We start from the raw sequence: 124,402 nt of genomic DNA on the forward strand, positions 1-124,402 counted from the left end.
AACCCAGCAGTTTAATAATCTTTAAAATCTAAACCTCAACTGAATATCTAGTTTAATAGCTTAGCTAGCAATATGACATTTAGCATATATATATATATATATATATATATATATATATATATATATATATATATATATATATATATATATAATTCTTTGTTTACCAACCCTAAGGCTTCTTAACATTATAGGATTTGGACAGCAATATGTAGTAAAATCGAACTACCATAATGTTAGCTTCCAAAACTTCTGCCTGGCTTTAGCAATGCTACGTTAATGCTAACTAAAGTTATATATGAAGTCCCAATTTATTCATGTAGCTGTTGTTGAACAATTACATTATTTCAATAATCAATTACTTGAGCAGGAAACAATTGTAGATGCATAAACAGTGGTGATTTAACTTAGCATATTTAACAGTAGCTCAATTTAGCATGACGCAGCAGCACCACAAATGACAAATCAACCACAAAAGCAATTTTAAAGAGCTCAACCATATGAACAGACATAAAAACATCCTTCCAGTTGATCTCACAGTGAGATGACGGTGGCGAGACAGGCCTGAGACATGCTGCCCACCTCGGCGTGACGTACTCTTGCCAGCTTGTCGGATGAAGGTTTGCGTCCAAACACGGTCACCCCATCATCCAGGCGGGCTGCCAGGATGGTCTCGTGCGCAACAGCATCTTAAGAGATTAGGAAATGCTTCTTAACCTGCTTAACACAAAACTACCTTTGGCAAAAACACAAGCTCACCTGACCAAATGTGACAGCCACTTCCACAACAAAACACTGCAGACAAACACTAGTGGAAAAACTAGAAAGCTTATGGAAAACACAAAAATCACTAACGAGATATCTTTGATACCTATATTGATTCTCTTACATAAAATCCAGATTAAAAGGAGTCTCACACTTTTCAGATTTTAGATTCAGAGTTTACTTAATATGTGCTGTCAACAACATGCTACAAAAGCTAGTTAACTACCTAAGGGGAAATATCTATGTATCTATCATACAATATAATTTAATATGACACAAAAACAATAAAGTTAACAAATACATTCACACTGAACTAGCTACTAAACTAATAACAATGTAGCCAGGCTGCTAGTCGCTAATGTAGCTAAACAAAGCTAATTTGCAATAAACTAGCTACTGAACTATATATATAAAAAAGTAACCAAGCTGCTAGTCCCTAACGTAGCTAAACAAAGCTAATTCACCTTAAACTAGCTACCGAATATATAGAAAATTTTACCCAAGCTGCTAGTTACTAATGTAGCTAAACAAAGCTAATTCACCTTAAACTAGCTACCGATATATAGAAAATTTTACCCAAGCTGCTAGTCCACTAATGTAGCTTAAACAAAGATAATTCACCTTAAACTAGCTACTGATATATTAAAAGAAATTAGCCAGGCTGCTAGTCCGCTTATGTAGCTAAACAATACTAATTCACAATAAACTAGCTACTGAACTATAAAAATAAAAACAATTGCAGCCAGTCTGCTTGTCTCTAATCGAAGCTAATTCATGTTAAAACAGCTACTGAACTATTACAAAATGTAGCTACGCTGCTAGTCACTAATTTTGCTTAGCTTGATATGTATATATTTTTTCGTTTTTTTTATATATACAAATATACATTTATATTAATTTAATATAAATGGCCATTTATTACACATCAGTTGTAATGCATAATATAAAAATTAGGGTAATATTAGAAGTTTATTTTATCCAAAAATACAATAGTTGCATGGTAACTGTTGATTCAAATACTTTACTCACAAACCACCATGTACAAATCACACCTTGGACAAATTAAACTCAATCATTTGCAATCAAGTCAAAGATATCGCTGTAAATGAAGTGTCCCCAACTAAGCAAGCCAGAGGCGACAGCGGCAAGGAACCAAAACTCCATTGGAGACAGAATGGAGAAAAAAAAACCTTTTTAGAAACCAGGCTCAATATGGGGGCCAGTTCTCCTCTGACCAGACGGTCAATTCCAGGCTGCAGCAAAGTCAGATTGTGCAGAGGACTTAACTTGTTCCTGTGGTCTTGTTCCAGTGGTCGTCTGAGACATGTTCTTTACAGGGGATCTGCATCTGGGGCTCTAGTTGTGCTGGTCTCCGTTATGTGTAAGCCAGGTTAAAGAGATGGGTCTTTAATTTAGATTTAAACTGAAAGAGTGTGTCTGCCTCCTAAACAATGTTAGGTAGATTATTCCAGAATAAATAGGAAAAGGATCTACCATCCACAGTTGATTTAGATTTTCTAGGTACTATCAAATTGCTAGAGTTTTGAGAATGCAGCGGACGTGGAGGACTATAATGTTAACAAGAGCTCATTCAAATACTGAGGTGCTAAACCATTCAGAGCTTTATAAGTAATAAGATTTTAAAATATCTATACGATGTTTAATGGGGGGCCAGTGCAGTTTGGACAGAACTGGGCTAATATGGTCATACTTCCTGGTTCTAATAAGAACTCTAGCTGCTGCCTGGTGGACTACCTGGAGTTTATTTATTAAAACACTAAAAAGTGTTTGCAAAGTATACAAGAATAACCCATAGAAAGCAAGTTGATGCTGTTTGCTAAGTCCGTAACAAGAACAGTTATGGACTTAGCAATGTCCTTTTCCCCAACAAATCACTGCTAACATTTACTGCTTTATTTACTCAACCATTTATTTTATTTTTTTACATTTTCAACAAACAGTAGAACATTAGCATGTAGCCCTTTGCTACAGCAACAAAACACTATGACTAGCGCTGAAAGGGTTTACACCAGATGCAATTACGTCCTAGCTTCTTTCACTAGCTCATCCTCTTTTCTTGTCCTCCTCCTCTCTATCCTCTCAGCCTCCGTTCGGTGACAGATGGGTTTGGGACATCCGGCCGAGGGTCGGGATTTAGGGAAGCGGCTAATCTAAAACAAAACAGCAGTTGGCAGGTACCACCCCCCCTCAGGCGAAGACAAGCTGAGTGATTAGAAGAGTTGCGAATGGCCGAGAGCACCTGGAGAGGATTACAGACAAGGAGACTCACACACAAAGTGCTCTGTTCTCTAGGGCACTGCTTTGTTGGCACTTTTTTAGGATTAGCAGGGCCTTCCAATAACACACCTGCACATTAGTGTTGGATGGTCAGTGACCATTCGCTTACATAAAGGCTTACAGACAGGAAGAAGACATGACATAAGTGGACTAAGCGTGTATTATCCTATATGTGTCATAAAAAATGAGGTAACCGAGACACGGTCGTTGCATAATGCTGCTTGGAGTATCATGCCGCATCTAATAACATGCAGTAGGTTAAGACAATTCCAGAGCAATTTATGATAGAAGAGTCTGATTCATTTGAAGGAATGTGACCAATTGGGAGAGAACGAAAACAAGTTATAAAGATTTAAGCTACACCTAACAAGGATTAGTGTTGTGACTAAAAAATTATATAACTTTACTATACTTATATTAGTAATATACTAGAGGGAGTTTAACAAAGTTTGTCAAGGAGTATTAATGTTAGATTTCACCCCCAAAAACAAAATAAATTATATGTAAATAATAATAATAATAAAATAATAATTTATTTAAAATTATATTTAAATGCATTTACTTATATATTTATTATACATCTATATATATTATTTAATCTATTATGAATTAAATGTATTAAATATAATATCTTTATCATTTACTTTACTTTTATAATATATTTACAAAATATTATAACAGTATAACATTATTTTTATATTAAAATGTATTATGTGAATAAAAATTATATAATTTTTATATACTAGAGTGAGTTTCACAAAGACTGTTAAGAAATATAAATGTCATATTTAATTTTGTTTATTTTAAATTATATTTAAATGTATTTATATAGTTATTTATTTAAATTATATTGATGAATTATTATATTAATTTAGAACATATATCTTTACAATTTAAATTATATGTATAATATACATTACAAATATTATAACAGCATACAAATTTATTATTTAAAAATATTCATATTGAATTTGCATTAAAATTTAATTTCACAAAGAAAATTAAGCTTGTTTTTGAGGATTTTCTGTATTATGACATTCTTTTGAGTATATTTGAAAAATGAGTATACATGAAAATGAGATAAAAAATATATTTAATATAATTCTATAGTACATTGTAATTTAATAATATTTTAAATATTATGTAAATCTATCTATCTATCTATCTATCTATCTATCTATCTATCTATCTATCTGTCTGTCTATCTGTCTATCTATCTATCTATCTGTTCCTAAACAAACATGCAAATACATACATATATTTGTTTGATACTGCAGTACAACAATATTTAGATTTATTATTCAAATATAATTCCTATTTTATTTCTTTTTTGGAGTGAAACATGGCCTCTTATTCAAGAGATTCACCCAAAGAAACATTCAAATGTTAAATAAAAAACCCCAAATGGGTGTTGATATTTGCAGTAGACTGCTCTTCAAAGCATGAAAGGCTCAGGGAGCTCAGAGCAGAAGCCTAACTTGACCTAACTTTCCCAAGCTCAAGTAAAACTCTGTCACGCAGCCAATCCAATCAGGCCAGATGGAAGGCTGAGCCACGGAGGACAATGAGTCTCACTGTCACATACACTCCTTGAGGATGAACTGACAAACAAAGCTGGTTCATTCAGACCCACTCCACCCGGCTAGACTCAAACCCAAAAACAAGAGCGGGTGTAGAGGAGGAAGATTACACAGACGTCTCTACCTGCCAGCTCTCTGTCAGGAGGCATCAAGGGAATCGGATGAAAGTCTTGCTTAAGGAAAAGCCATCAGGATTGAGATATGGAGATGGAGTCTGGAATGCTGGAGTGGCACATGACTGAACAGGCACATGGACACTAGAACAGAAAAGACGGCTGTGATGCAGTCCTGCACAACACACACACACACAAACACAAATAAAGGTACAATCGTGTGGTGTGTCTCTGTAGCCAAGGCCGTTCACATCAAGCACTATAACTATAAAGATAACAATAAGATATAGTTCTAAAGATCATTCTCAATATTAAAGAATAGCAGAGTCCACACCACAGCTATAACGCTAAAGACAAAGAGAAACGATATCATTGGAATCACTTTCAAAAAGATTTTTTCCACCTGATGAAAGATACAAATATTGACATCAATCCTACTGTCACGAGCTTGAGAATTTAAAGCGGCTGACAAGTATACACTTAATATATAGATGATATTGTTCACTGGTGTGGTCGCTAATATCGTTATCTTTATAGTTATTGAAAAATATGATATGTATTGAAAGTATCGAAAATGTAGATGTAGTTTTAGAAAATCTAATATATATTTATATTATAAATATATAGGCAGATAATAGGTATATTTTAGTTACAATAAGCTTTTTATTCAATGATATTTTAATCAATTTACAAAATAAAAAAAATTGTCTGTCAATTTTATGTAAGCCATATCTCTCAAATGGCATCACAATAATGTAAAAAATTATTAATTATATACTATATATTTACATATATATATAAAATCTAGGCAATCAATTATAATGGTATATTAAAAATTTAGGTGAAAAAATTCATTCACCACAAATAAAGTGGTATAGTGTAGTATAGTACCAGACGTATCATATTAATAAACACCTATTAAAAAATACATTATTTCCATAAATATAATATTCTGTGAACCTAAAAGTAGTAAAATGGTTTGGTTTTAAATGTTGTAAAATTTTGTAAAAAAAAATTTTTTTACATTTAGTGTCTATGCTTAGGATTACTAATGAGATCACATGTATAGGTCTACAATAAAAAAAAAAAAACAATATATTTTTCCCACAGGAAGTTCTGTTCCTCTTTTTTCATTTCTACAGTACAAAGAAAATGCGCTATGACGAGGTCAGATTTCTCAAACAGGTTGTGGGGAGACAGGACGGATGTTCTTACATTTGCAATGACCCCTGGCAGCACCTCTTTCCAGTTAAAGGCCCGGTCCCATATGTGGAAGGTAGGAAGTTCCGTACGTCCTTATCAGCAGCAGGGACAGCCTGTTCCCACATTTCCTCCTCCAGCTGAATGGACATGAGAAAGAAAAAACAGATATCTATGAAAACCGGAAGCTCGTGAGAGTTTACAGGAAAAGGGCCCTTTTCTAGACTTTGTGAAATGTAAGCATAACAAAGAATATACAGTAGTTTTGAGATGTCAGGGAAAATTGTAAAGACAGAATCAATGTTTGACTCCTCTTTTTTTTTAATCAGAAACAATATTTGGAAAATCACAACAAATGGTATGAAAACTCACCAACTACAACAACTTCCCACACAAATGGCACTTGTCGGTGAATAAAAAGACCTAGTTAGACAAAACATTTCAAAAAAGCAAAAAAGACAGACATAATGTGTAAAACATCTTTACTAACCACTTCAATTTAAAACACAACAACAACAAAACCTTTTTGGTGTGAAACCGAAACACACTCTTTTGTTCTCTTTTCGTGTTCCTCTGATATTTTATTAAGTGCAGCTGTTGTAATCAACACACCTCTGTGTCCTTTGAACTTGACATCTCTCTTCAGAAAAAACATCAGGTTCCTTCCCCGTGTTATTTAATCAAAGAAAACTCAAACACACTTGGGGTCAAAGGATTTGCTACAGGCTGTGCAAATGTGTGACTTCAAAAGGCGTTGGGCTTAAAAAAAACAGTTTGAGATAAGAGCACAGGGGGTTTTCGGTTAGCAGGAAATACTTTTTTTCTAAAGCAAAGGAGGAACGTAACTGGGTGGGAGGTTATTAGCCCATCACACCTTTTAAAATACCTCTCTATTTAAGGAGATTTTGACACTTTAACAGTATGTTAACCCAAGCCATTGTTTTTCATTCATCATTCCATGCTAATTTCCAATGCAAATTTTCAGACTCAACTCTTTTGCAAACACCTACAAGATTCCATCAGCTGTGATAAAAATAGTGCAAATACTCAGTTATTCATAACAGCGAGCACTAGGAATGTGTCACAGTTTTTATCATGCATAGAATTTCTCCACAGGCTTTTAATTATTCAAAAATAATAATGATTAGAAATATAATTATAAAGATCAGATTAAGGTACAACACTAATATTAATTTGGATCTTAATTATTACTTACAGATAGAAAGATGGATGGATGGATAGTCATTTAAGTTTTAATATTTGAGTTGGATGGATGATGGATAGTCATTTAAGTTTTAATTTTGAGTTGGATGGATGGATGGCTAGTCATTTAAGTTTTTATTTTTGAGATAGATAGATGGATAGCTAGTCATTAAAGTTTTGATTTTTGAGATAGATGGATAGATGGATGAATAGGTAGTCATTTAAGTTTTGATTTTTGAGATGGATGGATGGATAGCTAGTCATTAAAGTTTTGATTTTTGATTCTGTCTGTTGTTTTGATGTTTTGTTTGAAGTTATTTTAGAGGACAATAATTATTTCAAATCTTAATATGCCACGTGAGGTTGGAACTACTTTAGGTTCCAGCCAAAAATAAACAAGAAAGGGGCGAAGCCATCTGTCTTTGGAAGCAAGAAAAAAAAAAAAGAAAGAAAAAAGAAACAGGTGTGAGGGTGCTTTAAAACACAGATGTGAATAAGAACGAGTGTTTTAAAGGTCCTGACTCGAGCAACAGATTTCACGATAAGTGCATGAGGGAATTATAACTAATGTAAAAATAAGTGAATCAAATTCAGCCATATTGACCAAAATGATTTGAAACAGTGGATAATTCTGGCCACCAAATTTGATTGGCCAAGCAGCTTTCCAAGCGTCTTCTTTAACGCTGGGTTGCTCCAACCAGGGTTTCTCTCACCAGTTTGGAAACTTTCACTTCAGTAAGGTCTCCGACCCACAACAGGTGTATACCTATCTTTAAACTTTCCGCCCCTATCTATATTTGTTGAAAGGGAAAACCTCTCAACAGACGTTCCCCTAAATTAAAAAAAATGGAGCAAGGTGTTTTTTTTTTCCTTTGCAGGTGTCATTGCAGAAACAATATGAGAAAGCTCTTTTCCATTACTCCATCTTTATTCTTTTTTTCTTTTCTTTTTTCTTGAACAAAAGGTCAGAGGGAATTTTCTCAAAGTACTCTGATTCAATGCCAACCAGGCCTGGCTAACAGGAAGAAGTCCTAGTCCTCTGATGTCTGTTGGGGAGCTAAAGATAATGTTTACCTTCCCTTGCCTCATAAGCAAGCAACCACTTTACCATATGTGGGTCTTGCAAGAACCTGCATGTGCACAAATCCATAAACACGGCACATGCACAAGCAGGCAGCCTAACACAACTGCTTTTACACAGGCACACATGCATTCGTTTCGATTATCTTCTCTTTGTTCATGAGTTGGTTGCTCTAGCCCTTTTTTGGCGCCCCACCAGAGACAAAGGGCTTGTGTTATGCACAGAGAGGTCACAAGCACACCTGCAGTCTGTACGAGACACAGAGGAAGTGGTTAGAGAAGTTCGGCTGTAATTTGTAGCAACAACAACAGTCACATATTGCATTTTTTTGTTTATGACAAATTCTTTATGTATAATTTGAACCTTTTAATGAAAATGAAAAAGCATATATCCAATCAAGCAGAGTGGTTTGTAACATCACAATCTGAATGGCTAAAATTGGCTTTTAATCATCTGTCCACTGTAATGGTAGACCCTAAAACTCAATGACTCTAGCACATATAGTTCATAAAGCATGCCAGCCACGTCTTTTTATTCCTTTGGGAAACTGGTCTAAATTATTTGTTTTCACCACCATTTGGATGCATTGTTTTTATGTAAGCCTGTCAGGAAGAGTTTAGCAGAGCTGCCAAACAAAGAAAGATGCGGTATGCAAAAAAGCAAACAAGAACCGCTGGGCCTTCTGTCGATTGGCTCCCTGCTTCCGTCTGACCTCCACCCAGAGGAAAACCACAAGGCTGCGGCTGATTGAGAAAGAGTAAACAAGGCTGCAAGTGTCTCTGAGGACACTTACATGGCCTTACATGCACAAACCATTCATGCTGCCTGGGACTTAATCACACCAGAGACTGTAATTCATTCATAATGGTCTATATTTACATAATACATGTGATGCAGCAGACACAACCCAATCCTGATACTGTAAAAATCTGTGCATGTTTGTCTGTTCTATCAGTCTCTTTCCTGATGTCTTGCTTGCAGCTGTCAAAACATGACCGGGATGTTGTCTTAGCTGCAGCTGTCCTCTTAACATGACTTTTGGGTGAGAATGCTGTATGACCCCTCAAATCCCCTCAAGCCCCTCCCTTACCCTGCTTTGTGTCTTTTCATCTTGTGTCCTTTTTTTTTTTTTTTGCATTGTTAAGTCCAATGTTCTTACTCGGAATGACACAGCTGGAAGTCTTTAAGCTTAAAGAATAAAAAAAGAGGGATTTGGCATGTCCTCTACTGCAGGCCAGAGGAAGTTACCACTGAAGTGAGGACCACCGTGGTTGGGTATCCATCACACAGACGGACCCTCGGCTTCCTCGTCTGACCCATCCACTTGCTGCCTCTGTTGCAGAAGCAGGACCTGGTTGTCCAAGCATGTCCTCAATTTGTCTTCAGTCAGAGTAAGTCGCTCCTCGAGGACGGCAACCGTCTGAGAGAATAGAATCAACAGTTAAAGTTGTAGTCACAGTTCATGGCCAAAAAGGTCCACTGTTTATTGTCAATAGTGAAGCTTTCAATGCAGTTTCAATGCAGTCAGTACAGTTAATTTGTGAAATCTGCATAGAGATCTTTCACCCTTACACAAAATTCAAGATTTAAATGACTGGATTTGACTAGAAAAACAAACTACATCTGATCTTATTTGCTCTGTAGATCTAGAAAAGCAGAACTAAGATGACCTAAAAGTGGTTCACCTGGGTCAGGATGTCCAACTGCTGCACAATGTTCTCCAGAGTGCTAGTAATGCTCGATGGGATACCCGAACGCTCCTCTCTAGATGCTGTCATGCTGCCAGCAAACCTTTCTTCTTGGTCTTCATCCTCCTCTTCTCTGTGTCGCATACGAGTTCGAAATGGACCTGAGATGGGCTGTTCTCTGCCACTTGTTGCTCTGTCATGGCTTCTTACATCCTAAGGAATGAGGGCAACAAAATTTGAAAAAGATCTGTTATCATTTACTCATGATGGTCCAAATCTGTTTGACATTCTTTCTTCTGTGCCACACAAAAAGAGATGATTAGCAGAATGTCCCAGGGGCTATTTTAACAATAAACACATAAATGTAGGTCGCATTTTTGGTCTGATCCTCGTTCAAAGCTAGTTTATGGCTTTTAAGGACTACTTTTAGCGCACTTTTCGGAGCTCAAAAACACTGGCCTCCAATCCAAGTTTTACCTTCAACTTTGATCTCCAAAACTTTTGGCCGAATCTGAATTATTATTATTATTTCAGTTTCAGGCTGAATATCTTCACTTGCCAATATTTCAATGCATGGTTGGTGATGATAGCTTCATAGGCAGCGTGCCGATATATGATGCAGTAGTGCTTCAGGTGACACGAGTTTGATTCCCTCTCCGCAGACCTTTTCTGACCCGATGGGTTTGGATTGACATTAAGGTCATTAAATGATTTTATTTTTCAGATTAACTGTGGTATCAACAGGAAATGTAGAAACCACATCAACATATTTTTTTTGCTAATAAGACCTGATAGAAACATGGAATCAGTACATGGGCCTCTGACCCGATCATGCATACAACCAAAATCCTGACCAGCTCCAGAAAAGACACACAAAATTATGAGAAGGAGGGAGGGTCATACATTCCTGCCCTAATGCAGGAAGAAAATCGATTGCAGCCCCTTACTTCCTGTGCAGTGTCCTGACTTCAAAGCGCAGGGCTGAGAGACAGCATCATGCCCTAGGAAAGGAGGGGAGGAGGTGAACAAAGCTGTCAGTGTGTGGAAGGGTTCGTTCTGGGGTCCTCCAGCACCCACCAGCCACATCTGGGCAACATCTGCTAGCCTCGTTTACACGCTTCACGCTCAGACCTTGCTCACGCTATAAGCTCCAAACCTTGTATCTTCTTTTGTATATTCTGTAACCTTGTAGAAAACAGCACTTGGAAAATATTGTCTGTGCTAGTAGCAGTGACATGTCAATTGTAAAAATCAGTGGAAGGTGAGGGTCAACGTGTATTCATGACGTTAATGTTCAATCTCACATCTTTGGGACTAACTATGGATGGGAATCATAAAGGTTCTGGCTCAGATTCCTATGATTGGTCCCGCTTAATGGTTCCAGTAAAGTTGTTATAAAACGGAAGTAGTTATAAAGCTTTTGTTCTGTATTGTGATGTTCCTCTGAGTGCAGTGGATTATCGTAAAAAAGAAAAAGCGTAGGGTGGGATTTGGTTCCCACCGGTTGTTGATTGTATTTTGAAATGAGGTCGTAGCACTCAAAAATAGAAAAGCAGATGAATGTGCCACCAGAAAGAAGCTTATTGTTTTTACCAGAAGATCAAGTTATATTTTGATATAAAATTACGAGGTCATTTAAAAAAAAAAAAAAAAGAAAACACAGCACATTTTTTTTCACCACAAGATCATGCAATTTCAAAGATAAGGTGGATTTTAATTTCATGCCGATTCCAACAATTCTGTTATTATTCAAAGAAAAACTATTTACATAGATTTCCTTGTATGGTTAAATTGTTCACAATAACAAACGTTTAGCAAATAGGGTGATTGTTCACTTAACGCTGACTTCAACGATAATTTTAGTACAAGTAAACATTAAATGTTTGGGCAAAATGCACTTTCATTGGCAAATAATCAAATAATCTAAATAAAAAATTTTAAAGACGCTTTTAGGTGACAAAAATGCTATCTAATAACTAGCCTTGATTATATATTAAGTCTTTGTCTAATATTTGTATAAATAATTATTTCATCAAAAGTAAAAGAAACAAAAAAATAATAACAATTAAAACAGTTGTATTATTTTAAATAAAATATTCCTGACAAAACTACTAATGTGCATCTTTAACTACAAACAGTCATAAGAACAACCAGTCAGTAGCTGTGTTTCAATTACCCTTCAAATTGTGCAAATGAAAATTGCGAATTGAAAATACGCCAAATGGAAACACGTCAAATTTGCACAAAATTCCATATATAGGAAAACATTTTATACGCTCACATGAAGTGGTTTTTAGGCAATTAAAAAAAAGAATATTTTGCAAAACTGCAATGGAAACAGTTTTTTTTTTTTTTTTTTTAATTCACAGCTCACTTGGCATAAGTAAAAGTCACATGATCATTCTTTAATGTACTATAACCTCCAAGAAACACCTAATACATGGCTGCTCTCGAATATAAGGAGCCTTCCTTGAAGTTAATGCTTATTTAATGGACACATAATACTGCCTTACCAAAGCAGAAAGGTCAGATTTGGCTAAGTGTTTCTTCCTCAATGAGTTTTGGTTGGACAAGAAACTAGTCTGTGGTGAAGGGTGAATGAGTGACCTCTTCCTGATTGCTTCACCAGTTGCTATGACAACAGTGTATCTGTGGTTGCTCGCAAAGAGTTACACTACTTCTGTTCCCTTGGTGGCAGTGCAAGGGAATAGAAGAGAATGTGCACCGTATTAACAACTGTAGTGTTCAGTCGAAAACAATGTAGCAGTCTGAAATTTGAAGTGGGTACAGGTGGGTCATTACATTTTGTACATATTCAGCTCCGAGGCCAAAACTGAGTGTCTTTATGCCAGCGCAGATATAATTTATGTCAACAGGCTTACTGGCCACTAAGCAGGTACTTCACTAGGCCATTGGGAATATTCATGAGGTCCCTCAACAACACCGAAACCACCCCAAGAACCCTTTGAAATATCACTTTGTTACTCAGTGAACACCCGGGAAATGGAGCATAATGACTGGATACTTGACAAGATCAGAGCAGCTGCTGAAGTCGTGTCTGGTCCGATGCTCATTAAGAAATGGGAAGACACCTTCTCAACGGTCTCCTCACAACAATATTGGCTCCTCATTAGCACTAATATTAGAACAATGTTTTCGTGCCAGTGAGTGAAATGTCAAATCGTCCTTCATTTGATGTAACCCAAGATTATCCTCAAGGATATGCACTAAAAGTCCAAAAATGGTTCGATTTTATTTTTAAAAATCATATGCCTCCTCTCACTGCCACTAAGCCACTGACTGGTCTAGTCTTGTGACAGAAGATAGAAGATTTTCCTTGTCACAGGATGCCATGTAATATCATTAAAGTGAGCCGTCTTGTACAAGGAAATTTCATTGATATCAAAGGAGGCACTCTTTGACCTTCTAGCCTTTTCATACCCCTAAGTCATTTTCTTTACTCCTACTCCATCTCTCTTTCCTTTAACAGTCTTTCTGTGGATCAGAGTCTGGTTTCTGCCGTGTTAAGTATCTGCTAAAGGCTGGCTAATGGGGTTTAAGCTAGTATCTGGCACCAGTCGCTGGACGGATTACGTTTCATATTAGCGTGCACATGTCCTATGCTTCCTGCTCTATTAACATAGTCGATAGTATTAAAGTTGGGAAGGAAATGAAAGCTAAACTTACTTTTTTCTCTAGCACAGTTTGCGAGATTATCTGTGAATCTGAAACGGAACCTGAAATGCGCCTTGATAAGACTCTTAAGACTCTGAACTTAAAAAGAAATCATAGTTCACATTTAAAACCAATGCCTAAAAATGCTGTTGTTCAGTGTTTTTAAGTGAATATTTTTTTCCAGTGCTGATAATGAATAAACTGTTATTTTAAAAGAGCATAATATTAAAGACTGTTTTAATTTAAATGGAATTCTTAAACCTAATTTTTAAACCTAAAACCTCTCTTAATTCTCAATACAAAATATTTACAATTAATAAAAAATACACTTATATATTAAAATATAAATACACGCATTCAGGATATAGAAAGTAAAAAATGTATAATGTACATTGTACACTTTTAGAATATTATAAAGAATATTATTTGCAACTGCCTGTATATATATATATATATATATATATATATATATATATATATATATATATATATATATATATATATATATATATATATATATATATATATATAGACACACACACACACACACACACACACACGTTTAAGCTAGTGAATGATAAGCCGGTTTAAAATCACTGCACAGCTATGTCATGTTATCATATTTGCACATGTCCTATTTCAATGATTACGATGCCGGCTATTTTTGCAAGCCAACTCTAACACTTCTTTATGATACGGTGTATTTGACCCCTCATGCTGGCTGGACTAGTGGAAAAGTGAAACCAACACTTGTCACTTCTGAATGTAGGCCACATCCTGTCAGGGGACCGAGACCACAGCCGTCTGCAGCACCACGAGCTTCACACAGGAGGTCAGGTGACGGGTGAAGCCCAAAGAGGACCCGCTTTTTCTTTGGTGTGCATCAGTGCTCAGGAAATGGGCTTTGAAACAGGTCTTTGTCCCTAAATGAGGAACACACACTTCCGAAATGAACACACACATGCGCGTGTACACACAAACCCTGACCCTGGGCTTCAAAGGCAGAGCTGTTTGGTTAGACCTCCAGATGAAAAGATAGAAAACATAAAGCCGTACTGAAAGACTGGAATATCAGAGATGGCTCCCGCACGCTATGGTAGGGGAAGCAGACGCTTCCTTTTTCCCTCTCCGTCTGTTCTCGTATCAAACCACTTTTCACCCGCCCACACGTTGGCTTCAGGGTAGATAAATATCCTTTTCAGAGATACCACAAAACTGCAGCATTTTATAACCAGCTCTGTGACTAAGTGGTTATGTCACATTTCGATTGTGACTGAAGTGTACGCCCTCATCGAGAGAACACAACCAACCACTGCAATAAAACCTGCAGATCTCTGTCAGTACCCTCTCATCCGCTCTGCGTGCACAATGAGTGCCGATGCTGCCAGTGACCTGAAACCACTAAATGCCTAGTCCACAGGATATGATATAACTCGCTTATGCAAACCAGGCTGAACCTGCTTCATCAATCTGAAATAAAAGAAATGGATTTAGAAACAATCAGACAGAATGATGTAATATCATTAAGGGATTCTTTGTAATTCATTGAATTAGAATTGAAAGCATGAATTTCACTGGTGGAACTCAAATCAAAAGCCCTCCTTTGAAAAAAAAAGGGGGATCCCTCTTCAAAAATGGGGAAAGAGGGACGACGAATGCTGCATTCTGACCCAATTCGTATCGGAGGCACAGTTTTAGATCCCACAGACTGGATGAGTCATCAGGCGCGATTTTTCGCACACACACCTTAAATGATTCCAACCGCCCCAAAATCAGGTTGAAGGAATCACAAAACCAAAATGTATGGAAAGTGAAAATACCATGTCTATAAGGAAATACATGTTTTTCAGATATAATGGAGGGCATGTCTTTGTGGTGTTGGGTGACACTGACGTGAAGAAGGGCAGTCATAAACAACAAAAGAACATCAATAACCAAATAAATTCTCTTAAAGGGTTAGTTCAGCCAAATAGGAAAATTCTATCATTAATTACTCACCCCCATGTTGTTTCACACCTGTAAGACCTTTGTTCATCATCGCAACACAAATTAAGATATTTTCTATGGTATCTGGAGCTGTCTGATCCTGCATAGACAGCAACGGAAATGAATCGTTCTCCCAAGTCCAGAAAGGTAGCAAGGAGATCTGTGAATTAATCCATGTGACATCAGTGGTTCATTTGCAATTATATGAAGCTACGAGAATACTTTGTGCGCAAAAAAAAGAAAACAACAATTTTAACAATTTGCCTCTTCTGCATCACCCTGGTGCCATTCTCAGCTGTGTATTTTTTTTCTTTTGCTCAAAAATAGTATTCTCGTAGCTTCCTAATGATTACAGATGAACCACTAATATCACATGGATTAATTCACAGATCTCCATGCTACGTTTCTGGACTTGGGAACATTTCAGTTGCGTTGCTGTCTATGCAGGGTAAGACAGCTCCAGATTCCATCGAAAATATCGTAATTTGTGTTCCAATGATGAACGAAGGAAACGAAATGAGGGTGAGCAATTACAGAATATTAATATTTGGGTGACCTTACATTTTAAAGGTGTTGTATGTAGGATTGACACAGAGTGGTTGAACTAGGTATTGCAGTCCAAATTCAAAATATTGGAGAGGGTTTTTTTTTTTCACCCGGCCCCTCCTCCTCAGACTTGATGCACATGCAGGTTACCAGATTAACGACTAACAAGATTGATCACACTTGATGATGGATGAAATTAAACGCGCTGTGTTTTCCGCCAACTGGCAACCTGGAGTGCCGAAATATAATTGGGTAAACCTGCAGTGGGCGGGTTTCACAAAGCAAAACAACTACAGAAATTTCGGCCCTATACGCACATTTTCAAAGGAGAATAACTGACTGAAGCATTATTTTTCAGATAAACAAGTATTGTAATTTAGCATGTTTCTTAAATATCTGCAAACATATTATGGTATTTTTATTCTTTAGTAGAGTCGAACATTTACATACAGTGCCTTTAACAATAAAAAAAGTAATTATTACTGACAATAATATGTATATTTAAATGTATGTATGTATGTATGTATGTATGTATGTGTGTGTGTATATATATATATATATATATATATATACATATATATATATATATTTACATTTTATTCAATTAGCTGACGCTTTTATCCAAAGCGACTTACAATTGCTATATGTCAGAGGTCACACGCCTCTGGAGCAACTAGGGGTTAAGTGTCTTGCTCAGGGACACATTGGTGTCTCACAGTGGATTCGAACCCGGGTCTCCCACACCACAGACGTGTGTCTTATCCACACACATATATATATATATATATATATATATATATATATATATATATATATATATATATTCAAAATACATTATATACATTTTATACAATACCTTTTATTTATAAGTGTATTTATATTAGTAGTACATAGTATATTTGTAATATAGCAAAATATTGTGAAATATTACAATTTAAATTGTTTTCTGTGTGAATGTTTTAATATGGAATTTATTGCTGTGAAGTATCATTACTCCAGTCTTCAGTGTCAAGTGGTCCTTCAGAAATTTTTGTAATCTGCTGATTTGCTGCTAAAGAATCTGATTATTATCAATGTTGAAAACAGATGCTTCATATTTTTGTGGAAGCTGTGAGATTTTTTCAGGATTCTTTGATGAATAGAAAGTTCAAAACAACAGCATTTATTTGTGTTTACTGTCACTTCTGATGATGTATGAATAGTCTTTGACCCCAACGTTTTTACTGTTTTCCTTTGAAAGAATTAATACTTATACTTGCTCTAAGCCTGAGAATCCCTTTCAGCTTTGTTTATTTCCACAAAGAATTTGAAAAGTACAGTAAAGTGACCAAGCGTCCATCATTTTCTTATCCAGCATGTTCTACAGCATTCAAACACCTCTATTCATTTTACACTCAAGAGTCTGTGACTCACAGTGCTCAGCAGAGTCGTGATGGAAAAATTCAGCATTAAACAACCTTGCGAGTGAGACTGAAGTTTGTTGCGTGTCGCCTGAAACGCTTGTTTTGTCTGGGACCTGGCTCCTTTTTTGTTACAGTTTGTGCCCTGTTGCCTGGAATGCAGGCAAGGTTAAACATACAGGCTGCGTTGTAGGTGGTGGTGGTGTCAACTGAGGATGTGTAGGTGGAAATTTAGCCCCTCGGAGAAGGCAAAGATGAGTCACTGTGAGAAAACTGAAGGTTAAGTCTTGAAGGTGCAGTTTATGCACTATTTTAATTTGGCATAACAAAAACACAAACAGAAATTCATTTATTATCCTCTGGTAAAATGACACTGTAGGAGTGGATAAAAATACAGACTTTGCATGACACATAGTCAGCCTCAGTGTTTGGAAAATAAAGCTAGCGAAACTATAAATGATCCTTTAGACAAAGTAGCTGGGTACAGTACAACCTAGGGGTGGGCAATATGATCAAAATATTATACCACGACATGAGTAATTGTATTTACAGCAACAATATAACAATGTAGTTACTTTTGATTTAAATAAGGACTTTATGATATACATTTTTTTGATACCATAGAAATTTCATGATTCATGCTAGTGTCATTATCACAAAAAGACTAATACTATCCTAAATTAAAAAGAAAACAAAAGCTCAAGCTCAATGAAGACAAATAAACAGTCACTGTATTCTTCACTGTGTGTTATAACACGTATATATCTTTGCCGTTTTTGATTGCTTCCACTGTCCTCATTTGTCAGTTGCTTTGGATAATAGCGTCTGCTTAATAAATTAATAAATGTAAATATATATTGATATTTAAATACATTTATTTATAATATATAATCAAATAAATATATTTTTTCTTATTAAACTGTTGCAACACTGTCAATGCTACATACTCAATGTAATAAAGAGAATAAGCAGAAGAAAAAGCAGAAAGTCGCAAAGGCAGTGTAAAGTTTAAACTCTACAGCCTAAATATAATCCACAGCAGAGCAAAGTGTGTGTTTGGCTCAGGTCAGCCCACTTTGGTGCTGCTCATAGCAGATACAAATTGATGCTCATTGTGGCAGCCGTAATGTTTCAGAGCAGGAAACCATTAACATGGCATTACGCGGCGGATGGAGGGAAGGAAATTAAATTTGGCTGTCTTTGAGTAACTGATGTCACAGTTCTCCCTGTGGGAAATTGATTATTACTGCCTTCCGCTGGCTAAGAGCCCCATGGATGTGGGTCATGCAGGAATGGTGAGCTTGAGTCTGAATGATTCGTTCACTAAAAAGTCTGATTCAGATCTCAAATTCAATCTAGTTGCAACAGATTGCAGTTATCTGGACAATGATATTTTTTTAAAATCGCGATTAATCGCATGATTGTCTGCAATTAATCACACTGTTATGCACAAAACTAATAATGCATTCAAAAGTAGTGTACTGTGCACTTTTTTCATTTAAAAGTACTGCTATATGAACAAAAGTGCAATAACATTTGGTTTGAAAACACTTTAATTAAATAAGGTGCTGTTTTACAGCAGTATTCCTTTTACATAGTAGCAGTTAAAATATTTCTTGTAAATCTTAACTTATAACATTAATGTAATTAAATTAAATATAAAACAAGCTATTTGTCACTGCCAGGACATTAAAGTTTTTATAGAAAATATTTTATAGTTTGTTATAGAAAAACAAGTTATGCTCCGAGTCCAGAGCCTCAATCATAACATTATAACAGGCATCTTCCGATTAGAGACCTGCATGATCGCGGGACCCATCGTAGCAGAGTGTGGTGCAGGACAACACTTGATGGATGGGTGCAGGAGAATAATTAGGGTGTGCTCACACTAGGCAATCTTAACCCCCCAAAGTCTGGCTTGTTTGACTAGTGTGATCGTTCCATTCAGCAGTCCCTGGCTCGGTTGGAAGAGGTGGGCAAGAGCACAGTTCAGTTATATATAGATCAGTGAGTGTGAGCGCTAACCATGCCGGAGTGCAGATCTTCTGATACGTGCAAAAGCAAAAGCGATAGATGTGTAAAGCAGTATATTGTGAGAGGGCCGTGTGTTACCGTGTCCCATATGACTCAAAATAATAAACCACAAAGTTAACAGCAAGCTCTTTTCTGCTGTCTTCACGTGCTATCGGAAACTTCCTATTTACCATTTATGAAGTAATGATTACGAGTATGCTGCATTCTTTTCTGTTAAAAAGAACAGTGGACAGTGGTTTGTGAATGCTGATGCTAAGCCTAAATAATTTGATCAGGAGCATCCTCTCCTGTGACCCATGATTTGTTTGTATGTGCATTCAGAGCCAGTGAGCAATGAACTTTCAATAATAAAAAAAAACTGTGATAAAAATGTGTTAACTTGCCCTGCCCTACAATTAATACTTCAGTCTGTTTCTCACAAAAAGCTACTATAAGGCTTAAGAAGACTTGGAAAAAAATGCCACAAGAGTTGCACAGACTGCTTTTATGATAAATTTAACTTCCTACTTTCCTCCCTGTAGCGTCTATCTTTTGCAGTCTGCCTAGAAATCAAAGAGGAAGAAGGGAAAAGAAGTCATGATAACAAAGCTAGAGAAAAATCGCACATACAAGGAAAAAATCCTTATATAATTTATTGTCATTTATTATATGGAGTCATATCACCTCAGTGAAAAAATATGGCCTGTGCTGTCTTGTTTTCCTTCTCCTCATTTACTGTCCTCTCTATAATATCATTATCATTAAAGGTGCTGTAGGGAACTTTTGTAAAAAAAATATTTTTTACATATTTATTAAACCTGTCATTATGTCCTGACAGTAGAATATGAGAAAGAAAAAAAAAGTAGATTATGAAAAAAATCAAGCTCCTCTGACTCCTCCCAGTGGGCCTATTGCCATTTGCAGAAAGTCATGCGCTCCCGGTAAAAAATAACCAATCAGAGCTGCGGTCCGTAACTTTGTTTGTGTTCAAAATGTAGAAAAATGTATATAATAAGCAGGTACACCATGAATCCATTTTCCAAACCGTGTTTTTTGCTTGTCCTGAATCACTAGGGTGCACCTATAATAAGTGTTTATATTCGGACTATTTTAGATAGCTTCGGGGATACCGCGGCGGAGTAACCCAGTACCTTTGTGATTCTTCATAGACATAAACAGAGAGAAGTAGTTCCGGCTACGATGTCCTTCCGCAAGACGCAAGCAGTTCTGTTTATTAACCGCTAGAGCGTCAAAAGTTCCCTACCGCAGCTTTAACTGGCCAAATAGTGGCAAAGAAAAAAAAAGCTGTCTCTGCCAATATAGTTTTGACCTTACGTAGTCATTCACCTACATTTACTTCAATACTCAGGGACTTCAACACTTCACACTAAAAAGCAGTAGCCATTGATACCAATAACCAAACCATTCATAGAAAAATATAGGTTATATAAGCAAACGCATTCTGATAACCATAGCACATATCAGCCTGCATAAGCAATAGGTGAAATAAAAGAAAGAGCCAAAGTTCAATAGTATTGTAAACTCAAACCTGCAAAAAAAAAAAAAAAAAAAAAAAAAAAAAGAGCACGAAAGCATCGTGCTTACAATGCACAACCCTACTGATGGGGTTGCCAATGTACAGCCAATGATTAACACCAGGGTCAACAGCCCACTGCCTGGAAAAGCTTTGCTATCAGCAGGAGATATCACGCAGCCAACTGACACCTCATTGAGACGTGTTGGATCCAGTGCTCATTGGCAAACTGTTCACACCGAAAGAGAGAGAGTCCACATCCTCTCTTCTGCTTTTTGTGGCCTCACAATCAAACACTGTTTTATGTGTGAGAGAAAAAAGATACGAAAACACTCGCACAAGGTTAAATGAGAACACGATGTCCTACCATGCTGTAAAAATGTTTGACACAAAAAGGCGGTGTGCTGAACATGTGGCACATTGTGCAAACATAAGTGACAGTGGGAGATCTAATGGTGTTAATCGCCCTTCCGGTAAAAAATCGTATAGAAGCCAGAGGCTGATTGTCAAACTTTATGATGAAAGTGGCCAATATTATTTAATATGGCCTGGTCTTGACAAAATACGCTTCCATGTTCAGGCTAAATTATGGCCAATATAACATATCTTAAATGTAAAAAAAAAAAAAAATGTAACAAATAATAAATGTAATTAATTAAACATTATACAATTTGACAAAAAATCATGCTTAAAATCTCTAATTTATATCTCATATATATAGCTTTATATTTACACTTTTTTGAGAATTTTGAGTACTAGAATCGGGAAAGGTCCTAGAGCCGGGATTCGAACTCGGGATGCCCGTAGTGCAATGGCGCTATATGACGGCGCACTGCCCACGAGGCTATTGCTGCCAAAAAAACTATTTTTTTTTTTTTTTAAATAAATTTTAAACAATTATTATTATATAAAACAAGCAACAAATTTGAACAATTTTTATCGTGATGTCTAAAAAAACAGAGCTAATAGCACAATATGCTGCAAATGAATAATTATTTTACTAAAAGTTACCATTGGCATGTGTAATTCATCATATTTTTATTTTGTACCTTTGTCCCACCCTGTCACTATCCTCATTGCACTTCCACTTATTTTCAGGTGCAGTCAGCACTTCTGTTTCCTATCTCACCCCTCCTCTTCTCTTTCTTCCTCTCTCTTCATTAGCCACTTCTGCTTTAATTTTTAACTCTCTTGCTCAACTTCGGCTGTGCACAGCTGCAGCTAAGCCAGAGCCAGAATACTGTGGATTTTCCATTTAAGAATGGGATACAGTGAAAAAAGTGTCTGGTCCAAAGCCTGTGGATTCTGGACTGATCCAAATGCATATTAGCTACAACAGAACACTGCGATTAGTAAGGCAAGAACCGCAGTTCATGAAAACAAGACGTGATGGTGCTGAAATGAGGAGTTGGCGTCACCTCAATTGCTGTCAAATGTGAACTCACAAGAACTACTGCTGTGAAGTAGAATGCTGAACACTAAAATGGGAAGTAGGTTGGGAAGGGAACAGAAGCTGAGTGGAAGTAGCCCTGGTGTTTAAGGTGCACTGGATAATTGAAAAGTGGTGTGGCAGTTACTGGTGTCAAAAGACCTGCTTTGAAATGCTGCAGATATTCTCTCAATCCAAGTACAAAATGGAGTGCAGCTCCAAGTATGCTTTAGATCTGTAAATGATCTGACCTGAGCCTCATCATCTTTATTTTCTGTCATAGGAATATAATAGCTGTTTTTCAAATGATCAACAATAAATATCTTTACCATCCTGCCACCTACCACAATTTGATAAATAATAATGTAACTAAATAAAACCGACAGTTATACATATAATTTTAATATATATATATATAGACACTCATAAATAAAATTTCATAATAAATGTAAAGTATTAAAACTGATTTTTTTTAATATTCATATTTTATATTTTTATCTTATACTTTTTGCATTTTTATATGATATTTATATTATTATAATATATAAAATACAATTCCTTATAATATATTTACTTCAAAAATATTAATATATATTTAAAAAATGATATTCAGAAAGGAAAATCTTTTTTCTTGAAAAATAAATTAAACTGTTCAATGCTATATAATTTTCATATTTACTATGCACTATAAAAACTGTTTTTGCACTTTGTCGCCTGCTTGTTTTTCTGCTCCCTGCTGAGTGTAATACTGGCGGGCTGTGTCCCTCGCAGGAGTCTGATGTGCGTCTTTTCGTATCATTAACCTATTTTAAATCCGCTTTCAAAGAATTAGGCAGTTTTTTAAATATTTACCCCTCTCTGCAACACATGCCAAATGACGCACTCAGCTGGCATGGAAGAAAATCATTTCCGCATTACAGTGCTTAATACACAAAACAAATAAACAGAACCGGTCAGAACATAAAACGGCCTAACTATGAGCCAGTAATGAATACCAACTGTTGTATTTAATCTGCAAATCAGTGGATCAAAAAATTTGAACATACAAGTCTCCCTTATTTTGAATCATTTTTCTGAATTGGAGCATGAATCTCTCACTAATCCATGCTTACAAGCTCTCAGCACTGCAGCAAATAGAGCGGCCCGAGTGAAAGTTCAGCCGCTTGATTGACAGCTGCAGCAGCAGGTGGTGTGGGGTCCAGCTGAGCTTCTGCCCTTCACCAAGCTCTGCCAGAGAGTCTCAGCCTCAGCATGCTGCTTCTCAACTCCTCCATTACTCGCTAAACTGGACAGACAGAACCTTCACGTTAAATCAGCCTGAGATCAACAGGGGCTGGCCACTCTGTTGTGGGGTACGGTTCAACCTGTTCCTATTACCCACTTAGAAACATGGTTTCAAAATGCGGATTCAAATCGTATCCATTTTAATGACACTTCCTTCTCAAATACCTTATTTTAGCCAAGTTATAGAACGGAGTGAATCTTTTGTGAAAAAAGATATCCCAGAAAGTGCAACAAGACATTGGCACCAATAGGCTTCTGGGCAGTGTGCTGACATATAGCACTGTTGCACTACGGCCGTCCTGAGTCCGAATCCCAGCTTATGGACCTTTCCCGATCCTCTACCCACTCTCTCTCCCACTTCACCTCCTGTCGTTACTCAACTGCCCTATCAAAGTAACAGATAAAATCTTTCATCTTAAAATAAATTTTGCTTATCTACCTTATTCCTAAATGTGGAAGTAGGTCTATGGGCGAGATTTACAGTTCATTGGCCTCAGTTGAGAAATAACGCAAAGAATATCAATGTACAAATGGCGGTGCCTATTTTTATGGGAATATGGTGGATAAATAAACTTTTATTTGGTTCTATACTAACTTTTATCGATAATAAAATTGATTATTATCCAAAGGAACAGTGGATGGACCCAAATTAAATTTCTGGCCATCACAGATAAGTTGATAATTAATTTTATGGCAGACAACTGATAAATGGCTTTAGATTAAATTAAACAAACACTTTTTTTTGGTCTAAATAAATAAACATACACTGAATTTAAATCACTAGTAAACAAATCATTCATTTTAAATTACCCAATTGAATCATTTGTATTATATTAAATTATTTACATCCTATTTAAATAATAATAATAATAATAATAATAATAATAATAATATTGATAAATAATAGATTATTTAGCATTTTTAATTATTGAGGCCTATTAACTATTACTATTATTAATATATTTATTAAGATTATATCTACATTAAAAATGCAAAACCTTTAAGATTTAATATTTGATATTCAATTTGAGATTATATTTAATATTCTGGGACTGGTTGAAGGCTACATTTAACAGCATTAATACATTATTAAAGATTAATTACATTTTAAACATTAAAGAAATAAGTTAGAGATTAACTGCGGTTAAATAATGGCAAATGAAATTGAAATTTTAAGTTTATTAGAGTATTTCTCTATTACCTAAGCATACGTACAAAATTAAAACTCATTGGAAATCAAAACAGCATGTGTCTCCAGATGCACTGTGTGTGGATGCTCTCACGTTCCCTGTGCCACTGTAGAAATGAGGCATTGATGAGCATGTGGAGTGATGATATAGGGAACGAGGAGTCTCGGAGTACTGTCACCATGTGAAAAGGCCACAGGCTCTTGAGTGAGGCATCTCCATAGGTCAACCCCATAAAGCACAATATCAAGGCTCCCCTGCGCTTCTTCTCATCTGAGCCGGCAGAGGTGGCAGATTACTGAGAAGAGCTTCCTGTAGCTTTAAATTGGTATGACCTCTGCAATTGAAAATGAAAATGTAAAACTACAGGTGCACTCTTTCACTTGTTGTGTGGTGTTTGTGTGTGGTTTGCCATGTAAGAATCAAATAATGATATAAAAATTTCAGCATGAATGGAAAATCTAGGATATTCACTGTAGACATTGCTTTCGGTGATCAATCGAGGGCCTCTAGCATCTAGTCTCACTATAGCTCAGTCTTCCACTAAGGTTATCTGTCTGGCTGTAGGGTGATGCAAGGTTTTGCTCAAGCAGCACGAGCGAGAACAACAGACAGTGAAAGCTTTGCATTCTAGTTCAAGCCGATTAGGCTAAACGCAGAAAAATCACGCCTGTATTGGCCTTTTTCTTTGTAAATTCCCATGATTTGTTTCCTCTGAAAACCTATTAGTCCCAACCCGACAGCTTTAGAGAAGTCTGCTAAAACTTTAGGCCTCAAAAGGCCTGTGCACTCCATTCATTTTACATTAAAAGCTAAAGACTCACATCTTGGTTTCAAATGTAGCTGATGAATAGAAATTAAATTACATTTATACATTAAAAAAACTAAATGACTAATTCCGATTATATAGACTTAAAAAAACTAATGGTAGCAACGATTGCTGTTGGTCGAAGGTGAATACTCAGACAACAGTTTTAGATTCAGAATCTGTTAACAACTAATATATATAAATTACTTTAGGAACTTTTTTCTTTTTTAGAATTTCTCCACTTCTATAATTACTTATTTAATTTATTATTTGCTTTCATCTAATAAACCCTTAAAGTTAATCTCTAAACAGTAATAAATTAAGCAATGTTAAATGTGATTTTTAAATATACATGTTATATATAATTATATATATATAATTTCTTTTTTATTGAAATACATTTTCAAATAAAGATGAAGATATTTTATTTTTATTATTATTGTAGTAGATGGAATAATAATGTAAATATGTGAAGTATAATATTTATATATTATTGATTATTATTATCAGTAGTAATAATATATAAATATATAAGTATTATATATTGTTAGTATTTATATATTATTGTTGCTTTTATTAATACAATTAGAAGTAGAGATAATATTAATAATAATATTAATAATAATAATAATAATAGAAATGTAATATTATCTGGAATAATAATAATGCATTTGAATTATTATATATTGTTATTTATATATTATTGTTATTAATATAACTAGTAGTAGAAATAATAATAGATTAATGATCATATATTTTAAGTATTATATATTACTATATATATTTTAATTATTGATGTTAATATAATATAATAATATATTATTATTAGAAGTATTAGTAACAACAATAATAATAATAATCATAATAAAAATATACATTTCCCATTAGTGGCCATAAAAATTGATATGTATCATACGGGACAAAATTCTGCACTCCTAAAATGAAAGAACACAGGCCAAGAACAAACAGTGTCATCTAAAATAGGATGAAATCCCATTTTTCCAGGGCTAAAGAGGATGTTAAACGTGACACTTAAGCTCAGACTACAGTGTGCTGTTCCCAGAGCAAGGCTAAGTAGACGGCACATCATTCTCCAGATAGAGTAGATTGTAGCACTGAAACAGGAACTGAGTTTTGGGCATCTCTGGCATATCACATTCACCTACTACTTGAAAGGTGTGAAACTAGTGGCCAATTTTATCCCTAGCCAAAAAACACTGGCATTTCCATCCACATGCTTCCATGTGCTAGACTAATGCAGATCAGTTAAAAAAAATCAGGAAGCGAAAATGGTGTGGCATGTCCAGAATGAGCTTTGGGCCTGACACCTGACCCAATGCTGCCTCGAGGGGGTCAACGCGGGTCAAGAGATTGATGGGAAATAAGACCGGCATGAGGAGACGCAGATGTTTTTCAACAGTGGCCTGGAAAAAATGTAGATGCACTTGGGTAAGTAAACATGAGTGTCACCTACACACTGAATTTTTCTGTCACCTCCTTGAAGGTTAGTTTGAGGTCAAGCAGATGCTCCCTCTGCAACCTAAAGTAAGCCTCACTGTTTACATTAGAGCTTTTGCATGGTAATACTGAAGGTGGTCAGGCAGTGGAGACCCATTACTTCGGTTCACCCGAAACCCAAGGCTATTTACAGTAAATCAATAAAAGATTCCAGTGTTAAAAGGGGATGCAGCAGACCAGAGTGGGTGTAAAACTACTTTTAGCATTTTAATCTTGGCCTTAACACAGGTTACAGAACAATGCATGCAACAGAGGACTTCCCCGAACCAAAAACCGTTCAACACTGATACAAACATAGTGATAGACTATATAATATATATTTAAATCAAATTGAATGCAAGTTATTTTCACTTTTATTACTATTGTAACAAACTAAAATAATTATTTTAAATAATAAATATATTCATTGATATATTACTTATACATTATTAGTAATAGCAGTAAAAAAAATATCAATCAGTATAATAACAATCAGTGTAAAAATAATAATACTTTTGTATTCATTTTCAAATATTTCAAAACCATGGGCCCTATAATACACCCGATGCAATGCATCGCAAGGCGCAGAGCAACCGTGTTTGCTAGTTTCAGTCCAGCGCCACGTTGTTTTATTAACAATTGCATTAGCGTTCATTTGTGCGCTAATGCGTTCTGGTCTAAAAAAAGAGATGTGTTCAGGCGCCGTGCGCTTTACACCTTGCATTTAGATCGTTAAAATAGGGTCCAATTAGTTAAGAATTATATATTATTTTAAATATTACCAAGTAAATTTAAATTCAACATTTTAAATATAATTTTAAAACAGTCATATACATACAAAAAGTTTTGTTGAAACTGCAAGAATGACGAGTCTTGGTAGCATCAAAATCAATGTGAAAATGCATAAATCATTTTAACATTTTTTAAATCTATATTAAAAACTAAATATTCAAAATGCAACCAGAAATAATTTTAATGATCATTTAAATTATAATTCAGATAGACTTTTAATTTTTTTTTATGTTAAGGTTACTGAAACTGTTGGCAGGACAAGTAGAAATCTGAATTACAGAATTTCCAGAAGGAAAAGGATGTCACCTGCCTGCTAAACACAACATGCTAAAACCCTCTCAGCATCTCTAAAATCATCCACTGCCACTGTTGTTGAATGAGTAGTTGACCATCCTACCCATCTCTTTAACATAGAGTGGTAATTTGAAAGCATATAGTTTGTCGAACCAGGTTTAAGAAAGTAATGATTACCCGTGTCTATACTTCATGCAACTGTATGCATGATGTAAACCTTCCATTATATATAATATTCAGTATTTATATATGAGCCTCAGACTCCCAAGTTAAGGCTCAACACATCAGGTTGAGCAAAAGTAAGAAAACGAAGGCAGTGTCAACTCTGCAAAACACAGAGAGAACGTTGCAGGACATATGACTTCCACCGTGCCAGTCACTGTAGGGATGCACATCCTGTAATTTGATTCTGGCTAATCCGATTGATCCATGCAAAATCAGGAACATCAGTGAAGCGCTTGTTAAGCGTGTTTCCGAACTCATTGCCCTCACATGAGGCAGTCTGTAAATAGCGCAAAGAGAAAGTGGCAGAGTGAGTGGGATGAATGCAGTCTTCATGAGAGATGTGGGGGAAGCGCAGGTGAAGCAAGCAACCAATTTTCCCCCCAGCAGAGGTGCAGGTTTCTAAAAATACAATCATGCAATGGCCAGCGAAGAAGGGATAATGAGATTTCAGACTGCTGTCGGAATATGCTAACTTTAGGTCTGGAAGGATGTCACAAGTCAGGAGGTCATGAAGATAAAAAGGTATTAGAAACTGGTAGTTAATTAAAACTACCAATTAAATTAGTTTAATTACCCAATCATTTTACATGTTTCGAAAATGTGAATAGTCAAATACATAGTCTTTTTCTGATGTGGGAGGACTGTTGTTTCCAAATATGCCCTAGCTATACAATGTTATTGAAGTTTACAGAATCAGACATCTTACTCCAAATATCTTTATTTTTTCTCCAAATATCTGTATTTTATACCTTATATGATATATATAAACAAACTATGACAAGGAAACCTAGATGACAATCAATTCGTTTTTTTTTTTTGTTTTTTACAAAAAATCCAAAGTTTCCAAAATTGCCAGTTGGTACCATTCCAGGGCTCTCTAAAGACCCTTTCACACTGCGATTCCGGCAAATATACGGGTAAAGTGTTCCGGCAATTGTTCCTGGGTCACTAGATTTTGCACTTTCACACTGCCAGTGATTACCCAGAATACGTGCGTGTGTTCACACATAACCAGTAAAGGTCCCGTAACGACACGGGACATCAGGGCGTTACGTGTAATGTACGAGTCGAAAACGTAAAGCACGTTATACTGTACTTTCACTGAAGCTGCCGAATGATCTCGGCGTCAGCACGGAAAGTGAAGAGCTAACTGATCTCTGCTCAATTACAGTTTGCACATATTCTTTTGTCCCGAACAATGATCTTCCTTCAAAACAGCCGGTGAAAGAGTCACACGATAACGTGCGTCATCACTACGACACAACATTAGATCTGGCTTTTCTTCACACAGCGCTCGTCCCGGGATTGAACCCGGCAATGTTACTAGGTCCCCGACCTGGGTTCAATGCCAGAATCAATCCTGGGATGTGTTTGCTTTCACACAGAAGGCGACCCGGCAATGTTCCGGCAATTTGCTGGTTCCGACGTGGAGTGTGAAAGGGGCTTAAGGGTTTCTAAACAATGATTTGGACAAAAAGTGCAATAGAGCAGAGAGGTGGAGAGATTCTGACCCTGGATCATTTCTCAGGTTGTGGAGGTTTCTCTCAGTTCTGTGCTAATGGTGATTTAGCTTCCTGGCCTCATGGAAAAGAGGCCCCACACTGGCAACCAGTAACCTGGCTGATCAGCACATACTCCAACTTATATCGATAAAATTAATCTCATATATGGAAAATACCTCAGCATTTGGGGTGCTGGTGCAGTGGAATATTCATTTAGTGTTAATCCAAAGTGAAGGTACACTTTTCAACACTGTACATGGCACAAAATATACCAATACTGTACTATTTTGTCAAAATAAAACGACATTAAATTGCTAAAAACAAAATTAATAATTTCAATCGCTACAAATTAATTTAGGCTTCACAACATTAAAATGAACAATATGAAAAATAGATATACATTTTCAGAATAGCTAAAAATAACATTTACTCAATTTATTCGTGGTAATCAAATTGTAAAAATATAGAAAATTAGCTTATACTATTGAATTTGCAATATTAATATGTTAAAAAAAAATCTCTAATAGAATCTGAGAACTGAAATGGACCCAATACATCATGGATTCCTAAGATCATGGTATATCTTAGTGATGACTGACTGTCTGTAATTCAATCTTAAAGGGAAAATTCACCCAAAATTTTTTTATCCTGTAATTAATTACTCACCCTCAAGTGGTTCCAAACCTGTAAGAACTTTGTTCATCTTCAGAACACAAAATATGATCTTTTTAAATAAAATCTGAGAGCTTTCTGACACTCCATAGACACCAATTCAACTACCACATCCTTGAACATGTCAGTTGTGTTCCTGTCTATGCAGGGTCAGAAAACACAAATATCTTAATCTGTTATGTTTTTATGGGTCAGGAATGACTTGAGAGTGAGTGATTAATAAAGTTTTTGGATAAACTATCCCTTTAATTGTTCAGTATGAACAAGAAGGCATGCGAACACTGAATAATACACAATGTATGAATTAAATCTAAGCAAAAAAAAAAAAAGACATTAATCCCTTCCTGTACACCACGCTCAACTTCACATTAACTTCACATCACACTGTAGAGCTTTTCATTTTTTTGTAAATTGGTGTAATTCATTTTGAATTACTGCTTGCTATCAGGCTTAAAAACAGCACAACGAGTCACTTACAAACATCAGAAAGCAATGTAGGTAAATTCACAAATACATGGAAACAAGAGGGTCACTGTGTGGGATTTAGTTTAAGCTAAACCCCATTGCTACACAAATTCTGGATAATCTGCTTTCGTACTTGGTAATACCAAATCAACTGCAAAGAAGCTGTGAGAAACTGCAACACACAATGAGCTTGTCGCTAATTACGAGCCAGCAAGACAACAGGAATGCTACCATATAACTCGGAAACCACTGCAGGATTTCATTGGTTTTCATCTTTAAAAATGGTCCAACTTCACTAGATTTAACTAGATTTTTTGTATGGAATCCTTTTATAGTTACAGGTTGCATTAAAGTCAGCCTGCGAAAACCGAACGTCACACCAAGGAAATGCATTTAAAGCAGTGTTTGAGGGGTTAAAAGGTCATGTGTAAACAGACTTTAACGCACTTTGAGATAAGGACTGCACTGACCTCAATCTCTTAACACTGCATATTTGGAGAGTGTTGAGATAGACGTGAATAATGCGGTAGTCACTGCTCCCGCACGAGGAATGAGGAATGTGGAGCTTTATGGTTAAGTGCACCTTAGCTGGGCCTTGCCTCCTTTCAAAGTTCCTGTCAAAGCCCCCATGGCCCAGTTCAACCCAAAGACTTCCCCTCATCTTCAAGGGAGTAGGTGTGAGGGGTTAGAGGGGACAGAGAATGAGTAATGCTAACACATTTCCCAGAGGCAAGGAAGAATGCAGTTGCTTGTGCGGGGTTAAGCTTGTAAGGCCCGGACGGGTCGGCAGAGAGGCGCCTGACAGCCCTCGCGGGTCTTCTTAAAAAAAGAAAGGATTTATTACTTAAATGCTTACGTATTTAGTACAGGTCAGTTTTCATCTGGATAAGCTTATAAAAATTTAGAAAATCTCTTTCTTCCCTTCCCTAAATACAAAATAAAAAAAGCTAAATTAAACAAAATTAAACGAAAACACAAATCAAAATTTTAACAAATAGAACAAAACAAAAAACTAAACAAAACAGGTATATCAGATGAAGGGAAAAATGTGTTTTTCAGGCACCTGGCAAATTAAAAAACTCAAATTATTATATTTTTAAATAAATTTAAACGAACAAAAATATAAACAAATGGCACAAAAAAAAACACAAAAAAACATCAAAACAAAAGTTCTAAGTCAAATGAAGGGGAAAGGTATTTCTTTAGACACTTGACAAATTAAAAATACAGTTTTAAAGAGATAAATCACCCAAAAATTTTAATTCGGTCATTCATTACTCACCCTCATATAATAGACTAGGTACTTTTAAACAGTATTTAAAAAATTGTTTGTCTATGTATTGATGATGAGGTTTCTGAAAAGTTATAGGAGTGGTTATGTTTGTTACCATATTTTTTACAATGACCCAGAAGAGAAAGCAATACAATACAAAAAATCTACAACAGCTACAAATGCTTTGGGAGAAGAAGGGAAACGTTTGAATCGGGAGGAGTGAGTTAGAGTGAACGAGATGGGAGAGAAGGGAGAGAACGCTGGTTTAGGAATAGAAATGAATTACTTCCTAACAGGTGGGCCGGGGGGGGGATGCAATTTACCCTCTAACCCTGAGCAGCATTGAGTTTCAGCTGTACCTCCGGAGCCCATGACCCTCCTGTACCAAATCAGAGGAAGCGGATTTGTTTTCTTACCCCTGTTTTTTCAAAAACTCATGCCAAGCAAGACATTTTTAATTTATTTTATCTAAGCCTGAGCTCTATTTATCTAACCCAACCAAAACTCACCTCTTCACTACCTTAAAATAAAACTTCCACAACAAATTAATCAAGAGTTTGTGTAGGCTGATTTTTTGTTTAGTTTTCATAGCTGTTTTTGAACTTAGAAAAATTAGCTCATTTTTTTCCATCAGTGAAAAGCGATGTTTTGATAGCTCATCCTACGCAGTTCACAGAGGCGCTTCCACCTTCTATTCATGCTATGTTAAAAATAACTCATACAGGTGAAAAGGAAAGCGACAGTTAAATGGAGCATCAAAATAAATCATAAAACCGTGCATGCAGCACCTCTCTATTAAAGCGCAGGGTCATGGAGGGATGACACGTGTTTTTAATTGCCGTTTTTACAGAGGATCCACAGCTCTGAAGAGGCCATACTGTAGCTGTGGTGTTTAAAAACATGTACACAAACACTTTACTGCATAAAAGTGCTCATAATGCACAAACCTGTTGTTTTGACAAGTGTATATTTAGCATCATATAAAGGATTGAGTAGGTATTCAAAAGAATTGAGCAGTTAATCTGTTCTTTCATTGTGGTGGTTCAATGCTGCCTTGAAAAGCTGCGTGTACTGTAAAAATGCTGAAATATGAAATATAACTGTTTCTAGTAAGCCTTTAAATGTCTGGAAATCTCATAACTGTTACATTTAAATTTGCATTTTTTAAAAATATGTTAGTCTATATGATGACGTTTTAAATGAATATTTAACAAAAAAAAATTACAAAAAAAAAAAAGTCGTAGGGGTGTCGTTTTGAAAATAAAACAAAATAAAATACACTACATTTCAAAAGTCTGGGGTCATTTTGGATTTTTAAAAGGAATTAATACTTCTTTCCAGCAAGTAAAAACAGTGAAGACATTTATAATTACATAACAAATGTCTATTTAAAATAAATACTGTTCATTTTGAATCCTGAAAAAAGTCAAGGTTTTCCACGAACATATTAAGCAACACAGCACTGATATTAATAATAAACTGAAAAATATTTATAATAAAAAAAGATTACATACATGATATTAAAAGTGAAAAGTATGATTAAATAGCAATAATATGAATGTTTTTGCTGTATTTTGGATCAAATAAATGGAGCTTTGGTGAACAAGAGACTTATTTTCAAAAACAATGAAAAATTAAGAAAAAAACTTAAGATCCCAAACCATCTGAATAATAGGAAAAACATACAAAAGACCTTTATTATTATTATTTCCTCACTGAAAAGCACCACTAATCATAATTTCCAAATATTCGGAGTAAATTTCTCTCTCTCTCTGTATATATATAAAGCTTATTCAGTTAAATAAAAAAAAAATATTAATAGAAAAAAAGAAATAAAAGAGAAAAAAAAACATACATTTACAAAAACTTATATAATTACAATTTCACAGTTCTGCTGAAAATAAATTCTTATTGGAAGGGATGGTGAAGATGGACAGCACAGTGAGTGCAATGCAGGAGAGCAGCTCACCGTTTGCCTTTGAGATGTCCCTGTTACCTGCAATAGTACAGGCCACTATTTATAGAATCAATGTCAACGGACTGTCAGCGTATTTTAAGCTATGCCCCTCCGGGCCACCATATACCCTTGAGAGAGCTCATGGAGAGAGAGAGAGAGAGAGAGAGAGAGAGAGAGAAAGTCAGGTGAGAGAGGAAAAAAATACTCTAAGCCAGATTCTGATAAGGTCCTTTCAACTCTACACTTAATGTGATGGCGCTCCATTTTGACAGGTACTTAAGATGAGGTCTGGACTATTTAGAAACCATCTGCTTTAATGGAGGAAGTGAGATCAGCCATTAAGTTAAAGTGCCAGTGTGATTCAATGGATGGAACGGCTCTATTCTAGAACAGGGGTCAATAGCCTTTGGTGGAACTCACAGATAAAACAGATGAATGAGATGAAAGGGATGGACGAAAAACAACATTTAATGGAGAAAAAAAGAGGAAGAGGGGCAGACGGATACAATGGGCGAGAAACCAGATGAAATATTAAGGCAGACACACAGAGTTCTGGGTGCGCCCTACATTGAATAAGTGATGAACCTGCCCGGGTTCCTGTGTCTTTGATGTGCGAGCGCCTGTTTGTCTGCCGGAGTCCCCGTCTGAGGTCCCTGGGTCAGCGCTGGGGATTATGGGCCGGATGAGACTTTTGCAGTGACCTTTTCTATTACCTGCGCTTTTAGAAGAATCCAGAAAAGGAGCAATAACACCGATGCTCATGCTGCCCACATAACAACAGGAAATTTGCGATAACACGACTGCTGTTGCATAACCATAACACATATTTCGACACTTTACCACCTACATTTCAGAAATGACAAGGTGTGATGTATGTTTCACCATATGGGTAGAGTAAACAGCTCGAAAATGCACAAACAATGCATCGATTCAAATCAATGAGCACTTCCTGCTGACGGCTCTGTTTTTTTTGCTTGTGGATGGCAAGTCACTCTCTCTCCGAGTAAGGCTATCTTTCTAAAAGCTCTCCCGGTGGAAAGTGAACCTTCCCCTGGGCCATTCTATCTTTAGCGATTTACTTCCGTCATGTTACCGGAGCCGGTGGCAGGCCTTCAAGCTGGTATCCACACCTCGCGGCTACCCAATCTCTTGCTCTTCACAACACAGGAAGAAGCTCTTTGCCTGCTTCCTGTCTGTCACCCCTACAAGCAACCTTCAGAAATGTAATACCAGGTGGTGCGCACACATTTACAGACCCGCAAACAAACATACACACACTGAGTTACATGTGTAATTGAATCATCTATAGAATATATTAAAAACAGTTCAGCAATATTAGGTTTCATCTTAATAAGTTCACCTGTTAATCTATTTTAATTTAAAAAGCTTACTTATTTGGAATGGGACATATGATGCGATTTAATTTTTTTTATTTCGCTTTTGACTGCTACAAGCTCTTGGCAAGCTCAAGTAGATCTGTAAAGTTGCAAAGACTAAATTCTCAAATCCAAAGAGATACCCTTTTTCAAAGTTTAGACTCTGCCACGCCCCCTAAAACGGCTTGTTTAAACATCCCCACAATATCTAAGTCACTATACGGAAATATTTGCTTAATGCCGCTTAGATGTTCACGCAAAGAAAGAAGGCATTGTTTCAGTAACCACAGTTAGTGTTGAAGCAGCTTTGTTATGGAAATGCTGTGTGTTTCTAGGCAAAAGCAAAAGCACTTTATTTGGCCTTCCGAAAGTAGATGCATTTGGGAATCTTTAAGATTACTAACTACAGAAAAGCAACGCATTTCATGTTTCAACTGTTTCGTGAACCTAGGCGAGTAGGTCATTCTGACTTTGCTATGACAATCTGGCACTTCTGAATCAGCTACTGGAAGTATGGTTTGTGATTATTTTAAGTATTTACTATTCAATGTTCAAATGCGGAGTTTTGCACGTTTGTCTCATCATCATTATCTGTCACGCAACTCTGTTTCCCTTTTGGGCTTGAACTGACTGTAAAACTAAGGACATTATTAACTGTCTTTACATTTATTTTGAATGATTAAGATCACAATTATGGAGCATTTTATTTCTGACGATAGCTTGCGGTGTTCGGCCAATCAAAATGCACTGGGTCAGTTGGCCAATCAGAGCAGACTATGCTTGTCGGAAGGAGAGACTTTGTAGAAAACGTTTTTGAGAGAGGCGGGGCATAAAGGACCTACAATAATGTACATTCTTTGAAAAAAAACGTTTTTTTTTTTTTTTTTTACATTAAAAGCATGTCAACATATTCTGTTACACCAAATACACAAAATAATGATCTTTAAAAAATCATCATATGACCCTTTTAAATTTGCAAAAATGTATGTATATATACTTTCCATAACACTTTGTTTTTAGGACACAAAATATATGTCTTAAACAACTATGTACTAACATTTAAATTAATCATTTGATATAATGCAATTATTGTACATTGTACTTTTATAAAAAATAAAAATATATATAATGTGAAATATAATGTGAAAGTGGGACCTATTTATATTGTACAAAAAATGTGATAGTTCATCCTTGTGGAGCTTCAAGGGTAATTACATTTTACCATATAGAGAGCAAAAAATTACTTTACTTTTATCTTAGAATCCAAATAAATATTTTAAATACTGATATTGTGGTATGTCATAAAAATTACAATTATTAATAATACAAACTACTAATTCTGCATTGTACTTAAAATAATATAGAAAACAAAACCACATTACTATTATTATAGTAGTAGTATTAGTATTAATTCATCAAATGAATTATTTAGCAATTTTATTTTTACTTATGATTACAATTATGAAGGTGCACTGTAGATATTTGTTAAAAAAATATTTGTCATTTTTTTAACCTTATACATCAATTATCAACAACTATTTCATCATGTGATACAAGTTTCAATATATTGTGATATTTTAGTAATTGGATTGAAACGAATACAATCTTTTTTGCACTGTACAAATGTTCAAAGTAACAAACCTGTTGATACATGAGAGTAAAGCTATAAATATACTGATATAGAATATTTTTAGATTTTTTAATAAAAACATGTAATAATATATTGTATTTTTTACAGCTTTTATTGATAGTAGAACATTCTTATGAACTGATTAAAAGCATTGTGAGTGGGATACCAAAATTGTACGCAACTATCCACCAGACCTAAGAGTTCTTTGATGCACACTAACACTTGTCTTTGACTTGAGTGCTCTCAGATCATTGGGGTCGTGGTCCTTTTGTTGTTATTCAAATACTTCTGGAATTTTTACGTGTCGCCAATGCACAGAAGATCTAATGCATCAGGAAGTCAACAAGGACGAAAATGCTGAAGAGTTCCACCAGTTGAAGACCACATTACTGCACATACACGCACACACACTCTCAAACCGAAAGGAGAGAGTCAGTCAAGAGGAAGTGATGGCAGGAAGCATCACACAAAAAGGCGCCACGAGTCATACTTCTCTTTGCTGTCCACTTCCTCCTGTCTCTGCTCCCACGCACAAAAGGCAGGGAAGCAGAATGAGGAAACTCTGCCCTAAGGGACTGTGGGGCGCCCAGGGCCAGATAATGACAGGGTTTCCCTGTAAATGTGCCTTGACAGGTCTGATTCGGAAGGGCATCCTGGACTGGAATGAGCCAACGTTGTAAAGTGTGAATGGAAAAAGTGAACCTATGCACTATGGCTAATTTTTAATAGTCAACTTGTCATCCAGAAGAGCATTTGACAAGTCAGTGGGTTAATGTTTACCTTATGTGAATGCCTCACCATGTGCCATGCAGCTTCAGCAGCCTTTATTGTTTTTGGCAAGAGGTGGTTGACCCAATATAGTTTGATCCACAAACAAATGACTACTATGAGCCGATTCCTTTAATGGCTTGTTTAAAAAGACTGATTCAAAACCGTCCAAAACACATCCTGTGTAACACACAGCATTAGCAAATGTCTTTCATATCTCATAAAAACAACGGAAATACACCCAATTAAACAGAATCCATTTAAACGGAGTTTGATGCTCGTGAATAACAATCAAATCCTGATGCGATTTGCAAAAGCATGAATGTGGTTAAAGACGCACAGCAACACCAGCTGGGACTTAGCACAGAACAAGTGTAACTGAAATCACATGATCAACAACTAGTCAAAACCTATCCCATGAGTCTAGTGGCAGAACTAATCGACTAGTCAGTGAGTGTGCAGGCGACTAAGCCGAACAATTGTTTTGTCTGTGTAGTACAGTGTGTACAGACAAAAGGGAAAATGGAAGAGAGGGAGAGAGCTGAAGACACAGTGTGGAGGAGTCTATTATTAGTCTATGGCTCCAGCGGCAAAGTGAGGTCACATCAGAGCCCAGCTTTAGGCACGTGTGTGCTCTGTGTGTTTTTGATGTCACGCTCGAGCTACTCTACACAGCCAGAATGAGTGTGCTCAACAACAAAAAAAGAAAGAAAAAAAGAGAGGGGGAAAGAAAGGGCCAGAGAAAGAGACTTCCTGTAAACATGCAAGGCACACACAGTCTGTAGTGTGCCGTCTCGCAGCATTTCCTCAATCCGCTTGTAAAGCAGAAAGGGCAGCATTTTGCACAGAAGAATGAGGACATTCCCATATTTCTGATCAGAACAAAGCACACAGTAAATAAGAAAGGTTTTGAGACATACCGGCCACACAAACAACACTTGTTGGGCTAAATATATTAAACGGTTTCAATTTTTTTTTGACCTGCAGCTGTAATAGTAATCATGTGCTATATTCGCTATAATTATTCAGTTGGGTTCAAAAATCTGAGACAAAAATCCTTATGTTTTGCATTTTTTTAACTGAATATATTCATATTATATATTTTTACTATTGTTATAAGTTATTATATAATATATATTTAAATTTATTGAAATTACATTATATTTAATACAAATAGTTTATTTTTAATTATGCATTATAGTATGAGAATAGCAATAGTAACATGAATTTAAAAATTATTTAAATATAACATTTTTTTAACAAATCATAGTATCAGAAAAGCAATTTGAGAAAACACTTAAATTACATTCATTTAATAACTACATTTGTTATAAATATTTCAATGTAAATGAAAACAAAGTAAAAATTTCACATAAATGTAAAAATTATATTTAATATTAATTTATTTGCATAACAAATTATAGTATCATAATTTTTATAATTAACAACAATTAGCCATTTGAGAGTTAAGGAAAAAAAATACATAAATTAATAATTATATTTTATATAATTATATAGAATTTTTCATTACAAATTAAAGCATTAATATAGAAATTTGAGGGAAAACAATTGATACTGACAGCAATTTATTATTATTAATAAGTTCACAAACAAATAATGAATTTATTATTTTTTATTATATTCAATATACATTTATATTTCACTACAAATTATAAATTAGAATAGCAATTTGAGAAAAAAACAGTGGAAAATTAACCCAAATGTAATAAATTCTAACGATTTTGTCTTTTTCTTTCATTGTAGCATTCCAGATTTGTAATGTGGTCTCAGAATTTTAAACCCCACTGTATTAGAAAGTGAATGACAGAACTGGATAGAGTAGACAAAACCATTACAAAGTTACAAATACTGATAAATACAGATGAAGTGAGGAGCGATTATAAAAAATTCAAATAAAACATGACAGAGTGTCAGTGACTTGCATTGACAGCACACTGTTCAGTGAGGGCTCAACATTAGCTGGCCTATATCTCCCCCTAGTGCTTGGACTGAAACAGTTCCGATTACATTAATCAGTTCCTCTTAGAGTTAAGATCTTACCGCTGTGGAGAAAAGAACACGTCCCACTTCAACCACCTGAGGGTCACCAGACTGAGTATCAGCAACAATGGGATTAATCTAAGGAAATGAGAGTATTGACGTCAACAAGTGATTACCGCAAACATGAATGTAGTGTGCACGTCACAGAGTGAATAAAAGTACTGGATTGATCTACAGCACTGATGCTGTACCGACCCCCGAGGGGAAAATCAGTACTGTTTGTGAAACACTTTTGAAGGATTGTAGTAGCAGTGCAGCGGTGTCGTCCACTGACCTCTACTGTGCCATTCTGAGCATTGTGTCGGTGAGGTGATCGAGGGTAAATGTCCGTCAGGTGTGGAGGTGGATCCGGAGTGACTCGTTTGCTGTGCCTGCTCAACAGATCTCTGTAATTCAGTGAATCGAAGTTGGTCTTCCACATCAGAACCTGAAACCCAGACCACCACAAGCATGTGACATCAGCCTGATAGCGATCGGATGGTAAAACAATCATTAGGTCATGATTACCTGAGAATCAGCACCTCCTGAAGCAAACAGACCTCCGTCTCGAGAGAACGCCACAGCCAGCACTGGACCCTGAGAGCAAGGAGAAAAAGACACTTTAGGGCTTCTCCTATAAGGGTGGGATGTTTAATACAGGTCTATAACACAAAATATACATAAAACTGAAGGAATTGTTAACCAGAAATGAAAACATGCTCTTATTCTAAAAAAAGGTCTGCTGTTACTTTTTCAGAAACACTGTAAAATAACATCCAGTTAGTTAATATTAGTTACTGCTTCAACTAACCCACTGTAACAGTATTTATTAATCTTGGCTAATGTTAGTTAATAAATATCACTAAAAGCTAACAGATACAACTTTTGATTTTAATATATCAGTAAATGTTGAATTTAATATTAAATTAATTTTAATTTTAATATTAAACTATGTAGAAAGTTGTCTTCAGCTTTACCATAGACAAGTATGAACAGTAACATAAAAAAGCAAACATAACAGAGGAAAATTACCTGTCAAATTATATTATAAAAAAAATATGTGAGAATTTTTTTTATTAAAATAAAATTGGAAAAACAAAATTGTAATGTTTACTGTTTGGCAAGACCTCAATAAATAAATTCTCCTTTGTGTCCTACTGAAAAAGCAGAACGTTTCTTTCAAAAAAAGCTTGAGGATGGTGACAAGATTTTCATTTTTTTGGATGAATTCCTAATCGTTCAAGTTGGGAATGGGATTCAAATTCTTCACTATTAGCAAGAGAGCGACACCTTGTGGCCGTGAAGGGTGTAAATGAGCCTCCCCTCCAGCAAGTCTAAGATCTTCATTGTACTGTCACTTGAACCGCTGATCAGATAGTTTCCGGATGGATGAAAGGAAAAGCAGTTGACCCCTGCACTATGAACTGCAAGACAAATGGAAGTTATATGCTTAAAACAAGTCCTTGACTCTATCAAAAATAAAATACCATGTATGATGTGGAAAACTCTGTTCTACTACCTCTGTAATGTTGTATTAATTTGTTTGTACGAATATCCCAGATTTTCAATGTGTTGTCCGCTCCTGATGATGCAATGCACGTGCCACTAGAATTGAAGTCCACAAATGTTGCTGACCTAAACAAACAATTTGAAATATCAGTTAACTTGAACCCAAAAAACAAAGATTCGGGAGAAAACAACACTGCTCAAGTACCCTTCGTAGTCTGTGAAAATGTTGATGCACTGACGCGAGGATGTATCCCAGAGGCGAACCGTCCTGTCATCACCACAGGAAGCAACAAGACGACCATCTGGAGAAAACCTGACAGGGACAGACCAAGTGACAGTCAGAGAAATCCAACTTTATGGAACAAACCAGAAAGGTTACACACATGGTCTCATACCTCGCACAGCGCACCCAGTTGGTGTGCCGGTTGAGAGAATAGAGGAATTTCTTCCTTTCGACACCCCACACTTTCACAGACTTGTCATCTGAAGCCGTGACCAGCCTTTGGCCATCGCTGGAGAACTGAACGCTTCGAACGCTCGCTGTGTGAGCTTTGAACACAGTCGACTCGCCCTTTCTGTAACACGAATTTAGTGTAACGCATTAAGATACAAATTATACTGAAACTAGAAAGTGGGCATCTGTTCTCACTCACATGCTGGGCGTCCACAGTCGAACTGTTTGATCTCTGGATGAAGATGCCACCAAGGAACCACTTGGAGAAAAATGGACACCTGTTATGATATCTGTGTGACCCACAAACCTGAATGCTCTGGCTTTAGGAGTGAGGTTCCAGATCATAAGGTTCTTGTCACAGGATCCAGTAGCTGCAAGAGAAGTTGCAAGTGGATAAATTGGAATGTTCTCAGATAAAAAAAAAAAAAAAAAGACATGACTTACCAAGCTGTTTATTATTGGGGCTGAAGTCGGCACAGGACACAACATCTTTGTGACCTTTAAAATGTCTTTCAAGCGTGGGATCTTCCTGGAAAAACAAAAACACATCAGAAAAATAAGGTGTAAAAATTAAGTCCAAAAATCGAACAGAATTAGAATTTCCTATTTAATTTTTTTGTTTATATACAAGTTTTCAGTGCAAATTTTTAGCATAATGTGATTGAATATACACATGTTATATTAAACACACACACACACACACACACACACACACACACACACACACAGACATACATATATATCAATTTAAAACTCAAGGATAGATCAGTACCCATTGTTCGTGATCCAGTTACACTTCCAGAAGAATTAAGTGTCAGACTTTATATTTTTATAATTATAAATGATCTCTTTAGCATTTAAAGAGATATGCACCGAAACAAGTCTGTGTTGTTGAAACCAGTCGGGTGTTGTTTTACACGACCACTGAGGAACTTTAACCAAAGTCAGGCCAGACATTTTATACAAATTTGTGGAAAATGGGCATCTGATATCCCCTTTGAAGCACAGCCACCACAAAATCAGATTTACTGTGAGATCATTATCAAGGTTAAATACCTATTTTAAATCTAAACAAGAAATAGTTTCATAGCTATGATACGGTTTTTGAAATCAAACTCTGTGGTCAGCTATGACAGGAAACTCTTGAATCTAACAATGCCTTGGGAAAAAAAACAGTTCATCTTAAAAAAATGAAGCATAGCTATTCATAAACTTATAAAGAAAATAAAAGTTATTGAATAAGGATGTTCTAAACTCCTGAAACATTGGTGTTCCTTTTTCTAGAGCAGTCACTGCAATTTATGAAAGAAATCAATTAAATCTGTATGTGTTAGTGTAAAAACATCAGAATGAACCCACTTTGGAGTCCTTTAAAATTCTGTAACTGTAATTTAATTAACCATACACATGATTACAATTGCTTTTATTTTGAAATTAAATTACGTAACCCCATCTCATCATCATGTCCAAAAAACATGGTAATACAATGGGATATTTTTCAAAAAATCATGGTATTAACGTGGTAACGTTACATGTCAAACAAACAATGTTAATACAAAACACCATGATGGTAGTAACGTTACCATGTCTAAAAATACGCTAATTTCACAGCACTTTTTTGTTAGTGATAGTTTATTGCATAGTTTTTGGTCAATTACTCAAGGTTAATTTCGAATTCGAACAAATATTACCAATAAATACACTTAAATATACAAACATAAACACGAAACTTTCCAGCACAGTTTGCACAAAGCTGACCAACAACTAAGTTAACTAAAATGCCCATATCCGCATTTTAACATGTTTCTGATAAGTCTTCTTACCATTACAGACGCCATTATTCTTGTAAAAGTCAAAAAAGTCTCTGAAATTGGTACAGTTTGGTCTTGGATTTCGAAGTAAATAAGTGAAACTGGTTCATGTTGAGCCACTTCCCAGATTGTCAAACAAGCCGCGTTTTACCCAGACCAAACAAATCACGCTCAGAATCATCGAGTCAGCGCCAGGCTAGAGAAGCAGAATATCGAGAAATTAACTCAAAAATCTTTCGTGTCTAACTATTTACATGTACGTTATACACCGCTGTTTTGGCTGATAAAACACTAATTTAGACATATTAACGTCTGCGTTAATGTCAATGGAAGACGCAAGTGTAGCCCAACCTCAAAGTGCAACAGAAGGCGTGTTGGGATTAAATCTAAAATTTGCAAGCTTGTCTTGCGAAGATTATACTATCTGTAGAGTCACAGAGTTGCATATCCCAGCCAAATATTACAAACAAATGTCTTCAGAAAAAATAAATGTAAAAAAAAACCATATGGATAAGCAAAAGCTTGTAATAAATAAATACGGCCAACGGCTCTGTCACTGCAGAGTTGTATCCATGGGCATTGGAAATAACGCCGTTGCTTAGCAACAAACCAAGCGGTAAACTCGTAGACCTCAACCCTGAGATAGTAAGAAGGCAATCAATGATTGGATCCTCAAATCTACGGACCAATCGGCGAAGGCGTTGTTCAAACAGACGACGCTTTGAGTTTTGATCTTGCAAGCTATCGTTAGCCGCAGAAGCTCAGCTGCTTGAAGATGTCGGTGAAGCGGGGGATTGGCGACTCTGCGGTCAGTGGGTTTATTTTTATGCAAAGTGCAATTTGAACAGTTTGTAATATTTTAACAGCTAGCCCAGGTATGTTTGACATGGAGAGCTGCGGTTTAATGGGAATGTGACACCGGTGTTGATCCTCTGTTGCCATCACATACATAACGTTACCTACTCTGTCTATCCATCAACACCAGTTTACTGCTGATGCTTTCATCTTGTATTCATTTGTAACAATGCCTATCAATAAATTAACCTTCTGTCTAATCTAATGGATGTTATTAGAGCTTAAAGTGGCTTTCATGAACACTGATGCTCTATTAAACTCAGTGTTATTTTCATTGAAATCATTCCGTTACATTGATCCCCATAACAAAAGAGACAAAACACTCATTATTTCATTTACCACTAAGTTAAGTTTTAGAATAATGATCATATTTATACGATGCATTTATCCGTCAAATGTTTTCTTGAAATGGATGCTTCTTTCCCCCCAGTATTTAAAGAAGAGGATTCCACAGAATCCAAAATATCAACATGTAAAAACACGACTTGATACAGGTATTGACTTTTTATCAAATCGTAAACATTTTTGAATATCTTTTGCGTATACGATAAAAAAAAAAAGTATATGGTGTTTAACCCAGTTTATTTTTTAGGCTCCAGCCTGACAAAGTACATGGAGAGACTAGAGGAGGCAAGGAAAAGTAAGTTATACATGAAATAATTATACATATTGTAGTGGAGAAATATATTTGATACATAGAAATGTCATGGTACATTTTACATGGAAGTAGCCTAAAGGGTGATTCTAACTAACACACCACAATGGTGTATTTATTTACATTTAAAAAGTAATTACAACACTGCAGAATGTGTGAACAGGCACTTAATGACTTGTTTAAGCTATGTGTCTCCAGATACGCTTGTCCTACTGATATTTTCTTACTTGATAAGGAGAGAAAGTCTCCTTTGTCCACATTAGTCATCTTGTTACAGGTTCCTTGTGATTTCTCAAGGATAAGCAATCCTTCCTTCTTTTGGATACGTGAGCAGATGATGGTGATTGTACTGTAGATTACAGTAATTCCTCTGTTGAGACTGTCTGTAGTGAAACTGAGATACATAACCTCATCCAGCGGTGTCACTTGGCATCTTTCGGTGGGTTCGGTGGTGAGGCTGGACTATGGAGTTCTTGCCAATGATATAAAGAGATGTTGGCAGAGCTGGTCTCAGTTTGTAGAGGCAATTGGTGTGTTAAAATCAAGTTTAGTTGGTATTAAAATGGAGTTTGATATATTGGGAGTGAAGTTAAATGATTTGTCTTTGAATGAAGATGAAGAGAAAAATGGTAACACTCAGGATCCAGGTAAAATGCATCAAGATTGTTGCTAAATTGTGTACAAGAGTTTTAAATCATTTGAAATGCATTCTTATGCCATTTTTGTTTTCCAGACTACAGATATAGGAAGGACGAGCTGTTTAAAAGACTGAAAGTGACTACATTTGCACAGCTGGTATGTGAATAATACATTAAATAGAGCATAATGTTTTCTTTCTAAAATGTAAAATTACTGTTTTCTTGAATGCTCATTTGCTGCTCAAGAAACATCACTTATGATCAATGCTTAATATTTTTGTGGAAAAGTTACATTTCATTCACTTAAAATTATTTTTGGAACATTATAAATGCCTTTTCTTTGTCAATATGTAATAAAAGTCTTAATTACTTTAACTAAAAATCTTTGTCCACAAACTTATGAACAGTTTTGTATTTTAATATATCTTTTTTTTTTCAGGTAATCCAAGTTGCTTCAGTGTCAGATCAGAATGACAACATTAAAGATGAAATGGTGGGATTAGAAGGTAAGATTTTCATTTCTCTTTTATGTTGCTCTGTTTTTCTATAAGTAGTTTTGCTCACATCAGTTTATTATATTATATATTAATGCTTTTGTGAACAAACAAAAAGTTTTGGAGAAAGCAATCATTTTTCAAGTAGGAGCAAAGTTTCTTGGTGTAATGGAATACTTTTGTGAGACAAAGCAAAAGTTGTGTGAGCAGATAAAGGTCATCTGGCGAACACAAAAGTTTAAAAGTTTGCAAATGAACTAAAAATGTATTTGTGAAATTAAGTAGTTTTGACCGCAATGGGTTGGTGGAAAATTATAGTGCTTTTTTTCCCCTTAGTGGCTCCATACTTCAGCAAATGCATAGAAACTCCCTGAAAATCATTTGTGGTTGTTTTCATTTTTTTGTATGTGATTTCAGATGATGTTTCAATATTCTCTGCATCACCGGGCCTCGACCGTCTCTCTGATCAGACGAATGGCTCCCCCCAGCCGACGCTTCTTCCCCCACTGAGTATCAACAATGATGAATCCGGCGACACTGCATTTTCTCCTAGATCTACACTCCAAAGGTAGCCGGATCACCTTTGTGTTTGTAAAAGGCACATAAAGCTATCTCTTGAATTCACCAGCCACATCAGAATATCATTTTATGCATCTAACTGATGCCCCCTCTAACATTTCCTCTATTGTGCGCTCACAAGAGCTCTGATTGGCCGGGCTGCTTTCTCATGGCCTCAAGCTCCATTGAGCTTGTTTAGGGGCAGTCAGTGCAATCAGACTCTGTCCTCAGAGACCCTGTGGGGGGATACAATGAGATCTAGCCTGTAACAGTGAGAAGCTCTGACTGTCCGGACTCGGTGTAACTGAGAATCTCTTGGCTCATTCATAGTGTCATCAGTGGCGTGGGAGAAATGGATCTGGACAAGAATGGACAGAAGAGCATCCAAAACTCTCCAGTGCCTACCTCCAACATCCCAGAGTGCCCTTATCCTGACTGCCCTTATCTATTGCTGGATGTGCGGGACAGAGAACAGTATGACCAGTGCCATATTACCAGTGGTAGGAAACTTACCCTTAAAAACCGTATTTTGCTGAAAGAATAAAAGACATTAAAAGCATTAATATGAATGTTTTCTGTGAATAATTTTATCTGTTGTTTGCTTACAGCATATAGTTACCCCATTGCGACCTTATCAAGGACAATGAACCCATACACGAAAGAAGTTCTCGATTATGTATCCTTTTATTCCTGAAATGTGAACCTGACAATGTTTTTTCTCTATTGAATCATATCGCAAACCTGTACTACACATGTAATAAACTTTAGCATAATAAATAAGTAAAAAAAATATAAAAAATGTATAGTTCTATTTATTTATTGTACATGTATGAACTTTTATTATTTGTATTTATTATTATTATACACATATGTATTATGAATGATCATATATATATATATATATATATATATATATATATATATATATATTGATCATATATGAATAAATAAAATATTTATTGTGCATTCATTAATAGATATGATGGGAACAGTCTCTTGAAAGTGTAAAATTTTTGAAAAAAGTAACCCTGTTATTGTGTTTTAATGATGTGATTAATGATTTATCATTTCAGTTTCTTGTGTACTCATGCCCATTGCTAGTGTTAAAATCTTTTACAACTATGCAGAAAAATGCATCAGGGAAGATCATAATCCTGTATGATGAGGATGAGAGGATAGCAAGTCAAGCCGCCACCACCATGTGTGAGAGAGGCTTCGAGAATCTCTTCATGTTGTCAGGGGGTGAGTGGAGAAGAGAGCAAGAGGTTAATATTAAAACTGTCAAAGGATTTATCGCATCCAAAAAAAATCTCTCTCTCTTGACTCGATATATATATTCTTTATAATATATGTATATATATATATATATATATATATATATATATATATATATTTTTTTTTATATAATATATGTATTTGTGCTGTGTATATTTATTATGTGTATATATAAATACACTTGCATGTGTATATTAAAAAAAGAATGCTTATAGTAAATACAGTATAGTAAATACATGTATTTATAATGTAAATTATATGAATGTAAATACATGTAAAATTTTCTAAATATATACTGTAATGTGTGTGTATTTTTATAAACAATAAATTTACACAGAACACACACATGTTTTATACAAACAAAAACTTTTGTTTTGTATGCGATTAATCATGTAACAGCAGTAAAATGAATTTATAAATAGATAACTGAAGTCTCAGGGATCTCCAACACATACATGTACTTTATCCTGTCAGTATGATGTATTTAATGCCACTTATTCATTAACTTCTTTTTTCTTTTCTCAAAAAGGTTTAAAAGTGGTTGCTCAGAAGTTCCCTGAGGGAATGACAACTGGCTCCATTCCCATCTCCTGTCTGCCGTCACCCTCTGGACCTGGAGGTCGTAAGCGATCGGTTCCACAGCAGACGTCACAGCCAGCAGAAAAAAAGTGGCGGTTCACCTCAGAAGACCTCAGCAAAATCCAGCATTACCTAGAAGAAGTGTACATACCCAGTGAGCCCAGCAGTGAGTCATCATTTCAAATCTGATCAAGCCATTTTCACTGCATTATGAACAGTTTACCAATAGATGGTAACACGGCCATCTCAGCATGCTTCTTTGAGCCACACTTACAAACAATATATGTAATATATGTTTATCTTATGCTCATCAGGGCAGCATATATGTGACAGTAATATTGGGAAAAAATATTGTAGTTTAAAAGAACTGTTTTCTGTTTGAATGCATTTTAAAAGGTAGTTTATTTCTGTGATGGCAAAGCTGAATTTTCAGCAGCAGCCATAACAGTCTTTAGTGTCACATGGTCTTTCAGAAATAATTCCAAACAGCTGATTTGCTGCCATAATTATTATTATTCTCAAATAACATTAATGCTCAGTTTTTAATAATGTGTATATTTTTTCTGTTTACCCCCCCCCCCCCCCCCCATTCTAGGTCGTCTAAGCAGCAGAATGTCCACTAGCAGCGCTCGCTCTAAAGCATCTACAGCTCGGAGCAGTCGACAAGGATCGTCCATAGCAGGATCAGAAAGTGCTCGTTCACGGAGTAGTCAACCTTGGAAATAATCCTCAGCTTCACCTTCGTCAGTGTCATCTTCTCTCTAATGCAAATAAAGCCTTTATATTTTCCTTTCGCAAGATTCCTGTGAACATGGACACTTCTAAACTACTGTGTGTTTGTTTTTTAAGTTCACTCTTATTATGACACATGCACGTTCTCAGAACTACATTGGGAGAAACTGAACATTTCTTGATTCTGGTACCACACACAAATGGCACTGTTTCAGTTGTTTTCATCATTTCAGTTTATTCACAAATCTTTGCGCTGCAGTCTCCAAATCCAAACTGCATGTGTAAGATCTAAATCTGTTTCGCGTTTTGCCACTGTACATTTTTTGGCATAATTGGCCATTAATACTATAATAAGATGTCTAGGGTTAACACCTTATCCCTTTTAATGCATATGTAGGTTCTTCTATATGTTATGTAAGTAACAAGCAGGTCTTAGTGAAAGGACTCAACTTTTTTTGCTTTAACTGTGCTACGACATGATGTGTTCATTGAGCATGCTGTATGTTTACTTGCGCAGTAGTATGCTGCAGTGCTTTAGAAATATTTTAGATGTGCTGATCTTGCCTTAAAGCCAGAGCTTCTCTGTTTGTTCAGTGCATTTATTTTTATGGTTAATGCTTTCCAAGCCGGTGTGGAATTTTCTTTCATAATCGGCATCTACTGAACTGTGATTTGAATGTTATGAACTGTGCTATTGCGTGAATTAATGAAGATCAATGAAGCTTTGTCTGTTGCAGAGCCTGATGAAGGAACTTTTTTTGAAAAAAAAATTCTTTTTTTCAGTCATTGTATATGTATGTGTACATGAAGTGGTAGAAAGTTGTCTGTGTTTGTGTGCTTATTGACCGAAATCAGTTATCCCTCTTCTGTCATAGACTTTGTTTTATTGACCAATTAAGTAATTTAATTTAATCTATAAAATGAAAACTACCTGGTTTGTTACTTTGTATTAAAGGCTGAATAAAAGTCAATTTTATATTCTGTAGACCCAAGTGATACCTAGCCTACATGCTTTTTTTAAGAATAGCCTATTTCCCATGTATGTACTGCGTGACATGTATAATTTTTGACAGGAATTAAATAAACTGAGGGAAAGAAGTACAGTTCACAATTGATTTTACAGATGTTTAACAGCAAACCACTTATTCAGCTGGCTTTAGTCATCAGATCTTTTTCTTCAAAACTGATCATAGCTTTTTGAAATTGATTACAAAAAGCTAGGTTGGTCTACTTTGGATCCGAAAAGAAAGATTTCCTGTTGAGTAACTGCTTGTTGGTCAAACTTATTCTTAAAACACTTTACAGTGGCTATGTTAATGCAACCTTCAGACATAAGGACTTTCTGGAATACTTGACTTTGATCGGTCAGTTGCGCTTTTCAGTGATAGGACTGAATTTAAAATTAAGTATGGTTCAGTGCTGTGACTGAAGTGAAAATAGCCTCAGAGGATTCTAATAATTAACAGTGTTCGTCATTGCTAAACCTTGTGTTTTGCACATTGTATGGAAATATTTGGAGCAGAAACTTTAAGAGGAAATACAGGTACAATTATAAAAAATACTTTTTACTCAAATCAATGTTTCGAGACAATGTCTGCCTATTCATTAATTAGTCAAGAGGCACTGCATTAAGATGGATATTCTACAATCTGACAGTCATTATTGCAATTATTGACTCGCTCACCGTACACTATCTGACACTAATGCAGCATTGATTAAGTGTCTTTTATTAGCACTCTTTTATGAAGCTTGGCTCAGAAGCATTGTTATATGTTTAATATGGATTATTTTTGGTGTGCTCCATGATGATCATCAGGGCCAGCCAGGTCTCCTCAGCAGTGGGGAGGATCTGATCGGCAGGCAGGAGGAAACCATAGCGGCCAGTGTCTCTCAGCTCAAAGGTGTAGGAGTACTTGATGCCCTGTTCATAGGTCCAGTCAACAGTGATTCCATCAGCTTGGTCTGAGAGCAGAGAGATTGTAATGAGATTATCATCAATATTAGTCATTCTGAAACACAATATAATATTGACAAAAGAGCCTTAGGTTAATTGTAAATGTACTCACAGATGGTAGTAATGACGCTGCCATATGTGTAGGCAGTGTTATGTAAGGACTGGAGTTCAGAGATGGCCTTTCTGGCGAGTTCATGCTGAAGAGACAATAAAGAATTATCATATTTGAACAAATCTATCATGTTAACAGTTTCCAGATCCATACCAGTTCAGCCTGGTCCTTTGCAGGAGTTCTTGTGTATCCATATGGATAGAGGAGCATCTGGGAATAGCTGTGGATGGACAAAAAGGCCTTTAGTTTGCCATGAGATGTTACAAAGTCCACAATGGCCTTGACCTCAGGCTCAGAATGAACGCTGGGACCATGGTAGGTTTGAGAGCATGGGTTGCTGCTGGCACCAGGCCCTGTAGATGAAAGATAAGATTACATATCATTGGGATTTACAGTATAAATACATCAGAACCACAATATCCCAAACTAAGCTACATCTCACCTCCAAAGCCAACTTCCCAGTTCCTGTTGGGGTCAACGCCAACACAGCTGGAGCCCGGGTTTGGCTTTCTGGTTTTACGCCACATGCGGTCCTAAACAAACCAACCAACCAACCAATTGGTTTACACAAGAAAAAGGTCAAATTTTATTACAACTGAGATTAGCTTTCGATGTAAAGTCTTCCAGGCATCAGACTCACATTGCTGTGGGTGTATACGAAACCATCAGGATTGGCGATGATCTCCAAGAAGATATCATAGTTGTTAAGGATGTCAGTGAGGACGGGGTCACGTCCATAATCGGTCACGATCTATGAAATGGAAAACACATGTGGGAAAGTTGTTGACCAATAGTTTTGTGGTAGTAGATTGAGTAGATTGTGTTTTGTCATTTCAGGTGACCTTTTTGGCAGACCAGATTGCGGTGGCCGTTGTAATCCATTCTCTGGAGTGGATGCCAGTGTCGATCCAGATACCTGGACGGTTCGCTCCAGTGCTGAACTGAATGCAGGATATAAGTCATATTGAACTAGTGGAAATATTCATTTAATCTGACCTTTAAATTGCATACATTTTTAATGTATAGGTTCTTTACTGCCACTGATAGTTCCATGAAGAACTTTGAACATTCATGGAACCTGTACAAATCCTCGTTTTGTACTTCTAATATGTGTCTTGTGTTTTGTTTAGCTCTCTCCTCTGTGCTTTTGCATTCGTCACTTCTGCATTCATCACAACATTCGCTTAGCTGAAATGCTACTCTCTCATGAACTTGCATACAGCAGTTAGTGGAAGCTAGAGATTACAGTTTATAAAGTTTTAAATATGGATATTTGTCTTACACAAATGCATTGATTTGCTTCAGAAGGCCTTTATTAACCCCCCAGAGCCATGTGAAGCACTTTTTATGATGGATGGATTAACTTTACTGGACTTCAAAATCTCAACAGCCATTCACTACCATTATAAAACCTAGGGTAATTAAAATTTTGGGTTGAACTTTCTTTTAAATTTATTAGAATCATGGCATAATCACAATATTTATCGCATAATGAAACACACATAGTTTATGGACTCACCAAAGATTTGGTGTTTTTTGATAAACTATTATCAGTATATTATTTGGGCAGCACTAATATGCAAATTAGTATGCAAACTTGGATTTAAGAATTAATTTCCACTAACACTGAAGTATAATTAATGGCCAAAAATAAAAAATAGTTTCCTAATAGTAAACTAAGCATGCTTAAAAGATACCTTAAAACTGCTATTGATCATGTGTCGTGACCTACCTTCAGGACGTCCAAGGAGCGGCCCTCGTAGCTCTTACCAATCTCAATTTTGCTGACCAGATTACTGTTCTCTGCCACGAGCATGTCCATGAAAGAATTAACCTGAGAGAAACATGGTGAAGATCAAATGATTGAGAATGGTTGGAGAGCTGTGTTGGTTTATAAACAACACACTGAACTCTAGTCAGAAACACATTTGATGCAAACAATTTTAAAGCACAATAAGACGCATTTTATTTTAAAAGGCTGATGTCGAAAGTTCAATGTCTCGTACTGATACTGAATTAAAGTTGCACCACTCACAGAGTTCAGATCATGGTAGGTGGTGTAGACAAAGTCATCGGTGCTTCTTGGAAAGGAACGATATTTCACCATCTCACGTTCCTCATCATCCAGCAAAGCCTTATAGTACAGAAAGCCATAAAATAAATATTAACATTTTGTAATTATTCCTGATAAATATTTATTTAGTTCTATATGCAACTAAACTAATTATTTTCATGTTTTTTTATATATATAGTCTCACCTGGACATTCTCAATCATGACGTAATACGGGATCTGATGGTATGCCAGGAATGCCCTGACTCCCTGTAGGCTGTGAAACGGGACATGAACATCCACAGGCAGAGACACGCGAGAGGGTGGCATCCAGAAGTCCAGCTGAACACAGAGCAAAATATAAGATATATTATATTATATATCATAATATGAACTGTATATATATATATATATATATATATATATATATATATATATATATATATATACAATCCCAACAAATCTGTAACACTGATGATCTGAAACATGATCAATGGGCTTTACTCCGAGAATCTCTTCAGGGAGTTCCTTCAGGAGAGCGATCTGCTCCGCATTTTGTGCTGTGATCCGAAGAACCTGGTCTCTGTAGAGACATTATTACTTGGTGATAATATTCTAAATATTGTTAATCTGAAATGCATGCTTTATATATCACAAAGAATAATTACCAAATTAAGATGCCAGTTTGTTGTCAGTTGTTAGTATATAATAAGACATATGTAACATCCAACATGTGTTTATATGTGAATCTGAGAATTTGAATGCAAAAAAAGTATGAGATATAGAGATGTAAGATTTGTGAACTCACCCCTCAAAAGTCAACTTGCCAAACACAGCCACAAAAAGAGCGGTTAGAACCAGTAACCCCCTCATCTTGCTGCTTGAAGTAGAGTTTCTCACCGCTAGCGACCACTTTTATATACTAACATGGTGATTATGACTGAGCTAATAGGGCACGGGTCACACAAACCTGCTGCTTTGGTTCTCATAACCTTAAAAATAACTGATGATAAAATTTAAGGGATGAGAACATTGCATCTGTTCTCTCCTCTGTTACTTAATATAGCCACTCAGCGTTTAATGAGACGAAAACAAGTTGCATAATTCTCTGTCAAATGAGGAACTAAACTGGCAATTCAGTCAACCACAGTCACAACAACTCATAATATTTTTGATGTTGTCTTTTATGCAAACATGCTGATTTGTTTTCTATAATGTTCTTCTGATGTTTGCGAACATTGCTGATGTAATTTTTTGTAGAAATTACATGAGTGACTTGATCTTGATAATTTTGGAAGCATCAGTCAGAATGAGTTTAAAATTATTAACAAATCAGTTATGTTTGCACACCATGTCATCATTTCCAGTGGAAGCACTTATGAATTTATAGCTGCCATGGAGTTACATTATGGCTGGATTATAATTACATTTATATTATTTGCAGTAACTTTTTTTTATTTGACAAATCTGAAAAGCTGAATCATTAAGAGCAACAATATGACAATAAAGTTTTGAAATGATTTTCCTTGAATTTCACTTACAATGTAATAGTTTTTTTCATATTTTTTTTTATCTCTTATTTATCATCATAATTTATTTAGTTCTTTTTTCTTTTTTTTTTTTGCAGGTGTGCAAAAAACACCTTCTTTGCATGTGAAATGATCTATCAATCAGTAACAGCCTCTCATGCTCATACAGTATGGTTAAATACTCAACATACTTTTGCTGTAGCAACATATTCAGGAATGTGAAGACTTAACTGATCAGGCTCCTGTTGAAAAGAAACTTTTCAGGCTTTCAGATCTTTTGGAAGAGTGTGTGAATGTAAAGAGGAGTAAAAGCTCAATGCTTTTTTATGCCTATACCGTAGCACTAGTTTTTCTAATGTTGAAGAGTAAAAAAAATCTGTCCTGCTTTCTGTTCATTACATAATACATTTCCACATTACATTGCATAAGTACATGTTAAATGGGCCAACTTTCTAATCACCGAATAGGTGACAGATATGTAAATATGGACGGGTTTGGGTGATGTCGCAATATTATGTGAGTACAGAGTTATTTTTACCGTTAAATGTATAGAGTTAGAATTGTGCAATATAGATGCCCTTTTTGTACTGGTGAGGAAGTTTTAAGCTCTTTCACTTCAAAACTGTTATAAAATTTAATAAAATTGATGCATTGGTAATTATTTTAGTAATATGGCCAATAACTGATAAATGGTCGATATCAAAATTATATCTTGTTTCTAAATACTGTAAATGAAAAAATATATAACACTAGAAATTTAAGTCAACTAATAAAATCATTCAAAGCTAAAATTAAGTCTACAGGTAAATTTTGACATCATAACATAATGTCACAGGTGGTAAAACCCTCGTCTCTGCTTAGCACTATTTGGGTGGAGTTTTGTGTGTCCCTCGTCAGCACTGATCATTTCATGTGGGCGTCTCTGTTAATTATTCATCAGCCACAGCTGCCACTCATTACTTGCTCCCTACTTATTGTCCTGTCTTTCATCTTGTGTTTGTCAGATCGTTGTTTTGAAGCTCTCTGTTGTATGCCTGGTTTCTCGTTCCTGTTTCTTCCCTGTTCATCTCTTCGCTGGATGTTCTCACCACTGGAACCCCATCCACTCCACTCCACATCAGATGGCTCATCTCAGTTCCTGCGTCATGCTCTCCTGCTGCCTCACCTCACGCCACTTCCTGGATTCCTGTGATTATCTCCTCTCTACATTCCTGTTGTACCTGCTGTTCATCTCTGTTCACTTGCATTTCCTAATAAATCTATTATCATTAACTTGCACTTGCTTCCTCACCCTCATTGCCGTTACACATTATGATCTATGATGAATACATAGAACTTCATTTTGAGATTTGCTGAGATTTTATTGTTATTTAATAGGTTTTGAGTGAGTGTTAGACAGGTTATAATAGTTGACTTAAACTAAAAGGTTTACTTCAAATAAAATATATGAAAACTTAAGTTAGTTATAATTGCTATACATTTCTCATTTCTATTTAGTTTAAATATCTAAGATCAACCCAAACTGATGAATTTATAAAATCTTTAATAACCACCAATACCTCATAGGTTAAAGATATATCAGTCAGCATCCAGAAAATTTTCCAGGTGGAACAATATAATCTTTGTAATGTATATTAAAACAATTTCCATAAAATGGTAAATGTTTTTGTATTTTTTAATTTTTTATTAACACTCTTTTATTCACTTTGACGCATCACAGAATCATTGTTAAATGTTTAATATGGATTATTTTTGGTGTGCTCCATGATGGCCATCAGGGCCAGCCAGGTCTCCTCAGCGGTGGGGACGATCTGGTTGGCAGGCAGGATGAAACCATAGCGGCCAGTGTCTCTCAGCTCAAAGGTGTAGGAGTACTTGATGCCCTGGTTGTAGGTCCAGTCAATAGTTCCTCCACTGGCTTGATCTGTGAGCAGAGAGATTGTTAGAAGGGTACAAAACTGACATGAACTGAAATGAATCTTCTCAAACTTACAGATGGTTGAAATGATGCTTCCATATGTGTAGCGAGTGTTGTACAGTGACTGCAGGGAAGTGATAGCCTTCCTGGCGAGCTCATGCTGAAGGGGCGAAACAGAATTTGATTTAATTGATTCTATATATATCTAGAAAGGTGTGTTTCCACATGCATACCAGTTCAGCCTGGTCCTTTGCAGGAGTGCTTGTGTATCCGTATGGATAGAGGAGCATCTGGGAATAGCTGTGGATGGACACGAAGGCCTTGATTTTGCCATGTGATTTCACAAAGTCCACAATGGCCTTGACCTCTGGCTCAGAATGAGCACTGGGTCCGCGATACGTCTCAGTGCAGGGGCTGCTACTGGAACCAGCACCTGAGGTTGGAAAACAGAAAAACAAGTATTATATACTGCTGGAATTTTCAGTAGTAGGGCGATAACCACCATGGTGATTCATTAGAATGAGACAGTAATAAGAAATGGCAAAATTCTCTAATAGTTGATACTGGACAAAATGTTTTTAGGCAGAGTTTATATCATGAAATTCTATTTTTTTTCTCTCTCTCGTACAATTATGTTTTAGGCTAATTTAGACTAATGTTTGTGTTTTACAATATAACTGTTAAATGACTGAAGCTTTAATGCAATTAATTCAATTTTATAGTCAAATTTTAGGAAGTTTAATCCAAATAACTTGTAATGCCTAACTGAACATAACCAGAAAAAAAGCTTTTTCCGTGTTTAACGTTTAATGCTTAAAATAAGATTGAAGATTGAACATGTGCATATTATTCTTCTTTAACTTTTATTCTTTCTTTTTGTTTATTCCAATGAATCCATTAATCCATTACTTGCTTTAGAATATAATCATAGTTCCTTATAACATGTAATCTGGGTCACGTAATCAGATTCCTAAAATCAAGTACTCGTAATTAGAGTATATTACATTTTATAATGATCATAATTAGATCACAGTTACTTTTTTATTAGTGCTGTCAAACGAAAAATTGCGATTATAAAAAAAAGTTTTTATTAACATAATATATATATGTGTATGCTGTTTATTTATTATGTAAAAATAAATACACACACGTACAGTATATGTTTTGAAAACACTGACATGTATTTACATGTATAATGTGTATATTTATATTCAAATAATTGATATTATATATAAATCTATTTAATATATAAACAACATATTTTTCTTTGATATATACATGCATTTGTGTGTATTTATGTATACATAATAAATATACACAGTACACACAACATACATTATGTAAACAATAACTTTTATTTTGGATGCAGTTAATCACGTTTAATCGTTTGACAGCACTACTTTTTATGGATTACATATTATTCACTCAATGGCATTAAATCATTGATAATTTACTGATTCTCCATAATTCTTTTTTTAAATGGATTTTCCCAATGATTTTTGTCAGCCAAAATTACTTTGACATTAAATATTTTCTTGAAATATCTCTAATGGAAGGAAATATTTCAATAATTTAACAACACATTTGCATATTTATAGTTCAGTGTTGTTTAATGGTCAGATTGGCATCCAGGTAAACAAATTAAATATTTCTATTTTTAGTATTTAATTAATGATAAACATTTTTATCCACTCACACTGTAGATGTAACTATCTACAGTTTTTACCATGTAATGTGTAATCAGTATTGGCTTACAATTTGTAAGTAATCTGCCCAGCTCTGAGTATAACTGCAATGTTAAAAGCATCTCACCTCCAAAGCCAGCGTCCCAGTTCCTGTTGGGGTCAACTCCAACACAGCTGGAGCCAGAGTTTGGCTTTCTGGTTTTACGCCACATGCGGTCCTTAACCAAACAGATTTGCAATTAAAAAGCAGTCCGTTGGAATACATTCTCCAAATACAGTTCTGAACTAATTGTGCATGTGAAGTCTTTCAGACATCAGGCTTTAAAACTCACTCTGCTGTGGGTGTATGCAAAACCATCAGGGTTGGTGACGATCTCCAAGAAAATATCATAGTTGTTAAGGATGTCGGTGAGGACGGGGTCACGTCCATAGTCTGTCACGATCTGCATACAACAGAACACATGGGTACATGTGCTTTAGTCTATTCCTGTTCAAATCTGTTTTTATAGCATGCCAATAAATAACTCTACCTTTTTAGAAAACCAGATTCCGCTGGCCTGGGTGACCCATTCTCTGGAGTGGATGCCAGTGTCGATCCAGATACCTGGACGGTTTGCTCCAGTGCTGAACTGAGTGAGAGGACATGGGGTCACAATGATAAAATCGCAATTATATTACACAAACTGTATATGAATTGTGATACATAGGCCTATACATATACAGTGGAATTCAAAAGGCCACACTGAAAGATTTAAAATGCAATTTAAAGCAAAAAAAAATTCCCGCGAAAATAAAGATGCAAAAAATTGACTTGTTATCTTTAAATCTGTAAATGTTTCAGAATTTTGAAAAAATTAATTTAAAAGATTATTTAATATCTTTGTTTATTTGTTGTTTATTTTTTGTCTGTTGATGTATAATTTAATGATTGTTTTCTTAAAATGAATGTTAATTATTTTTATTTAAATTTTGCAGTCAAATTGTTAGTATAATTGCAAATTCGTAATTTAAAAGTGTTAACAATTAGTAAAAAAAAAAAAAGAATAAGGAAAATGTGAAATAATAGAAATAAAATTTTCACTAGAGGTCTCTAGCTGCAATAAAAGTATGCACATTTATCATTATTTTTCGTGATCTACCTTAAGGACATTCAAGGGGCGGTTCTCGTAGCTCTGACCAATCACAATTTTGCTGACCAGATTGCTGTTCTCTGCCACAAGCATGTCCATGAAAGAGTAAATCTGAGAGAAACATGGTGAAGATCAAATGGTAAAAAAAAAATTTAAATTCTGAAAAAAACATGAAACAACATAATCGTATCCAGTTCAGTCATATAATTAAAGTTGCACCACTTACAGAGTTCAGATCATGATAGTTGGTGTAGACAAAGTCATCAGTACTTCTTGGAAAGGAGCGATATTTCACCATCTCACGTTCCTCATCATCAAGCAAATCCTTACAGAGAAATAAGAATGAACTTTACAATTTGCGATAACCCACATTATATATTAAATATGATCAAAGATTAATTGTGGTGTAACCCAAGGTTTCCAAAACCGGGGTGATCATTACCCAACACCAGAGTACCTTGAACAAGTGTCAGTTATTGAAATATTAACTTAAAATCCCACAGAGTACTTCAAGGAAATATTTTAGATCAAAAGGGGTCCAACTGACAAAAACGTTTCCTGCCGGTGTATCCAAAGAATGTGTGTCGTATGATAATTTTTGTCTATTATAATCATAGCAATCAAAAAGTTGAATCAATATTCCCACCTGGACATCCATAATCATGACATTATACTGGATCTGATGGTATCCCAGGAATGCCCTGACTCCCTGTAAGCTGTGAAACGGGACATGAACATCCACAGGCAGAGACTCATGAACGGGCTCCCTCCAGAAGTCCAACTGAGCAACACAGAAGGAAACAAGTATGGAAACAAATGAATATGAGAGACATACATAAGCAGATCCGTAGTTTTGATGTGAAACTTACCCCGAGGTGTTCCTGTTCAGAAAGTTCCCTCAGGAGAGAGATCTGTGCCTCATCTTTAGGAGTGATCCGAAGAACCTGGTCTCTAGATACATCAAAACATATCCAGGAATACTTCTTAAGATATGGTGCTTCATTTGAATTTTCATTGCAAATTATATTATATATATATATATGTTGTTATATTTTCTTTTTTTTCTCTCTCTCTCTTCTCTTTAACCTAGGATACAGTAAACCAGATTTGTGAGCTCACCCCTCAAAGGTTTTTTTGCCGAACACGGCCACAAACAGAGCTGTCAGCACCAGTAGCCCCTTCATCTTGCTTGAGTAGAACTTTCTAGCTAGAGTCCTCCATTATATACTGCCCTGGTGGCTGTGACCTTGTATTGGAGGTAGTCATGGGTTGGCAAGCCTGCTGCTGTGGTTCCCACAATATTATACAATACTAATGCTGAAGTTTGACAAATGAGAGCAATGCAACTGTTTCTACTTGTATAGCAGCATACAGCATATTGACCAGTAAATGTAATCAATAGTGCCTTAACTGGTTTGACCCGAGATAGAATGATAATTAAATTTTAATTAAGTTTATCATTTAGCAGACGATTTAATCCAAAGTGACTTACAGTGCATTCAGGCTATCAATCTTTACATATCATGTGTTCCCGGGGAATCGAACCCCCAACCTTACAGGAACACTAATAATAAAAACAAGACCAAATCAACAATGAGGTCCAACTGTACAGTATAGACCAAGTTGGAGCAAATATGCTAAATTAACTTGTTAGTTGATTTTTATAAATAAAAATATTAAATTATACACTCAGAAAGTGTTATACCACTAGTGCTACATAGTTATACCATTAGTGCTACACAACCTTTAACCACTGGATTTAAAAAATAAATAATAATTTTGAGTTTTAAGAAGTGTTTAAACATTGTATCAATTATGAACACATTAATTTTAATGTGAATTAACACTCAGTCATTTATTTGACCATGCATTACTTTGGAAGCCGTCTGTCTTTCAAACACATTAAAATGCACAAATTCACAAAATCTAATTTTTATTTTTTTATTTATTTTTTGTCATCTGATCGTCTTTCATTAAATATATTTTATTAGAAGTACCCCTGAGATTTTAAAATAAATATTTTAACTATGAAATAATACATTTGATTGTTCATGGTTCTCTGATGTTGGTTATGCAGGTAAACAAATAAAATGTTTGAAATGTTGTGTAATTTTTTCACACTATGTGTTTTATTTTGGTTCATTTTAAAATTGTTTTAATTGAACATTTATATGATTTACTTAATTATTAGCTTTTCATTGAACTCATAAAACCCTTGCACTTCCTATCTATCTATCTATCTATCTATCTATCTATCTATCTATCTATCTATCTATCTATCTATCTATCTATCTATCTATCTATCTATCTATCTATCTATCTATCTATCTATCTATCTATCTATCTATCTATCTATCTATCTATCTATCTACTGATGGACAGAACAGTGTTAATGACATTCATGCATTTGTTATCAGATATTATTATACAGGTCAAGATGACCAAACCATGGTAATCATTTACTTCTTCTGCAGTTTTCTCATCTGCAAAACCTCAAAATAAGTCACAATCTGACAGCAAAGTCACACCTAAATCGTGATTAAACATCACATAGCCTACCCACGCATGTAAACAATCTCATCTTTTCACTATTTTAGCCACAGCTAGTCATGCTACTGTTAGTCACGATCCCATATGTTTGAATAAACCGTTAGAATGGTTATAAGAAAACCATGAAAATAAACATTTATCTAGTTTATGCACTGATATCTCTGCAAAACAAGATCCTGCTGTGTGCAATAGAATAGCAGGAAATGCTCATACCAAGTATAGTTTCGACCTTGTTGAAATGACAGTAAATCAGCTCAGAGAGGCCTGCTGCTTTGGTTCTCACAACCTTGTGTAATACTGCCATTGAGTCTGAGGGATGAGAACAATGCAGCTGTTTTTCATTTTCATTTTTAGGGATTGTGATGCAATTTAGTCCATGGAATTTTTGGGGAAAAAGTAGGATGTTTGTTGCTTAGTGGTTGAACTAAAGCTGTAGGTTCAAACCTACGCCTCCATTATCCTAGTAATAATAACTAGTAATGCACTGAAAGACACTTTTGTAATGAAACAGAGCTAGAGCTAAATAAAGAAGTGACTGTGTTTTAGTGATGAAATGAGTGAACAGTAATTACATACAAGAAAATACAGGAAACACACCCAGCTGCTGATTATATTCAGACAACAGTGTCATTATAGCTGGTGACAGTGTAGTTAGTCATGACAATGAAGCTGTGTTCATGCTGTTAGAGCTTCATGTCTAAGTGCGTCAACTCAACAAATTGACTTCAAGCTGGCTTAGTGAAGACAAGTCTGCACAAATCTTAAAAAAATTGTCTAAAAGAGAGTTAGAAAAGCTGAATTTAGTATTTCAGAATTTAAAGTCTTATATCACCACACCCTTTCCAAAAGCACACAAACACTGAATAAACCAAAGCTTCCTGTATGAAGCCAGCTCATCAGTTTCTCTCAGAATACGGCTGTTTCCTGCCCTCCGCCCTTCTCTGACCTGTTAGGATGGGTATTTTTGTATTAACAAGAAAAAGCATGTTAAACAAATTAATAACATTTCTGAGGCCCCACAAATGTATTATTATTATTATTATTATTAATAAAATGTACAAATTATATTAATGACCTGATAATTTGAGGGAAAAATACAAAGAAGATTGAAGCTTAATTAAAATACTTAAAATACTTAACACTGTCTCTTTGAACAATTTTTAAACACACAATTATGAACAAAGAAATGTTATGATGTAAAATGAAATATTTCAAATGAAAGTTTTCCAATAAGATAATAATATTAAGTATTTAAATTAAAATATTAAATAATTTAAAGTTTTTTTTTATGAGAGGTGGCTAGTAAAGTAGTATTATAATTCACTATAACATGGATTTAAATGTTTATTTTTTTTAAACGTGTAATAATTATTTCAAATATATGGGTTCAGTAATTTTACTCTAATGGAAATGTATAGGTGATTTTCTATGCAATTAAAGTGAAAAACTTAACTCAAATATAGGAGCCTGACAAAAATTTTCATTTTAGAAGACAATTTCAGATCGCACTCAGAAGCTATTGCAACTGAACTCTTCACACACACACACACACACACATACACACACACACACACACACACACACACACACACACACACACACAAACACACACACACACACACTAAGTATAAAGTATTGTAATTAATAATAATTTAATAATTTTCTCATATTAATAATACATACATAAAATAATTATAAAACGTGTCATTAACCAGCATTTCAATCCACGTTACAGTAGTCAAAGAACTCTACTATTCTTCTACTGTAGTCATGTCTCGCCTCCTCCAGCTCTCCCATCTCCGCGAGCGTTTCGCTTTGTAACGGAGACATCTCATACAAGACTCTGATTGGTAGTTCACATCTACATCTCTGCTCCTATTGGCTGAACATTGGCAACGAGCGGAAGTCGTTCAGCGTGAGTGTCTGAGTGAGTGTGAGGCTGAGGGACAGAGCTGGGAGTCTGAGTCTGTCCCTTTCAACAGAAGTGACCCGTCAGGGAAAGTCCCCGGTGGAAATAGAGTCAGCGCTGGGTATCGCACCTAAACAAACTCGACAAGAATGGAGATCGAAAAAGAAGTTAAAAAGGTAGGCTTATTGAACTGGTCATCCAAAAGGTTAGTTACAGAAACATTCGGCAACGCCCTTAAAGGTGAAGACACTGCCATTGTTCTACATTTGGCATTACAACTCTCACATTCGATTGATTAAAAAACTTCTACATTTAGTGAGAAATAAGAAGTTTTTATTAATAGTAAGTAAAACATGAAAGGAAGATCCTGGTTTCTCTTTATTTGGTAGAAATATGAATTGAATGTTTTAGTTAACAGAACATATATATATTCACCGGCGGCGCCAGGGGGGGTCTTGGGGGGTCTCAAGACCCTGCCAAAAAATGCCTTGACCCCCCATTTGACCCCCCAGCCTCTTCCTGATTAAAAAATATATATTCGGGATAAAGATCCAAAAATGTTTCTCTTCAAACTACGCAGAACAATAATAAATAATAATTATTTCGACATTTATTCATACACTGAACCGAGAACCGTTTCTGTCGGATGCGTCCGATTCGAGAACCGATGAGCTGATGATAACTGCGCATGCGTGATTCAGCGCGAAGCAGACTGACACAGAGCGCATCTGAACCGAACTGATTCTTTTGGTGATTGATTCTGAACTGATTCTTAGCTAATGTTATAAGTGCGGGTAAACCAAAGGCTTGAATGAAGGGCAATCATCGCCAATGACGGCATTACATCGAGCGCAAAAGAACCGGTGAACCATTTTTTTTTTCAGCTGGTTTATTTGATCGAATTGTCCGAAAGAACCGGTTCACTTGAGCCCCTTAAGTGCCCTTTTGTCAAAGCAAAATTTCCTAAAAATTTTTTTGTAATAACATAAACTTTTGTGAATGCCTGCCCACGCCCAATCATAATATTAGTACAATTTATTAATAATAATTTAGCCGTAAATAAAATGACCAACATGATGACAGTTCACCTGACTACGACCTCATCCAACCGGGAAGATTCCTCATGCTGCACGCGCATTTTTTAATTGCTAGAGGATATTTTCAACATCGTGGCAGCTGGTAAGTGGTGTTTCATTCTCAGCGAAGTGATTTTGGTGTTTATTTACTTATTATTATTTTACAAGAACGATGTGATGTGAGAACATGCAGATACGTTGTTTATATTGCTGTGTGTAGCCTGTAGTGTAGAAGTAACGCTAGCGTGCTGTTTGAGGGAGAAAAGTTTCACAGGCATCGAGGGGTCTGGTCTTTTTTATGTTATTTGAATAAACTTTTATTATATTACAGTACTTATTTATTTTTAACACGTAAAAATAATTATCACAACACTGGTAAGGCTTATTCAGATTTTCTCATTCTCTGAATTATCATTATAAAAATAAAAACAATTCAGAAATGAATTAAAATATAATTATATTTTAAATGTGATGCAAATATTTTTTCTACAAAAGCAACAGTGTTTACAACAGCAAGACCACTTTAGCCTGTAAACTCAATAATATCTATCTGGAAATAAATGTAAAAATATCAATGTCAATAAAAATGCATAATATACCTGACATGAAAGTGCAGTGTGAAGGATATGAATAACAAATGTAGCCTGTCATTTGTTTACATTGCAAAGGTGTTTTTGTTGTTTAGTAGCAGAAATATGCAGTTATTAGCCATGTCCACTGTATTTTTTGTTGGTTTTCATGAGACCCCCTTGAAAAGACCAGGACCCCCCCATTGCCCCCCCAATCAAAATTGTCTGGAGCCGCCACTGTATATATTTCTTTTACAAACTGTAAACAAGCTGGAAGTTGTTGTGAATATGTTTAATTCCATAGATTGATTCACTTCTCTTATATGGTTGTCACTGCAGCAACTGGGTTTCTTACAATTCAACCACAAGCCAATTTGTAATGGTTGAAGTTTAGTGGTGGTAAAATACAGTACATGTACGGTAAAGAATGAAGTGGGTTTTTGCGTGAGGTGGTGAAAAGATGTGAAGTTTCTCTACATCTTAAAGTTTTAGTTCAGCCCTAAATGAAAAAGTTATCATTTGCGCACCCTCATGTCGCTCCAAATCTGTATGATGTTATTCTTCTGTGAAACACAAAATATATTTTGAAGAAAGTTCTTCAAAGACAATGAACGATGACTGAAGATGTCAAGCATTAAAAAAGGATGTACTTTTATGTACCATGTGAGTTGTAGTCAATATGACTTGTGCACTGTGATAAATGGACATTGTGAAATTTAAATCATCTTTTACTTAAAATCTTCACAATCAGATTTATTTGAATCCAATTCACAAACCAATCTGAGTGATTTGTTTAAAAATCTGATGCAGTTCTCAAGTTCATCTCCTGGACACAATCTATTATGATCTAGTCATAACAGTTAGCTTCACACTACAGTTTCGATGAATTAATAACATGAGTTCAACCTATTTCTTTCACAAACCTGTTGTATGGCAAACGACTTAAATATTACATTAATGCTATTTTACAGCAATTTTGCATCTTTTTTGAAGCCGGAAAGTTGCAGTCATCATTCGTTTCCAACAGTCTTTCAAACAAATATCCCTTTAAAAGAAATGGATATTACATTATACATAACATTTCCACATTTGCATAAATTTGCAAAAGATAATTTAGTAAGATTTCAAGAGTTTGTCAAAGAAAAGGTTAGCAAACATTAACATATGTAATTTTTAAAGCAACTTACATATTCAATAATATATATAAAAAAATTATATATATATATATATATATATATATATATATATATACATTTCTTTTTTTTTTCTTATATTTGTGAATGCCGTGTAATTTTCTCTGTCAAGCATATGTTTTTAAAATCAGATTTGCACTCTGTTCTCTGAAGCTAGTGTAGGTACAGTATAAATATTAAGAAGAGGTTGATGGACCAAAATGCCACAGTGGGCCTCATTGTCTTGCTGTTAAACAGTAACTTAGAACTAGTTAAACAGTAACTTAGAACAGTAACTTAGAAAAAAGCTCTTCTTTAAAAGAGGAGATGTGCCAAGCCCTCCAGGGGTTCTCCATCTTAACAAACACTTGACCTTATGAGGTGGTCTTCCAGCTGAGGAGCTTTAGTGTTTTTATAAAAGAAATATTAGAAAATCTAGTGAGGTTACAAGAGGTTAGAGAGCATTTCTCATGAACATGCTATATATTGGTGTCGTTGGTTTTTTGTTTTAGAAATTATTAGAAGCACAATTGTCTTTTTAAGTTGTGAACTGGAAATGCAAATCCCTTGTGAGATCTAGCAGACATGTTAGAGAATAAATAGATAATAATAATAAAAAGAAATAAAACATGTTTGTCCCAGACTTTAATGCATGCAAAATTTCCAACTCTTTAACCCATTTTGGCATATTTATTTCTTTGTTTGTTTAGACTTGGTATTTTATTAAATATGTATTACTAGAAAATGAAATGTTTTGAAGTCTTATGTGCTCAACAAGACAGAACAAAAAAAAAATACAGTAAGATGGTAATATTGTGAAATATTATTACAAATAAATAAAGTCATATTTCAGTGATGGCAAAGCTACATTTTCAGCATCATTATACAGTCAGTGTCTCTTCAGAAATCATGCAGATTGATGTTGTAATGCTTAAATCGTGGAACCATGATTCTTTTTTTTTCTTTCAGTTTTTTGATGAATAAAACGTTTTTAAAAGAACAGCATTTAATTGATAAATGCTGAATAAAATTAAAAAGTCTTATTATACATGCAAAGTTGAGAATCAGCATCTTCCAAAAGCTAAGCACCTTTTTTCTCTTGCTATTTGTTGAAAATAAAATGAAATTTGTTCTTTTTGAAATTGGTAGGAAAGGGCCGGTGGGCTCACTATTTAATTCAAATCAAATAAATGCATATGTGCTTTCTGATGAGTTGACCCAGACTTGTGTTTGTGACTGGGGAAACAGGATTTGCTCATGTCTCCTGTTGTTTTGTCAGATAACCCTGGGCCATGAAATTGGAGCTGGAGCTGCCTGTCTGAAATGCAAGGACAAATGTGAAGGCTTTGAGCTTCACTTCTGGCGGTTTGTGCTTGCTTCCTTCCTACATTATTTGTGCCATGTTATTGTTCATGCATGTGGTTTTTATTGTGAAAAATGTCTAATCATAGTAGCTCATCATTGATTGGACTTCTCTGTTTTATCCATCATCATCTTGACAAATGCACCAAAATCCAGTACCGTATCTTTCTGGCAAAAAGAGCTCTGGCCGTTAGCTGTACTCTGCTGGTTTTCCTGAAGTGAGAGCCACAGGTGCCAAGATTCCTGTGCCAGAGCTCTCTCACTGCAGCGCTGGTGCGTGCCATTCCCAAACACTCTCATGGGGTTTCAGGAATTCTCTGAATGAAAAGACATCAATGTGGATCCAGGTCATTGGTTGCAGAGCCTGAGACTTCATCTTTATGATTGTTTCTATGCAGCAGGGAAGGGCCACTAGCCATCCGGTGCTGAACAGAATTAGTCAGGTCTTGGTAGGGTTTATTATAGAAGCTTATTTCCTCCATAAATGTATATAAGTGTGGCATAAACGTGCAGGATAAAAGACAGTATTGTAAGATATGAACTTATAGTTGTGATGAAAGTCAGAATTCTGGAATAAAAAGACAAAATGACCTGAATTCATCTTTTTTATCCGTGACAGAAACTTGAATTGTGAGAGAGGAGTCCATGTCGTGAGATGAAAACTAAGAATTCAGAGAAAAAAGGTCAAAATTGTGTTATATTAATGCAGAATTGTGGGGGAAAACTGAACTGTGAGGTTGAATCTTGCAATTGTGATGGAAAAAGTCTGAATTAAGAGTTTTTAAAAAATCACAAAGACTTTTCAAGTTTTTTTCCCATAGGTTTCCAGGTTGTGAAGTGCCTCAAACTGGCTTAGATTCACTTCCTGTGCCTCATCTTTAATTCAGAGTCATTGTTTTGTAAATGGCTTTGGATAAAACCATCCATGCTTTGGATCACTGACATGCTGAAACATTTCTTTTGTGTGGAGATAAAGCCTCTTTGGATTTGTGGCTACGATTTATGTCGGAGCATTTCCCAAACGCCATCTTTCTTACTCCTTGGCTCTCATTGATATGTTAAACAGCCCAAAGTGTCTTCAAAGAGGCCACATTCTACTTTTATAGCATTTTAGTTTCTTCGCTTATAATGTTGGTCAAGGTTTCTTGTACCAAAAAGTCATCATTTAGTTTCCATGAGCATTTTCTGTTCTCTTACGGAGCCTGCATCGACAGTGACAGCAACCACTTAACCAGAAAACATACATTTTTCCATTTCATTAGTCTACAAACTCTGCCTTTTATTTATTTTTGAGCTTTTCATGCAACGTCCCCATGTGAAGTCAACTTGGAGATAAACAACATACTTTATCCTGCTGTACAGAAAGTCCTCTTTGTCTCTGAGTTTTTATAGCTCTCAGTGCACCACAATATGGTTTGTTTGGTATGATTTTAATTAGAAATGCTCCAAAAAATCACACCAAAAATGATTTAGTACTGTATGTAGCCAATGCTGTTCTTTTTCCAAGTAATTACAGAGTATCTGTCCACAGCGATCCAAACTAATGTTGTCAGACTCTTACCTAAACAAAACAGACATAACTCAGAGAGACAGATCAACTTACAATAAAAATATGCTCCTCTTATTCTCTGTCAATCACTTTAAAGCACTTTAAAATGCAATAAATATGTTAAAACAAGCTATTTTTTATGCTATTGTTTGGTTTGCTTCTTCACACACTACAGTTCAAAATATTGGGATTCTTATGCTGCATTTATTTAATTAGAAATACAGTAAAAACAGTAATATTTTGAGATATTATTTCATATGTTGAGAACGCTGCTGCTGCTTAATACAGTACTTTTGCACAAATTGTCATTTTTAGGATTGGTTGATGAGTATTAAGTTCAAAAGAACAGTATTTATTTGAAATAGAAATCCTTTGTAACAATATAAATATATTTAGTGTTACTTCTTATCAATTTAAGTCCTTGCTGAATAATTAAAAAAAAAATCTAAATGAATAGACTTTTTTTGAATGGTAGTGTATGGTTTAAAGTGTTTTCACAGGTATTCACCCAAAATTAAAAAATTCTGTCTTCCCTTTTAACAGAAAGATTTGTCGAAACTGCAAGTGTGGCGTTGAGGACCACGACGTGCAGCTCCAGACTGAGGAGAATAAGAAGGTGGGGAAGCTTTTTGAGGACACCAAGTACACAGGCCTTATAGCCAAGCTGAAGAGAGATGGCATCCCATCTTATAGAGGCAACCAAGTCACCATATGCATCCCGTCCGCCACCGTCAGCACTGCTACTCCTGTTCCTGCTTCCAGCTTTATCCCTGGCTCCAGCCAGATCTCTGCTCCCAGCGCTGAGCCTGCTTATTCCCCACCTGCTGCGTCAGTTCACTCCCCTGCTTCCCCTGCAGCGGTCTCTACTGCTGCCCCAGGAACAGGCCGCACTGCTGCATCAGGGCCAGGCCATAGTGCGTTTCCGTCTGCTGTCACCCTGACTAAAGGCCCTGTTGCTGCCACTACAGTGTTTCCATCCCCTACCCCAGTGCCTGCCAAAACGGATGTGGTTAAGTCCGTTACCTATGAATGGGCTCCACCTGGGATCAACCAAAGCTTGGTATATTATATTATACATTTTTATTTTATTCTATAATTTTTTTGGAATCTACGCTTGAGGGCCAAGTTTTGAATTGTACTGTGATACTTGGATCCACTAGAGGTCGCTGTTCTCCGCTTCATTTTTTGAGACTCCTCTTTTTAAAGAAATAATCGAATAGCTAAATATTAGAAATAAATGAGCGGTTATTAATTTAGCGGATAATTAAAATGAGGAAAAAACTAGAACCTTTAGCAATTATGTTAAGAGTTATTGAATTATTAAAAACTACTTTGAAAAAAATATATATAAGTTCTTTTGAATTTTTATTTTTTGTAAATGTAGGCCTGCTAATTTTTTTTATTTGTAATAAAAATTTTATTGCAAACTATACATACAAAAATCTAATGATTATTTATTATTATTATTATTATTATTATTATCAAACTTTTAAATAAATATTTTTTGCTAATATAATATATATGTATTAGTGCTGTCAATCGTTTAAAAAAAATAACTTTAAAATAAAATACATTTAAAATAAAATACATTTTATTTAATCCTGAATAATCCTAGCTAGCATTAAAGTTTTTGAATATACTTTATATTGCAATAATTTCACATTCGGTCTCCAAATTCATGTAGAAACAATACACAGTATATTTTTAATATTTGTTTAATGGCATCTTTTTTATGACTGAAGGCAAGTATCACTGATACCAATCCTACTGAAAATTAATTTTCCCCCTAATATTTAACCATTGACTATAACCATTTAACATTACAGTATACATGAGAGCTATAAATATTAACATTTACTAGACTTAACATTTATAACAACTTCATATAAAACCTTTATAATAAATGTCATAATTATCTGTATCCTTCAAGGATACAATATAAAGGAATATAAAAAAATGTAATAACGTTATCAAGCACTACATTTTTAATTAAATATAGATTAATATATATGTAATTGGATATGAATGCAACAAAAGTTATAAAAAAAGTTTTTCTTTGATTAACAGACATTACAACAGCTTTACTTTAAGAGCTGCCACTAAACGTAGGCTCGAGGTGCATTCTTGCTTTAATATGAAATGATACAGCACGAGCCACTGAATCTGTCCATGCAATTTAAGAGCACATCTTACAAGCACAGTAAAGTCATTTACTAAATGTCCTGTCACTCCCACATGTCATTTATTTTTTAATATTCTGTTTCACTCAAAAATCATATACATTACAAAAGTTAAACAGATTCCACATCTAATTTCATATTAACCAAAAACACATCACTTCTGTCCTCTCAGGCTCTGCGATACATGGAGCTTCTGCCTCCGGAGCAGCGGCCCATCTCTGGTACGGCGGGAGCAGATTACCGTAAGAAACAGATGGCCAAACAGCTTCCCGACCACGACCAAGACCCCGAGCGCTGCCATGAACTTTCGCCCGGCGAGGTTAAGCAAATGCAGCAGTATGTCCGCAAGTACAAGGACGAGGCATTGGGTGTAGGCGACATCGCCCTTCCCGAAGAGATGGGACAACAGGACGGTATGGCAGGGGAAAAGGGTCCTCAAGGCCTCGGGGCAGGAGGGAAACCTGGTGCTGGAGCAACAGGGACTCCTGGAAACAAAAGTGATGCTGTTGCTACAATGGGAAAAGTTGGTACCCCAGGAGCTGCTGGGATGTCACCCGCTGGACCTGTGGGTAATTATGTAAGTATGCCATTCCTACCTGTTTTGCCAAACGCAACTCTGTTTGTGATTGTTGATTGTCATGGATACACTTTTTATTACATACAAATAGCTTTTGTAACCTTTCTGTCCTCATTATCCCCTTGCATCTAAATGACTCTGTCTAATTTCTAGGCATTTAAATGTCACCATCTATTAATAAAAAATCCCCTTTGGAGCTGTTGAGCAGAAGTATTTATTTCAACCACATGTGCGCTACGGGAGTCGAAATCCTTCTCCAGCGCTTATCTCCGGATTCACTTGATTAACATAACGCAGTTCAGATTCAGCCAAGGAACGAACGTTATGTTCTTCCAGAGAACTTCATAAATTACCACACTTAGGCCGTGTGGTTATGTTCAAGCTCGGGCGGATTTTTTTCTAATTCTATTGTACGCATCTGAAATCGCATGATGAATATGAGATGCAAAGTCATAAATACTTGAAACATAATTAGGAAATATAAAGTAATACTGTGAGAAATAGAGTTAGAAATACGAGAAATAAAGTGGTGATTACAGTGGTCAATATATAAAGTCGTAAATACAAGATGTCATAATTATGAGATATGTATTCATATTTTAATAATAGTTGATATGAAGAAATTTGAATCTTGGGTGTATTCCCTAAACTTTGCAGGGTTTTTTTTTCTTTTCAATTTACATGAGTTCCTTTTCATTTTTGTGACTGATGAATTATTCATGTAAAAGGTCTCTGGTTTTGTTCATTAAAATCAACCCCTTTCATTCTCCACTGATGTTTCTGCCAAGCTGAACTCATCTCCGGATCTCTGCCCACAGTCATGTCACCACTGCCAGCTGCCCATGAAGAAAGGTGAGCCGGCGGTGTATGCAGAGCGGGCAGGCTATGATAAACTCTGGCACCCGGCATGCTTTGTGTGCTGTAACTGCACCGAGCTCCTGGTGGACATGATCTATTTCTGGAAGAAGGGTCAGCTGTACTGTGGCCGTCATTACGGAGACAGTGAAAAGCCTCGATGTGCAGGTTGTGATGAGGTGAGTGGAGACAAAGTCAATGTTATGAATTTGCTTACATTTGATAAGTGACCTAGAAATCTCTACTTGTTTGAAAACCTTAAAACTTGAATTATTTCCAGGTTTAAATGAATTTCAGTGTCATCTCAGTAAAGTAATGATGGCAATTTTGTCAGATGTTGTTTAACATGCCATATGGTTTAAAGCACAGTACTGAGGGGGGAAGTGTGTGTGTGTGTGTGTGTGTGTGTGTGTGTGGTCTCCAGCTCATCTTCAGTAATGAGTACACCCAGGCTGAGGGCCACAACTGGCACCTGAAGCACTTCTGCTGTTTTGACTGCGACTGTGTGCTGGCTGGAGAGACCTACGTCATGGAGGATGAGAAGCCTGTTTGCAAACCCTGCTACATGAAGAACCACGCTGTGGTAAAGAGGACACATTCCTTCATTTCTCTCCTTCTCTGTCTCTCTGCTCTACACAAAGATGACTGAGGGTTTTTTTAGCTTCTTATTTTTAAAAACTCTTTTTTGTAAAGCCACATTGTGAGAAATAATAGTATAAAAAATGGAATATCTTAAATACAAGAAAAGTAGTCCGAATGTAAAAATTGCATTATGATAAAAATAATTACGAGTATTAAGGGATATGAAGTCATTTTGTGAAAAATACAATTATAGATATGAACAATACATTTTTTATATACAGTTTTGAAGTCATTTACAAGAGGTAAAGTTACAATAATGCAAAGTAGTCACAAGATATAGTCTTAGAACAATTGAAAAAAATAATTGTTTTGTTTGCAAGACTATCTTTTTTATTCTTTTGAATATTTATTTAAAAATTATAATAATATATATAATATAATATAATATAATATAATAATATAATATTCCTCATAGAGATTAATAGGTAACTAATATTGTAACCATCATTTTTTATATGTATGCACAGTAAGATTCTCATCCTGCTGTACGCAAACATTTTAAATGCAAATATTGTATATTTCTTTTAACTCCCATGCGCATTCATGCATTTTAGGATTACTCTATCAGAATCTGCAACAAGAGGCCATGCAATGTGACATATTTCATATCCATGTATACGGTCCGTGGACACAAACAAGTGAACCTTTTAGCAGCTAGTTTTACAACCCCTCACGTCGTCCAAGTATCATTCATGTCACAGCTAAATGGAAGTGAATTCCTGCTAAGCTGTTAAAACTAACGGGCTCGGCATGTGTTCGTCAGCCATATTAGTTCAGGAGCAGGTGAAGGAGATTTAGGAAGTGCCAGTGACATGATAATCAGAGCACAGGGAGGGTGGAAGCGCTCTTAATGGAGTCGTGTGATATCGGACACCACCGATCTCTCTCAGCGCCTGTCTGAACTATGACACACAGCTCTTATGACTCATCGGCTTAGGAAGGAAAGTTCAGATAGAGCAGATATTTCAAATACTTCTTTCAGATATTGTTCTACTACTTCCTGTGAATGTATCTGTTTCCCTCTGGTTCACAGTGTTGTGTGGCCTGTCAGAACCCCATCGAGCCCGAAGCTCAGCGTGTGTCGTACGGAGAGCACCACTGGCACGCCGAACCCCAGTGCTTCCAGTGCTCCTGCTGCTCCAAGTGCCTTATGGGCCAGCGCTTCATGGCCATGCAGGGCATGCTGCTGTGCTCCGTGGAGTGCAAGAAGAAGATCACGGCCTCCTGAAGGAACATCTAGGATTGATATTTGGAAAAGTGTTAAGAGCACCGCAATGCAGTACACTAAATATATACTGCCTTAATTTTATTGAGAATTTAATGTATTTGTATGACTAATCTTTATGTTTTTCCAAGGTCCCATTTTTGGGAAATAATAAGCAATATGGTGGAGCAGCGGCTGAGTAAGTGTTGTCAATGTGATTCTTTATTATTAACGATTTAGTATTAATAAACAGAAGCAATGATGGCTTTTGTTCTTCGGCTACTGTAAAATCTATTTTACTCTCATTTTTTTACTCCCATGTTTAAAATTGCACTTTAGCTTTCTTTGTAATTCCAATAAATGCATAATATGTTCCCCCCCTGCCATGTGAAGTGCTTCAACTATGTATCCAAATGTTTATTGTTATTATGACGTACAAGTTTGGGATCTCAAGGGACAGGTGTTACGCTCGTGTTAATGTCTTGACCGTTTCACACCACTGAAAATTCCAATCCAGGCCGGCACTTTTAAGGAAAAGTTTTCCCTCCGTGTGTTGTCTTACACTAAGCTGTGGAAACTGGGCACAATTCAAGGAAGCCAGGTTCTATTGTCTCTAATGGCAGCGAACTTAAGACTATACCGTCATTTCCTCCCATCGTAACTGTCGGCAGTCACACGAGGGGCTCGTCTGTTTCACCTCCCCTCACCTCACGCCACACTAGGGTGGAGTTTTCCAGGAGGGAATTCTTTCCTTCAATGTCAGCCCCTCGTGCAGGAATTTATTTACATGGTGCTTTCCTTTGCCAAACACGAAGCACACTTACATACACTCTTGCCTCCCTACCACTTTTTTTCCCCGTGAGCACTAACTGTGTGAGAGATGATTGTTGATTTGTAGCTCCCCGGGGTGATGAAACCCAGATGCAAAGCGTTGCTTCTGTTTAGTGAAACTATAGCACAGGCCCCACACATGAAGAGTCATGACAGGACAAGGAGATGATCGAAATCCCTGGAGGAGCCTACGGGTGACAGCAGAAATGTGATAAATAGGATCATGGAATTATACTGGTTACTCATATATCTGTTGAGATTGTTACAGACACTTGAGAAATGACAGCGTGGAAAAATATGGATGTCAGGGATCTGCTTATATATATATATACTGGCTAAATATGCAATTGTGCCTCATCAACCTTAGTTTTAAAGCATTTGTTTTGCCAGACACCCCTACTCAACGTGGTCATGTTTATCTGTTCCTAGATAAGCATGTATAAACTAAACCGGTTCATTGTGTAGTATAATATTAACCATATTACTGTAAAATTATGTGGTGGTAGCACATTATAATGGTATATATATATATATATATATATATATATATATATATATATATATATATATATATATATATATATATCCTAGTGAAAAATAAATATACTAAAATGTATTTGAAAAAAATAAAAATACATTTACATTTCATGTACTTAATAAAATTCCCTTCACAATTGTACTTGGTATGATTGAGATGCTCCTGCAGGAGGCGCTCTTCCACACTCTGTCTGTTGTTGCAGAGCACCAGCTTTCATTATTTTGTTCATAGCAATGACGCTTGTTCACTGACACTTTTTAATGGCAAGCCTCTCTCTATGATGGTATGGTACGACACTGTTTTCAGCCAGGTTTGGCCCAGGGCTCATTTGAGGTTTAAACAGAATTCTTATCAATCTGTCATTTTCCTTTTGGGAAGTGTGCGGTTAAGGTTTTGACTATGATTCTATAGCAACAATATTGTCCAAAAAAAAAAAAAACTTGTCCAACCACTGCTTGGTAAGTTCCGTGACTTTTTCGTTGTACTTTGTTTAGAAACTTATCCAGTGGCATGAGACTCGTCCAGATGCTTCAGGTGAGTGTGAACACAAGCTCCAGATGACTTCGAAAGAGAGGAGATCGAGGCCGAGTCAGACTGAAAGATGAATGTCAACGGTCTCACTGATGAGCTTCTCCAACAACATTCCTCCTGAAACAGAGAAAACAAGAGAGAATATGACACATATCAGTGACGGAAACAGAAGTGATGTGCTGCCTGCCAAAATGAGCCAGACACTTCTAGTCAACCCAGTCAGGTTTACTCTGCTATTAAACCTCCAAATGACCCTTAAAATATGGAATTGTCCCTTATGTTCTGATCAACTGAAATCATCTATGATTCTTGGGAATTTAACAATATTGGTTCATCAAAATGAGAATTGATTCAAATCAATATTTTTTAACCCAGCCCTGCTGTTTTAGCACACGGTGTGCTGATTTGAAGCAGATGAGATTTGACCCAGGGTTTCAGGTGTACTCGGTCATCTGGGCATGCTCATACCAACTTTGGGCAAGCAAATAAAGCAAATCCCTGGCACAGCCCAAACGGTCTTTAAATCATATCTGCGGCTGGCTTTGGGTTCTTTCGGCACTCTTTTGTTCTTTTGTCAATCTCGTTCACTCCTCCTATTCCTGCATTTTTCATTGTGTGTCCGCTCAAATATGATATTAAATGAGCTCTCCACACCCATCTTTGGTTTATTAGACCATTGTTTGATGTTCTCAGTCTATCTATTTTTCTCCCGGTCTATTTATCTCTTTTTCTCTCTAGGGCAGCAATATTGAGAAGCCCCACCCAGAGACACTGTAGCTCTCCCCAAACATAGCTGAAGAGCCATGTGGTATCCAGACCATTTTAGACATTAGTGCAACTTACTCTTTACTGGGAGTGTTTTTCTTTTGCCTGATTGCTATTTATTTTGGGTGGCACAAAAAATGTTTTAACCACTGAGGATTTGAATGAGATCACACTGTTTTGTATATTTTTGAAATTGTAAGGTGTTTGGGGACTTTTGTGTTAACTTTTCATATTAATTATGAAATTACCTGTCAGAAAATACATGTCACATATCAAAATTGAACACTGTGTATTGCTTAAAATTATTAGAAATGCACATTTAAAAGGATAGTTCACCCAAAACTTTGCTCACTTATTTTCTTTCATTCATTTAGTGGACTATATTAGTGGAGAAATTGTGCATGAGGGTATGAAGTCCACTACATGTGAGAAGAATGAAGTCAATGATGCAAATGTGATTTCAAAGTAATATCAGAGCATTATGGTTGTCGTATACCGCAGAATACTCACAATATGAATAAAGCATGAATATTCATGAGTTGCCACCGTTGTGGTCATGTCAACATGTTACAATATGCAAATTAATAGAACTCAAAATGTGACTTCTTTAATTAATTACTTATTTTGGAAAGTTAATAAAGTTTCATTCAGATAAATATGTACTTTTGAGTCATTGACCCAGAATGATCCGATTTGTTCAAAATGACTCTGATTTGTTCAGAAATGAAGCACATTGTTAAATGTTTAGAGATCCAGCAGTTGATTGTGTTTGAAATTTGAATTAATTTCCTTAGTGGAGCATAAATTAACAAAGAAACTAGCAATATTGCGTCTAGTAATGTAAGTCACTCAGTTTTAGCTACTTGTTTTATATTACTCACTGAAATGGCTCAGAAGTTCCTGAGTAAACGTCTTAATTTGTTTTTTTCATTGCAGAAGTTATTAAGTTTGATATTTCTTTGCCATTTTAAACCTGGCGTGTGTCTTAAATACTTTTTTGGGCAACTGTGTTTAGAATAGCAGTGATAGTCGCTCCCAAATTGATTATGTTTTATCCACGCGAGACCTTTTAAGGTGTTCTGTTCAAACAAATCTTTAAACTATTTAAGTGCATAAGTGGACTTCACTGCTTAAGTCAAGAATGCAGAGAATCTAGAGAATAATGAATGATGATAACGATTATTTCAATACATTCTTGCTGCATTGTGTTACTGCTGGTCCTGATGTTTATTCAACAGTGTTTGACACAGATTTCATGGGCCCCATTAACCATGGGCTCTCCAGGTTCAGTTTGCATAGCCTAGCAACTGCCTTAGTTTCCTGCCTTTGTACACTGTCTCATTTCCCCTACTTCACCTTGGAAAAACGTACAAAGCAGAGGCAAACAAAAATCCATCAGTGCTCAGCACCTCTCACACACACACCTAGTTTGACCAAGAAAAGTGAATATGACATAAGGTTTTGAGATGAATGCCAAAACCAGCTGGTTAACTCATTCAGTTGATCCTCTATTGTTTGATTCTCCTCACACAACTTAATTGTTTAGTTCTACCACACTTTTTTTTTTTTAAACATACTTACAGTGATGAGTTACAGTGTTGTTTTGCATTTGTTTTAACCATCCATTCTAGAGCTTTCCTTGCTTGGGGACAAGAGTCCAGAAAATCAGCATGTAAGTGAGTTTCTTGCTCTTTCACTGTATCGTACTGTACAATCTCCGAAAAGCCAGTTGCATTGCATAACAAAGTACATACCAAGTTATGCGATGCATTCTGGGTAATACTATTTTCTTGTCTTTTATACATTCCCAATCCACCTAGAAGAGGACTTATCCTATTGTTTCACCAACTTGCAACACACAATAAGGTACATAAGGCTGTAAAACTCTTCTTCTTTTTTTTTTGATTGGATCCTTTATTAAAATAATGACAATAATATTTTAACTTGTGTATACATTATTTAGTTGAGTGGCCTGGATAGTAGCTCTTTGTTGTCTGTATAAACATGTGTTTTCTAGGATTTCATGTTGGTACTTATGATGCACGTTGACTGAAGCACTTAACCTTCACATAAATAAGTGTTAAACTCCTCACTTAATACGCTTTCACTATAGAGAGATACGAAGTCTTAAAGGCTGTGCTCTGGATTTAGTAAGCTATTGGAGAAAATATTGAAGGGCTAATAAACGTCTCCAGCAGGAATGTGTGATTACCTTGTATAGGCATAAATATAAAAAAGAGCTTCTTTTTACTATTATTTTTTTGCAGTGAAAGGGTTTAGTCTAATTTAATGTGGTTTAAATAAGGAGGAATTGGAAAGGTGGGAAGCTTAAGCCAAAATGCTTGACCTTCTCTCATTCTAGGATCTTTTGTAAGTGGATTCCTTTTTCTGAATGGTGCTGATGTCACTGAGCATCACCTCTCTGTGAAGGAGAAGTACTGAGGTAAGAATGTGAGAGGTCAAAATCTGGCTCTTGTAACGTTTCAGATTTTACATCTCCATCCGTTTTTTCCACCCATCCATCTTTCCGATCAAGAGAAAGTAGATATTTGACATCAAAAGACAGTGACGTGTCTCCATTCCCATGCTGCACAGTACATTATACCCATTATACACAGTACCGGGTCCACAGAGTTTAACTTTGACCCGTGTCACACCCACATCTGTCATAACATTTATATTCAGAGCTGCTTTCCAGCAAAAGCAATTTTCAAAGTTTGCTTTAAAAAAAGTGTCCCCCTCATAGATATTAGTTAAGCATAAGTTAAATCAGGATGTTTGCTGATGTTGTTCTTTATATACAAACAGAGCAGATATACAAAAAGGCATGTTTAATAGTTTTAAAAATAGTCCACAGCACAACTATAACGATAACGGTTAGCTGATTAGCCTGTGTGAGGTCATGTGTTTTGGAAGAGGTGTGGCTTTGGAGAGTAATTATGCGAGGAGGGTGGGATCTTATGCATTCAAACCAGATTGCTATTGCTAGCCACTCTGAAATCGCCTATACCCTACCTTTAATATCAAGTGCACAAAAAAAGTGTAAAAGTACTTGGCACTTCAGCCATGGGTATTAAGGGTAAAAGAGAGTGCTGTACATTCTACAACTTCTGCCGGCTTTGAGACTCGAACCACAACTTTCACGTTTCAAGTCTAACTCTCTAACCATTAGGCCACAGCTGCCCCCATAAAGTGTGCACACATTTAGATTTGTGTTAATGAATGAGATATGTGAGCCGGTGATTATTTGTATAGTGCATTTCCCACAGAATGAGTATGTGATGATAGAATTGTAATATTTGTTTGTAACATTTACACAACCTTTATAATGTTAGCCCCGTTTTCCTCAAAAGGTATTTGAATCAATTTGGCCTGCTTTCTGCTTGATTGCTAACAAGCCTGTGAGAGTATAAACCTTTAGCATCATTTCATGGCCATGCTTGGCATGTTTTGGCATTACACAACACAGTCATTTCCCTTCCCCTGAGACTGATTCACTAGAGAGCTGGTCCATGCTTGCTAGAAGAATGTACCTCATGGAATGCCGGTCTTTGTATCACTGTAGATTTCGAGCCAAATATCGTGAACAATACGAACGGTCACAGACTTGTTTGGATGTTCCTTAGTTGCACCTCTTTTGCCTTGAAACACTAAGCCTGAGGTGTAGAGAGCTGTAGTGAATTAGAGGGATAAGATTAAGCGGCAATAAGCACTCATGATTCCCCATTTCTTTTCTATATACAAACCTGACATTAGAGGCATTCATGTACCATATGTCGGAAAATAAACCAAATCCTATTGTTTCTGCTCTTGTGATTGCTTGGCTTACTAGGTCTCAGTGATATTTAAGTCTATGTACTGTATATAAAGAATCTTTATATTTTCCTCATCCAGTTATCTGAAACTGAACACCATTTATTCCCTGGAATGAATTGGTAACAGCATGCCCTAGTGTTTTGACAAACATGCTGTACCGATAAGTCTGTGGCTCTGGCGTTCTTAGAGACTGACGTAATGGTGTAAATGCAGAAATGTATGGAGCAATCATTTCATCTGGAGTGTTTGCACTAGAGCCCGACCGATATGGATTTTTGGGGGCCGATGCCGATGCCGATATTAACTTGAAAAGAGCCGATTTATAAGCCGATATTTTGATTTTGAAAATAAACTGGATATTAGACCCATTTCCTATAAGCTGCACTTACATAACATTCAATGGCAAAATATCTGCCTGTTCTATGTATGTGGGCTGTATAAACCATTTTCCAGAAGGGATTTATGTAAAAAAAAGCCTTAGATTACGGTCTCAATCACTAAACAATTGCACATCAAAAGTATATATTTTTTAACTATCAAAAAACAGTCTGATTTTAAACATTTAGTTAAACACTTTTACTTTCTTCCAGTTGAAGCTGATTTTAACAGTCTGTGTGTGTACTGTAAATAAATTATAATACTAAAGTTAAAGTATTTGCAGAAGTAGTCCCACACTTTTGCTGCTACATCATTCACCTTTTTCAGCCATCTGTAGGGCAGAAAGAGAGACATAGAAAGAATAAGCATGTGTATTAATAATATCACCATGTATCATTACTCATGTCATCATTAGAATTATAATAATAATAAACAGGGATCTCCTACATAGGCAAAAATGAGAAATATATATATATATTTTTATTTGTCAAGCAATAGGTATTAACCTCCTTATATTTAACAATATTATTTCAACATTTTCCTGTTATGTCTGTAAAGCTGCTTTGAAACAATATGTAAGAAAAAAAAAGAAAAGAAAAGAAAAAAGCGCTTGTTCAGCTCACATTTATTTACATGTCCCCTCTGATTTAATCATTTCTGACGCACCTACTGTAGTTACTGTAACTACACTATATTTGCTCTCACAGACACATTCACAACGGACCCGTATATCTTCTCCTCTTCTCTTTGTGCAGTCTGAATCAAAATGGTTAACGTTAGTGCCATGAACACACCGCTGTCAATTTTGAGAAGAACCACCTTCAAACAAGTTAATAGCAAGCATTTAAGGGGCCTGCTAAAAAGGAAGCTATATTAGCGTTAGAGTAACGTAACCAGCCTCAATTCACCAAATTGTTCCCTGGGCCTGAGGGTAGCCTCTTCTTCCTTGCTTCTCTCTTAATTCTCATCAGCAGGACTAGCGCTATCGCTCGCTTCTTACAACGGGACAGATACATGTTTGCTGCTGACCGAAAAGAGGAACAACAGACTATGAAAGAGCTCCCGCTAAAAGTTTTTAAAACTCCGCCTACGCCATAGCGCAGAGCAGGGCAAATCGCGTTGTATCTGAAGGGCAACGCTAAACCCAGCGGCCAAGCGCTGTGCATACCGCGTCCTGTGTGAAAGGCCCATTACGCGGTCATTATGTGGGAAACACACCGCAATAGAATAAGCACTAAACGCTAACTTTATAGTTCGACCTCTTATTAACGTTCGCGCTCTTCCACTGATAAACATGGTATTAGCTTTGTGGCTAATCTAATATATCAATGCATTAGCTGCTGTAAGTGATGTTACAGAATATTTAGAAGTGATAATGATAGGACCGTTAACTAGAACTACCACACCGTTTTTATATACAGTGTATGAACTAAATCTACAATCATTTCACATGACGAACGACAGACTCACCTGGGTGGCTTGGCTGATCGCTTTCTTCTTTGTGGATTTCTGGCGCTGTTGCAACTCTGGAGCTGCAGACCGCCCTCTGGTGGGCAAACTATGCAACACTCATAACATGAGTGAAGAATATGAGACTGTTTCTCATGTTTCATCGGCCGTTATAAACGCCGATGCCGATTTAAATGCAATTAGCTCATATCGGCCGATAATATCGGCCGGCCGATATATCGGTCGGGCTCTAGTTTGCACCCTCGCTGGGACTGAGTGTAAGGTGATCAGGCAGGTTAGGCTAAAGGCTTATACATTTACATGAATTGCTGTGAAACCAAATCATATGCAGTGTTTGTGGAATATTTGCTATCCTGTTTTGCATCTTCACAGAAACCTCCTGTGTTTATATATGATAATGTGAAGAACTGAAAGAACTGGGTGAAACACACAAAGAACATGTTTGGGTCATATTTCACCCCAAAACTATAAGTTCTATTCAGCTCTTTATCCTTCTATTTTTTTATACATTATTTTGATTGATAAAAATAATATATTTGTATTTGTTTACATGTGTGTTTTATTTTGTTTTTGCTAATGCAACCTTTTAACGTTCAATAATTTTTCTTCTTCTTCTTTTACTTTTGTTAATACAAGCATGATTTTAAGTTAAAGTATGTAATGTTTTGTTTGTTTGCTTGTTTTTGTTCAAATGTTGATTTTGAGTTTAAGGCAGTAAAGTGTTTTTTTTATTATTGTTGTTTTTTTGTCTCTTGTTTAATGTTTTTATTTTGTTTTATTCTGCTTTTCTTTGTGTGTGTTTTTTGATTATGTTGTTGTTGTTATTGTTGTTTTGCTTTGCTTTGTTTTTTTTTTTTGGAATTGTTTTTTTTTTTTTTTTTGGAGGGGGGGTCGGTTCTGTTAAAACCAGCATGATCCTAAAGGCAGTAAACAAAATTTAAACCATTTAGTATAAAAACAACCAATACAATTCAGAACTATACAATTATATAATAAAATAAAAACTATTAGCTAAAACTACTCAATATATATTAGTTTACATTTTTTAGTGTTTAGTTATCTAACATGATTAGAAGTGCTATTGCTGATTTATTTTCAACCATGCCTTTAATGTTTACCACTTATGCTCACTATTTTGTGACATGTTTTCTTATGACTGTTGTACTAGAGTTAATGTGAGGATAAGTAAACCTGCTTTGCTGCTTCTGTCAACAGGCTTCAACTTCTCTTGAGTTTCTTGAAAGATTTTTTGGCATGCTAGCACAGTCTTCATCACAACACAACAGCTTGCAGCCATGTTGTTGTGCAGATCAAAGCACAACATTTGCATTCATACACATATAAGAAAGACTCTGTTTTGTATTCTAATGAGCATAGAGTGTTTTGCCCCAGATGCATCAGTTGCTTTCAGATCATAAATCTGATAGCACTGAAATAAAGAGGATACTGTTTATACTAAACACCTCCTCAAGCAACAGCAGCAGTTTATTCCCGTTGCCATGCTAACGCTTTGGTAAACGGCAACAGTGTGGAAAGATTAACAGCTGTGTGAAGTGGCTTCACCGGGCACTGGGTGAAATGCTTACATCCACCAGCAGATCATTTCTTGCAGTGGCTAAATGGTGTAATCTTGAGAGAAAACTACTGTAATTTGAGGTTTATTTATATGATATCACATTTGTATTTTTGGAGGTCCAAACAAATGGTTGGCTAAAATGCCCCGTGAGCAAATACTGCAGATTTCAAATCTCAACTTTTTTGATTCATATAACAATCGAAAATACATTGTGAAGCCCACTCTGACCTCATAAAATACACATTTGTAGACTTTCTTTTAAACATCTATGAATTGTATATGGAAAACTGACGACTTTAAATGACTTCTTGGTCGTGTTTTCAGCATCTGAGGAGAATCCCCACCTCGCCTCTCTCCCACACAGCATTGCTCTCTAATGGCAATATATTGAGCAAGCTATGCTTTACCCAATTTCTTTAGCTAATCTTGCTCTTTTTCTCTCTTCTTCCCTCCTTCCTTCTTTCTGTATGTTTCTCTCTTTAGTTGATGCAGTCTAAACTGAAGACACACATGGGCCTTTCACACCACTTCTGGAAAATTCCTCTCCCCTCCGTCTTTGCTTTAGGGAGGACACAGTCATTGAGCTCTCACTTATATCTGTGTGCCTGCCCTCACGTAGGTTATACGCCCTGTGGGCATCTGTGGACTGAGGGGTGTGAAAGGGCAGGGCTTTTTAAATGAGATTCTTTCCTACACCGTTACTACTACTGCTCAAATGGTTAGATTTTAAAGTTTTTTTGAAAGTCTTTTAATGCACCCTATACGCTACATTTACTTGATAAAAATGCAATAAAACTCTAATTTTGTGCAGTATTGTTACAATTTAAAACAATATAATTATCTTTTTTTATATATTTAAAGTGTATTTTATTCCTGTGATGGCAAAGCTGAATTGTCAACACCATTGCCCCAGTCTTCACTGTCACATGATCTTTCTGAAATCAGTCTAATATGCTGATTTGCTGCTCAATAAACATTATTATTTTATTATCAAAGTTGAAAACAGTTGTGTTGTTCAGTATTTTTGTGGAGACCATTATACTTGATGAATATCAAGTTGAACATATGAATATAAAGATCAGCTTTTATTTTAAATAGAAATTGTGTAACGTTAGATGTCTACAGTAACTTTTGATTAATTAAATGTGGTTTTGCCGGATAAAAGTGTTAAAAAGCATTCAAAAAATCCTTGCATGAAATACTAAGAATCAAATAAAACTTTTGCATTTGGTTTTGAGACTATGTATATATAAAAATAGAAATTTAATTGGCTTCAAATAGTATTTAGTTACTTTTTGCTTTTGTAAAACACAAGAATGTTTTAATTGTCCCCATGATGGATGCCAGTAGGGTTCAAAACAATGTTGGTCCTAATTGGCATCATTGTATGGAGAAAAACTGAAAAATTATCTTTTGTGTTCTAAGAAAGCAAGTCATAAAGGTTTGGAACGACTCGAGCATTAATTAATTATGCTAGAGTTTTAATTTTTGCATGAACTATTCCTTTAAACTTTAGGTTTCTCTCTTACATAACCCAAGATTCTCCATCTTCTTGGCCTCCAGAGTTCAGTCAAAGCTGGTTATCTTTCAAACCGACATATCAATGGCCAAGACCCCATTTTCTGCCAAACATTTTGGGTCTTTCCATGCAATAAATTTAGCAACTCACAATGAACTCCAAGGAGACAGGGGAGGAATGACATATTTGTGAATTCCCAAGTGTCCCTCAGCACTGCTTCCACTGTATAATGGTTGCGGTTAGCTGCTTCAGACACACCTCTGTGTTCGGTTCACAGCTCATCTGCTTGGGAAGAATTTATGTGTGTTGTATAAGAGAAACAGAATGAGTGAGAAAATCTGGGAGGCTGAAAAGATAGCGACACGCCCTGATAAAACTTTTTTAAATATCTTCCAGATGATGTTGAAAACAACCTCTGATTCATGTGAGTGTGTCCAGCTGGTGTGTGCCCTGTTGTTTTCATGTCATGCATTTCCGAAATTCCTCCAGATTCTGGCCCTCTTAAATAAACAGTCAGCTGACAAGAGAAATACTGTATGTCGGTCATAAATAAAATAAATACATTAAAAATTAAATAATTTGAAATAATTTGAGCCTTTTTTGTTAAAAAAGAGAGAGAGAGAGAGAAAAGTAAATAAAAATAATTTAAAAGGTGTATGTAAGCCGTAATATGATCATGTTTGTGTAAAAGCTGTAGCTAGCTTTTCTAGAACAATGTGCCATGCTTGGGCAGTAGTTTCATGTTTAAAGCAGTTAAAGAGACTCACTGTGTTTTTCTGTACAGGCTGCTCCTACTCTCCTCAGGTACAGTCTTCTAATATTCATATTTAATGCAAATAATCCTGCTATGCAGAGCACCAGTATCTTTTTTACATTTGTCTACAATGGAAAAACCATTGACTGTGTGTTTAAAAAGTGAGTGTGTTACAGTTATTTTTTTGTTATTAAATATGAATATGCATTTGAATATGCATTTAGGAATTTCCCTTTCAGACACAAAATTTATAGAAGGAAAGTATTAAAGTGAAACATTTTAACATTTGTGCTCATCAATTCACTGGTATTTGCGCCATTATTTAAAGGTATAAATACAAAGCATTGATACAATATTTTAAATCGTCCTCTGATGTCCCCAGAGTGTGTAATCAAAGTTTTATATCAAAATACCCCACAGATAATTTTTTTATAGCTTCTTGAAATTTCCACTTGTAGGGTATGAGCCAAAACACTCTATTTTTGTGTTTGTCCCCTTTAAGTGGAAATGCGCTGGTGCTCCCACCTTCCTTCTCAGAAGAGTGCAGAGTTTCAAGAGTTCATGCTTGCGGCATACTGGTGTTATGGTTTAACTGGTGGTGACTGTGTTACTGATCTCACATTGCTTCTAAATGCATTTTTTATCTACCACATTCCTATTCACAATCATTCTGGTAGCACGTCAAGGCAGCATTATTGAAAACAGGCAGAGACAATGGTAGCTTTAGCAATATAGCATTACAGAGAGCCAAAAAAACTAAATATGATGTGTGATGCTTACTTTGTCTGGAGTCTGGATGTTTGAGCATGAATCATTGGTATCAATCCCTCTTTTAGAAGAACAGGGCTGAACTGACTCTTATTTGTGAGGCAGTCCAGTGTAAATTGTTAGCACAAATGTATAGGACTATTAGTTTTTTCCCCGGGACATTACCTTCGAAAATTAAATGTAACCACTGTGTCCTCAGCGGTCTATGGAGACTCCTATGTTTGTTGGTGCATCCCCACACATGACTCTTTTAATGGCTCTTTGGCGATGATGTTGTATCTTCTGCAGCAACTGCAAGAAAACAGTAATGGCGGACCGGTGCTTCTCACTCAGGGCTGTGTATATGCTAATAGGGCAGAGAGCATCACAAATTGGCGGGACTTTCACTAAATATGTCGTCATAGTCTGGAACTGCTCGTGTGGAGAGACTGTTTATTTATTATTTATTAAACAATGAGTGTGTGGATTTTACCACCTTTAACACCCCCAAACAAAATGTAAAAAAACTAAATGCCGTTTTGGTGCTGTTTTGTATAGTAACAGGTTGCTGTAGCACCTCAGTTCAAGAGAAGTGGCAGTGGGTAGTGGGAAGTGCACATAAACTGATCATCTTCTCCACTTTAACCAGTTGCAGAACGAAATAAACATGAATTGACATCAGAAGGTAGACTTACAGTATGTTAAAAGAAAAAGAGCAGCTTACTGAAATCTGCACTTTACTGTCGAATTGATTTGTAAAATTTGAGTCAATACCCAACCTTTTTCTTGCAAGCACAAAGTCACAAATTTTTTTTTGAGTTACACAAAAATATGTATACAATTCTAAAATGCTAAATGCAGTTAGTTAGTAGAGATTAATCAGTTAGAGATTAAGGCTTAATAGGCCTAAGGCTTCATTCTCGAAACATGACTTTATTCTTGAAACTAATTTATTCTTAGCTCACTCATAAATTTCAGGCACAGAACTGTGATTGGATAATGCTGTAAATTACGTCATTTTTTAAAAATTATTACACATAAAAAGTGGTCTGGAATCGAATTCATTGAATACTTAGCCTGTGGCCGACATATGGGTTGGATTTTGGGATTTCATTCCGCACTGTTTCATCAGTGTTGCTTCTGAAGTTTGAACATCCCATGGCTATGAACAAAATACAAAAACATGCATTTGTTGACAACTAGATTGTTACCAACCACATTGCACATTCACACAGTCATGATGTAATCTAAAGACTATGGCACCGTCGTAAACAGATAGTTTACAAAAACATCATTTACTCAACCTCAAGCTGTTCCCAACCTACATGAGTTTCTTTCTTTTGTTGAACATGTTTTGTTGAGAAATATCTTGTCCATACAATAGAAGCAAATTGTTCCTAATGTGATTTGGTTTACAAAGTTTTACAAATGTGGCATAACGGTGAGTAAATGATGACAGATTGGACTTTCTATCTAATGCTTTTGATTTGTATGACCACTCATAGGAAAATAAATGTGGGAACTTGTAATACATAATACAAATATGGCAGCTTTAGGAATGGGATCCCTACCTTTCAGTTACAATAGTGAATCAAAAACAAAGAGGTTTTTTTTTTTTTTTTTTTTTTTTTTTTTTGGTGATTTGAATAATCTATGATACATGTACATGTATTTTACATTTTATAATATAATCTTTGGTCTTTTCACATTCAGGTAGATGCCTTCCATCAACATCAAGTTAAAGAAGATTAATGACGCCGCTTACATCTGCTATGCTTCATTGAAACATCCCTCAACCATCTTCCCATCTGCTGTTTTACCTGATAAACACATTGTGTGAGAAGCAAAGATGAGCTGCGTCAATAGTCGGAAGCTCGCGAATCTTTTTCACATCTCCTGTCCAAAAAGAGTTGCAGTCGTTTCCTCAAGCTGCTGTGAGCTGGAGGACAATGCGAGCCAGAGGATGAGGGTGTGTCTAAGGCCTCAGGGGGAAGATTTATGCTCTCTGTCCCATTTGTATGGGCTGCCACTGGCAGGAGGTGTTCCCCACACAGCCGACCCACGTGGCGAGCAGGGATGTCCTCGGATAATTTTAGCCAGCTGACGTCGCTCTGTGTTCCTACCTTACATCTGTTCCTCCTTTTGTTCCTGATGTCTGCCGTCAACTGTATCGCTTTATCGTCTCCCAATTTTAATGTCAAACACATGTGCTTCTGCAAGGAACAAAGTTGTTTGAGAGAAACTGATTAGAACCAGACCACAGGTCTCCGCTTTCCTCAAGCACAAAGTTTTGGACCCCACTGATTTACATTTTATGGGAATGACATTTGAATTATCACTTTAACGACATTATTTCCCCACTTATTTTACCCCTACCTGTTCTTTTCCCAGAATCTCGTGATCTTAAAACCTTTTTCAAAGGTTCATTTCTGCACATGGTGGATCAGGGAATCTCACAGAGAGCTTACCTTCATCACAACTCCCAACACATCCTGCCTGGAGTCCGTTGCAGGAAAGAGTGGGTCACCGCAGCATTATGTAATGGGCTGTTTGCTGTCATGGTAACGCTGTGGGAACTGGAACTGTATTCGTGTGGCGGGAGGCTGCGGGGTGTGCTGACAGAATGTTCCTCACGCTGGGTTCCTGGATGGGCCTGGGTGTAAACACTCAGTCAGGGAGTTCCCTCTCTGCCACAGTTTGAAATTTGGAGATCTGCACGGGTTTGTATTGCTACATTTTCGGTCACATCCATTCATTTTTCCACAGGATCTAAAAGTTTGGTACAAAACTCTGCCTGGAAAGTGATTTATTCTGAAAGAATATCAGGTCAGATCAGTTCAACAAAGGTAAAAAAAAACTGGGTTATGGAATAATTTAGCAGACACTTTTATCCAAGACGACTTACAAATGAGGACAATAGAAGCAATAAAATAAAATAAAAAAGAGCAATAATATTTGAGTGTTGTGACTGGTACCGGTTAGTCTACACTATATACATAGCAAGGCTTTTTTATATACTATATATATTTTTTATAACAGTATAAAATAACCCAGTTGTGTTTGAATTAAAGTTTTTCATATATAATAAAAAAAAAAAAAACAAGACTGAAGTAGAATAGAGAATGCAAGTGTTAGAGGGTCAATTGTAGATGGAAGAGGTGTGTAAATAAAAATGTTAAGGAGTTTATTGCTGATAAGAGTTACTGAAATGCACCGTGCTTTATAACTGTTAAAATAAAAGTTTTTTATTTATTACTATTAAAAATTATCTTGTGATTGCTTAAGATAACAGATCAAAACAGTAATAATAATGTCAAATTTGGTAAATGCTTTTGATGTATTTATAGACAACCCTAAGAAGTACATTTTCTAAAATATAATAAAATAATAAAAAAATATTATCAGTTTCTCAACTGATCCCTCAGGTTCCCTTGACCTAGTTTGATTTTGTATTTTGTACTAACTGTATCAATAATGACACTTTTATTATTCATCTAGAATTAAGTTGCACACTTTGCAGTGCCTTAATTTAAATAAACCTCAGGGTTCCTATTTATGGTGCAATTTTGGTCCAGGGCAAGTTCCTTTAATCTATGTCATCCGAAATACAGTACAACCTTGAAGTGAAATGGCAGCATATATTTGAGCAGAGCCCTCTGTATCATGTGTAAAAGAGACAGGAATGTTGCATTATGAGGCGAGTATGACTCACTGAACTTAAATGAGGGATACAAAATGAAACACATTTTCCCTTGTGGTGTGTAGTATGTTTGCATTAGAAATGATGGATGTAAAAATTGAACTTGAAGAACAGTTAAGGCTCGTCACATATCAGACGATGTGTTTGTATCTGGTGCTAATGAGAACAGAGGTCTGATAAGGGAAGTATCCACTGGGTGAGCCCCTTCCTGATAAAGAAGGTCCTGTCTGCATCACTCTGAATCACCAGACCCTCTGTTTGTGTGTTTTTATTGTATCCAGGCAAAGGCAGTCTGAAGTTTCCATGCTTCAGCTCGGAGCAGCACTTTCCTGAACTCCGGCCAGGAAAATGTGTGTCGGCTTGGCAGCTTGACTGTGGGAAGGCTATGGGCAAAAACTGGTGAAGTTTTGCAGCAGAGGGCTTTATATAGCCTTACAGCTCCTCGGGACTCCCTCTTTGGTGCTGACAGAGCGATAGAGGCATCAATAGAGGGATACTATGCAGCAAAAGCTGCAATTACAGGAACATAATGAGTGAAAATGAGAGACGTCGGAGTTTAAACAGAAAATGGCTTGGTAAAATAAGCGTATTATGGTTTAAAATTACTCCACTGCATGCAAACTGTAAAATTAACATTCTATAGAGTAATTTTTTTTTAGATCCACTCATGTGAGTCCATTTACTTGAGTCTGAACCTCTGGACCAGTGGTCTGTTACCTCCAGATAAAGCTTTAATTTCATGTTCAGCTGCACAAGGAAAACAAACGCTATTCCCCGGTCTCTGTTAATTACTGCCGTCCCGTATCAGGAAGAAGTTTGGCCCCCTCCTCTTTGTTTTCTCTGTTATCTACTGTACATGACTTCCTGTATGAGCACTGAGGCATGGAGAGTCCCCTATCAGGATCGGTGAGAGAAGAGACCTTTACATAATGAATGAGATGCATTGATAAAGCAATATGCTTTTATTTTGTCATTATACTTAAGAATTATTTAAATTTTATATGGGAAATATTCAACGCTATCTCATGACCAATTCGTACGTATTTTACGAGGTGGCTTATTCGTACGAATTTGTACGACCTCACTCGTACGATTTTATACGCAACAGTGACGGTTAGGTTTAGGGGCGGGGTTAGGTGTAGGTCATTTGTACAAATTCATACGAATTGTGCAAATCGTAAAATACGTAGGATTTGGCAACAATCGGATGAATTTGTACGAGTGTGGTCGTACGAATTCATACGAATAAGCCACCTTGTGAAAAATGTAAGAATTGCAGTGAGATCGGGTTGGAAATATTTGCTTTTTTAGCTGACATTGTATGCACAATACTATAATGCCATATAAACCTATTTTTAAAAAGAATATTTGTGTTAAATGCTAGGATTGTCATAAAAAATATTGTCATAAAAGCTATTTTATTAAGTTGACATTGTGTCTTGAGTTTTCATATAATTTCTAATAATTAAATTAGATTTATATTATTTTTTACTGTTAAGCAATTACTAGGGCTGTCATGAATATAATTGTAATTAATGTCATAATATGGTTTGTTCATCACATAATAGAAAGTACTGTACACATATATATTCACAAACCATCTGTTCATAACAAAACCACATTATTCCTAGAAATGTTAACCAAATGGAGTCCAGATCCAGTGTAACAGAACACCTAAAAGAAATGAATCACAATTGAATGCCCGTCTTGTTATGTCTGTCATGGAAACAAATCCAGTGTCACCACAGTGCTCAGTGTCTTCTTAACAGACCACAGATGCTTCAGAGGACTTGCTGGCATTGCAGTGGCTCAGCTTTTGAATCCACATTGGTCACTGTACATACTTCCTCTGGGCTACTCATGAGAATGAAAATGCAAAGTAAGTGTCCGCCTTTAAACACGTACAGTGTGATGATGCCATAGCAACTGAACCCTCCCTTTTCTCCACAGTATGATAAACGAACAACTGTCGGCTTGAAAACCAATCTATCACAGATTCGCCCAGCCTACCCCTGCTGGATGGCATCTGACCAGAGACATCTGCAAAGAAATACACAGATATTTGGCAACAGCTCTGAGGAACATTTGTGTTTCAAAGGTGATGTATTATAAATCAGGGAAGAAACATACTTTAAAACTGAACATCAGTACAGAAAGCTGGCAACGTACCAGTCCCTTTAAGGCAAATCACTTACCTCATCTGTCATTTTGGAAGGCAAGTGACCTATAAGTGCAGCTCTTTTCTATTTTAAGTCTTAAAAATATCATTAATATTATAATATCATTAGAAATGTAGCTCAAATCATACTAAGATAATGTATTTTTTTTTCAGGCTAGCAGTTAGAGCCACTGTAAAGCTTGTGTGTGTTCTAAAGTAAACAAGGCAGGGCTTCCATTCTTACTACTGCTATATTTGTTGTGATTTTCCCATTCGTTTTTTCTACAAGTGGTCCATCTCCTTCTTTACAGTGTCTCTGATCAAGCTAGGATCCTGAATTACACTAAATCTCCTTACATGGTTTTGGTGGAAATGTTTAACTCTGCTGAGCTGCTGATGTGGACATGCTCCTGCCATCTCTGCAGAAAAAACCTGAGGACTGTGTGTTTATAATTCCATTGTTGAAAGTCCCTTCAGACCGTAATGTTTAGCTTGCAGAGTTCGCCATCAAGTTTAAGAGCTCTGGAGACATTTTGCTTAAATAAGACTACAACAAACTTGCTTCAGTCCCTTTTGCCCATTCATTTCAGTCCATTCAGTCCATTAAAATGAAAATACGTACTTTTGAATATCCATATTATCTGATTAATTATATTCCTATGTCAGTCTGAACGGGACACACCCACTTTAACCCTTCAACAGTATTTAGTGTGAAATGACCGTGTAATCTTTTCAATTGAAGTTCATTTTTACAGCACGTTTCGGTTAATTGGGCGTGCTGAAAGGTATTTTTAGCCTTCATAAGAAGGCAGCCCGAGGCATGTGCTTCCTTTTTTTTTACAAGCGGATGTGATTTTCCATTAACTTGTTAAGACACAGCAGAGCCATTTTAACCACCTGCCCACAAAACCTGCAAGCTTTTACACAAACCGAATATGGTCACACATACTTGGTGACTAGATAATGTAATTAAGCACATTTGAGTGTGTTTAATTTCATTATGCCATACACAAGTATACTGTAATAAAAGTGCTTGTTTATTTTTGTCAGGTAAAATAAAATATGTTGCAAATGGTAACACCTATTCAACATTAATTCAATAAAAAAAAAACAGTTCATTTCGGGTGAACTTACTAACCGTTGATGCAAATAGTGTCTATTATCTGCACCTCAGCATTGTAGTACATTATAAAACAGTATGCAGTTATAACTATTGAGTGTAAATTATAATTTTAATTCAAATTATTAAATGGAAGCCACCTTATTGGGACAATATAAGCCCTCCCTACACCTACCCTAACCCTACCTGATACTTTATTTTCAACTTTTCGATTATTTACTTCATTATTATTGAAAATAAATGCTTTTCTGGTTTGAAATTAAATTTGAAAAGGGAGATAAAAAAAGTTCAGCAAAAGACAGATCAATTCAGGTCAATCATGTCAAAAATGACTTTGGTATGAACTGTTATTATTTATACTATTGTGTTTTGTAATTTTGTCTAGCCCAATCACACATGGGTGGGTGGAGTTAATGTAAATAGCCTCTGCCAATTTATACTTAGTGTAAACAGACATTGGGCCCTATTTAAACGATCTGAAACGCAAGTGTCAAGTAAGTTTGTGGGCGGGTCTCGGCGCTGTTGCTATTTTCCCGGCGGGATAAATGGCTCTTGCGCCCGGCGCAAATCTAAAATGGGTTGGTCTGAAGTAGCTTCATTATTCATAGGTGTGGTTTGGGCGTAACGTGAAATAAACCAATCAGAGCGTCATCCAACATTCCCTTTAAAAGCAGGTGCGCAAGTTCCATTATGGATTGCTATTATTATGGCGTATTTACCAGGCGCACGCCAGGAGCGGTTCACAGCCGAGGAGACTGATGTTCTTGTAAGAGCAGTGAAAGACAGAGAAGTTGTGTTGTATGGGGATGGGAGAAACCCACCCAAAATACACCACAATGATTTCCGTCATCTCATGTGTTAATATTTTTTTTAGTGTAACAATTTATGATTCGCAAAAATAACTGTTGCATCTGTGTAGATTACATGAGCAAAGTGTATGCGCGTTGTGCACGCTATACATTATGGTCAAGCATGCGCCTTTAAAATAGCATAATAAACAACGCGCAACACGCCACTGACTTTAGACTAGGTTTTTTCTGGTCAGTGGCGCAATTGTTTAATGGAACAGCAAAATAGCATCAGGGATTGTTTGCGCCGGAACACGCCTCCTTTTTTGCGCTGAACCGCCCAGGGAGCGCAAGTTCATTCACTAGTTTAGCGACGTGCTTCTGTGGAGGGAAAAGCGCGCTTTGCGCGGGTGCAAAATAGAAATGACACATGCGTCGGTGTACAAAGTCAATTGCGCTGGGTGCAAGATAGGGCCCATTGTGTTTATGTCATATTGTCAAAATTCAAGAAAAGTAACATTAAATCAAATAACTGCTGTAAAACATTTATCTTCATCAAAGTAGCACAAGTGTACTTAAAAGTATCATAAAAGATGCAACTCGTAAAATTCTAAAATGCTTTGTGTTTTAGGCATATAAAAAGAGACAACTGGCTGGACCAACCTGAATATACACTTTCTTTGCATTATTTGATGGTATGATACATAATTTATGACACATCTTCTGGGGCAGATTTTTGAATATATGATTGAAAATGTATAAGTTCTTAATATTTTTCACCGTTAAATGTTCTTGCATAACAAAATAGCTGCCTGGCATTACTAGGTTAAATGACTTAGCATTAGCATATCCTTTGGAACACATTCAAAGACATGCGCCAGTTGAGAACAAATCGGCAACTATGAAACCTTTTTCAAACCTAGATAATAAGTTATTGCAAGTCAAGAAGAAGTTCAAATTCCTCAAAATCTCCTGATGAAAAGTCAGGCTTCTTGTGACCACGCCCTTTGCCTTTTGTCTCCACGTTGTTTGTGCTAATATTGGGATAGCGAAGAGCAGTGATCTCTCACACATCTGTTTTCAAATTCTCATTACACCATCAATCAAGTGCGCAGGGTAAGCGCTGCTCTCATTATTGTGTGTTCATGACCGGAGCTTCCTTTGAACTCCCTGGGACACTCCACCCACACACTCGCTTAATCCAGGTCGCATTCATACCGCGGGAAGTGTGTGGTCCGATAGCCTCGTATTTGGTTTCACACACTGTTTTTCCATGAAAAGACAAAGGTTTGATGTCACTGAGCTTGGAATTCAGCCTGCAGGGTTCACAGTGTCAGCGAGTGCAGTAAAGGCTGTACAGTGTACTTAGCTTAGTTTTCCTTATGTACTAATGTCAGTAATGATATACTGATGGATTTAAAGTGCACACTTACATTTAGACTGCAGAAATGAGACAATTAACCTCTCATCGGGATCCCAGAGTTGGTGTTTGTGGAGCAAGGTGGAAAGGAGGCAGCAGAGGCCTAAAATAGCCTCAGCAGAACCATTTCAACGCTGTAGCATGGAAGGAAAGAGAAGAAAAACTCTGTGTGAGCTGATAGTGTGGTCAGAAAGAACGAGGTGTAATTAAAGACTAAATTTAACTTGAGAATTCCACTTTGGGGGAACCCTAGATGAGAGTTTGCTTGTTTGACTACTTCAGAGCTCATTAAGCAACATGCTAACAGCCCCCAACCTTTCAGTGATGAAAATCAATACAGAAAAAAACAAAAACAAAAGGCTGTTCTCTCTAACTGTGTTCTTTTCAGCCCACACCCTTTTGGCAAAGGATCATTAAATTGTAAATTAAATTGGTAAATTGTTCCTGTAAAAAAAAACATTGCTTTTGCTAAGTTTGGGGTTTCCCTTGCTAACATGATTTTTATCTAATTCAGGTAGCCCATTCAATAGTAGTCCTCATATTCCAGTGTAAACAAACAAGTCTGGAAAACTACTAGAGCAGTGGCGGTTGACATCCTGTTTGCTTTGGACCGAATGGCTATACTCCAGCATCCATCATGTCACCTGGTGCAAATGTCTCTTACTTCCACATAGTTAACTGACAAAAACTATAAACCTTCAATAAGTAAGGAATAATTGATGATAGGCCATAACATGACACCTCGGTGTGCATTATTTTTGTAATAATTGTAAATAATGCAATAAATGTAAATAATAATAAAACGGCCTAGAGTCAATTATTCCACTTATATAACAGTTATCACACCCCAAGTTATCGTTCAGATGATATATTTAAAGGGATTCGTCTGGTTTTTGTACTTAAATTGCTATTGAAAGTAGGATCATTTCTTCCACATCTCATCAAGCACCCTTTTTTTTTGTTCCAAAACGTTATTTTAAAGCTGGTAATGAAGGCTTGAGCTGTTGATAGCGTTCTAATGCAGTTATTAATTAAGTTATTAGAAAGAGAGCGAGAGAGACAGAGACACGCAGAGATAGAAAGAAAGAGAAAGAGCCTGTGCGAATAAGGCTACTTCTGTGCGTCTCTAAACAGCACTGTTATCACCTCACTAGAGAGAAATGTCATGTGTAGCCTTTAAGTTGCTACACAGGCTGACTGATAAAATCGTCAGGGCAGTGCTGACAACACCTTTCTGTGCCTGGAACTATCTTCAGCGTGCGTTTCCCTGAAAATAATTGCACACCTCAGAATATTTGTCAGCCAGTCAGATTCAAGCATTCATCTATTAAGCATCTGAATCTATTAAGTATGACAAATAATGCAAAAATTTAAAAAGGAAGGGGGCAAAAACCTTTTCACGGCACTATGTATATGGAAGTTTAATGTTAAACTTTAATCTCTACTCAGTCAATCTTAAATTTTAGGATCATTATACTCTTAAAATAAAGGTACAACTTTAGAGTGAAGGTTTGGAAGGATGTGAAATCTAGTGACACATTAAGTAACTGTAGTTTCTGATAAATGCTTTTGGCTCTAAAAACACAACCATTGAACTTTTCCGGCACATTAAGTGCTTATCACTCTCTTTTGTTTGTTGCAATCAGTGTCTCTCTAGAAATGGTGAAATAGTGGAAGTGTAAATAAGTTAATGAGGACAGAGTTGAAACCAGGACACTTTCATTCTGCATTGGTGAATTAGCTTTTAAATTAATACATTTGCAAGATACTTATACATACTTCCTATTCAGAGCTGATTACTTACAAATTGCAGTACATTACTGATATATATATATATATATATATATATATATATATATATATATATATATATATATATATATATATATATATATATATATATATATATATAACAGATTAAAGTACTGATGCAATTTAAAATATATTATATTTAGATTATAATATGCATGTAAAGATTAAAACTATATTATCAGATTTATTTAATAATTTTAAAATATTTTATGTTTCTTAAATTATATTTAATGTGGTTAACATGCAATTAATTTAACTGTGCAAGTTTTATTTATATTTAGATCGTTGTGTTTTTATACAGAAATGATGTCACTTCCTGGGGGAGGATGTTGCCATATTGGAAATGTCATGTGACCTGAAATCAACAGTGCCACATCCTACTCTTTCTGGACTTATTATTTTCCATACTGTACTGTAAGAAAATAGGTATGTTCAGACGTGAGGTAACAATATGTAAATTTACGTTGAGGACACACTCTGAAAAAAAAACATTAAATGATTACAATTAAAAAGAATATTCACAAGAATAGATGTATAGAAAAACTGTTAGAGAAAAAGAAATGTAAAAAAAGTTTTACTTTTACACATTTAAAATAAGAAATACAAATTAATATTTAAAATAATATTACTATTTAATACATAGTTTTATATATATATATATATATATATATATATATATATATATATATATATATATATATATATATATATATATATATATATATATATATATATTTGGGACTTTCAAATACACTCCTATGTTCAGCCAAACGTAATAAAGTGATAAATAACTAATGCAATTTCTTAAAATTGTGGGTCCAGTGTATTAAGGCATAAAATTAACTGCAAAATATAAATATCTAGAAGCTTAAAACTTTGAATTGATACCATGTTTACCACTAGGGCAGATAATAAACATAATAGACGTGCATGAAGCAAGATCATTGGCCAACACTTCCAGACTTGGCTCAAAATAAAGGGAAAAAGCACACCTGAAGCTGTTGAGTAACAGCACCGGTATGCAGGATCTGAAACACTCATCTACCTGATCTAAACTATGCTGGAAAAGGGTTTGAGGGGTCTGTCATGTGATGGAGATGAATATCCCACCGTGTGTGTCTGGGTAACTGAGTCCGAACTAGAGGATTGAAGCTTGTAAGGACTTGGGCTTGTTCATGCAGCACCACGACAAAAGCTGCTCCATGGTTAGTTCAAATGGAAAAACATATTAATCTCTTCCCGCAAAGTGCATATACTTTATTGACTAACACGGCCTCGGGCTCTGGGCAGATCCCCGATGTGTTCTCCAGATCTTCAGCCAGTGGTGTTCACAAACAATGAGCAACGTGGGTACAGATGAAGAGATTGGTTGTTTTTGACAGGTTCATTGTACTTGGAGAAGTTACAAAGTGCTAAATTTGATCTGCATAGACAAAGGTACATGCTGGCAGAGAGGATGAAGGCTAATGTATTCTCTCGAGTCTACTTTCATTTCCTTAAGTTGATTTAAGTTCAAGCAGTCAATGGCAAAACAAAGGGTGCTTTTATGTCTGAAAGAGTTATGCAGTGAAGCAAAGACTTTCATCGGTGCTATGATGTATAGCGCGTGTGGTTCTTGAACTTTTGTTTCCTTCTGCTGAAGACTTTAATTGAAATATTCTGATTTGATTGCCAATTCCCTGCCAGTAAGGGTCTTGCCAGAACAAAACAGCAGTCTAGTACAAGAAAGGAAAAGCGATTTCAGTTAACCATTTATACTCATGACCACCAAAACTCTGTTTACTCAAGTAATAACCAGGAATGTTTTTAATGTAATCTTTACACCAACCTTTTGTACCAATCAATTGTACTCTAGTGCTTGTGAAAGCGTGTTGTCCCAAACTTTCAGGCTGATGACAATAGAGAAGGATTGCTATAGGCTGATTCTCACGATTACTGCATGTCACGGTTTATTATGATGTGAGGGTATTCACAGAGCTGAGAACTTTAGCAGATGAGGTGACTTTCAGGAAGTCCCATATGATATCATTGTGCTCATATCATTGTATTTCTGCTGGTAGAATTAGATCTCAGATAGGACCATGGAATGTGACCTTTGGTTAATTCATCAAGAATCTCTGGCACTGTTTGTGCTGTAGGATGAAGAGTTTTCCTTACACCCTGAGTATATGTGCACACATCTTAATCAGTATTTTATATATTTATCCAACCCGATCTCACGGCAATTCATACATTTTTCACAAGGTGGCTTATTCGTACGAATTCGTACGACCACACTCGTACAAATTCATACGATTGTTGCCAAATCCTACGTATTTTACGATTTGCACAATTCGTATGAGTTTGTACGAATGACCTACACCTAACCCCGCCCCTAAACCTAACAGTCACTGGGGTCGTATAAAATCGTACGAGTGAGGTCGTACAAATTCGTACGAATAAGCCACCTCGTAAAATAAGTACGAATTGGTCGTGAGATAGCGTTGATTTATCTATTTATAAATATCATAAAATGTTTTGAAGAGTTGCACCGCATGACATTTTACTGTCTGAACTAACATTGCCTTGTTATTAAAACATCTAATGATGTGATATTTTAGAGATTATATATACATATTATGTATATATAATCATAGGAGTACTTATGTTTTAACAGCTTTACTTGGTTTTCTAGCAATAGCTGTTTACCATTTTCAGTTTTGTGAGATATTGCTCCACTGAATGCAGTCTTACAAAGGCAGCTGTCATTCACCTGCTCAGTTGTCATGAAAATGACATATATTGGTTTTATGACTTGGCTTCCAGTAGCTTGTTGGGCAGGTCCCATATCCTCGAGGTAAAGACTGCTGAACTTGCGAACTTAAGTTATTATGACGGTAAAAGATTGCACCAGAATAGATCAATCAGACTTGCATGCTAAACCCTTCATCACAGATTACAGTACTTGATACCTTGAATGAAGAGTTTTGCAGTGAAGTCTGATTGCTCTGTTTCACAATTTAAATCATTTAAATAAAAAATATATAGTGCCCCTACATTAAAGTAGATCATAGTAGCCCTTCATGATGCTGACAACGTTTGATCACCACTTCAAACTCACACAGAGGGAAAGGTCTTGGCATCTTTGCTGTGCTGTTGAAAATCAGCTGTGTGTTTATCCATAGGGATTACGGCCTGTATTGTGCATGTCCTCGTGGGTAGAATGTGCTTTTCACTCCCACTGTTGTGCTTTTGCTCTGCTGTTAGAGTTGCCATGGTCTCTCCCCTTTTCCTCCCGACTGTTACAGCACAATGAGTTTGTTGTCTACGTGTGTATCTGCTCCAGTGGAACTCCCTTCATTCCTTCTGGTTATAGAGATCATCATTATATTTAGACATTTGATAAGAATTTTAAAATCTTCAGTGCTTTTCAAGAGAAGATGTTTTGCAGAATGACCAGGTCTGCATTTCCCAAAAAAAGCATTGTAAGTCTAAGTAGACCCATTAATATAAAATGCTTAATATTAATTTACATAAGAAAAATTATAAAAGATTTTGCTAAAATATTAAATATTAATTTTCTTTTTCTTTTTAATAACAGCATTTTCATTTTTGGGTGAACTGTCTCTTTAAAAAGTCAGATAGGAAGGCAAAGACCATCACTACTGTGTTAGAGAGTGGCCTGCTGTCTGAATTTAAGACAAATGATCTACTAACAGTCATCGACTGTGTCTGAAAGATGAAAAATACTGCCTTATCAAGTAATAATGTTTCTATTAAATACAAAGCCCTTGCTGTTAATGTTTAAACCCAAATAATATTTCAATTTATTTTAGGATTTTTAAAAAGTTAAAAGGCGAGAATAAAAAACCTTACGCTCAAACAAAAAGAACTATGTCTTACTTGTTTTTAAATAAAAACCATTACTGTATGTAAAGAATCTTCTTTTTATAGTAAAAAAGAATAAAACACTCTTCAAAGAATCCAGTGAAAAGCAATTCACTACAGTAACGGTGGAAGATTAACTTCTAGCCATGGCTTGAAGTTGTAAAAATTTTTACATTTCATATAAATAAACTATTAATAAATTGAATGAGGTGAATGAATCTGTATAGCGTGAGGAAACCCCTGAGAAAAATATTTGAATCCTCTAACTAGGTTCATGTCATAGAGGAAATAACAATAGCAATCTGATAACATTCCTTGCGTTCTGTTTCAATTATAGGACGGCTAGACAGAGATTTATCCCTGAAACGTTTCTTATCGTTGGTTCACATTTGTTTGGAGCAGTGAATTGAGTGCCGTTGTGTGTTTTGACTGCGCGAGGGGCGTGGACGCGTCCTGCCCTGAGCGCACAGTGCGCGTACACACAGGCGCAACACACAGCAGTGCGCGCCGCGAAACTCCAAAACAACAACAAAATGGGACTTGAAAAAGAAAAAATGGAAATAAACGTAATTATGGATGAGGATGAATTCAATAGATCGATTGAACCTATACTGGGAAAAAAGCCGAGCGTCCCGGACAGAGATCCTGAAAATATTAACGCGCACCTAAAGGTAGGTGACAACGCGAGACTTACAGCATCACTTACATACTATCATTTATTTATAAATACATGCGTCTAAAACCGACTATACATGAGTGATATAACCTCAAACAACGTGCTCATTTTAGAAACTTTTTCTTTATGATGAGAAGTGTTGTCCCGCACCGCCATTCACGTGCACATTGATGCATTGTCGGAGTTTTATTTGATAAGTGCATAATTGCACATGCCCTATTATATTTTCTTTTCAATTCATTTGTGGTATAATTGTTTTGCACACAATACTGCATTAACACACACACACAAAAGTAAAAAAAAAAACTGACTATAGAAAATACATGAAGGTGTCAGTTGTTTTATAAACGATAGTAACAAAATTCAATAGATAAAATACTTAATATCACACACACTAGACTGTTGCATTGAATATCAGCACAGGTGTGATTCAGCTGTGTACGTTTGTATTATTAACTTGCATTTCAGACTAAATTATCCAGTTAATGTGTTTCTTGTTTAAAAGAAACAAAATAATAATAAAAATAAAGAATAAAACAGACTTTATTGGATTTAAGGATGTGTAGTTCAACTATGAATTTGGTACTTACTCTCTTTTTATACATGTGGGCTATTTCGACAGTCTAAAGAGTTTGACTTTTAAATTTGGTGCTTGATTCCACAGGTTGGTTTTGAAGACATCATTGCTGAACCCATCTCCACGCACAGCTTTGACAAAGTGTGGATCGGCAGTCATGCTGTGTTTGAGCTGGTGAAATTCATCTTCTACCGGTTCCTCACCACGTTTCTGGCCATTCCCATGGCATTCATTGCAGGGATTGTTTTCGGGATCCTCAGCTGTATACATATTTGGTATGAAAAGGCTTCTTGTTGGGGAAGGCTGTTGGCTCTCTGCTGTATTTTCCACAGCCCAATTGCAGAATATTTGCCTTGGTCACTACCCACTTAGATAAAGACTGGCATTTAAAAAAAATACAACAAAGAAAGTCTTGCATATTTGTTTTGCAGAGCACAGGTGGGACTGCATTTTCACGGTGGAAAAATCTGCACATAACTCACACTGGACTGTTAGCATTCTAGTCAAGTGTTTTTCTCCGGCTTCTTAGCAGTTTGACAAGCAGAAACTTGGCGCTTGACCCTTGTGTAGTTAAAATCAGGAGCATTTTCAGGGTCAGTGTTCCTTAGGTGAAATATTAGCACATGTGGATGTTTGTAAACTTAACAACCCTGCCCATTAGCTTAGGAATAAATAGACCTGCCATATTAGCCAGATACGCTCTAATGTCAAGATGTCAGTGTACCTCAAAAGGAGAAGTGAAGTCTACTTGTTTTTTTTTGTCTGCATTTAGAATTGTACCCCGGTAGATGCTAAAACAAGTGAAAAAAAGAAAGAAAATATACAAACTTGGATTATTTTTCAAATGTAAGGTGTTACAGACATGAATGATGCTTGTTAACCTTGTTATGGGCCAGACATGCTGACTGATAGATCTTGTATATGTGCTGAGTGTTAACAATATCAAAGGTGATGATTATTGGGACCGTCTGATATGAAGGTTAATGCTTCACACATGTTCCAGGCTATATTTTAACCCCAGAACAAAGAGAGAGGAACAACTTCACCTTGATATGATTGTTATATAAGTCTTTTATATCAGCACACTTGATGATGAGTTGCTTTCCCTCTGCAGGGTGGTGATGCCAGTGATCCAGGGCTGTATGATGACACTGCCCTCCATCCACGTGATCTGGACCAGCCTGATGGACATGTTTATAGGGCCGTTCTTCTTCAGCATTGGACGCTGCTTGTCGTCCATTAATGTCAAGACTGTGCAAAACTGAGCAAATCTAAATCAGCAAAGAAGTGTTGCCGAATCTCTATCACGATGTTGTGGCCTCCTGTTGGAGGATTATTAGCTGAAGGATCATTTATTCTGGACTTCTGAAGTACAGAGAATAGAAAGAAGTTTTCTTTCATTTCAATGCACAGTTGCAATATTCATTCCGTTGTTTTGGCACTGACACGTCACCCTCGTAATGGGCGGCGTTAGTGCTGACATGCTTTTTCAGTACTGTTATGTAAGTCTAATTAAGCTTTTGTTATATATATAATATATATATATATTTCAAGATTTTTCAAAGATTATAATGTAATGATTGAGATTTTAGCCTTAAAGCAATAGGTCATCCAAAAATGAATATGTGCTGAAAATGAAATCACCCTCATGCCATCAAAGTTTTTTATCTACTGTTTAGACTCTCATTCTGACGGCACCCATTCACTGCAGAGGATCCATTGGTGAGCAAGTATAGTAATGCTAAATTTTACCAAAATTAGTTTGGCAGAAGAAACTCATCTGTACATATTCGATTGCCTGAGTGTGAGTCAAGTGTTAACAAATGTTCATTTAAGGGTGAACTATTACTTTAAGATATCGTGTTACTACATGATATGTAACACTGCAATAAGCGTATCATGTACTTGTAAGGAAAAAAATGATGCAACTACTTCCAATAGGGCTGTAGTGTTGTGCGATTTCTGAGCTAATATTTATATTGTTTGGAGATGATTTAGCAAGAAGAGTAAATTAAATGATTTGATAACTGTGTATAAACTATTTATGGTTGTTAGGTGCATTCCTATCTTAAAGAGCATTTCTATACTAATATAACACATTTTCTTCTGTATTAATGACTTCTTTATATAATGATAAAAAAGCACCCAAATGGCGATTAGTTTGACTTGCAAAGCCAGAAAGACATGCTGTTTGCCATTGATTGTGCTTTGAGTGGCTCCGCAGAATAAATGGAATATTTGACTGTGCAATGGAACATTAGAGGCTCAGGTGCCGTTTCCTCACCCATGATGAATGATGTCATGTAGCAAACATGCTGAACACAGCTCAGCTTATGAAAGACAGCACTAAATGTCTCTCATTTCAGCAAATAAAATTATTTTTGGAAGTTAAAGGATGGATTGTTTTCTTTGATGAGAGTCCATGGAGATCAGTGTGTGGCACATGGAATGTTAACCTGTCAAGATTTAATGTCTTGTGCAATGAGAAAAGTCCTCAGGGTGAGATGTTCAGTGCAGCAGATATGCCCGAGGATAACGGTGTACCTGCATAAAATATATGTTTTTTTAGAAGGATCTAAGTGTTCTGTTGAGCTCTTAAAAGCTAGATTTTATTAGAAGTTTCATTATGCATTTTGACTTTGTAGAATAATTTACAAAAAAAAAGTGTAAGTGTTGCTTTTTACCTGAGCTATTGAGTTGCCTTACCACTGTTGTAGTTTTTTTATATATATATTTTGCATTGCCAGTAATATCCCTCAGTTTGCCAGGACCTGACGTAGATACACAAATACGTGTTAGGTACAGTAATTGCACACTAAAAAGTAGGTGAGAGTAAAGTTGGACAAATAGAGAAAAAACAGATTGCACAATGTTATTGTTGCTGAAAACATTCCAAACTATTCAGTATGCAAACCAACCTTAGAACAGTTGCATTTCAGGTTTATACACCAAGTCAGTATGAATTTCCATACAGAACCAAAACTTTTCTTTGTTAAGTTGGACTGTGAAAAGTAACCAATAAGTATTCAGCACACTTAATACTATTTTGAAAATCATCTCAAGATGCACCGATGTAAGATAGGGTGCTACTTAGCAAAATAAGTCTAAGTATAATTTGTTTAACATTTAATTTTGGTCATTACACAATCCTCATTTAGCCCCACTCCTCCACGTTGTTGCTTTATAATTGTGATGACTTACCATTACTAAAGTCCTAACATTACAGTGTAAAATAGAGCTAATGAAAAACGAGGAGATGTTTTTGGTAGTGTACGTGGGATTCGTTCAAAAGAAGTTGGTACAGTGGCCAAATATGCCTCCCATTTGGGAAAAATCACGTCAAAATATCCAACCACTAATACTGCGTAGCTCTATGAGAGGCAGGAGAATGGAGGGTTTCAGTCTCATTTATTAAACACACAGCTAGTCCTCGGTGACTGAGAGGAACTCCCACTTCATGCCAAGAGAGACTCCAGGAGAAATAAAACACGACTCAGTAGATAAAAGCTTTATTGGACTTTAGTATGCAGAAAAGAGGGCTGTTTTAAGGGAACGGACTCCCCACTGTAAGCAATATCCCCACGCCTCTCACACTGCTTCCTCTCTACTGATTGTCTTGTTTCCACACACTCATCTGAGCGCACTTCAGGCACGGGACAGCATGACTAGCGGATACAAGGACGGGACACCTGAAGAGGTGAGAATGACACCCATTTTACCTCAGAAATCTTGTATTTTTTTATGTCAATTCAGGCTTTATTGTTTCATTTCTGAAGTAAACCTTTAGCTGAGTTAGCTACTTATTACTCAAACACTTTTAGGGGATTATCAACACATGAAGGCGGTGTTGGCACTTGCCCTACAACTGGCGTCTTTTCGTGCATGTTGGCTAATTTGAAGTCTTATCTTTTTCTGGCACGTATTTTTCTGGAAAGCCCAACGTATACCTCACTGTTCACTTTATGCACAATTTCGCATAATATTAGCTATTAATAAAAATGAGCTAAAATATGAACTGTTGACTAATCCAATATAGGCTAATGTTGTCGAAGTGCAATGTATTTACTTCTTAAGAAACTTTTTTTTTTTTTTTTTTTTTTTTTTTAGTTAAGAATAACTAACATATTTTAAACACATTCCAACAGGTAAATCTTTTTAATTGCGAGATTATTTTCTGCTGCGGAATAATAGAAAAGCACGCGCACAGTGTAAACTGGCGCCCCCGTGAGGCGGGTCGCGCCGCTGTGTTGCAGAGGGGTGTGGTGCTTCATTTCTATCCGCTTATAACCATCCCATGCCAGGGCAGTGCTGAGTTGCTCCCCAGTCTCCCTTCCACGCTCATGAACTTCATTTTCTGTTTTCTTTGGAACCGCAGGACTACGCTCACTCACCGTTCATCAGGAAACAGGGAAACATATACAAACCTAATAATAAAGAAATGGATAACGACAGCATCAACGAAAAGACACTTCAGGATGTCCACACCAAGGAGATTGACCTGGTCAACCGTGACCCTAAGCATTTAAATGACGATGTCGTGAAGGTAAGTCTTTCCACGCACTTTTTCTGCTTTATGCAATTTTCTTCCCATGGAAAGTCACTTTAATAATAATAATAATAAAAGACTTTGAAATTGATTCATGTACGCAATAGTATAGCGTAATATTAAACAAGTGCATGCGACTTTTTGTTTTAGTAAATGTGATATTTTATACAAATTACAAAATGTAATTTATTAAAAGTCCAAACTGTTTGCATTATTATATAAATATTATAATTATTCAATTTTCGGCGAATATTACAATTTGTGCACACTACTAAAAAAATCTTAATAGTTTGTCATTACAACTCAACAGAAAGTTTGGCTTCATAACTTAAGTGGTGAGTCAGTGGTCAGTTTGTGACGGTGGCACTGGAAACAATTACTACAAGCAGCAGCTGTCTTTGAAAACTGATATAGTGGTGGTTTCAAGTTCTTTTGAATTGTAATCCATTATTTTTCTTTAAACGCACTTGATTCTGCTCTCACCTGGTTCCTATAATTGGATTCTGGAGTGTTAGTATTGCTACTTTAGCTGGTACAACATCATAGACTATCTTAAACTAGCTGGTCAAACTGTTTTTTAGAGCAGGGTAGCTGGTCAACTGTCTTAGAACTAGCTGGATTTCCCAACACGGTGGAAGCAGTTATCACTGGAGCAGCTGTCTTCACTATGTGAAATGCTGGAACTGTGGCAGGAGTTTGTGAAATCCTACATGCATTCATTTTGAAGGATGTTGCGTTGGTAACTCCCAGTGGAGAGCTGTCAAAGTAAGGCCTTTTTTATAGAGGAAATATTTCGAGTTTCCTGTTTTTGAGCGAAGGCTGCACAACTAACATTCTTCAAGAAAACTTTCCTAGGCGCGGGGCGATGACTTGCATAGCAACTTTCTCAGAAAGACAAGTCAGAAGTCACCTGATGAAATAGAAATACACTCCGCTTTTAAAAACGATCTCCTTGCATCCATCTCCGCCCTTTTCCCATCCCTTTTATTCCGCGGCTTTCTCCCTCCCTCCTCAACATGACACTGAGTCACATCCCCGAGGACACATGCAACTGAAGGCTTAGTATGATTTGACTGAAAATTGAATCCAGAGAACACTGAAAGCTATAAAAAATAATTTGCTGTTTGCTAAGGATTGATGTCACAAGCCAAACTCGTTTGGTGCACACAGTCCTTTTATTTTGTCCTTAAAAGGGGTTGAGCGCTCGCAGTGGTCTTGCGTAGGAGAGTGTAGCAGGGAATTCCCATCTCCATTTTCACAAATTCTCCGTACACACACACACACACACAGATACACACATGGGGCGTTCCTTTGGATTATGATGCACTCGTGGTCCAAACTCACTCCCACAGTCATCCACATCAAAGGCCCTTGTGTGCAGAAACACATGCATAGCTTTCCCTTGGAACAGAATATTTTCCTCTAATAAAAGTGCATTCTTTTAATAGCACACTGGAGCAGGATTCCACGGCCAGAGCACAGTTTAGGGACGGGTGACGAGACGACCCCCACGTAGACAGCCCAAATGGGTGACATTATACTTGTAGCATTTCGGTTTTGCACAGCTGCTATAATTTCTGAATGACCAATAGTGGAAAACTTTCCAGAGCGAATACATAAGGTTTTGGTGTTTTTTTTTAGTCACTGCATATGAATTTGTGATTTGAAATGAGTCACAGACTGTTGCCACGGTAATCGAGGATTGAGAAAAAAAATAAACAATGTTTTTCATTTAATTTTTAATTTTTAAATATGACAATTTATTTGTCAGTTTATATATATATATATATATATATATATATATATATATATATATATATATATATAAATTTTTTTTATGTGGTTACATATGTTTTACTTTATTCTATTGCATTTTTAGACATTAATAAATAAACAGTTTTAAATGTATCTGCTATCTCTGTTTGTAAAGTGATTTATATAGTTATTTTTAAATGACTAAATTGACATTGATTTCATTTTTAAGTGGCACCCGTACTCCTTCATAAACTTTGCCCTGCACACCGGTGATTTATGAACTATGTGGAGGGGTCATATAATCACAAGCCCCCAAGTCTGAGGAATGCAAGTGGATTCTTCTATCAGTACAGTGAGGGTGTTATCAAACAACACTGTGCAGTCAGCTCAAGAACTGTTCGTTTGAACTCTGTTGAAAGTCATGGTTGTAATATTCAACTAATGGAAACTATGTGTTTGTCCAATTGGGATTTACTGTAGATAAATGAACGGGGAGGACGGGCTTATGTAAGACTGTATAATTTAGTGTTTCTTTGCCAGCTTGATCCATGATGGCTTCAAGCCTTCGGACAAGAACTAATTTATCATTTTACTCTCGCAGGAGTAAAATGCAAGCCTTTATTGGTCAACAAGCTTTATTAGACTGTGCTGGTTAACCAGCATTTTTTCCTAGTGAATAACAAGACTATGCATAAAAGTCTAAACTGGTCTTTTAAGAATGGAAAAAAAAAATCATACTGAGTGACAATGAACATGCTGTTTTTCTATTAGTAGAAATGTTTTGTTGACTAGCTCGCGCAAAAAGGAGTTGTTAAATAAATATTAGCCCTATCTTGACTTTGACGTGTGACTGTGAAGGACAGGGTATTTTTCCCTGTATAATCAACTGAAACCAACACATCTGCACTGAAAAGCAAGTGTACTGCCGTACTGTGACGGTGTGAGGTTTGCCAGCTCTAGGAACATCTAAACCAAGCTTTGCAGGGCTTATTAAAGGAGATTTATATATACAGGTCTGTTGTAAATGTTAGTGTTTGGTGATCCGGTCTGCGGTTGATACGGGAGGTTTAGAGCATGGCTGATACCGGTCTGACTGAAGCTGCTGGACAGTGTAAAGATGCTGTCTGTGAGGAATGTGGAGACGGCTGGAGGCGAGGACGAAGAGTCATGCTGCTTCTCTTAATGTCAGTCTGCTTGATATAGATAAGAACATGCAGAAATACTCCAGGTTAATATATTGATAACAAATATATATATCGAACCCACAACATTGTGCTGCTAACGCAATGCTGTACCACTTGGAGAAAGAAGGATTATATAAAATCACGCATAAATACATGTGTATATTTTGAATATATCTTTTTTATTTAATCTCTTTTATTTAATTGTGGTTGGCATTACACGTTATGTAATGCATTATAGTAAGGACTAAAATGTATTATTTTATACTTTATATCTATCTATATGTTTAATTTGAAATTTTTGTATGTATCTAAATATTTAGACATAGATAGATAGATAGATAGATAGATAGATAGATAGATAGATAGATAGATAGATAGATAGATAGACTGATTATAAATAAGATATAAAAAGACAAAGATAGTATAGAAAATTATAAGTGCAATATAATTTAAAATATAAGCTGCAAATATTATAAATAATGTAAATATACATTAAGTTTTATGTCTTAATTTATATTACCTTTTTATGATATAATATTATTATTGTTTTCCATATCTATTTGAATGTATTTAGGTTTTTAGAAATTATAGATGGATAGATAAACATAATATTGTTATAAACAAATATAAATAAATATAATTTTTCAAAATACTATTAAAAGTCTTTTTACTACCTTCACCTTATGGATAATCCAGCAGGAAGCAGAAGACATGCAGTATATCAAGGATGATCAGAAAATTTTTTGATCACGATATTGTAAAATAAGGGTTAATTAGAGAAATTGTTTTATTTTGATTATACCAATACAAATTTGTACAAAACCGATACAAAATGATCTAATGCAGAAATCCTTTTCATCTCCAGGTGGACTTTGAGGATGTGATCGCCGAGCCTGCCGGCACCTACAGCTTTGACGGCGTGTGGAAAGCGAGCTTCACCACCTTCACAGTAACCAAATACTGGTGCTACCGGCTGCTGACGGCCCTGGTGGGCATCCCGCTCGCCCTGGTGTGGGGCATCTTCTTCGCCATCCTCTCCTTCATCCACATCTGGGCGGTGGTGCCTTGCGTGAAGAGCTACCTAATCGAGATCCACTGTGTCAGTCGAGTCTACTCCATCTGTGTGCACACCTTCTGCGACCCGCTCTTCGAGGCCATGGGAAAGTGCTTCAGCAGCGTCCGGGTCACCTCCACCAAGGTGGTGTGAGGACAGGGAGAAGGAAAAGAGCCAGAGGGATGGGGTGGGGTGGGGGAATGGAAACCAATGTCTGATGCAGGAAGATGTAACCTCAAATGTAACCTCTCTAAAAAAACAGGGCAAAGAAAAAGTGAATAGAGATGGAGGGATGCACTGTATTTAGGTGGCCCTTAGATAAGACTCTCCTCTCCGTCTCTCTTCTGTCCATGAGCTTTGTCTTCTCTCAGCTTTGGAGTTCTTGGGGTATAGGGGATGTGTGTCAAAGATGCTAATTTTTGTGTCATTTGTTAGCATTTATCACCGTTGGAATACCGTTTTAGCCTGACTTTTAAAGAAGTTAATGCAAAAATGTACATTCTGTTATTTACTTGCTCTCGTGTCATTCCATGATCATCGCTCTGAAACCACCGTAAAAGTGATCCATGTGACTTGTGCACAAGTCTACTGTAGTCATGTGATATGAAATATAAAGGATGAGTCATATTTACCACTTTTATGGTACTCTAATGGTGCTTTTTTGATGTTTTTGTTTTTGGAGTTTGACAGTAGTCGGTATAATTAAAGAGATAGTTCACGCATCATTTACTCACCCTTATATCGTTCCTATTCTGAGTTTCTTTCTTTCTGGGTTTCAAACAGTTGATGGTCCCCATTGACTTCCACAGTAATTCCAACTTACACAGGTTTAGAACGACATGAGGGTAAGGAAATGATGACAAAATGCTCATTTTTGGGTAAACTATTCCTTTAAATAGGATATATATGTATACAAATATAAATATAAAACATATATTTTAAAACAAAAATGTAAAAGTATAAAATAAAATAAATTCTGGCAAAACTTTGTGCGCAAAAAGCATGGATGTGTTGCGATGTATAAACCCACGAAGCTTTCTGTTGAACAATGCAGCAAATCTGCGTGACCAACTTGCGAAAACAGTATCGGGGAGAAATCTTTATATATCCTATTGAAATAACTGGATTTCAGCCGCAAAATTTTGCGGAACACCAGAAAATGTGACCACACATTAAACATGAAATATCTCTCAAACTGTCTACTTGGTATTCAACAGAAAAGTCATTTGGAAAGATATGAGGTTGAGTAAACAATGTATGAATTTTCATTTTGGCGTGAGCTATTTGCCTGCTGGGACAAGGCTGTGAATTGTTTCGTTCGTTTTTGTCCCCTTTCGTTCATTGACACGTCCAACTGTTCCAAAATAGTTCCATTGTGGTTTGTAAACAATATATACTGTAGTAGATTCTTATAGTTTTGCTTAGTTCGTCCTTTCATTTGGGTACTATGACCCTTGGTGTCATCATCACTGGGGTTTATGGAATCCAAAAGTTTTATGTTTGTTTATGGGATCGGGCTCGGGGGAAACAGAACAAATTTTAGAGTTTAAAAAAGTAGGTGTGGCCCTGCTGATGTCATGACTGCCCGTCTCACTGCATGTTGCCACTAAATATATAGTGGACGGCCCAAACACAGGGCAAAAGAGTTGCCCTCACTGAACCCTTTGCCAACTCAGCATATACTAACAAAGAGACTGTTCCTGGCTCTGACATGTAACGCTTCGAAGCTTTTTCAGTGGCAGAGAATGTCTTTACAACTTCCAGAGAGACGTCACATGAAGCTAGTTCTTCCAGCAGGTCGTGAAGACTGAACTTTCTAAGCAAGTTATCACAGCCTTAACATATATGTTAACTTTATTTGCAGTCTTTGAAGATGAAGAACTTTTTTTTTTTTGCTTTTTTTTTAAAATGTTGTTTCTGCAGGACGAAGTGAAATCATTTGGTTTGGAGTTTTGTCCCATAAACAAAACTGTCTGATTTTCTGTTTATTCACTGTCACACACACACACACACACACACTGGCAGCAAACTAACATTTCCAGCATCAGAGGCCGCTGCTTGTGTGGGGTTTATAGTATTTTGTACTGATATTAAGCTCACTTCTCTCACCTTTTGTCTACCTGCTTTGATTCGGACACCTCTTTGTCTACCTTCTGTCTTAGTATCTATTGTGACGCGTTTGCTTCAGAGAGTCTGTCTCTGTAGATGAGATCGTATTTTTATTCATATTTTTATATGAAAACTCAATTTCTCTTTCCTTGCTTTCACTGTAAATTCACATAATGCTGTGCACATTAAAGAAAAATTTCATATAAATCAAGTTGATTTTATTTGTCTGGTTTGTTCAACATCTTTATTTGTGATAGAGAGTCACAAACAGTCTTTGCTTTCTGGTAATAAAAAAGTATTTGATTAAATGGCTTTTAGGGCTTTGTTTAAAGCCCTTTTGGGCTGCTTTAACCTCTGTGTGGTCATTTTAAGACTTTATTTGTGTACAAAAAAAGGCACAGTCCTTGAACCCACAGCAATTAATAATGCAGGATTAAAAGAGCAGCCAGAAATAAGCTCATGGTAACTGAAATAAAGTGGAGAGAAATGAATCACAATGTTATTTCATTCTCCTATAGTGAGTATTTGGACTGTGTATTGAACATCAAAACATTTAATTTTCTTTTGCTATACATTTCAGCGGGTCATCAATCCTCTAATAATTATTTTTAGTATTATTTAAGTAGCCACATAAATGTTATATTTTAGTTTCATTGAGATACTATTATAGTTTCATAATTCATCATTTTTTATTTTAAGGTTTTCCGTTTTCATTTTCATTTTTTGTTTCGATTTTAGTAATTTTGTTGTTTAATTTTGACATTGTTACTAGTTTTGTGTGTGCGAGTATGTATGTGTGTGTGTGTGTGCATTACCTCAAGTTAAACTAAATGTAGATGAAAAATACTGCCTTGGAAACTAGGTCTAACAAAATAAGTGTTTTTAATGGATTTAGATTTAGTCGACTATAATAACTCTGGCCTATGTCTTCATATATATCATAAGAACGATAAATACGTCAAAAACATAATCTGAACATATTTCCTTTCATTGTCACATAAAAAATGGGAAAGCCTTGCAGGATACCTACATTTGCCACTAGGAAAATTGCCTATATTTAAATCTGTATAATGCTACAAAGGAATATTAGCACCCCCTGCGGGCACTTTTATTATTATTAAAATTTCTTTATTTCTTTATTTCTTTAAAAAAAAAAAAATTTTTTTTACTTATTAATTTTTTTTAGAGAACACCATAAGCAGCTTCTTTCGGAATCGACTCTTGGACTGCTCGGACATGACCGGAAGTGAATCGATTGCAATGATCATGTTACATTTTGAAATTGAGGCTATGTAGCTTAAACAAACTCTGTAGCCTGGGGCCCTAAAGTAGGGCTATTTGTCCAGTAAATATTTAGATGTTAAAAAAGCAAACTTTCACTATGCAAAGCTTTAGAGTAGGACTGTATTGTTGATCCAACACCTGTGGGTAAGCTAAATAAAGACAATAGCAACCATTATGTCTTTTCAGTTATTCACCCTGTTGAAAAAATCAGCATATGCTGGTTATGTAGTACTGTATGTTATAATACTGGAATGCTAGTTTGAGCAGGCCCTTAGCTGGTTTTTGCTGGTCCTTAGCTAGTCATGTGCTGGTCCTAAACTGGTCCGGCCATCTTAAGACCAGCTCATGACCAGCTAAGGACCAGCATTTTAGCAACAGACCAGCATAAACCAGCAAAGGACCAGCTTAAACCAGCTCAAACCAGCATCCCAGCATCAAAACATACCTAACCAGCTTATGCTGTTTTTTTTTTTTTTTCAACAGGGCATTGCATCCATTTGAAACAGGGAGTCATATTAAGTTGATTCAGTGCATTTAATATGTCATTCAATACAAGCTGCTATGTACTTGGACATCACTATAGGCCTATTGCACCCAGAAAAACATAGGTTAGTGAATAACACAGAAGATTTATAGTTTAGGAGATTGTTCATTTTCCTCTATAGCCCCATGGGCATCACACTGTTGTCAGAATACCTTCAGTGTTGAATAAACACAAAACATTGCACTGAGTCACAGGCCTGCACCTTTTCTGCTGATAGATATCTCAACTCTGAAGCACAAACCCAGTCAAGTTCACTCAAATCCCAGCTGTTTGAACAGAAGTGACAGAACGTAACTTTCTGAGCAGCCATCCTCCAGAACCAGGTGTTCATTTCCACGGGCAGCACATCTGAATCATCGTCACTGTAGAGACAAACACTAAAAAAAACATGGACCTCCTGTCTCACTATATATTCAGCTGCATGGAAAACTGTAATCAGGGAAATACCCTACATTCTTGTTCAAATTTCAATTGTTTTAAAGGACATAAATGTATTTGTCTGTGTTGTCTTTTTGAGATAACTGTGTTTATTGAATCTGGGGGTATAACTGGTTTGTTTTGCAAAGGTTTTCAGGACAATAACCAACTGAATGAACAAAGGAGTGATTTTAGTGACTAACACTGTTTGTAAAAATATAAAGAAAGCAGGACGTGTGCCTCCTGGGATAAAATACCAATATACTGAGTAAATGAAGGAACAAAATAACAACAACACACACAATATATAAGTGTACTTTTATACTTTTTCACAAGGGACCTAAAACTTCATTGCATTCAACAACAACAACAAAAAAAAAAATAATAGATTATTTGATTTGAATGCATCACAAAGCCTGTTATGTTGTCTATCACGGACCAGGTTGTAAAATCAATATTATTATGATTATGAAATGAATCTGAAATGGAGTTATGAGTGGTCACATGACCCGGAGGAAAACAATGCCAGCTGGGTGAACTAATCAGCTTAAGTGCTGTAAAACTGGTTTGAATGTATCTCTAAATGTAAAGTTTTAAAACGCAGCTTTGTATTTACCCTTTTAAAACTTTCCTGGCATAACACTGTCAAATCCAATTTGCAATATATTATAGTTTTTAGATGGCCCAGGGTGGAGGAATATAAATCCAGGTCGATTTTTGCAAGAGAAACTGTGTCTTGTTTTGTTTTTATTTTCTTTACATTTGATTCAGATCTACTGTGTCACTGAAAAGTCATCCGTGTTATTTCCTTAAAGCATTAAAATTCATAAAATTCAATAAAATCATCCACCCCTTTAGTCAACATATATTGATGTCAAGAGGATAGTTAAATTACAGTTGCTGATGTGCACAACAGTTAAGAGCCCCTTTGCAAATGAACCGTGGCAGGTTTAAATGATCAGTCGTCAATGAGGTTTTACAGTAGGAGAATGACCAGGTCAGCACTAACCTGGATTTTATTGACCTTAAGGTCATAAATAAAAGCTAAGACTAAGTTAGAGTGGGTAGTAAATCTATACAGCTCAGTTTTGTAGATTATCTGGGGTGTCCTCCCTTCACTCACTCTGTGTCAAACAGCAGATCACACATTTTATTAATGAGTTCATGACACTAGAACAGCAAAATCAGGACTAGGTCACCACTAGGTGGCGTTAGGACACTTTACAATTCTGTCTATGAACTTTGTGGCCCAAACACAAGAGGGCGACAAATAAAAACCATATTATCACAGTACCACAAATCTATCGTTAAAATGACACTTTGGCCTAATATTTTAAAAAATATGTTGTTGTTGTTTTCCATGAAATCATGCATCCTCCACTTAAAAAAGACTCAATAACCACAGAATATCTGTCTAATGCGTCACGCACACGTGGCCTTAAAAAAACATTAACATCCCATGGCAGGTGGTGGATGAAGATCCTGCATAGCTGAAGAGAAAGTCATAGGTTCAGAATTTCACACTTCGGGTTTAGTGATTAGTGTAAAGTCGACCACAGTAGTAAACTTCCTTACATCTGTTTTTGAGAAGCAATATGATAATTCGCAGCATATTTGCCCAACCACAAACTTCACGATACAATAAAGTTTAGAAACAGCGGATAAATAGCCATGATATATAATGAAAGGCAGTCCAATGCTGAGAGATACACTTCGTAATACAAGTCTCTGAATGCGGAGTATTGAGTCGTTGAATGTAATTATTGATGTTTTGAGCTCACTTTAGGCACTGATGAAAGGTCGATGTATATGAATTTAATGCTACACAATGCAATATGTATACTAGCAATTAACCAGTTTGGTCATATAGGGTGATTAATGACACTATAAATCAAAGTTGCAACCAGAAATGGATAGACTATTTATTCATCCTGGCATCAGATGCAGTGTATGATGAATTAATTAAATGAAGAACGGAAGTAATATAAGAATAAATATTTTCTTCTTTGTCTTCTTAACGTTATCATTAATATTAGATTCAGTAAATGTTATTAAATCTTTTGTCATTATAAATGAAATGTTGAATCACAAAATATAGTATAATTTATGTTTATGTTGGATTTTGAATAAATTATTTTATAATTATGTATTTTACAATTGTATTTATATTATATTTAAAATATATAACTGATTTTGCTTTAAATTATCCCCCTGGAAAGGGTTAATAAACTAAAAGAAAATAGTTGGGAGGTTTTCACCTTTACTTACATTTCAACAAAATGCTACGGTATAGTTTAAAACCAAATTTAAAAAATACAAAATTAAAGTGAGGCCATTTTATTTGATGATTATTTATTTTATTATATTTATTATTGCTTTAAAGATTTATAGATAGAGCCAATAGCTACATTAAGATTAAAAGGAGAGAGAGAGAGAGAGAGAGAGAGAGAGAGAGAGATGTAAATAGACATAAAAAGAAAACATTAGAATGTTTACAAATATTAACACTTTTATTTGATGTGTATGGAACTTCCCCAATAATAATTAATTGTAAAATGTCAGCAGCCAATCATCGAACTCCGTTCCTCCACCGCCAGTGACGTAACTACCACAGCTCTTTCTGCGCTCACCTGAGAGAGCCGTTCTATCCAAAGGCACGCGCGCCGTGGAGGAACGACCCGCAGTGTTTACGGAGAGTACAACAGCAAGCCTTTTAAACTAATGTGACCCATTTCCAGCGTGAGTCACCCGACTGCACATTCTCTCACTCACTGAATACCGGGTTGCAGAGAGAGAGAGAGCAACTTTTTAGCAGAAAGCGCGCAGAAACACCCCGTCGCATCTCGAGACTGCAGGCATCCGCCAGAAACAGCGCGCGTGTCTCCAGCGAAACCGTTAAAAGATGTGATTATTTTCCATTTCTGTCTCCGACAGGTGTCTTTATTTTACAGGTGAGTGAGCGTTTGTTTTACTTCTGAACATTTAGAGTATGATAACACTTAGGCTCAGATTATTCCTATTCCTTTTATGTCACCAAAACTATATACACTATAAACTATAAACATACGGGTTTTTTCTGCTAAGAATGTTAGTTGAGGTGTTTTCATGGAAATATGAGGACGCTGTGCTTTTAGCTGTTGACGAGTCATTGTAAACATGTAGGTTTCCTTGAATCTCAGGTAAGAAAAGCTTGTGTTTAGTTTTTGTTCAGCTTAATAACATAATGTTTGGAAATGTGGGCCCGTTTATCTCTAAACACCTGTAAAGGTTTTTCTTCTTCTTGGGATACATCCATTTTAGTGACTTGACAGTAAGTGAGTGGGCTTAATTTCTAAGAAAATATGGGGGGGGAAAAGGTCTGCAGAGACTTAAACTTGGCGTAAAACTCCCCATCTTGAGGTAAATGTTAATATATTTACATGCTCAATTTCATAAGAGAAAAAAAGGGTAAAATGTAAGGTAAATGTATGTTATTTATTTAAGAACAACGTGGAAATGTATTATGTGAATCACACTGTGTTTTTATCTGAGTCATGTTCCAGGGACATTCAAGAAAACGTTTTTTAAGGACTATGATTGAGGACCTTTAGTGTCCCAAGTGTTTTTGTTGCTGTACTTAAGTGTTTACATTTTGAAGTGCATATAATGAACATGTGGAAGTCAGTTTATCAGGTGTTTTAAAGAGGAGATGCTGTATGTAGGTAAATAGCAATACAATTACTGAATCCTACTGGAGAGTGACAGCAAGTGCAACAGTTCCTCAGTCTCTCTCTTTGTTTGCAGTGACCTATAGTGCTGCTCAGTGTACTTCAGTTGCTTAGATAACAGTAAGGGTGAATCCCATATTCTCTAGCTCTGCCGCTCTCTCCCTCTCAACCTTAAAAGCGACCTCCTAGAGGAGTAGCGTTTAAGTACACCAACAATAAATCACTTCTCCGGCGTCCGCAGCCTACCAGGCTTAATTGAGTTTATCAACCACTCCCTTGAGAACGCTGTCTAAAGTTAGACTTGTCACCGCAGTGCACTCAGTGTAGCCTGACTCTTTGATGATTCGCCTCTTCTGGTGCACCGCCACAAAAGTGCTGTCTAAGTCAGAGGCACGAGGACAGAGGAGAGTTGCCCTCTTTCTTTTATCCATGGCTTTGTCATGCACAGTGAGTGGTGAATTATTGAGGCTTCTACAATGCAAGGAAACTAGTGATATCATTGTTGTCTGTGTTTTACAAGTCCCATTTGTTCTGAGTAGTTCGTCTTGTCTTATAAAGAATTTGTATCTTTGTGTTTTGTGTACTGTTAATGGGTTCTTCTGTGTATAGAATCAGAAGTCTTTAGTCCATAAATCCTACAATATCTTATTCTATATGCAAATTCGATGATAGTAAAAACTTGTTGCACATAAGTACTTCTAAAATGTTCAGTTTCAGGTCAAGTACATGTCTTTTCGCATGAAAAATGTTTCATATTGTAAATGTAAGAAAACATTTATTTAGTAAAATTTCAAGATGAACATTTACTGGATTAACTTTATAAGCAAATTTTTTGAATTCCTTTCAGAAACCTTACTTTTTGTTTATGTAAATAACAGCAGCTTCAGCAAATTGCATATTTTTCCTCATTTTTGTTTCGCCATTTAAATAAAATCCCCAAGAGCCCCATATTTTCACCATGTGAGTCATAAAATTGGTCATGAAAAAATTGAAGTCATGAATTATGATACAAAACATAAAGCACTTATGCAACCTATTTTTGTAGATAAAAAAAAAAAAAAAAAAAAAAAAATAATATAATATATATATATATATATGTATATAATATATATTTAAAATCAAGCTTTACATGCTTAATATGCTAAATAAACATTGTCTTTTTACTCTGCAGAAGAACAAAGATGAGACTTCACTATTCTGCAGCAACTTCCATCCTCATCATCCTTCAGATGCTGTGGTGGGGCTTGAATAGTCAATGTGAGGAACCAATAGAAAGCTCCAAACTCGACCTCTCTGTGACCTATGACCTCCCTCACTTTGTGTCTGACACACCCATCCAGAATCTGTTGGAATTCAATGGAACTGTGTATGTAGGTGCTGTTAACAAGCTGTACGCTCTGTCGAAAGACATCAAGAAGATACACGAGTATAATACCGGGCCTGTCCATGAGGGTCATGACTGCAGAGCACCAGATCCATGCAGTGGTTGCAAAAACAAACCCCTCAGCAAGAACAACACCAATATGGCCCTATTGATGGAGACTTTCTATGATCTTGAGCTCTTCAGCTGTGGATCGGTTGGGAACGGCGTCTGCCGTCGTTACCTGTTAGAGGATGGACCCCTGGATGCGGAAATCAGTTGCATGTATTCAAAGAAGAACAAAGACAGCAGCCACGGTTGTCCAGACTGCCTGGCAGGACCTTCAGGCACTCAGATCCTAAATGTGATGAGCAGCGGCGTCGTGAGGTTCTTCGTCGCAAACTCTGAGCCTCTTGATTCAACCATCCCGCGTCTCCACCACACTATCTCTGTCAGGAAGATGCGAGAGACTCAAGACGGCTTTGAGTTCTTTTCCGAACAATCCTACATGGACTTGGCCCCAGGGCTGCGTGGAAACTACCCGCTGCACTACGTCTACTCCTTCCAGAGCGGCCCATACGTGTATTTTCTCACCGTCCAACGAGAAGGTGGCAGCTCAAACTCCTTCCACACGAGGATCGTACGCATGTGCTCTTCAGATCCTGAGATCTTGCGCTACGTTGAAATGCCCTTTGAGTGTATTTACTCCGAGCGAAGAAGAAAGAAGCGCTCGGCTCAGATGGTTTTCAATGTTCTCCAGGCTGCGCATGTGGCAAAAGTCGGATACGACTTTCAGCAGGAGATGGGCCTGAAAGAAGGAGAGGACGTGCTGTTTGCTGCCTTTGCCCGGAGCAAACCCGACTCACCGGAGCCCACGGCCAGCTCTGCCGTTTGCCTTATCTCCATCACCGACATCAATAACTTCTTCAGGGATTTCATGCAGAAGGGCTACACGAGGAAGCTCAGTCACTTTCCAGGATCAGAGGAGAAAATTTTCAACCAGGTAAGAGGTTTCAACCAAATTATGCATTTTCTCCTGTAAGTTTTAGCTAAAAGGATACTTGCTGACCCTTTCAATATGTTGCCCAAGAACAAATTTGACTTTTTGTCAGCCCAGTTGCCTGGCCATCATAAATCACTGACCTCCTCGTTTTTTTAGTTATCCATCACTATTTGTTGGATCAATCGGTAAATCATGCTGATCAATAAATGACAAAAATTGATCTGCTGACGACTCCCTGAGGACCCGTCGATAATGCAGGGCTATTACTTCCCAGAGTTCATTACTCAACATAGTCATACATCGCTCAGATCTGCATAGTAAGACACATGATTTGAAAACGTAAAGGTACATTATACAGAGAGCCACTAAAGCTGGATAGCGTGGTGCACAGTAGGTGAATGGGAAAAATTGTCCAAAGCTGTGGAACAAAAATACACTGGGGATCAGTAAAACTTTAAAGTGGATCCTGAATTGTGTAGTTATGCACTATTTTGCCTTTTATTTTTTTTATAAATAGTGTGTGCACTGAAAACT

General features: G+C 36.2%; 8 protein-coding genes across 9 annotated transcripts; 5 read left to right on the plus strand and 3 right to left on the minus strand.

The window, feature by feature from the left end:
• Nucleotides 1-7,571: 7,571 nt before the first annotated feature.
• On the minus strand, nucleotides 7,572-44,563 carry LOC113043256 (POC1 centriolar protein homolog B). Of its 2 annotated transcripts, XM_026202502.1 has the most exons (13): nucleotides 44,404-44,556; nucleotides 44,065-44,248; nucleotides 42,686-42,770; nucleotides 42,441-42,612; nucleotides 42,183-42,362; nucleotides 41,993-42,100; nucleotides 41,798-41,913; nucleotides 41,569-41,702; nucleotides 40,807-40,875; nucleotides 40,574-40,726; nucleotides 40,300-40,377; nucleotides 9,923-10,138; nucleotides 8,591-9,657 (listed from the first exon to the last, which is right to left on the minus strand). In XM_026202502.1, exons 2-13 carry the CDS (start codon nucleotides 44,077-44,079, stop codon nucleotides 9,520-9,522), a joined length of 1,464 nt encoding a protein of 487 aa, XP_026058287.1. In that variant the 5' UTR covers nucleotides 44,080-44,248; nucleotides 44,404-44,556; the 3' UTR covers nucleotides 8,591-9,519. The 2 variants fall into 2 exon arrangements, with proteins under 2 accessions (XP_026058288.1, XP_026058287.1); XM_026202503.1 differs by lacking the exon at nucleotides 40,300-40,377 and having other exon boundaries at nucleotides 7,572-9,657; nucleotides 44,065-44,563.
• A 108-nt stretch (nucleotides 44,564-44,671) lies between these two features.
• LOC113043257 (centrosomal protein of 41 kDa) lies at nucleotides 44,672-50,830 on the plus strand. Its single transcript, XM_026202505.1, has 11 exons — nucleotides 44,672-44,860; nucleotides 45,338-45,401; nucleotides 45,500-45,547; nucleotides 46,296-46,357; nucleotides 46,640-46,706; nucleotides 47,112-47,262; nucleotides 47,583-47,752; nucleotides 47,861-47,928; nucleotides 48,380-48,494; nucleotides 49,057-49,272; nucleotides 49,702-50,830. Exons 1-11 carry the CDS (start codon nucleotides 44,828-44,830, stop codon nucleotides 49,830-49,832), a joined length of 1,125 nt encoding a protein of 374 aa, XP_026058290.1. The 5' UTR covers nucleotides 44,672-44,827; the 3' UTR covers nucleotides 49,833-50,830.
• Nucleotides 50,831-51,526: 696 nt separating this feature from the next.
• LOC113043258 (carboxypeptidase A1-like) lies at nucleotides 51,527-54,847 on the minus strand. Its single transcript, XM_026202506.1, has 11 exons — nucleotides 54,764-54,847; nucleotides 54,460-54,538; nucleotides 54,163-54,297; nucleotides 53,940-54,038; nucleotides 53,637-53,738; nucleotides 52,747-52,845; nucleotides 52,545-52,655; nucleotides 52,347-52,437; nucleotides 52,058-52,257; nucleotides 51,905-51,989; nucleotides 51,527-51,800 (listed from the first exon to the last, which is right to left on the minus strand). The coding sequence occupies exons 1-11, from the start codon at nucleotides 54,826-54,828 to the stop codon at nucleotides 51,613-51,615; spliced, it is 1,254 nt and encodes a 417-aa protein (XP_026058291.1). The 5' UTR covers nucleotides 54,829-54,847; the 3' UTR covers nucleotides 51,527-51,612.
• Nucleotides 54,848-57,140: 2,293 nt separating this feature from the next.
• Nucleotides 57,141-61,438, minus strand: LOC113043259 (carboxypeptidase A1-like). Its single transcript, XM_026202507.1, has 11 exons — nucleotides 61,337-61,438; nucleotides 61,087-61,168; nucleotides 60,864-60,998; nucleotides 60,444-60,542; nucleotides 60,227-60,328; nucleotides 59,618-59,716; nucleotides 59,420-59,530; nucleotides 59,215-59,305; nucleotides 57,636-57,835; nucleotides 57,478-57,562; nucleotides 57,141-57,408 (listed from the first exon to the last, which is right to left on the minus strand). The coding sequence occupies exons 1-11, from the start codon at nucleotides 61,399-61,401 to the stop codon at nucleotides 57,221-57,223; spliced, it is 1,257 nt and encodes a 418-aa protein (XP_026058292.1). The 5' UTR covers nucleotides 61,402-61,438; the 3' UTR covers nucleotides 57,141-57,220.
• A 3,235-nt stretch (nucleotides 61,439-64,673) lies between these two features.
• On the plus strand, nucleotides 64,674-76,236 carry LOC113043260 (testin-like). Its single transcript, XM_026202508.1, has 7 exons — nucleotides 64,674-64,852; nucleotides 68,773-68,858; nucleotides 70,948-71,464; nucleotides 72,757-73,161; nucleotides 73,980-74,195; nucleotides 74,441-74,599; nucleotides 75,692-76,236. The coding sequence occupies exons 1-7, from the start codon at nucleotides 64,826-64,828 to the stop codon at nucleotides 75,884-75,886; spliced, it is 1,605 nt and encodes a 534-aa protein (XP_026058293.1). The 5' UTR covers nucleotides 64,674-64,825; the 3' UTR covers nucleotides 75,887-76,236.
• Nucleotides 76,237-104,185: 27,949 nt separating this feature from the next.
• LOC113043261 (caveolin-2-like) lies at nucleotides 104,186-107,298 on the plus strand. Its single transcript, XM_026202509.1, has 3 exons — nucleotides 104,186-104,323; nucleotides 104,993-105,180; nucleotides 106,020-107,298. The coding sequence occupies exons 1-3, from the start codon at nucleotides 104,186-104,188 to the stop codon at nucleotides 106,168-106,170; spliced, it is 477 nt and encodes a 158-aa protein (XP_026058294.1). The 3' UTR covers nucleotides 106,171-107,298.
• A 1,044-nt stretch (nucleotides 107,299-108,342) lies between these two features.
• On the plus strand, nucleotides 108,343-114,075 carry LOC113043262 (caveolin-1-like). Its single transcript, XM_026202510.1, has 3 exons — nucleotides 108,343-108,602; nucleotides 109,281-109,448; nucleotides 113,256-114,075. Exons 1-3 carry the CDS (start codon nucleotides 108,567-108,569, stop codon nucleotides 113,595-113,597), a joined length of 546 nt encoding a protein of 181 aa, XP_026058295.1. The 5' UTR covers nucleotides 108,343-108,566; the 3' UTR covers nucleotides 113,598-114,075.
• Nucleotides 114,076-120,426: 6,351 nt separating this feature from the next.
• Nucleotides 120,427-123,922, plus strand: LOC113043263 (hepatocyte growth factor receptor-like). The gene is made up of 2 exons (XM_026202512.1): nucleotides 120,427-120,749; nucleotides 122,677-123,922. Exon 2 carries the CDS (start codon nucleotides 122,687-122,689, stop codon nucleotides 123,905-123,907), a length of 1,221 nt encoding a protein of 406 aa, XP_026058297.1. The 5' UTR covers nucleotides 120,427-120,749; nucleotides 122,677-122,686; the 3' UTR covers nucleotides 123,908-123,922.
• The last annotated feature ends 480 nt before the right edge of the window (nucleotides 123,923-124,402 follow it).

Source organism: Carassius auratus, chromosome 25, assembly GCF_003368295.1.
Source record: "Carassius auratus strain Wakin chromosome 25, ASM336829v1, whole genome shotgun sequence".
NCBI lineage: Eukaryota > Metazoa > Chordata > Actinopteri > Cypriniformes > Cyprinidae > Carassius > Carassius auratus.

Bases quoted from the DNA above. Each gene is read 5' to 3' on its own strand.
- LOC113043256 (XM_026202502.1), bottom strand. The intron at 42,363-42,440 runs GTGAGTGAGAAC...TTCGTGTTACAG, and splicing joins CGACTGTGGACGCCCAGCAT to AAAGGGCGAGTCGACTGTGT. The intron at 40,727-40,806 runs GTAATCATGACC...TCTGGGTTTCAG, and splicing joins CAGGAGGTGCTGATTCTCAG to GTTCTGATGTGGAAGACCAA.
- LOC113043257 (XM_026202505.1), top strand. From the start codon at position 44,828: ATGTCGGTGAAGCGGGGGATTGGCGACTCTGCG. The intron at 46,358-46,639 runs GTATGTGAATAA...TTTTTTTTTCAG, and splicing joins TGACTACATTTGCACAGCTG to GTAATCCAAGTTGCTTCAGT. The intron at 47,753-47,860 runs GTAGGAAACTTA...GTTTGCTTACAG, and splicing joins CCAGTGCCATATTACCAGTG to CATATAGTTACCCCATTGCG.
- LOC113043258 (XM_026202506.1), bottom strand. From the start codon at position 54,828: ATGAGGGGGTTACTGGTTCTAACCGCTCTTTTTGTGGCTGTGTTTGGC. The intron at 52,846-53,636 runs GTAGGTCACGAC...TCCTGCATTCAG, and splicing joins GCTCCTTGGACGTCCTGAAG to TTCAGCACTGGAGCGAACCG. The intron at 51,990-52,057 runs GTATGGATCTGG...TTGTCTCTTCAG, and splicing joins CAAAGGACCAGGCTGAACTG to CATGAACTCGCCAGAAAGGC.
- LOC113043259 (XM_026202507.1), bottom strand. From the start codon at position 61,401: ATGAAGGGGCTACTGGTGCTGACAGCTCTGTTTGTGGCCGTGTTCGGC. The intron at 60,543-60,863 runs GTGGGAATATTG...TTTCTCTGTAAG, and splicing joins TCATGATTATGGATGTCCAG to GATTTGCTTGATGATGAGGA. The intron at 59,306-59,419 runs GTGAGTTTTAAA...TGTTTGGTTAAG, and splicing joins TTGCATACACCCACAGCAGA to GACCGCATGTGGCGTAAAAC.
- LOC113043260 (XM_026202508.1), top strand. From the start codon at position 64,826: ATGGAGATCGAAAAAGAAGTTAAAAAG. The intron at 64,853-68,772 runs GTAGGCTTATTG...TTGTTTTGTCAG, and splicing joins TCGAAAAAGAAGTTAAAAAG to ATAACCCTGGGCCATGAAAT. The intron at 74,600-75,691 runs GTAAAGAGGACA...TCTGGTTCACAG, and splicing joins ACATGAAGAACCACGCTGTG to TGTTGTGTGGCCTGTCAGAA.
- LOC113043261 (XM_026202509.1), top strand. From the start codon at position 104,186: ATGGGACTTGAAAAAGAAAAAATGGAAATAAACGTAATTATGGATGAG. The intron at 104,324-104,992 runs GTAGGTGACAAC...TTGATTCCACAG, and splicing joins ATATTAACGCGCACCTAAAG to GTTGGTTTTGAAGACATCAT. The intron at 105,181-106,019 runs GTATGAAAAGGC...TTCCCTCTGCAG, and splicing joins CTCAGCTGTATACATATTTG to GGTGGTGATGCCAGTGATCC.
- LOC113043262 (XM_026202510.1), top strand. From the start codon at position 108,567: ATGACTAGCGGATACAAGGACGGGACACCTGAAGAG. The intron at 108,603-109,280 runs GTGAGAATGACA...TTGGAACCGCAG, and splicing joins AGGACGGGACACCTGAAGAG to GACTACGCTCACTCACCGTT. The intron at 109,449-113,255 runs GTAAGTCTTTCC...TTTCATCTCCAG, and splicing joins TAAATGACGATGTCGTGAAG to GTGGACTTTGAGGATGTGAT.
- LOC113043263 (XM_026202512.1), top strand. From the start codon at position 122,687: ATGAGACTTCACTATTCTGCAGCAACTTCCATCCTCATCATCCTTCAG.